General features: G+C 38.2%; 2 protein-coding genes and 1 pseudogene across 4 annotated transcripts; 1 reads left to right on the top strand and 2 right to left on the bottom strand.

The window, feature by feature from the left end:
• The first annotated feature begins 1,689 nt into the window (after window positions 1-1,689).
• Window positions 1,690-2,276, top strand: LOC308249232 (lysosomal-associated transmembrane protein 4B-like; annotated as a pseudogene). The gene has a single exon. The product of its transcript is annotated as a lysosomal-associated transmembrane protein 4B-like (transcript).
• Window positions 2,277-18,782: 16,506 nt separating this feature from the next.
• ATF2 (activating transcription factor 2) lies at window positions 18,783-103,674 on the bottom strand. Of its 2 annotated transcripts, XM_080669274.1 has the most exons (14): window positions 103,508-103,664; window positions 90,398-90,485; window positions 76,699-76,773; window positions 74,509-74,578; window positions 66,590-66,686; window positions 63,363-63,481; window positions 63,102-63,230; window positions 60,290-60,468; window positions 59,672-59,786; window positions 57,662-57,748; window positions 40,545-40,694; window positions 36,904-37,110; window positions 27,081-27,186; window positions 18,783-21,364 (listed from the first exon to the last, which is right to left on the bottom strand). In XM_080669274.1, exons 3-14 carry the CDS (start codon window positions 76,728-76,730, stop codon window positions 21,138-21,140), a joined length of 1,518 nt encoding a protein of 505 aa, XP_080525400.1. In that variant the 5' UTR covers window positions 76,731-76,773; window positions 90,398-90,485; window positions 103,508-103,664; the 3' UTR covers window positions 18,783-21,137. The 2 variants fall into 2 exon arrangements, with proteins under 2 accessions (XP_080525400.1, XP_080525401.1); XM_080669275.1 differs by lacking the exon at window positions 66,590-66,686 and having other exon boundaries at window positions 103,508-103,674.
• Window positions 103,675-113,713: 10,039 nt separating this feature from the next.
• Window positions 113,714-117,398, bottom strand: ATP5MC3 (ATP synthase membrane subunit c locus 3). The gene is made up of 5 exons (XM_080670942.1): window positions 117,266-117,398; window positions 116,977-117,081; window positions 115,720-115,797; window positions 114,758-114,951; window positions 113,714-114,194 (listed from the first exon to the last, which is right to left on the bottom strand). The coding sequence occupies exons 2-5, from the start codon at window positions 117,013-117,015 to the stop codon at window positions 114,080-114,082; spliced, it is 426 nt and encodes a 141-aa protein (XP_080527068.1). The 5' UTR covers window positions 117,016-117,081; window positions 117,266-117,398; the 3' UTR covers window positions 113,714-114,079.
• Window positions 117,399-121,896: the final 4,498 nt, after the last annotated feature.

Here is a 121,896-nt window from a genome sequence, read left to right as displayed (position 1 = left end):
GAATAAAGCCAAATTGATCTTTAAATGTACTCAGTTGAAATTTTAACACTGGTTAATCTCCTTTTGAGGATCTCAAAGCAGTTTACCAATACCCCTCTCTAACTGTGAAAATACGAGTCTTTCTGTGTTTAAAAGCATACACAGTCTTTTGAGCTCTGAGCAGTCAGTATCGATGGATTCACTTGTAAGTAGTCTCAGAGAGCCAATGTACTGACCCAATCTGTTTATAACTCTGTTGACCCTTTGATGGAAACAGAGACTGACTAGAGAGTTCTGGGTCAGACAACAGAAAGCCATAATTTAAAGACCATCAGCCAAGTACCTGGCTATTTCATATAAATTACAACTGTTCTACTAATGGGCTTTTCTTCTTTATGTACGCCTTGTGTGTGTGTGTGGGGGGTGGTGGTGGTGGGGAGAGTGAGGTGGATACACACACACACACACACACACACACACACACACGTTCCTGGATGGAGGGGGTGGAGCTCTAAGTGTGGTCCTGAAGAGAAGAATCCAAATCATCTGGGAACTTGTTAGAAATGCAAATCCTTGGCCCAGTAATGAGTTGTGTTTTTTTTTTTGTAGTTTTTTTTAAAGAATTTAGTATTTCTTTTTTTTGTTTTTTGGTATTTGATGAATTTATTTTTAATCCTCATCAGAGGACATTTTCCCATTGATTTTTAGAGAGAGTGGGCGAGGGAAAGACCGAGAGAAATCGATTGGTTGCCTCCTGCAGGAACCCTTACCAGGGCCCAGGCTAGGGAGGAGTCTGCAACCGAGGCATGTGCCTTTGACCGGAATTGAACCCGGGACTCTTTGGTCCGCAGGCTGACGCTCTATCCACTGAGCCAAACCAGCTAGGGCAGCAATGTGTTTTGACAAGACCTCCAGATGATTGTGATGATTCAAAAGTTTGAGAACCACTGTCTTAGATGACCCCCACCTGCATCGTGGGGAACTGACTCTCAACTCTAATCACATGTATATCTGGATCTGGGTGGCATTTCCACGGGTACATAAACCAATAAAAAGTCTTGAAGCTCTGCACTTGACTTGTGCATTCTACTGAATTTAATTAAACCTAGATTATTTTATATTTTTTTAATCACAGCCAAATTGTATTTCTAAGAAAGCTGGTTGGGGCGGGGCTTGCTTGCCCCTGGGAATGAGGGCGGTGAGACCCAGGGAGCTTGGCTTCAGTAGCATCGTTCTCTAACCAGTGAGCTCCAACCTGCCCTGATGGGCCATCCCACAGTCTGACAGACAGGAGGCCTGTCTGCAGCAACTGCAAAGGGATTTATGGACATCGTCTAGCAGTGACTTTGTCCCCAAGCAACAACCTCAAGTTGTTCTACACCATCCTGGGTATGTCTCCAAGACGTGAAGGCACAGGGAGCCCTAAGGTGACCCGTGGCAGCAGGTGGGAGGCAGTACTTGTCCCTCAAGCTGGAGCAGGGACGACACTCAGCTGATCTGGGCTGTACTTACAAGCCTTGGGCTAGATAGAAAGCAGGCAACAAGAACAGACCTGCTGGGCTGGAGCTGGAGCCGGAGCCAGAGCCGAAAAGGCCGAGGAGCAGCAGCCCCCCCCTCGCGCCCCCCCCCCCGCCCCGCCATGGCCAGAGCGGTGCGCTGAGGGTCCTGCAAACTTGAGCGGCGCTCGCGCCTCTGCCCACGGTGGGAGCGATGAAGATGGTCGCGCCCTGGAAGAGGTTCTCCTCCAACAGCAAAGTGCGCACAGGCACCATCCTGCTCGTTGTCTCGGGCCTGATCATCAATGCCGTGGTGCTGCTGCTGATTCTGTTGGGCCCTGGCGGACCCCGATCAGCATCACTTTTCAAGTTCGGAACTGGGAGGTGACTTTGCCAACATGTGCATTGCTGTCGCAGTTTCTCTTCTCATGATCCTGACATGTGCAATGGCTACTTAGGGAGCATACAAGCCACGTGCTGCCTGGGTCGTCCCATTCTTCTGTTACCAGATCTTTGATTTTGCTCTGAGCGCCTTGGTTGCCATCACTGTGCTTGTTTTTCCGAACTCCATTCAGGAGAATATAGCACAGCTGCCTCCTCTTTTCCCTACAAAGAGGATGTCATGCCAGTGAATTCTACCTGTTGGTCCTTATTGTTCTTCTGTGCTCAGCATTGTCTTGGCTTTCACGGGTTACTTGATTAGCTGCGTTTGGAACTGCTACCGACATCAACGGCAGGAACAACTCCGACGTCCTGGTGTATGTTACCAGCAATGACAGTACGGTGCTGTTACCCCCCTAGGATGATGCCACTGCGACCAGCGCCCCCTTATGCATCTGCCTGAGCCTCACGCTGGGCAGAGCTGAGCAGAGCTTGGCTTTGCAGACATCACGGCATTAGTTCTTTCATTCCTCTTCTGAGATGCCTCTCTGAGTTATTTGTTGCTGAAAAGTTGAAGCCCTCTGTAGCTTTAAACATATGGTTTCGCTAGAGCACTGTGATAGGTTAGCTTCCCCGAACTCCCTGGGCGCTGAAACTCCTGGCAGTCTGGATGGACCTTGAGGCAGAGAAGTCTGGTTTTGTATCCCTAGGCCCCCAAGTTGGGGGATTAGTCACATTTTTTCCTCTCTGTTCCCTCTGTCTCTTTCAAAAGTATCAAATAAAGTAAAAATGAAACAAAAAAAGAACAGACCTGCTGAGGAAACCTCTTCTGCTGACAGGATCCTCGGAGGAGACTGAGAAAGGGGGAGGAAGGACACGAGGACCAAGAAGGGCCCCTGCAGGGCCACCCCGCTAGCAGGCGTCTGCCCTCTGTCCTGGCCACGAGGGTGAAGTGCCTCAGAACCACAGAAATTCTCTGCCTCAGCCCTGAGGTACCTCATATGCCTTCTTTTTAAAATATATTTTTTTTTATTGATTTCAGAGAGGAAAGGAGAGGGAGAGATAGAAACATCAATGAGAGAGAATCATTGATCGGCTGCCTCCTGCACGCCCCCCACTGGGAATCAAACCCACAAGCCGGGCATGTGCCCTTGACAGGAATGGAACCCAGGACCCTTCAACCCACAGGCCAGCGCTCTATCCACTGAGCCAAACTGGCCAGGGCTCCTATGTCTTGAAATGAAAAAGCAGTCACCCTGTTTCCAGTTTCCCATCGCGACGCACCAAGAACTGCCTCCCTGATGGACCACCCCTCCCCACTCCTATCTGGAGAATCCACACTAAACTTTGCATCTGCGCCCACTTCAGCGGTTCTCCGCACAGCCGGGAATCCGAGCCTTGCCCAGGGAAGGCTCAGGGAGAGAGAAGTGGGAGGAAAACGGCACCTGCATGTAGACCCCGCGTCCACACCCCGCCTGCGCAGGCGCTCAGCGCGGGTGCTCTCCGAGCCAGCCCCCAGTTCTCAGAGTTCAGAGCTGCTTCAGCGTCGTGGGCCTCTTATGTCAACCGTGACTCTCATTCAAGTACGGTTGCCCCCGCTATCCAAAGCAGAGGGTTCCTATGAAACCTTCTGAATTAGGCGTAAAGCGAAGAAGCAATTACCATTAATTTATATGAAAAAAAAAATGTGGAGTCTTCCCAGACCCCCCCCCCCCCCAAATAACCTACCAATTCATATCAAATAACACGAACATACAGTAAAAAAGGTGCCACTCTTGCTGCTCCGGGCGCTGCTGCCTCTATAAGGACATGGTGCAAACAAATGCTGAATGCAATTTTTGCCTCTTTTGTAAAAGTGAAAATCCTCTCCATTAGCGAAAACAGGTACTAAATGGTGGTCTTTAGCAAAGAAGTGGTGTGACATGAACTTTTCAAAACGCAGGGGATACCTGGACTCCCTACAAGGCATTTTGCAGTGCACCCTTGCCCAGTGGACATGGAAACACATTTAAAAGCATTCCTACCTACATCGGTGACGTTTCCTTCATCTCCCAGACCATTTCAGGCTGGAAGGCAGGCCTTGGCGTTTTGGGTTCCACCTCCGACCCGGTGTTTCTGATGCTGTGATTGCACTGGTTTAGCTAAGGTCAGGGGTGGGGGTTGCTGTTAGTTCCTCTGATTACCCAGTATCAGAACGTTATTTCCACACTAGAGGCCCGATGCACGAAATTCATGCAAGAGTAGGCCTTCCTTTCCATGGTTGCCAGCACTGGCTTCCCTCTGGCCCCAGCTTTGTCCGGAATGATGTCCAGAAGAACATCCGGTCTAATTAGCATATTACCCTTTTATTATTATAGATTGGGAGAGTTTTCCATTGCATAAGACTTGGTGGGGAATGATCTCCCACTACAGCACCTGAAGCAGACAGGTAACCCCTCTTGCCATCCCCTGGGAGTTAGTGAGCATGGGCAGCTGGGCCACTCCGATCCTGCCACCTGCAACTTTAACTCCTGAGCAATCATGCAAAAGATAAAGGGACCCTTGAGAAAATATTACTGACAACAGTGCAGTAAGTGCCCAGGGAAACAGAACTAGTGGCAGCTTCCCGTTGTGCTAAAGTGTGACCCTGTCAGCTAATCAGCCTCGACTAGTTTCTGTTCTTGGTCTCTTCTGGCCACTTTATTTTTTAATATATTTTTGTTGATTTCAGAGAGGAAGGGAGAGGGAGAGGGTGGGAGGGAGAGAGGGAGAGAGGGGGAGAGCGAGAGAGCGAGAGAGCGAGAGAGCGAGAGAGCGAGAGAGCGAGAGCGAGAGAGAGAGAAACATCAATGATGAGAATAATTGATTGGCTGCCTTCTGCACGCCCCCTACTGGGGATAGAGCCCACAACCCAGGCATGTGCCCTTGACCGGAATCGAACCTGCATTCCTTCAGTCTGCAGGCCGACGCTCTATCCACTGAGCCACGCCGGCTAGGGCTCTTCTGGCTACTTTAGTGCTTACTGCCCACTCTCCCCTTCTGTGAGACTTGAGCTCCTGTCCCCAGATCCCAGGGACACCACTCATCACTGCCACAGCAGGCTCTGCATCCCAGCACTCTGGGCTGGCCTGTGGCGGGCTGCCGATCCTGGTTGTGCAAGAGCCGGCTTTCCTGGTGATTGCTGCACACCTGCTGCTTGTCTGCTGAGAGCCAGCATTCAGCTCATTTTTTGGTAGCTGTCAGGTTTCTTGGTTACAAATACATTTAAAAGCTCAGAAAGTTGGACACCAAGGAACAAAGCAGGAAAAACAAAGTTCTGGAGGACACGTGGCAGAGGGGCTTTTCCATGACCTGACAGTTCCATGCCTAGACTCTTCTCTCCCCCTCTCCTAAGTCCCCGCTCCTAAGCACAGTCTCTGCTAAGTTTCCAAGAGTTGTTTTTCAGCATGATGGTCCATCTTTCAGGGGATTTGCCACCTCCATCCGCTTCTTCCCAAATGACATTTTGGCTCAGAGGGAATTTCAAATTACATAACAGCAACGAGGAAGCTGTCATCCTGTTTGCTGGTGCCGCCAGAGGTCTTATCCCCCTTGTGTGCTAGAGCCCCCTGCCTTTGATCACTGTACACGGGCTGATGTTGGTGAGTCTTGCCTCAGGTTCTCTGAAGCAACCTAGTCTTGACCCTCCAACTCTTCCAGGCTGCCAAGTTTCTCAGCACTTCCGTGCCCCTGCTTTGGAGTCCAGGAGCTCTTAGCTCCATTTCCTGCCCCATTCTGGAGAGTCTCAGCCTCTGTGAAGCTGCCCTGGGGCACATTCATCTAAACAGCTGAATTGTCCAGGCTAAGCCACCTCCTGGGGTCCTGTTGCGCCATTCCAAACACAAGGCGTCTCCAGGGGGCTTGCGGCTCTCTTCGCCAGGCACTGGAAAGCAGCAACAACCCCATTTGCTTTGAATGTCTACAAACCTATCTGCTGGTCATCGTCACTCCTTTGCATCATAAAGTTGACCTCAAAGTGGGGGTCAAGGAACAGGCCCTCATGGGTTGAGTACTCATCCCCCCAAAGCCAAGTTCCTCCCCAACCCAGGAAGCAGGGCCTATCTTCACATTTTGCATTTTTTCTTCTCCATGGTTCTTGGTACACTTTGTGATTAATTCTCCAAGCTTACCTCTCAGTGCTAGGAGGCATAGCAAGAATCCTTTTTGCATTGAGGTGCTTAGTTCTTACAGTAGAAAGCCAGGCCTCTCATTACTATTTTGGTACCACGGGCTTTAAAATACCTGTTTTGAAAGTCAAAATTGAGCTACAACCTCTTGGTTCTAAACTATCTCTGTTGTTCCTCTGTAGGTCATGCACCTAGAAAACGATTCCTGCTTGATGGTTAGCGTGAGAGGTAGGGTAAAGAAATAGAAATTGTATAATTTACTATGAAAACATTACCCATTACAGAATCCCAGCTCTGTTACTTTCTGTGTGCCCTTGAGAAAATTATCTGCTCAGAACCTCAGTGTTTTAATTCACAAAACATAAGAAATAAATAGAACCTGATATGTGCATTTGGTGTGAGGATTAAGTGAGATAATACATTTAAAGTGCTCAGTGTAATATGTAGCATGTAGTTCTTCCTTTTGCAGACACATAGTTGCACCTTATTAGGGAGGCCTCCATAAGAAAGGATATTCAATGATATTGGGTGCAACAGGATTTATTTGTCTAGCTTTTAACAGCTATAGCCAAGAAAACAAAACACACACAAATCCCACCTATGTAAGCCCTTTATATTTTAATATTAAATGAATGTTAAACTAATAATTACCTGCTAAAATAAACTGATAGTGTATCCATTTCAAATTTTCTATAAGAAACTTATGTTCTCTTCACTTTTAAAATACTACCACTAGGTGGTATTTTGTTCAATTAATTAGAAAGTAACATTTCTTTTGACTCCTATGTCAGAAGGAAATGTACTGAAAAGCAAACATTATTAGCTGCATTTCAGTCTTAATATTTACTTTCCAACTAATTCCAATTTTCTAGACCAGCTATGGTAAAAACGAAAAGTTTGCTTTTCTCGAGTGCTATACATACTGTTCATTTTTCTTTCGACGAAGTGGAAATGACTAGGTCTTTATTTTCTCCCCTTGGAAGGACCTGGGAACAGAGTATGCAGGAGGCAAGCCCTGACACAGGAGAGAAGTATGAATTGTTGCCTGACTGAGAAATCACTTTTATTTATAATTCTTGCACCTTTCTTTTAAAATAAAAAATTCATATTTAAAAAGTCAAATTCCCCTTTAAACTATAGATACCAGACTTTTAAATTCCTTATTTAACAGTGACTACTGCTCCTATTCTAGACATACTGAGTCTTCTGCAAATTTATTACTAAAATCACTTTGTTTAAAATCAAAATTATGGATTACTTATAAAAGTACTCCCAGCTTGAGAACATTAGTTAAGTAAAATAATTTTTTTCATTAGAAATAGTAAAAATAGGCTTTTATGTATCCACTCAAAGCCTTCCTTTCCCTCTATGTCCAACCTGGATTCAAACTCTCATTCTGCTACTTGCCAGCGCTGTGACCTTGGGCAAGCCTCCTCCTTTCCTGTGGGTCATTGTGCGCGGGCTCGGCTCTCAGCTGGCCGTCCCAGGGTCTGTCAGGCAGCCCCCTCCGCCTAACCATTTAAGTGCACCACCTTTTTGCTGCTGGGTCCCTGTGATCCAGGGTTCCCGTCCCCCGAGGATCAGGCCCGATGTGAAGCCTGCGCCGCTCCTAAGGACCCCGAACACATCCACCTTTTGTGAGGCTCTGGGCCCTTGCTGAAGAGTGGGCGTGACACGGCAGGGACCCCATCGCATTCCATCCAGACTTTACAGCCATCTTTACTGTCTCCCCAAACCTCCCAAATGAACCCCCATTATCTGTCGTCTCATGTCATCCCGTGCTCCTCAGCGGCCACTATTTCTCTGATTGGAGAGCCCGTGAGGGCTGGGTCTCTTTCCGCAGCCCCTTCTTCCCAATCCCATGGGGCAGATCATGTCCTCTGTGGCCCACGGGGAAAACAGGCCAGCAAAGCGCGCAGTCCCCAGGGCTCTGCAGCGTGTGCTAGCTCCTCCCCTACCGCCACCGCAGTCCTCCCCGAGATCCCACAGCGCGCGCTGGAGGAGGACGCTGCCTGGGAGCAGCTGGCAAGAAACATTTCCCCAGCATTTCCCCGGACGGACGGCACTCGATGAGCCACACGCTTGGTGGACGTGGGCCTTTCCCTCCGGTGTATCCAATAGCTCCTTTTACACAGTTTTAGAGCTCCTCTAAGGCAACAATACAATACCCCAGCCCCACCAAACGAGCAAAGAACAAAACCTGGCTGTCGAAGGAGCCCCTGCCCGGGCTGTGGGCCCCTTGCCTGGAGCCCCTTCTTCTGGTGCAAGAGGTGGGCTGGTGGGGAGGAACTGGGCCCAGAGCCCCTTTGGCCAGAGTGACAGGGACTGCAGACTCAGAGCAGGCAGCCCAGCCACCGCCCCGGCAGCCGCACCAGTCTACGGAGTCCCAAGAGGACCTGGGGAGGTGTGTGAGCTCGAAGGCCACAGCGAGGCCTATGGCCACCTCCGCCTGCTGGTGCTGCACTCTCCCTGCACCTGCCCCGTCCGGTCCCGCCCGGGTCACCCACAGCGAAAGCTGAGACCAGGTGGGAACACTTAAAGAGTTAAGTAGGCTTTTCTGATGGTTTAGGGATCATGGAAAATATAACCTACAGGAGAAGAAAAAAGCACAAAGCAGCAACACAGTAGCAACAGCATCCACTTCCGCAGGCCCTGCCTCACTCTCAGCCCCCCTGAGCTGGGAGTAGCTCACCTCCAGCGTCTCCAGGCACAGCCTCCCATTTCCTGGGACACTTCTCTCTCCAGCCCGAAGCTTTGTCACTGTGTGGGCTGAGCTATCCCAGAAGGACAGTGGGACTATTCATCCCTTCATGGGAAAACCCATTCTCCTATAGAGTCAAAGGGATAATGGACCCGTGATCACAGATACACTTCTCAGATTCTGGCTAGTCTGTCTAATATAAGAGTAGTTTTAACATCACAGTGAATTGAAATTGGGTTGTATAACAAGCTAAGTTCAATTTCAAGAATTAAAAAATTTTGTGACCCAGCTTATGCATGGCGTGCTCTCTTACAATATATTTCGGTGAGGTGTTCAGAATGAGAAGGTTTATTTATATTTTTGATAGACTTTCCCCATCTTAATTTAGTTTTTGTCTCATTTAATACTGCATCCTTTGAGCACTAGTTTGCCCCATATCCATATTGCCTGACCTCTAATTTTATTAGTTTGCATTTCCCAGCATATCTTTTTTCATTTCTTTATTTTCAACCTTTCTTCTTACGTTACACGTCTCACTTCTACAGAGAATAGAGTTAAAGGTTGATTGCTCTGTCACCCAACTATATGTTTATGTTCTACTGTTGTTTCCCTCAATTTCATGATTTCCACTATATTATTTTTTTCCCTTTTGTCCTGCCCCCTATAGAGCCTTGAAGTTTCAACAAGCCCAATTAAACCTGTTTCTTCTTCATTATGTGCCTCAGTGTTTTCAGGGACCCAGGTCTTCTTAATCTTATTGCTCCGCCATCTGTAAGGTGCTAACCACACCTGTGTGACCCATGGTTCACCTCTAGCTGGACATTGCAGCCCAAGGAAAGAGAAGAGGGGAGGGATGGATGACCCAGGAGCTGCACGTGTGATTTCCATTCATTCAATGAGCTGGGCCATCATCACCTGCCCACCCGGGACCAGGGAGGCTGGGAAAGCCGTTATTCGGTTAGTGAGCTGTCGTCGCTCAGATGCATTCCCACCCTTCTAACCGCTGGTTTTTGGCGCTGGGATTGTGGCTCTGCAAACTACAGTTCTCCTTCGTCAGCTGACTTCGTGGTAAGTTCCAAGAAGAGGCAGTGGATGGACACGGGAAGATAGGAGAAAGGAATTGCTTTTTCCTTATTTGCTTTCATGTCACCCCCAAGAATGGTCCTGCACCCCAGCTGCATCAGTTGGTCCCAGTCTCCAGCTTCTTTTGCCCTCCGAGATCTAAGTCACAGCCTGGAACCCGTCCTCTGAGCCTTTAGGGTCTATAACATCAGTGTTTTCTCTCTGTCCCCACGCCTCTAGGGGTTGTAGCTGCTTCCTAAAGTTACTACTTCTCTTTTACCTCAATGTTCCTACGCAGACTTTTCAATTTTCCAACATCTATTAAACTCATTTGCTATATTGGATTCTTTCTGTTTAAATGCCAAGTAGAGCTTTGGTTTTCCTGAATGAACTCTGCCTGACAGACATATCAGTCTGCAGCTGGTTGGCCCAATGCCACTAAATATTCTACGGCTATTTAAGAAGTGGCCATGGATATGGGTACAACTACCGGTCCTCAGAACAAACTAAGAATCTTAGTACAATTTCATTCTTCCCTTCTGCCCCACCGTATCTTTCAAGATTTGTTGAAACCATCTTGTGCTTTTGTTCCAGTTCATTAATTTTTGTAATTTATGCCCATAGCATTTTAAGACCTCCTTAAACAGTTCTACTTAAACTCACAAATACAGTATTGATAATTATTTGAACTTAAACATACATCTCACTGGTTTTATTTTTTCACAACTCTTTCTGGTATATCAGATCTTCCTGTATCACGAGTTATTTATTGTGAATCTTTTTCCTTCCCTGGGTAATGTTTTAAAGAGAGGATGTGTGTGTATGTGGGTAGGAGGCGGGCACACATTCTGAGTGTTAAAAAATGTCTTACAGTGAATGGGTACACAAGTCACTAGTGCTGTGTGTTATAGAATAAAATTAGTTTATCGAGAAAAACTTACAACAGAGAACTGGCACAGGGCACTGGCACAGAGCTCTCATTATTGCAGCAGGGTGATCTTGGGGTGCACATGATCCAGGAGAGGGGCCCAAAGTGTTTTATATATTCACAGGGAAGATGGAAGGGAGTGAGGAACACTCGGTGGATATAACTGTGGGATTGCCTGAGAAACAGATAAAGAGGCTCAGAGCTCAGTCTCTGGTATTTACCCGATTTTCTGCTGAACAGGCTTCTTGATAAGCTGCTGAAAGAGGTGAGGGAATGAACCCCCGGAGCCCTTCGGATATCTCCTTAGTAACATTTGCGCTAACATAAAACAAGATAACATGGCTGGGAGTTCTAGAGTCAGAACACTGTAAAGATTACTCTGAGATATTAACTACGGTTCCCTGTGTCCTTGAGAACTATACGAGGTAACTTGAGCCCTGGTTTCACATCTTGCACGTGCCTAGAGCACTTCCCAGGATTTCTTCAAGTGCTTCAGGATTTGTGTAGCACAGTGGTCAATAGCCAAACTGCCTACGTTCAAATTCTGTCACCTTGTTACTTAAACTTTCATTGCCTCATCTGTGAAACAGGAAGGTAATACACCAACTGTACTGACCAAATCTTTCTAGTTCTTCCCTTCTGACCCCCTTGTGCCTGGGTCAATCTATGTGACTCATTCCTGGCTGTGAGTACAAGTGACATTTGTGATCTCTGGAATTGCTGGCTTGAGACCCTCAAGAGTTCTCTGTGTTTTTCCCTTACTTTGGCACACTGAGAAGTAATGTTTAGAATAAGAATTGGCCAGTTTGCACACAAAATGAAAGGGAATAAAGAGCATCTTGAATTGAGGCCTACTGGGTAGGCCTACCTATATATAACATTTTAGCGGTCTCGTATCAGAGTATAAAAGCATATATGTATATACTACAGGCCAGGTGCATGAGATTCATGGACTTGTGTGTGGGGGGGGCGGTCTCTCAGCCCGGCCTGCGCCCTCTCACAGTCCAGGAGCCCTCAGGGGATGTCCAGGAGCCCGTGGGGAGCGGGCCTAAGCCGTCAGTCGGACATCCTTAGCGCTGCCGTGGAGGTAGGAGAGGCTCCCACCGCTGCCGCTGTGCTCGCCAGCTGTGAGCCCAGCTGAGCAGCGCTCCCCCTGTGGGAATGCACTGACCATCAGGGGGCAGCTCCTACGTTGAATGTCTGCCCCCTGGTGGTCAGTGGGCGTCATAGTGACCAGTCGTTCCGCTGTTCAGTCGATTTGCATATTAGCCTTTTATTATATAGGATATGTGCAGGGTGAGACAATAGGTTACAGTTGTGAACATGTGAAACACAGAGTTTATTCTTGTATTATTTATTAATTATTGCATTATTTTCTACAAACCTACTGTTGCCCCACCCTATTATGTGTATATATGTGTATATATCAGTTGTCTAGATATTTGAAAGTTATAAATTAAGAAAACAAATGATAAAATAAAATAAACCCTCCTGCCTTGATGAATATTTCCATAATTTAAAAAATAAAGTTATTTTTTATGATCAAAAGTCAGTAAAATAGGAGAGATTACTGAATTTAATTATTGCACATATTTTAGATGTTCTCTGATGGATCAACAATATTTACAGGAATAAAAAAATTAAGACACAAAAATCTGACATTTGATATATTTATTCTTGCCCTCATTTCAATAAAATCACTATGTTGATATAAGATTTTCATAAATTCTGTTCTCTTGACAGTAGTGACATAAAGGGTTAAAGCAAACTTAATTATTCAAACTATACAAAATTATAATTTCATCAAAATGGAAAATTATATAAATGCAAAAATAAAAAAGTAATTTTGTTCTCAAAAAACATTATATTGAACCATAATGGTAATCTATGACAACGTAAAATAAAATTATAATTAATGAATATCAAACTTACTGCAATTTTTATTGCAATTTTAATGTCTATCTAGTTGCCAATATAAAGGGAATTGGTATCATTTCATGCATGCATCTAGACCTGGAATTTATAAATTTAAGAGTAATAAAAATTATTGATATCGCAAAATATTTCTCAAGCACTGCGCACACCTCTTGACAATACTACAAATTGAAACAGGAAAAGAAAATGGGTGTTTGACATTACTGGGAAATGATACTGTGCTTTGCAAGAATCTATTACATTTAGGTTGAAAGAAAAAATTTGACCAGTTAGTCTTTTTTCTTACTTAAGCATTCCCATTACTCAAATCTTTCCTGTACAAACTAGTGTTCATCTCTGACATCAGAGGTGACATATTCCCCAAATCTCATGACAGTTCCATGCAGTTCCTTGTGTTTTGATGACAAAAGAAAGCGATGCAGGCAAGTGATTTCTTGGGGCCTGAATGGTGTACGTTGGGAACAGCTGGGTAAGGTTATGGGTTGTGTTGTGCTCTGTTAGGGCTGAGCCTCAGATCTCAAGTGATAGAGGGACTCGTTGGTATGGAGCTCAGAGAAGCAGTCCCTTCTGCCCAGGTGGGAGGGGACTACAGTGGCAGAGTTGAAGAAGCCATTAGCTCCTAAGGTCTAAAGAATAAGACATTAAATGGTTGGAATGTCAAAGGCTACACAGGACTAAACCTAAATAAGTTAGATAATAGAATTTTGGGTTGACTATAATTTTTCCCATCAGTGTTTACAAATTTTTAAATACACTCTTTTTGTACTATGGAAATTTTCAAAAACACTAAGAGAAAATAATCCAGGGTTAACAGTTATGAAGATTTCTTCAGCATTTGGAGATATTACATTTTCCTCTGATCCCTGTTCTAAGTCCGTTGTCATTTTTTACTCTTATTTATTTGTGGGATATCTTTTCTCTGCTTTTAAGATTCTTTGTCTTTGGTGTTCTAAAATAGTAACATGATGTTGTCTAGATAGAGACTTAGTTTTATGTAAATTGTTTCTTGTATCAGAGAATTCAGGTCTTATTTATAGTAGCTAATAGTCATTATTTCTTTGGATTAATCTCTCATTCTTTTACTGCTTTTCTTTTGGAATTACAATTAGATATGCAGGGACTTCTTATTCTATCTTTGTGTCCTTTTAAAAACTATTATTAAGGCCCAGCTGGTGTGGCTCAGTTGGTTGGGCATCATCCCATGCACCAGGAAGTTGCCGGTTCAATTCCCGGACAGTGTACATGCCTGGGTTGCAGGTTCAAGGCAGCCAATTGATGTTTCTCTCATTGATGTTTCTCTCTCTCTCTCTCTCTGACATCAATAAAAACATATTAAAAAATATTCAAATATAGTTGATATACACTATATTAGTTTCATGTGTACAATATAGGATTCTACATTTATATACCTTATAATGTGGTCACCATTATGTCTATTAACTATTTGTCAACATGCGAAGCTATTATATTATTATATTCCCTGTTGTACATTAAATCCTTATGACTTATTTTGTAACTGGAAGTTTGTACTCCTTATTCCCCTTCACCTTTTCACCCATCCCCCCTAAACCTCCCTGCACACACAGGTGCCTTTCTGTTTTGTTCATTTGCTTTTTTTTGTTTTTTACATTCCAGATATAAGATAAATCATACAGTATTTGTTTTCTGACTTGTTTCACTTAGCATAATACCCTCTAGGTTCATCCATGTTGTTGCAAATATTAGTATTTCATTCTTTTAATTGTTTAATATTTCAGTATGTATATATACCGCTTCTTCACCCATTCACCTAAAGATGGACACCTAGGTTGCTACAGTATCTTGGCTATTGTAAATAATGCAGCAATAAACATAGGGGTGCATATAACTTTTTGAATTAGTATTTTTGTTTACTTTGGATAAATGCCCAGAAGTGGAATTGCTGGGTTGTATGGCCATTCTATTTTTAGTTATTTGAGGAACCTCCATACTATTTTCCATAGTGGCAGCACCAATTTACAATCCTACCAATGATAATGGATAATGCAAAAGGGGTTATTTTTGAAGAATAAAGCTATTGATAATGTCCTCAGTTCCTCATAGACCTCACATATGCATTTGTTCCCAGTTATAAGAAACTCAGACAACTCTATCATCTTAAATCCTGCTAAATAAACCCCACTAAATAATTTTTGTGCCAGGCTATGGAAAAGTCTATCTTCTTAATTTACATGCTTTAAAAATATTAAAGCAAAAATTTAAAAGGTGCTTTTTTGGGGGAACATTCTGTTTTTCACAACAAGCAAAACCTACTATAAAAATTAATAGAGCCTTAGCCGCTTTGGCTCAGTGAATAGAGCGTAGGCCTGTGGACTGAAGAGTCCCAAGTTCTATTCTAGTCAAGGGCACATGCCCAGGTTGTGGGCTCAATCCCCAGTGGAGGGCATGTAGGAAGGCAGCTGATCAATGATTCTCTCTCATTGTTGATGTTTCTATCTCTCTCTCCCTTCCTCTCTGAAATCAATAAAAATATATTTTAATAAAAAAATAGAGTAAACCAACCCTTATTTGACATGACATAGTTAAAAATAAGATTTAGAATCAGAAATATTTTCCCAAATAACTTAGTAATGCATGCTAAAACCATGGTAACTGTTCTGTTAAAAAATTCTAGCTCAAGAAATGTCTTACATATAAAATCTAATGCAAAATAAAGAGGCAAGGGAAGGCATTGTGACCAAGATAAGGGTGTACTAATGGAATCCTTGGCTCAGAAAGCCATTGGAAAATTTGCATGTACCTTTGGGGAACTCATTGGCTCACTGTTGAATAACAAAACCCTTCTAATTTGAGTGTTGTAACATATGTGATCATTTATATTACAATTAACATTTGACTTGGTGCTTTGGGTTGCTGCAATAGAATAAAATCACATATTTTCCCTTGTATGTAGGTTCCAATGCCATATTACCTTTGTTATTTCGGAATAAATAATTTTGGAAACACTTTCACTGATCACACTTTTTCTACGGCAATATGTAATTGGCAACTTACCATTTATATCAGAAAGTTCTTTTACATCTTGTGAGTTGTTCTTCCCAGCCCCTCATTGGATGCTAACTCTCTAGGATCTTAATATTTGCTTCAGTGACACCCAACCCAAGTCTCTATCTATAGTTATAGTCTGGATAGACCTGCACTTGTTTTTAAAACTCTGTGAGAGAATTACAGAAAAGTTATTTGTATTTATTAAAAGTATAAAAGTGATTTTTCACAACTATATCAAAAATAAAATGATGTAACTCTAGTTGCTTCAAAACTATTGTCCTGTGGTCAAGACAATTTCAAAAATTCAGGTTAAATTTTGTTCTAATTATCTTTTAGAACTAATTGCTTTGATAATTTAGTGTTCTCAAGGGGAATGTGTGTGTGTGTCTATGTCAGCCGTGGGCAAACTACGGCCCGCGGGCCGGATCCGGCTGTTCTATCCGGTTCTCTTGCTCTCCCCTCCGCTCCTTTACTTTGAATTTATATTAGTTCACACAAACACTCCATCCATGCTTTTGTTCTGGCCCTCCGGTCCAGTTTAAGAACCCATTGTGGCCCTCAAGTTAAAAAGTTTGCCCAACCCTGCTATGTCTATTTATTTAAGATTAGAGGCCCGGTGCACAAAACTCGTGCACGGGAATGGGGGGTGGAGGGGGCTGACCCTCAGCCCAGCCTGCACGCTCTCCAATCTTGGACCCCTCAAGGGATGTCTGACTGCCCATTTAGGCCCAATCCCGGTAGGATCAGGCCTAAACGGGCAGTCGGACATCCCTCTCACAATCCAGGACTGCTGGCTCCCAACTGTTCGCCTGTCAGCCTTCCTGATTGCCCCTAACCACTTCTCCCTGCCAGCCTGATCACCCCCTAATCACTCCCCTGCCAGCCTGATTGATGCCTAACTGCTCCCCTGCCAGCCTGATTGCCCCTAACTGCCCTCCCCTGCAGGCCTGGTCACCCCTAACTGCCCTCCCCTGCAGGCTTGATCACCCCCAACTGCCCTCCTGTGCAGGCCTGGTCCCTCCCAACTGCCCTCCCCTGCTAGCCTGATCACCCACAACTGCCCTCCCTTGCAGGCCTGGTCCCTCCTAACTGCCCTCCCCTGCTGGCCATCTTGTGGTGGCCATCTTGTGTCCACATGGGGTCAGTCATCTTTGACCACATGGGGCAGCCGTCTTGTGGGTTGGAGTGATGGTCAATTCGCATATTATCCTTTTATTAGATAGGAGGATTAGATAGGATAGAGGCCTGGTGCACGGGTGGGGGCTGGCTGGTTTGCCCTGAAGTGTGTCCGGATCAGGGTGGGGGTCCCTTGGGGCGTGGGGCAGCCTGGGCAAGGGGCCTGTGGTGGTTTGCAGGCCGGCCACGCCCCCCAGCGACCCAAGCGGAGGCCCTGGTTTCTGGGATTTATTTATCTTCTATAATTGAAACTTTGTAGCCTTGAGTGGAGGCCAAGGCAGGCCAGGGTGTGCGGAAAGCTTGGCTCCCTCCATTGCCGGGGAAACCCAAGCCTCCTGCTCTCTCTGTGGCTGCAGCCATCTTGTTAGGTTAATTTGCATACTCGCTCCTGATTGGCTGGTGGGCGTGGCTTGTGGATGTAGCAGAGGTATGGTCAATTTGCATATTACTCCTTTATTAGATAGGATGAAGGCCTAGGAGTAAATATGGTTTTGTATAATAATAGTCTGACAAATAAGTTCTTAGTGTCACACATCAAATTCCATAGTCTCAGATGTAGAATTATCAAAACTGCATTTAACAGTAAGGACAAGTCAGAGCTAAGCCATTATCTTTCCTGCCATCTAAAATAAACATGCCTTTGTGCTTTTAACATATCATTGTCAAACTGTTACAGAAATGCGCCAGCTTGTCTTCATGAAATCTTCTCTCTCGTATCACATAATCCAAGTGAAGCACGTGTCAGAATGTGTACCTTAAAAAAAAAGCCATGATTCTTTGTATCTTCAGATTTATTCAATCTAAGACTGAAACATCACTCTATATGTTCTAGCAAAACTAGTCTTTTTCTTCACCCAGCACTAACCACTTCTAATATAATACACAAAGTACTTATTGTGTTGTGTTTCCCAACATACACCATGTAGAATGCAAGCTTCACAAAGGCAGGGTATTTGAGTCCTGGTAATTGGTGTATTCCAAGAGCCTAGAACAGCCGTGGGCAAACTACGGCCCATTCGGCTGTTCTATCCGGCCCACGGAGCCGAAAGAGCGGAGGGTTCTCTTGCTCTCCCCTCCGCTCCTTTACTTTGAATTTATATTAGTTCACACAAACACTCCATCCATGCTTTTGTTCCGGCCCTCCGGTCCAGTTTAAGAACCCATTGTGGCCCTCGAGTCAAAAAGTTTGCCCACCCCTGGCCTAGAACAATGACTGGCACCTAGTAGCACTCATTCATTGAATAAAATGATGTGATAGGAGCCCTGGCCGGGTGGCTCAGTTGGTTGGAGCGCCATTCTGTTGTGTACACCAAAAGGTTTGATCCTCAGTTGGGGTGTATACATTGGGTGAGAAATGATGGCACAGATCAGGGTGATAGCAGTGGAAGTGGTGAGATGTGGCTGGTTTATTCTGAAAGTAAAACAAACTGTTTCCCAATGAGTTAGATGTGGACTGTGAAAAGAGGGAAAATGAGAATGACAAGGTTGTTCTGCCTTAAGCAACTGGAAGAATGGAGTTGCCATCAGTTAACTTATGAAAGATTGTGGGAGGATTCTATTTGAGGGTAGGGTGCGTCTCCTGACAAAACATAACATCTTAAATATAACATGTCCAACACAAGAGTTCAGTGTTGGACATGTTATATTTAAGATGTTATATTTTGTCAGGGACGCACCAAGAGACACTAAAGGCTGGTGGATCTGTGTGTGGATGAAGTTGAAGGGACCTAAATTAAAGGTTCATTGTACATGAACGGGGCTTAAACTGAATGCAGAGAAACAGGAATAAGGCCTGAGCACCCTGCAGTGAAAAGTTCTTTGAAAATGAATAAATTTTATCACAGAAATAGAGTATCAGGTTCTTCTCAGGTGATAAATGCCCTGAAGAAAAAAAATATCATCAGATGATGCTACTTTATGAAAGATAGGTAAGAACAAGCCAATTATGAACATAATTTAAAGATAGAATTTATTCTCTGATGGTTTACTCATGCAAACTGCACATAAAAGAAAATAGTACAGTTTGTGTAACATTGCAAATATAAGGACTCAAAATGCTAGGTACAGAAGTAGTGTGACATCCTGAAAGTCCAAATGAAATTTATGTTTATACAACTAATAATGATTTTTATTTGCTGAGTACAGACTGATTTACAATGAAAGTTTTGCTAACGTTGGTAAGCTCATTAACCGTTTACATGACTTCTTACATCTATGTAGCTTTATTTTACAGTTGCAAGAATTCCTGTTATCAAAGAACTTTAATTTGCATAAATAATAAAATGAAAGGAAAATGCACTGAAGGACTTAGGAGAGAGAAAAATTGAGGCTTTTCCTAACCCATCCAAACTACAATAAAAAATAGCCTTCTTGCAAAATTCATATTTTGTGCCTTTGAGATCAACTCCTTAGCATAATTATGGAAAAATCATGATTAGAAATTGATTACTTTAAAATTATAAAATCAGTTAAAAATTTTAAAAAATGTAGAAGTAGAATTTATCAACTAAAATGTTCTCAGTTTTAATAAACCAAACAATAAAATTCCTATTATCTTCATAACTTAAAAGTCCTAAAATGTCATTTGTATAATTTGAATGCTTCCCAGTCTGGAACTTAGGCAGGTGGGATATTTCCTTGAGTTGTCAAGGATATTCCATGTAGGTTTTAAATGTCAGTCTCATTAGGAGATGGCACTGAGACTTTAGCAAAGAGTGTAGTATGGATGCAGAACAAACTACACAACTTATTATAAATGCATTAAGATATTTACATAATGGAATCCTGCTTGAATGCCAGAAGTTGCTACTGGGTAGGACTCATAACTATTTTACAAAGTTCTCTTACACACATCTACTACTTTTAAATTTTTAACAATTTAGTCTATTTTAAAATATTGTACTATATTTTGAACATAACTGCAGAATAAAAATAGATAATGGCACATTAGAAAACTCAGTATCCCACAGATGACTGGATAATGAGAAAAGTGTACCTACAATCATCTCATCAGAAACAAACTACATCATGGAATGTTAGTTATCCAAGCCTGCACAGTAATGACCTTTTAAATTGCAATCACCTATTGGCCAGCATCACACTGAAGGCATCGTTAAACATTCAAGCAAAGATTGCTGGCATAAACTATTGAAAGACACATACATACATACACACACACACTCACTCTCTCTCTATCTCTCTCTTTCTCTGTCTCTCTCTCTCTCACTCTTTCTTCCCACTTTATAATTACATTGTTCTAAAGATAGATACTGATTTTTTTCCCCACAAGAAACGTTATCAAAATTTGCTACTAAAAGATGACAGTGCTTTCACAAGAATAAGTACAAGTTAGCTTGCAAGTACAAGACAATGGGGGTAAACAGTCTTAAATTTTCTAAGTAGTAATTTTAGGCTTTTCTGGCAACCATACCTTACTTGATTATGCATAAACTTCTCAGTTTGTAACCTGAAATCTGCAAAAAAAAACCCAGAAACCTAATTTCAAAAAATTATTAGATATCTGATAACCCTGTATTGTACATTATATAATTTCTTATTTTATTCGCCTCAAAACATAAAGGTTTAAAATACTGAAATTAAAACTTGAAAAATAGTCATTTTTGAAATGATAAAAGATTTCAAAATTCAAGTCTACTTAAAATCTTTAAAAAGAAAAATGCACTATTCATGATCTTGATTTAGTTTAAGATTATAAGTGTGCATAAAAGCACTGTATGTCTTCTACCATGTTTTCACTCAAAAAGTATTCTCTAATGTTCTTCCTTTTGCATAATGTGCAAAATAAAAGGCAAAAAGGTTAAAAGCAACTTTCTTTCGCGAGTGCTTTATGACTTTGTTAATGTACAAAGTCAATAAGGATTTAAGCAGAACTTTGGTATAAATGATATAACAATATTACCATCACAGTTGAGGGATAAAAGGTGGCCAAAAGAAATGGAAGTGGGAAGAGAGATTCAGGAACACCCCCATTTATTAAACACCACCAAATTAAAAATGAAATAAAACCACAATGAATTATAATACAATTTATACATTGAGCACAGAAAAATTAATAAATCTAACAATATTTATAAAAAAGCAAAATCAGCCTTTTTCCAGAGAATAAAAACTGTTGTTCAGTCTGATCATCAACTGCTGCTACCCCAACTTTAGAGCCAAATTCAATTTCAAGTAAAAAAAAAAAAATTTACAACCACAGATTTCGCATAAATGGCAACTGGTCTTTCCTTGATTTCCCTTTGAAGTCACTAATGAGTATCTAAAACTGCTGCACTGCAGGTTTCTAATCAACTTCCTGAGGGCTGGGCCTGGGAGGAAGGAGCCATTACGATCTGTGAAAGTGCAGGCTCTGTACTCTGGTCCGCCATCTGGGTGAGGACTGAAGTGGCTACAGCTTCTGCCTTGGAGGTTGAACTGACTCCATTGGATGTGCTGACAGAACTATGCTGTATTGCTTCCGTATGTGGACTACTTGGCACTGACAGGTCTTCTGAACTATCATCTTTATCAGCAGCTGAGTGGAAAAAAGAAAAATTGCTCAGTTTCTTAAAATACTGTAAGAATGTATCAGTAGGCTGAGTCCATATACAGAGTAAAAAGCAACAAGATATTTTATGTAATCAGTTATTTAGAAAAGTCAGTATGATGGGAATTGAGTAACTGAAAGGTGGCTGTAAGACATGAAGTGGGCATTTTATCCCCAACAGGTCAAACAAAGGCACAACCATACACATGGAAACATCTGGGTACCCAGTGCCTCACAGAATAGAGCTGAAGAAATATCTGCTAAAGAGAGTTAAACTGGGTTAGGATTTTGGCAGAAAGACCCCTATCGCCATAATCAAACCCATATCAAATAACACATTTAACAAAACCAATGTTTGTCTACATCCCATTCTTATTAAAAGATAAAAAATGTATTGCCACATGCATAAACAAAATGAATTCTTATATACAAATTACATCTTCAAATTATTCCCTCTGCAGTCTCCAGAACTATATTTATTCTAGCTGACTTTCCATCTACTGCAGCACTGGGTGATTACAATACCGGATTCTAATGATGCAGACACATGAGAATAAGCAATATTTAGAATTTAAATGCCACCAGCTGTTATAGTTGCATGAATTGAGATTCAAATAAAAATCTACATAAAAGTCTACAAGTGAAAAGATATTCAGGAAAGGGCATTCTAAATATTTATAAAAATAAATCTCCCAATTTGTAGGCTTTTGAATAACAAATCTCCCATATATTTTTTATTACAGAAAAGAATCCAATAATTTCATTTAGTGAAAAATCTGATAGGCACAACACACCAACAGTTATAGTGTATGTAAGTTATGAGACACAATGACAACACAAACACCTATGAACCCAGCCCCCAACTCTAAAAGAGAATATTGCCTTAGTAACCCTGATGCTTCCTAAGAGCTCCTCTCCTTACCAAGATAATTACCATCTGCTATTTCTTTAACCATTCCCGTATTTTTTCTTTTAAGTTTTGCCAAGTAGGTATGTATCCCTAACAATATTGTTTAGCTTGTTTACTAATGAACATTCTAAAGACAGTATTATACTGGATATATTCTTTTGCACCTTGTTTTACTCACTTGGCATTAAAATAATTTTTATTTAGTGTTTAGAAGGGACAATATGCAGGTTTTCTATCAAACCTGAGAATGCATACCAGCCTTCTTCTTAATGGTTAAGTCCCCATTCTGAAAGTCAATTATTAAAAGGTCTGCACCCTATGAAGCAGAACTTACCCTATGATTTGTAATATAGAAGATGGAAGGGGAGGAACTTCACAAAGCACAACTTTTATTCAAATAAAATTCCTTATTCTGAGGGTTTTCTGAAATATAGTAATTTTTAGGAATTTTGACATACTTGCCCCCAATTCATTGATTTTTGAAAAGCAGGTTTTAATAAATATAAGTGAGAAAGAATCCCATCTTCTCCATAATCTGCTATGAATGCAAAACCACATCCTTGGATAAAAATTTGACCTCAAGTTATTATAAAAAAGTCACAGTAATTCTTTTAAAATTATAATAAATGCTATAAAACACAATTTCAATAGCCAACACAAATAGTTATGTGTTCAAAGAAAACACTAGAGACTACTAAAAAGCCCTCTTTGTTTATGTGACCACTAATCTACAGCAAATTGACCTTTCTCTCAAGGTTAAGTTCTAGGGATGCACCAGCTTTCAGAAATAGAGGCTGATCTGTGATGAGTGTAATAAGGAAATGTAAATATATAGTGAAGGCAATGACTCAAAATTAAACAGTAAATTCTAAGGGATAAGTGATTGTCTCTAGTCTTTCAGAATTAGGTAAAGCAAATCTTTAGGCTATACAAAGAACAGTTACTCACTTATAAATTCTTTAATTATAAATTTTATAAATACATTTATAATGTGATATATCTGCACCCATATCCACTTCCAGAAGGTGAGGGGAGAAAAATTACTAGTATAATCACAAGAACTAGAAATATACAAGAGATCTTACGGCACTCAAGAGCCACTTCAGGCCTATGTAAGTTTAAAGAAACCAGATGTTTAACAATTCACTCTCTAAAGTTCTCTACCTCTGTTCATATATATTTTCAGTACTGAAAAATATAGGGTATGGCAAAAGTAAGTTCACAATTGTTTGTATGGGAGATAATAACAATAAATAAATAAATAATAATAATACAAGAATAAACTTTCGTGTAGTCACAACTGTAAACCTACTTTTGCCCCACCTGTGTAAGTTCTCAAGGACATTTGGGACTCAAGAAGCATTCCTTTCCACTTATGATTATAGAAACAACTATTATATAATTTTAATTATGCTCAGTGATCTAGAGAATATGACTTAATGGCAATAAGATCACTCTCGTGCTTTATTCTTGATGGAATCCAAACATTTAGAAAATATTTTATTTTCATTCACATTCTATACTATTTGACTGTTAAGATACCAATTGTCACAGTTTCCCCATGACTGAGGGTTAAAACTGTGACCCTGTGACAGTGTGACTTTAACTGTCACCTTTACCCACGAGATTTTGTAATAATCCTTAATTTCTACTAAACCTTAGTTTTCTCTCTCAAATGTTTTGAAAGAATTAGCACTACAGCTCACCACCATTAGTAATTGCTGTGTGCAACATGATCAACAGTGTTAGGTATTTGTGAATTTCCCCATATTTTCTATAAAATTTAAATATTCACTTAGTCAATCTCTTTATTTACCTTAACTATTAAACAACAGAGAAGTTGTATTTTTGCAAAGACTTCAAATCTGAAAATAGACATTCCTTTAAAATTTCTACAAAATCCAATTATCTCCACAGAGCTAAAGAGGACAAATTTTATGTTAGAACTATACTTGTTGCCAAAACCGGTTTGGCTCAGTGCATAGAGCGTCGGCCTGCGGACTCAAGGGTCCCGGGTTCGATTCCGGTCAAGGGCATGTACCTTGGTTGCGGGCACATCCCCAGTAGGGGGTGTGCAGGAGGCAGCTGATCGATGTTTCTCTCTTATCGATGTTTCTAGCTCTCTATCCCTTTCCCTTCCTCTCTGTAAAATATCAATAAAATATATTTAAAAAAAAAAAAAGAAAAGAAAAAAGAACTATACTTGTTAATTGACTATCTAGATGACTAGACAGGAAAAAAAGGTAGGTATAGTTCCCAAAATGAAAAATGTCTCTCATTCTCACAATGAAGTATAATAGATAGTCACTAAAAACTTACTCATCTAAATTTTCAGTCAGTTTATTTAAGAGTATAGGACATAAACCCACACACCTAAACATTTAAAAAATACCTTTATAAATTACTAAAATGAAAAATTGGCTTATATTTGCTGAACATATTCTGCCTAGATATAGAGAGAAAGCTGTTGGGATTATCTAATAAATTACTAAGGATTTAAAAATTGTAGATAATTTTGAATTGAATGCAATATGAGTTAATTTTATTTCTAATTTTATAGAATCAATTATACATTTACTTTTGAACTATACTATCAAAATTCAAGGTAACTCTCTTAAGAAAACCATGTATTTATAATGCTGAACTCAGCAGCTTCTATATGAAATTATGTTAAGTCAGATGGGAGCTATAATGGCCTCATCCCTGCAGCAATCATACAAACTCCAAACATATTTCTATATGGGCGCAATTTACTCCACAATGTGTTTCACCATCCTGTCAAAATGACTAGATATCAAGCATACACTAACTGAAATAAAGAATAATTTACAGGAATTCAAGTGTAGAGTAGAAGATTCTGAGAATCAAGTCAATGATTTGGAATATGAGGGAGCAGAAAACACCCAATCAGAAAAGCAAAAAGCAAAAAGAATCCAAAAATATGAAGATAGCATAAGGAGTCTCTGGGACACCCTTCAAGCATACCAACATTTGCATTATGGGGGTGCCAAAGGAGAAGAGAGAGCAAGCTATTGAAAACCCATTTGAAGAAATAATGACAGCAAACTTCTACCTGGTGAAAGAAATACACTTACAAGTCCAGGAAGCAGAGAGTCCCAACAAGAGGAAACCAAAGAGGCCCACACAAAGACACATCATAAAATGCCAAAGGTTAAAGACAAAGAATCTTAAAAGCAGCAAGAGAAAAGCAGTTAGCAAGAAGAGGAGGAAGAAAAAAAGGTAAAAAATATGAATAATAAAATGGCAATAAATACATATATATCAACAACTGAATCTAAAAATCAAAATAAACAAGGAATGTAATGAACAAAATAAACCGAGGAATAAAATAGAATCAAAGACATGGAAACATGGAACAGACTTGACAATCTCAGAGGGAAGGGGGTGGGAAATGGGGGGAGATTAATCAAAGAACTTACATGCATTACTTATGGACACAGACAATAGGGTGGTGAAGGCTTGGGGCAGGGCGGAAACCAAGTGGAGGGGCAATGGGAGGAAAAAAGGGGACGTGTAATAATCTCAACAATAAAGATTTTAAAAAATCATTAGCTATCAAAGGACTGAGATTTATTTGCTCAAAACTGACAAAAATCAATGTTCTAAATATATATGGCAATAGAGAGTTGCTAAATCTATTGGATCTTTTAAATTAAAAAATATTGCCCATTCTGATGAAACTGCTTACAATGACTACAAGTAAAGATGGTGGCTATTAAGTTTTATCTTGAGCACCTGAGGAACAGTTTGCATCCAATATAAAATGTTTCTTTCTTTTGAATTACTGACACTGGCAAATTAAAATAAAGTGGATACATATGGTTGAGACAATCTTCACATTTACAAATATCCTGAAATACCTCTAAATCATAAAAACGAAAGCTGTGGGTTATATATTATGAATGTTGCCTAATGCATTTCCAGCTCTGTTATTTGTTACAAATTTGTGTACAATGGACAGGCCATTTATTCAAGAGTTACAGCTGGTTCCAACACTGTTTATATTACCAAAAAGAAGGACATTACAAGAAGGAAAAAACGCAATTAACCTTTAAAATGCTGAAAACAGAAGAACCTCATTTTTAGGGAAAACATTTAAGAGGAAAGTGATATGCAGATAATGTTCTATTTTAGCATTTTTATGACTGACTAGAAGATTCAATACAAAGGTTCACAATAATTAAAAAACCCCACACAATGCTGATATCTAAGAAAGAATAATAGGATCTGATACTGTAAATGGATACTACATACAGGGTGTCCCCCCAAAAAAATGTATACACATTTTAACAGCTGATAGCTCAATTTTGAAAATGAAATGTATTTTAATAAACACTGACTTTATAATTATTCAAAGTGTGTGTATACATTTTTTTGGGACACCCTATTTTTAGTAAAGACAGTTGATTAAAAAAATACACATCATTACTAAACAAAGGCTGGACAAGAAATGCTTCACCATGTCAATCTAAGACAAAGTGTTATACTGGGATGATAAACAAAATAATCATCAGTACTTATAGTATATTTTAAGTTATTAACTAACCCATTTTGCTAATCCATAGCAATCCCTAAAATAAAAGCTAGAAATAGGAAATTTTTAAAAATCTAGATTCTAAGAAGTATACCCCATTCCATAATAACCTTGGAGAAGTCTGATATTTAATATTAAGTATAGGAATTTCAGTCTCCGTTTTTTGATGGAAGCTTGGTTCGCTGTGGCAGTATTTCACTGATGTAGCCTAAGGCTGTAGGTAATGGAACATTACTCACTGTGATAGCCAGATTTCTTCTGCATGGCGGTTACAGGGCAATCTTTATGAGCCAGAAGAAGCTGTTTCAGCTGTGCCACTTCATTTCTCAGCAGGGTGACTTCACTCTGGAGAAGAAACAAGTTATGTACCTTACCAGCATCTGATTAAACATTTCTCACTGTTTAAAACAAGTGAAGGTTAAGATAAGAAAAATTGAACATCTTTATCACAATATCAAGGAATAAACAAAATATGCTGCTTAAATATGTTTAATCAGTACATATCAGTTTTATATTTTAGCATTTATATAAAAACTGCAACTTTTATAAAAATTTAAGATAACACAACTAGATAACATATTTCAAAGTTTTTATATTACCATTTGCCTTGAAGCTGCTTATTACATATCAGAGATTAGCTGTTGAAAATATTTTTTATTATATGTACTAGAGGCCATATAATTGCCGAATTCGTGCACAGGCGGGGTCCCTTGGCCTGGCCGGCGATTGGAGCCAATTGGGGCCATCTCGCCCAGTCCCAATCGGGGCCCGCTAGCCGGGGGGAGGGACCTTGGGAGGTTGGCTATGGGAGCACACTGACCACCAGGGAGTAGCTCCTGTGTTGAGTGTCTTCCCCCTGGTGGTCAGTGCATGTCATAGCAACCAGTTGACCAGTTGTAACGGTCGCTTAGGCTTTTATATATATAGATGATACATGTTCTTTTGTTTGAAAATTTAGACATCAAGGGAGTCAGGATAAATTTTTACTCCTCTATTCAATTGAAAATGAAATATTTATCCTGAAAACTCAATCAAGTTTCTAAGAAACTTGGAAGAGCTACTAATGGGAAACCACAATAACCAAGGAATCACAGATATTTAGAATGCAATGCAAGACACTGTGTTGGACAAGACACCAATGAAAGTAGATGTAATATCTAAAAGGCAGAGTTGCCTTTGACCTAGACCAGTGGTCGGCAAACTCATTAGTCAACAGAGACAAATATCAATAGTACAACGATTGAAATTTCTTTGGAGAGCCAAATTTTTTAAACTTAAACAACTTCTAACGCCACTTCTTCAAAATAGACTCGCTCAGGCCACGGTATTTTGTGGAAGAGCCACACTCAAGGGGCCAAAGAGCCGCATGTGGCTTGCGAGCCGCAGTTTGCCGACCACTGACCTAGACAATTCGTTCACATCTAAATTTAAATCTGATAAATCAATGGTGATTTGTACTATTCCTTATTACAGAACAAGCAAGTCAGCTTTTGTTTTGGATACATTAATCTGGAAAATTCTCTGTAAAAGTTTCAAATTGAGAGTCCAGTTAATTTTTTTGGGTCATCCACAAATATTAAAGACATGTAGATTAGTGATAATTATCAATACTCAAGAGTTAGAAATAATATAAATTTAATAAATTGATAACATAAAAATCTTAATTTACAAATACCTCTACTTATTTGAACTTACATTAACCTTAACTATGCAGATTTCATTCATGAACTCAAAATTAAATGAAGAAATATAGCAAAAGGGTGTACACAAAGCTCAGGCACTTCATTTTCTACCCGAGTCTCTTATGCAGAAAGCTTAATGTAAAATAATTTAGCAGATTAGACTCATTAGGTCTCCTGATGTGATTAATGACAGACAAAAAATCAAAAGAATAAAAATTAGGCAATCTAAAGGCAAGTCTGTAGGGTCAAATAATTCCTCACACCCCAATAATAATGAATTGCAATACTTTATGAAAACACGAAACAAAAATTGATGCTCATAACAAAACTGAACCACTAATAAAAGGGTTAAGTTGTTTTAAAATATTCTTCTATTTGAGACAAGAATGGGTTTAGAGAGATCAAAGTACAAAAGGGAAAGCAAAAGTTTTGCCTTAAAAATAAAGTGTTATTTAGAAAACTCATTTCTATGAAATATTACATCAGTGTCAATATTGCTAATTATAGCTCTTTATTAATGACACTGTTGATGAGAAACCATTTTATGAATAACCCAATATATACCTTCCAAGAAAGTTTCTCTGCTGTGTCAGCTTGAATTTGAGACTCGTGTCTACAAGTGTCTGTTATTAATTTCTGTAATATAACATAGGGCTGGATAGGTATGTCAAGCATACACAATCCTATCTAATAAAAGAGTAATATGCAAATTGACCATCACTCCAACACACAAGATGGCTGCCACAAGATGGCCAGCAGGGGAGGGCAGTTTGGAGGAACCAGGCCTGCAAGGGAGGGCAGTTGTGGGCGATCAGGCCAGCAGGGGAGGGCAGTTGGGAGGGACCAGGCCTGCAAGGAAGGGCATGTTGGGGGCGATCAAGCCTGCAGGGGAGGGCAGTTAGGGGTGACTAGGCCTGTAGGGGAGGGAAGTTAGGGGCAAACAGGCTGGCAGGGGAGCAGTTAGGCATCAATCAGGCTGGCAGGGGAGTGATTTAGGGGGTGATCAGGCTGGCAGGCAGAAGCGGTTAGGGGCAATCAGGAAGGCAGGCAGGTGAGCAGTTGGGAGCCAGCAGTCCTAAATGGGCAGTCGGACATCCCTCGAGGGGTCCCAGATTGGAGAGGGTGCAGGCTGGGCTGAGGGTCACCACCTCCGCCCCCCCCCCCCCCCCGCCGTGCATGAATTTCGTGCACCAGGCCTCTAGTCTTTTATAATCTGGTACCTGGAGCTACCCTTCACATTAGTGTGAACCTATGATATAATCAATATTTAATCATTTTTACTATAAGAATGAAAATCTGTATAGCTAACTAAACACATACTGTTATCTCTAACTAGAAAATCTTTCCTCTCCTTTTTGCCTTGCTAATTATTTTACTCATCTTTAAATCAACTCAGTACAGCATAAGTTTGCATAGAAAAAGAAGTGAGACGCCCATTTCTTTGTTCCCACAACCCTATATACTTATATGTGTGTGTGTATTAACACAGTACTTATGACATTGGATTCTAATTTTTGGTTTATTTGTTTGCCACCTCTGCCAGACTGGGATTTTCTCAATGGCAGATTATTTTGCTCTTTGTATCCCCAGAGCACAGCACAGGCTGGCACAGACTGAGAGTACATAGCTATATTTAGAGAGGACCATGGAAATTCTATGTCCAAGAGGTAAAAAATACCAAAAAGAGGCAAGTGAAATAAAGGACATGAAAACATTTTGAAAATGTCAAAGTCTCATTCAAATGTGAGCAATTATTGATTTTTTTTCTAATCAAAGTAAAACCTATTTGTTAAGATAAAGAAGATGCTGTAAAAATTATTCTGGTTTAAAATAAAATGTAAATTATTTAGGCATTTTCTTACCATCGCTCCATTCTATTTTTAGCTACTCAAAAATTATATAGTAATTAACAAGTTTTTTTTTTTTTTACAGTTTATCTGCAGCAGATCAGACTGATGAAATCAGATCAGACTTTCTCACTGATGTCTGGCCACATCTTGATGACCACAGGTATTCCATACATTTATGATCTTTACCTTACTAGTTCAGCCACTACTCTCCAAATTAAATAAATAATGTTAGATAATTTCTTCTTTGGGGAATTTCTCATTGCTGAAGATCAAATATCAAGATTCTCACTACACAGTTCCAAAGGTTGTCATGGATGCAAAACCTACACTTGAGAATAAAATAGTTTTTTGTCTACAACAGAAATATAGATGATGGGGTTCTATTTTGAAAATATTTTGCAAAATGAATGGGAATGACCCGTCTATTCTTATACTTTGATTACTTGCTTCATGTTTGTCTCCTCTGCTAGACCACAAATTTTATAAGTTCAAGGATAATGTCTTTTTCACTATTATATTCCCTGTGTCTAATAACATGCCCTCACACCATTAAGCACTTATATTTAATGACAAAACAAATAATAAATAACTAGTATTTGCATAGCACAGTTACAGAATACTTTTCTATATCCTCTTTCACTTACAAAGTATTTTATGACTTTGACTGATGGGAAAGTAAAGGCTTAGAAAGATTTTTTGATAAAGGCTAGTAAAAATAAATACTAGGTCTCAAACTCTTAATAAAATGCATGAGGTACAGGTGGCATCACTATTACACTTACCCCCTTCTCTAGATAAAAAACTAGGGGGTGGGGGGCGTGGAGGAAGATAGTAATATCATATTTTTTTCAGGAATTAAAACAGGCATTGTACAGCATCTTGAGTTGTTGCTATTCCTTTCTATTTCAAATGATAAATACTAAAGATTTGATCCTATTCCTTTAAAGTCAACGGACCAATAAGCAAAACCTTTTCCATATCACTATAAAACCTTTTCCATAAGTGAAAATTCCTCATGTAACCAGCTATCAAAGAATGCTTCTATTAATTTATTGAACCTCTTATTCCACATACATTTTGCAATACCTAAGTTTTAAAAGCAAAATCCACAACAAAACTTCCAAGTTTTATCCACAGAGTAATTGTTAAGGAGTCTGACTTTAATTCATAAAGGAAATATGCTGAAGTTGTAAAGTGAAAACTAATCCCTAAAATGAGTATAACTGAAAGACAAAGGCATAAGAGGTTAAAAGCATTTTAAATAAAAGACAACAAAATCATGTATTACCTTAAAAATATGTTATAGCCCTGACCGGTTTGGCTCAGTGGATAGAGCGTCAGCCCGCGGACTGAAGGGTCCCGGGTTCAATTCCGGTCAAGGGCATGTACCTGGGTTGCAGGCACATCCCCTGTGGGGAGTGTGCAGGAGGCAGCTGATCGATGTCTCTCTCATCGATGTTTCTAACTATCTATCCTCTCCCTTTCCTCTCTGTAAGAAATCAATAAAATATAAAAAAAATGTTATAATTTGGTCTAGATTATCACAAATGTCTCTAATACAATTTGATAAAATTGCCTTTTTAGCAATGATTTTAGAAAGCTAAAATATAATTAAATTTCATGATTGGGGAAATAAGGTTGAATAATATTTTTAAAAATCTAATATATGTTTGGTAAAAATATGAACAGTCATACCTCAACATTTATTAAATCTTTTATTTTATGTAATATATAAGTAACCATGAATCGTTACTGCCTACTATACCAATCAGCTAAGCCTGTATGTCACATGAAGGATTATTTTAAAAAAATGTAGAATTGATGAATGTGTTCACATAAAGCACAGTTTAATTATTTCTTTTACATTCAATTTTCTTTACAAATCATTCTGTTTTTCACAGCTAGTGGTTTTGCTGTTGGGAGACTGAAAAAAAATTTTTCTCCCTGAATCTACTATAAGCATGTTAACTCTTCACACTCTGAAAACTATGGTCTGTCACTATTTTAAAACTTTTTATTTTGTTTGACAAATAACTATAAAACAAAAATCAAAATCACATATCCACTTGAAATAATAAAGTCATAATTGAAGTGCCTTTTCTTCCCAAACCATCCATGCTTGCCCATACCCTCTCTTCTCTTTACTACTGTTACATCCTGGCACATGTCATTCCTAAAATTTTACCTATATGTAGAGATTCATTACTATATGATTTCCATACCTACACATTTATCCATCTAACTTAAGTATAAACCTTTTACTAATGAAAAAGATTTATGGTATACATTTTAGTATGCAACTAACTTTTTATTGAGTAATTTATTGAAGTGAAATTCCCATAATATAGAATTAACCATTTTAAAGTGAATTAATTCAACGGCATTTAGTACATTTACCATGTTGTGCAACCACCTCCCTCTGTCTACTTATAAAACATCTCTGAAACTCTAAAATAAAACCCATTACCCATAACCAGTTTCTCCCTTTCCTTTTTTCCCCAGTCTCTGGCAATGACCAATTTGCATTTTGTCTCTATGAATTTATCTGCTCTAGATATTTCATTCAAATAGTCATATAATATGTGACTTTGTGTCTAGCTTCTTTTACTTAAGCATGTTTTGAGGTTCATCCACATTTTAGTATGTACTTTAAATCCTTTTTATGCCCAAATAATATTCCATTGTATGTATATACCCCAATTTATTTATCCACTCATCCACTGATGGATGTTTAGACTGTTTTCAGCAACTTTCTTTTTGCCCACAACAATGTATTATAGACATTTTCCCAGGTTAATACATACAAATGAACCTTATTCTTTTTCTTTTTTTGCAGAAGTATTTTTTTAAAAAAATACATTTTTATTGACCTCAGAGCGGAAGGGAGAGGGAGAGATAGAAACATCAATGACAGAGAATCATTGATCAGCTGCCTCCTGCAGGCTCCCAAATGGGGACTGAGAAACTTCAACAACTGAGTCACACTGGCTGGGCTTGCAGAAGTATCTATAATAATAAAAGTGTAATATGCTAATTAGACCAGACGTCCTTTGGGACGATGCCGGGGCTGCAAGGGAAGCCCGGGTCCTGGGTGCCTGCTGGTGGCCAGAGTGAAGCCTGGGTTCTGGGTGCCAGAGGGAAGCCGGTGCCGGCAGCTGGGAGAAGGAAGGCCTACTCTTGCACAAATTTTGTGTATCGGGCCTCTAGTTTTAAAGAAAATCCATGACAACGTATCATTTTGCCTATCTTCATATTTTGGTATGTACTTCTAAAACTGAGAACACTTTCTTATCTAACTACTAGGGGCCCGGTGCATGAAGATTCGCGCATGGGGGGTGGGTCCCTCAGCCCGACCTGCACCCTCTCCAATCTGGCAGCCCTCAGGGGAGCCCTCTCCAATCCAGGAGTTTCTGTCTATCTTTGCAATCATATGAGTGAATTGTCTGAGACCCCAACCCAGTTTGGTTTGTTGCTCACAGAATAATAGAGGCATTTTTTTTTTTTCCTTTGCTTCATTGGTGGAGATTTCCTGGAAATTTTAGGATATCTTCCCTTTAATTTTTCCTAGACACTCTGATTTTACTTATGTCTCTCACCTTTGCTTTCCCTCCATCCCACACCACAACAGTAACTTGCTCCAGGCTCACTTTGCTCTAGTGCAGGGGTGGGCAAACTTTTTGACTCGAGGGCCACAATGGGTTCTTAAACTGGACCGGAGGGCCGGAGCAAAAGCATGGATGGAGTGTTTGTGTGAACTAATATAAATTCAAAGTAAAGGAGCGGAGGAGAGAGCAAGAGAACCCTCCGCTCTTTCGGCTCCGCGGGCCAGATAGAACAGCCGAATGGGCCGGATCCGGCCCGCGGGCCGTAGTTTGCCCATGGCTGCTCTAGTGTCTAGGAGATTCGTCTGCCACCAGAACTACGATTCCCAGCATTCCTGGTGCTCCCCATACTCTGGGCTTCTGCTTCCGGTCCTGGGGCTGCCACCAGAACTACTATTCCCAGAATTCCTGGTGCTCCCTATACTCTTGGTTTTTCCCTTCCTGCTCTGTTTCTGTCCCACGGCCTCCCGCTCTGCCAAGTCCTCCAAGCCACCAGCTCTCCCTTTCTGCTCTCCGTCTGGCGGCTTGGGGAGCCAAATTCCCCAAGCCACTCCACTCTCCGTCGGCTCTCCTGATCTACTCTTCGCCCGGTGCCTGTGTATGCAAATTAACCCACCATCTTTGTCAGGTTAATTTGCACACTCACTCCTGATTGGCTGGTGAGCGTAGCAGAGGTACCGTCAATTTACATGTTTCTCTTTTATTATATAGGAGGATGCCATCATCACAGTTTTTAATGATAAAAATACTGATTTTACTTGTTCTGTTTGTAATTTGAGGTATTAACCTCTACAGTTGAATATAACTTTAATTTAGTGATTTCTTGAATTTGACTTCTTTTTAAGTTTTATGCTTTGAAAATGATGTGCTAGCTAACTTGTACCTAGATAAATCTTGCCTTTATTCCTCCAGTCAAGAAATTTCTACCTCACTTAGGCAATAAAAATGCAACACATTTTACAATGACATTTTAATTATAGTTTGCATGGTGGAAAAAACATGCAATTAATGAAGTAAAGATTACATTTATTTTGAATACTGAATTTTCCAAGGTTTTCCAATAATAGATCATCAGTGTTAATAATAGTGACCAGTTCTGCAGTATAACTAAGGAAACAGCAATATCTCATTAAAAGCTATTAATATTGCTAAAACTTGGGTCAAAGCAGAAAACCTCAAGTCCAACAACACCCTGTAAATGAGACCATGTATTTATATAACATTTATAGTTTTCAGTCATCTTTACTTCTTAAGAAGGCAAGTAAGACAAATGACAAAGGAAAATATTTATATATATATCTTATTAAAATTAAAAATTTATGTATTTAAAAATACCTACATTCATTCTGATTCAACTGATTTATGCAACAACACAGAGAAATAGACTAGCAGGTATTATCTCTATTCTCTGGATAAGACAACTGAAGCTAACAAAGAATGATACAAGTAGTCTAGTCATTTGGAAGTATAATTTTGTTAGTTAAAAAGAGAAAATAAATATATATATATATGTATACTTAAATCACTTTGTTAATATAAATATTTAAAATTTTAATAGTAAAATTAGTTTTAAAATTACTTAAAATAGTTTTTAAAGAGTTAATATTGTAACAGAGAGACCTGGTAAAGAATAGACATTTTTATAGTTGTATAAATAAATTGGTACCTATAATCTGTTTCACTGAATTTAAAGAGGAAAGAAATTTATACATTTTTTCTAAAAACTTATGAAAATAGTTCTTAAGAATTCATTTATCAGATGATAATATAATAATTTCTTAGTATACCCTGGTAGATAAGTACATATTTGAAATCTCTGTGATGTGGTAAATCATTTTTAATTTTTTTCTAAATGGTTAAAATAGATTTTATAAGACCATTTGTTCTAAACTAACATGCCAATATTCAAAGCACAACACAGTATTAAAAATGTCTACCTCACATATGAAAAATTTTTAGGTTATAAAATTTATATTACAGGTTAAATGCTATTCCTGATGCTAAAATCTTTTTCCCAAGCATTTAAATAGACATTTATAATAGTGATATCTTTAAAGATAGAAAGGTTTAAGAAGGGAGTTCTCATCATCAATTATAATTACATAGATTTATTTTTAACTGGGAATAAATTAACTCAGAAGACTGATCAAGAACTACAATTCATTAACATCAATTTTCTAGCTGAAGCTCATCGATTGGTAGTTTAGGAGATTTTATTGGAGAACGTTCACAACATTAAAAAAAAAGAAAAACAAAACAAAAAAACAGAAGGAAGGAAATAGATTTGGTGCTCCCCCATTGGAAATCTTACCAAAGACTGAATAGGAAGGAGCCTTAAACCTTTATACCCACGAGGTTTCTAAGAAATGTATCTGAGGCACATTGGCAGGGCAGCATAAAATGATTTCTATTGCCACTGGCCATATTGTACCTGTTCTGTGGATAATAAGAGTCCTTCAGTTTCCAAAGCTGTCAATCTGGCACCTTTCTTGAGCACTATATTCACTTTAAATAAAACAAACAAAACAAAACAAAATTTATAATTCAAAGAACAAAAGGACTTAAAAACAAAACTGCTACTAAAGCAACTTTATCATTGTGATATAAACCAACAATTGAACATGAAAAGTGAAATACCAATGATATTTTTAATTTTAAAATTCTTTGAACTTTATATCACAACTTTATAAAGTTTAAGTACTTTTGCACTACACAAACACTTATTTTAAATTACTTCATTGTATCAGTATTGAAAGTTTTATATTATTTTATTTCAGTATCCAAATAAGTTTATAAAATTAGGTTTTACATACACACACCCAATATTGTGTCCTACAATATTTAGATGGCTAAGTAGAAAAAAAAGGGAAGCGCTGTGGTCACAATTATTAAAATACATACAACAAAATTTACACATATGCACCCTACCTGTAGTTGTCCATTTAATGAACTCAAGTCTTCGGCCTTCTTCTCTAAAGACTGAACCCAGACTTTCCTTTTTTGTCGGCATCTTGAAGCTGCTGCTCTATTTCGCTCCAGAAACTTCCTCCTTTTCTCATCAGGATCTTCATTAGCTGCTCTTCTTCGTCGACCACTTGTATTTTGGGTCTGTGGAGTTGTGTGAGCTGGAGAAGCCTGTAATAAACAGAAATGAAAGCTTTTTAACACAGGCAATAAAGGGTGGCAAAAGGGGAGAGCTACTAACTTTATTTTCTAAGTCTCATTGTATATATCAATATTTTGGGACAATGTGAAAATCACCCAGTGGTTTAACAAATTCCTTGAAATAAATGAGCACTGCTAAAATAAGATTCTCACTAAGTCACTACTTACATTAAATAAAGTCTTTAAAGTTTCTATAATATTTTCATTTATTTAGAAGTAATATGAAGAAACTGAAAATGCAATGCAAATGATCATATAAAAATCTTACATTTTCCCAAGTATACTCTTAAAAGTACATTAAGGTGTTATTCAATCCTTAGAAAACTAATTATAAGGTACTAAAGTAAAAATTAAATAACTGCTTATTTAAATTCACTATGGGAAACCACATTTACATTAAATCTGTAAATTTTCTTTAAAAATTGGTTTCTCTATGACTAGCCGGCTTGGCTCAGTGGATGGAGGGTTGGCCTGCGGACTGAAGGGCTGTGGGTTCGATTCCAGTCAAGGGCACAGGTCCAGGTTGTGGGCTTGATGCACAGTAGGGGGCGTGCAGGAGGCAGCCGATCAATGATTCTCTCTCATCATTGATGTTTCTATCTCTCTCCCCCTCTCCTTTCCTCTCTGAAATCAATAAAAAAATATTTTAAAAAAACTGGTTTCTCTAAAATTAAGGCATGAATGTACATACTTTGGTATACAGTCAGGTGACTCTTAGTGACGGGGATACAGTCTGAGAAATGCATTGTTAGGCAATTTCCTTGTTGTGGGAACATCACAGAGTGCACTTACCCAAACTTAGATGGTACATACTACTACATACCTAGCCCACATGATATAGCTTATTGCTCCTAGGCTACAAGCCTGGACAGCATGTTACTATACTGAATACTATAGACAATTTTAACACATGGCATTGGTGTATCTGAACATATCTGAACATAGAAAAGGTGCAATAAAAATAGAGAATAAAAAAAATGGTACACCTGTATAGGGCATTTACCATAAATGGAACTTGCAGGACTAGAGGTTGCTGTGGGTGAGTCAGTGAGTGACTGGTGAGTGGATGTGAAGGCCTAGGACACTATGGTACACTACTATAGACTTCAACACCACCTCACTGCCATCTACTTCCACATCTTGTCCCATTGGAAGGTCTTAAGGGGCTATAACACCCATGGAGTTGTCATCTCCTATGACAAAAATGCCTTCTTCTGGAACACCTCCTGAAGGACCTACCTGAGGCTCTTCTTGAGGAGGTGTCACTCTTTTCAGATATATGTCTATGATAGTTTGCTTGTTTTTTTTCCCCCTTTTCCATCATCGGTTTGCTTGTAAGCATATACTGTGATCTTATAGAACCACCACCATATATGCAGTCCATCACTAAAACATTGTTAGTGGCATATGACTCTACTCAGCTTTTCTTCAGTTTTTGGAATTTAGGTTAAGTCTTTTTCTAAGGGTCAGGTTCATTAATGCTTATTTTCCTGGTGGGTAGTATCCCACAGGAGTCCAGATTTTCATTTTATCTCCCGACTCCTCAACGGATTGGCCTGGTTATTTCAGATCAGTCAGAGACAGAAATCTTCACTTGCTAGTGATATTGTCTAGTGTCTAGCACTATAGAGCAATAAATAACTCCAACCCTCTTACAAATCTCAAAATTGTACCACAGAACACTTGAATATGGAGACAGGAAATGAACTCTTGGAAATAGCGCAAAGCAAACAGTCACTTTGTGGCCACAGGCCCATGATCCAAAGAAGTCTGAAAACAATCTTTACCTATAATTAATTATATTTTAAAATGGTGTAAACAAATAAAACTTCTATTTTCTTCTTATCTATATAATAAGCAAAAATTTTATATATAAGATCAAGATAAGTTTTGCAGGAAAATCACCAAACTACTTCTCATCCTACGAACTCCAAAAAATACAATGGTATGATTTAATTCCTTTTCCAAATAACTAGCATTAAAAATTATAAGGGTTATTCCATTTATACTGTATTTTAATTATAATAAAGATCAAGTATTAGATTATTTCTTTTATGTACATGATTCCAAGTTAATCTTTTATAAAAATATTTCTATGGCTGGCTTCAAGAAAGGCAACCTTGAAATATTTTCTTTACTTCATCCTTGTAACTTACAGCAGGGTTTTTTTTACTTTTTATTTTACTCATTTGACTGAATAAGAAAGAACATTTTTTGTTTTTAAATTGACAACTCAGTTATTACAGCAAAGGCTAAATCTGAGTATGATACATGAAAGCTATTATTTCCATTTGTTATATTTTTACACCTAACGAGAACTTGAGGCTAATTAGAAGCACATGTACCTCCTTCTCTCCCTTCTTTCACTGATTCATTCATTCCACTTCATTAAAAAAAATATATTAAACTATTCTAGAAACTAGAGATACAGCAGTGGAGCTTTAATCTAATGTAATAAAATGTAAAGATATAAATAAAAGTTAGATCCATGGAAACTATAGCTAGTATAAGAAAATAAATTATATTCATTTCTTTTAAATAAACTTTTAAAGATGTAAAAACCATAATTAGCTTGCAGACCATACAAAAAACAGCGCTGGGGTTCATTTGGCCTGAGGGCCAGCTTGCTTACCCTTGAATCATGACATTAAAACACACTTACTTACTTTCCCTCTCTTGGACACTTAGTAAAGTTGTTTAGTGGATGACAACCACAAATACATTCCACTTTGTTGGAAGTTTCATAAAGATAAAATGTAATTATCTAAATACCTATGCTTAGGAGGCATTCTAAAACTTGCTGTTTACCTGTGTTTCTTTAAATGGAAAGTTCTGCTTTTTAATGCCAATGCTAATATTCTTTAAGTAGAGAAGATAAAAGCTCTTGAGTTCTGAAACATTTAACAGAAATACAGTAACCCTTTACATTATAGAAATATACTGTAGACATACAGAAATATCAATCACCTAACAGGCAGTCCAGAACTAGAGAGAAGTAAAAAGGGCCTCTAGTACAAACGACTACTATATGGCATATCTTTTCCTTTCGCGATGTTTCCCACATTTTAATTAAATAATTGTTTCATCTATGTGAGTAATGTAATACATATATACATTATTTGAATGTAATCAACAGCAAATATGTTTCCTTAAAAGTATTGATGGATATTGTGCTATGTCAGACCTACATACATATAGTGTGTTCTATGCAGTAATAACTGCTTGATGGACTGGACTGACTTTATTTAATATTTGAACTACCTTTTTCTAAGACTTCTGATATACTTTTGGAATAACAATATAACCAGAAATAATTTTTTTCAAAGTATATAGTCATTTAAGTTACACTGTATTTGCTTTTTTAAGGATGATAGAGTGCTGCATGATAAAAACAACACACCTACCGGAGTTTCTGTAGTGGAAGTGGCTGGCTGTTGTAATGACTGTGGTCGAGATTCCTCTGATTGAGTCCTAACCAATCCGCTACCGTGACCCTTTACAGTATCACCATTGGTCACAGGAGGATGTTGCTGGGTCAAAGCAGCTTTTAATCTCTGAAATGCAAACACCAATTTTTAAAAAATTCTCTACTTTCTACCCAAATCCAACTCCTAACATACTCTTTGGTTAAACAAAAGAGAAATTTGCAAAGGAAGGCATAAATTCATTCAGCTTCAAAATCAGCTTTGGTTTATCGTAATTCATTATATTCCTAAGATCACTATAAATATCAACAAGATAAACAAACAAAAGGACCTTTGGAAAGCTTCCCTGAGTCTTTTTGTCTAGTACTACTAGAGAATTCTGTACTTTCTTGTTCCTAATCAATTTTGAGAAAGAGTGAAAATTAAAAACACGACTGACTGAAAATAACCGTTCAACTAAAATAAACAACAGAAGTTAAATATGTACACTTTCACCTATTTTCCCCACCCCATAACTGTATCCTATATCCCAATATTCTAGGTTCTTAGATTCTTAGACCAAAATCTCTTCTTTTCCAGATATGGGCCATCTGATCTCTGCAAGCAAGTCTAATGTCAGTGCTTACTTCGACAATGACTTGATGTTGCATTTTTTTTTAGGCCACTACACTATCTGTCAGGCTAAACCTCCTCTGAGAACCTACAGCTGGTTTTATCTCCCTTAGGTCTTCCCAGTCTCCAGTAAACAGATCTACTTCTAAGTTTATTCCTTCCACTATGTTCCATTTTGTTAGTTAACTGGACTGTACCTGACCCACTATCAGAGTGTGGCAGGTCTAGTGTTAGAATGAGGCCCTAGACATTTATGGCTACCTCTTTATAAAGACACAATTTGAATCAAGTTTATTATTCTATCAGCAAAAATGTGTCACATGTGAATATATTATCTCCCCAATCAGACAGTAAGCATTTTAAGAGCAGAGGTTGCCTTATATTTATTTGCATCCCTTTTAGCAGCTAGTACATTATTGATGTGCATCATAGGTGAAAAACACATTTGCTAATAAACAGAAGTTGGTTTCTTTGGTGAGCATGACATAATTTTGGGGGGTAGTTTTATTGCTATGATCTGTAAATTTGAAATAATTGGCATAATATAATTGAATTATATATCTTAGTGATGAAAAAGACCTCAGGAACATGGGAGACCTGTAACTATTACTGCTGGTAATATTCTTAGAAACTGAGATATAGTCCTCGAGCCCAAAATAAAGTTTTCTTACAACATTTGATGCAGAAATATGTCCATTACATTTTCCTAAGATCCACACTCAGGTGCAAATTTTAGGAGAGAGGCTACAAATATTGGTATGAGAAGTGTGTTGCAATTTATCCAGTGCTTTCCCAAACTTTCTAGAAGTAACTGCCTGGATGTTACATACTAAAACAGATTCTTGGTAACCTTTCTCTCTTCCTTCCCTGGATATAGCAGAAAGGGGTGGGTAAGAGAGAAGAACTTTTGAAAAAGGCTCCCAAATAAATGATGCTAGTACAACTGCTTTCATTCATGCCAACTAAGAACAATTTAGAAAATTTGACAACTATTCAAAAATTTGAAGTTTCTTTATTTTCATCTATGCATATCTTACCTTCTATAAACGATCCAGATCCCTTAAAAACTGAAGCATATATGAAAAGATTAACAAAATTTCCACTAGGCAATAATTACACCTGGACAACTGGTTAGTGGACATTTTTTCTTTACTACTAATCATTGTGGATTCTGAGTACGATTTAAAGAACAAAGTCAGCAGGTCAAAAAAAGTTTTACTGAGGAATAAGTTACTTACAATAAAATGAACTCATTTTAGTGTACAGTTTTGAGTTTTAACTAACACATATAGTTGCAGAACCACCCTCTACAGTCAGAATACAGTACAGTTCTATTACCCCCAAATTTCCCTCATGCTCCTTTCCTGTCATTCTCCCCTCACACACCCAGCCTCGGAAAACCACTAATCTATTTTCTGATCCCCAAAACTTTGCCTTTTCCAGACTACCATGTAAATGGAATTGAATCCAGCTTCTTTCCTTTAGCATAATGTACCTGAGATCCATTCATGTTGTGTTCAATGAGTTTCTAATAGGACAATATCCCAGTTTGACAGATTAGGAAACCTGATCGTTTGCCCAAAGTCACACAGCCATTAAGCTAGTTCAAATCCTGGATTTGTCTAAAAAAAACAACACAAGGAGTGATCAAGAAATAAAATCTGAGGCTGGCCCAATTGGTGTGGCTCAGTGGCTGAACGTCAGCCTATGAACCAAGAGGTCATGGTTCAATTCCTGGTCAGGGAACATGCCCAGGTTGTGGGCTCGATTCCCAGTGTGGGGTGTGAAGGAGGCATCCGCTCAATGATTATTATTATTGATGCTTCTATATCTCTCCCCCTCTCCCTTCCTCTCTGAAATCAATAAAATATATATAAGGCTGGATGGCTTACTGCTTCAAAAGATAACCACAAAGGATTAGAATTGCCAAGTCTGATATTGCAACTGCTAAAGCCACACTACCTGAGGATCAGATAGATTTCTCCCTTCCTTTCTGACAGAGTACTTCTTTATGAACTGCCAAGAGCACTACAATATGTAAAGTCATAGTATCTTCACTGGTTAATATACATAATGTATGCTATATAAATATTTGTATACATGTTATACAGCTAGAAGACAATGTTCAGAATTTAATTCTGCCTCAAACTATCTGTGACTCTGAACAAATCATTTAATCTTTGAGTCTCAGTTTCCTTATCTGTAAAACTGGGAATGAATAATGATAACTTCCTTGTAGGGTTAAGGTAAAGATTAAGTATAATATGTAAAAGTACCTTACCCATAAAAGGATTTCTCCAATGTCAGCTTCCTTATTTCTTCAAAAATAGCCTCTATTTTCTTAGCATAAATGTGTGGGTGGTGATGCCAAAGAGTCAGGAGAGTTCCTAAACTTTTGTATTTTCACAATGTACTTAGGAAAAATGAACTTAGGGGTCATCTTAAGCACTGGTTTAGCCTCAGACATATTTTATTATGTAAATACACTGCATCTTTCAGAATTCAGATAACGTAAAATTCTTAGTTCATCCCTTATTTTTCTTCATTCTTAAACAAGCAGAAACAACCACATTAGTGACTAAGAAACAGAAACTTGGGATAATGTGGAAGTGGATGTATTAAAACTAAAATCAGATAAGTGTCCAAAGCAGTATTGGCTATAATCAGGTAGGACTGCTTAGGCTAGTGGTCGGCAAACTCATTAGTCAACAGAGCCAAATATCAACATTACAACGATTGAAATTTCTTTTGAGAGCCAAATTTTTTAAACTTAAACTTCTTCTAATACCACTTCTTCAAAATAGACTTGTCCAGGCCGTGGTATTTTGTGGAAGAGCCACACTCAAGGGGCCAAAGAGCCTCATGTGGCCCGCGAGCCACAGTTTGCCGACCACGGGCTTAGGCTAAATGGTCAAAGAATTAAAAGTAGAAAGATAGGAGTTTAAAAGTGTGGGTTATATAAACAGAACAAAGGAGGAGAATCTGGGGAGGTGGTCACTCTGCATAATTATATCTTTTAAAAACAGAATATTAGACATCAAAATACAATAAACAGTGCCCAGTCTAGTGTTAGATTAGGGCTTTCATTTCTGGATATAAAACGTGCATAAATATAAGTAGCTGTTGAGATGTGAAACTTGGTAAAATCATGTATTGGTAAACATTTTTATAAGTCCTTAGGTAGAAAACAGGATTGAAGAGCATTTAAAGTTTTATAGAGAAGAGCTTAACTCTTAGAATTAATGAAATATAGTAACTGCACATAGGAGACTCTGAAGTACATAAACATCACTCTCTTGAATAATCTTTAGTAGGGCAAGTAACTACCTTACAGAGCACTTAGAACAGCATCAGTATTCATTCATTATCCTCTCTTGACTGCCCTAGGGTATACAGTACTCATCCAGTGAAGAAGCTCTAATGTTTGTTCCATGCTGTTACATTGATTACAATGAGTCTGACTTGGAGAGTGTGCCACTGAGTATAAAATTTAAAAAAAAGATTTTCAAGGGTTAATTAACACTGCTCTGAAATGCAGACTTTTTAAAACAGCATTAAATATACATGTAAACTAAAAATAATTAGAATGGGTTAGGTAAAAAAGTTGTCACCAAATATGATTCATATAAATTTTACAATTGTATTAGGATATCTACAACCCACCCATATATATATTTGCTAGAGACAGTTCAAAGAAGAACAAATACTTTGGTTCAAAAATTAATTTAAAAAATATAAATATAATGGGTATTTATTTTATAATATAATTTTTGAGCTAGCAGAGATACTGGACATCAATTAGTCCAATCATCATCTTACGGATAAAGAAATGAAGGCCCAAGAGTGAAGTTAATTCCCAGAATCATAGACTGAGGTAGAAGCAGAGCCAGGATAAGGAATTGTCTGTTGACTCCTAGTTCATTAAACATATTTTAAACCAAAGTTTTCCAAACTAGAGTTTTTGTCTAATATTTAGTATTCTATGCATATTAGGATTCAATAAGAAATCAGACATTGGTCAACCCATTGCTAAGATCAAAATTTCTCACAATAAATTTAATATAAGAAAAGATAAAAAACTCAATGAAATTAATATTTAAAAGTCTGTATTTTCCAACATGTACAATAAAACATTGACATAATTTTAATTTTAAACTAAAGATATATACCTTGAGAAAATGAAAATATCTTTATTACTATAATTCTAAGCAGACTAATGCTTTAATGTTTAGAATTAGTTTTTCGTGATGTAAAATTCAACTACTATATTAAAAATGTTTTTTCCCAGAGAGATAGTCAGAGATAGATTATTGTGCTGATGATCTGACATTCACTTTAAGGGGTAATCTGTTAAAAATAATTTGCTATTCAAATTCTATGTTATATGTTGTATTATCGAAAACAAATTTTATCACATCTCTCAGAACTTAGTAGGAACAAACTACTCCATCATAGTACAAAGAAAAAACATAATGTTCTCTAGAAACAATTTATGAAAAAGTCAGATCCATATTTCATCTGTGCCACAAAAGCTCATCAGAGTAATAACCCTCCTTCTCCTGGGTGTTATCCTACCATCTGCTACTCTATTACTTATCTTTATTTTGCAACTAATTAACAGCATAATCTTCTAAATTCAGCAAGTTAATTATCATTATTGTGGTCTTTGCAGCATCATCAGTCCTCCTGAAGTCTTGTCTCCCCTCCCCCAGAGAACATATGAAAATGAAGTAGGTTGGGAGAGAGTCTGCTTCTTTGGAGCAGGCTCATTAGGTGTTTGCTGATTAGCTTGGCATGCAGAGGCAGGTCAGAAGAATTCTGCTGAACATGAGGTTCCATGCAGGGCCTAACTAAGTTAATGTACGTTTCTGAACATTTGCCAAGATGCCCTCTGTCAGCTCTCAGTAGAAACCCCCTGCAGAAAGCCTACTGGCTACCCCCTGTGTTTAAAGATATTTCTCAGTTTGTCACACAAATCTTAAAGGAATGATTCTGGAGAATACCACTTAAGTACCATACCACATCTTAAACAAAACTCCTAGATGATTAACATTCAGAAGATTTACTTTTTTATTACAAATATTACATAAGAAAATTGTTCTACCAGAAGGGTAACAAAGATAGCAAATATCTATGGTTTATGTGTTTAATGACAAACAAAATCCCTATACCTAAATTTGGTAAGATACAGTGCAATTTTGTAGAAAATAGGTCCTATAAATTTTTGTGTAGTTTAAAAAAGTACTAGATAATCTTGTATCTGTGGCCCCCCACCTACATTTGTTTTTACCACTCTTACTTTTCCAAAGTTTTATTTTAGAGTTCATAAATAAATTTTAAAAAGCGCTTGCTCTGAAGAAATTTCTTTAGCAGAAAAGGAGGATCTCATGTCAATATTTATAGTGGACACAAACACAATGCATAATACCTTCCTATAAGCACTAGGCTTCTGAAAATCAGGGCCCCACAAAGGCATCCTTAACTATCCTATATAATAAAGAGGTAATATGCAAATTGACCCTCACGCCCTCACATCATAAGATGGCCGCCATGTCATCACAAGATGACTGCCACAGATGGCTGCCCCACATTGTCACAAGATGGCCACAAGATGGCCGCCCCCACGTCGTCACAAGATGGCCAGCAGGGGAGGGCAGTTGGGGGTGACTGGGCCAGCAGGGGAGCAGTTAGGCGTCAATCATGCCGGCAGGGGAGCAGTTTGACGTCAATTAGGCTGGCAGGGAGGCAGAAGGGGGTGATCAGGCTGGCAGGTAAAAGCGGTTAGGGGCAATCAGGCAGGCAGGCAGGCAAGTGGTTAGGAGCCAGCAGTCCCAGATTGTGAGAGGGATGTCTGACTGCCAGTTTAAACTAGCAGTTGGACAACCTCTGAGGGGTTCCAGATTGGAGAGGGTGCAGGCTGGGCTGAGGGACAACCCCCCAGTGCACAAATTTCATGCACTGGGCCTCTAGTCTATCGTATAATAGAAGAATATGCAAATTAGCTGGGACATCATAATGTCATGACTGAACAGCAGGGACCTGAGGCTGCATGGCACCTGGCCAGGGCGAGGGACCTCAGGCCACACCCCCTGCTCCATGGGGCTTGACAAGGGACCTCAGGCTGCACCCTCCACCCCTCGGGGCTTGATGGGGGTGGGGCCGGCCAGGTCTGGGTCTCCTGAGATTTCGAAGCGCATGCGGGTAGGTGGGGACTTGATTCTGGGTCCCGTGGCGGGCCCCAGACTCTGACAGGAGGGCGATTTCCATATACATTTTACTAATTTTCTTTCATCTCTGACACTTCTATTATAGAGAAAGGGCAAATAGCAATATTAAAATATTTCCTCTAATTAATTCCCTTTTAGTGTGTACGAATTTCTACACCAGGCCAATAATCTTAGAACATAAATATGCTTCTCTTCAGCTACATGGGCTACTCATTTTATGTGTTCCAATGCTGCCATTTCTCTTACATTATTTTTTAATGACAGGTCATTTTAGTAGAATCAACACTGCTACAGTATTTAGCATGTCATTAACAGACTGTGACCACAAAGGTCAAATGAATCCTAAAGAGACATGCAGAACCAAACAGAGAGGATGTTTTACGTATTTTCAGAGATCTGAAAGAAACAACAAAGCAAAACCCAACTGAAGCAGTGAAAGAAATTATAAGTTTTATTAGGGGCCTGCATACTGGTGAACAGTCAGAAAAATTAATTATGTAATGTATAGGCGATGTGGATGGGAACCACTCATTTGGAAAGCATGGATTTGGAGTTCTATCACTGATGGAGAAAAGAATCAAGTCCCATGTTCACTTATCTGGTCACTGAGAAATTTGGAAATTTCTGTGTACTGGGATATGAACCTAGTTTTGATTTTCTTCAGTTGGGATGATACAATTATTTCTTCATTTGGTAAGTCTTTTTAGTTTTAGCTCTCTGAAGCTTAAAAAAATAAATCTATGACACAGACATTTTAATTCAAATTTAGAAATAATCTGTACCTATTTGGTATTTTATGTCCTAAAAGTACCTAAAATAACAGATTATTCCTGGATTTCAATTTAAAATAGTTAAGAGATTGATTTATTCCTGTAATTTTAGTTAAAGAGCTAAAATAATCTTATTAAGCCTCTAAATCAATCATACAAAAGTATTTTTAAAAACCATGCCTCTTTGGTTATTATATGCATATATGCATAATCCATGGACAAGACAATAGCGTGGTGAAGGTCAGGAGGTAGGGGTGGGGCAGGAACTGGGTGGAGGTGAAAAATGGGGGACATCTGTAATACTCTCAACAATAAAGATAAAAAAAATAAAAACCATGCCTCATTATATCTGTTAAGTTTAATTAAATTTAAAGGTTTTTAAGTACTTGGGAAAGTTTGTTAGACAACTGAGGTACCCATAGAGAAAATAGGATATAGTAAGTTATAACGAAGTTTAATAAAGATGTTTAACATTAATTACGTTTTAAGCTCTTTAAAAGTGATACTTATATAATTAGATTTGTAAATTGGCCTTGAGAACTTAGGGAAGAACTAAATTTAAAACTTTAATAAAACTAGTATTGTTTTTTAAAAGTAGTCCCTGAAAAAATAATTTTTGTGCACAAGTCACCATCAAGGGAATAAAAAAATTGAAAACAAAAAACATCTAATTGATATGATATAATCCTGTCAGTACCTGTGAAAAACATAATGGCCTTCTTAAAGGTAAGACTTTTTTTTATAGGTTTTTCTTTTCAGAGAGAGAGGAAAGGAGAGGGAGAGAAAGAAATATCGAGGTGAGAGAGAAACAATGATTGGCTGCTTCCTGCTTGCCCCCTACTGGGGATTGAATCTGCTACCCAGGCATGCACCCTGACCATGAATTGAACTGGTGACCTTTTGGTGCATTGGATGATACTCAACCAACTGATCCACACAGGCCAGGGCAGGTAAAACTTTCCTGACTCTCTTAATGATCACAGGCAACATTTGCATAAATCCTATCTAATAAAAGAGTAATATGCAAATTGACCATCACTCCAAGACACAAGATGGCCGCCACAAGATGGCCTGCAGGGGAAGGCAGTTGTGGGCAGTTAGGGGTGACCAGGCCAGAAGAGGAGGGCAGTTGGGGGAGACCAGGCCTATAGGGGAGGGCAGTTGGGGGGACCAGGCCAGCAGGAGAGGGCAGTTGTGGGCGATGAGGCAAGCAGGGAGGGCAGTTAGGGGTGACCGGGCCAGCAGAGGAGGGCAGTTGGGGGAAACCAGGTCAGCAGGGGAGGGCAGTTAGAGGTGACCAGGCTGGCAGGGGAGGTCAGTTAGTGGCAATTGGGCCGGCCAGGAAGCAGTTAGGCATTGATCAGGCTGGCAGGGGAGTGGTTAGGGGGCGATCAGGCTGGCAGGCAGAAGCAGTTAGGGGCAATCAGGCAGAGGCAGGCGAGTGGTTGGGAGCCAGCAGTCCTGGATTGTGAGAGGGATGTCCCAGATTGGAGAGGGTGCAGGCTGGGCTGAAGGCACCCCGCCCCCCGGTGCACGAATTTCGTGCACCAGGCCTCTAGTAAGTAAATAAATGAATTAATAATCTCAAAATGTCAGATCACACCTGAATTTCTTGATACCCAAGAAATATTTGTTAAATAAATAACAATCGACAGAAATAACTGTTAAATGAGACTGAAGCAAAATATATAAACATGAATTAATCTATAAAAACAAACTATTTCTGGTTAATCCCTAAGGTTGTTAAGATTCATTTGTCCTTCTAAACATATGTAAGTATAGTTGATGTTGATGATAATGACATATAAGAACTGAAAATTCTTAAACAGATACTGAATAATGTTTATTCTATGTTACTAAGGCAGGGTAAACAGACAAATAGTATTTGATAAAAGTATCAAACCAATAGTGAAGTGTGAAATAAAATAATTTCTGTACAATAAAATAAACACAATTAATCAGAATTCCTTTAGCATTCCAGGCAATTGGTATTTTGTTACCAGTTCATGTTACCTGAATAGCATGGCAATATCTATTGTTTTCACAAACTAACCAGAGAGCTATGATATATTAGAAAATGGAAGCAAAGGACAAATATATCAAAGCACAGTAATTAAAATATCCTATCTAATAAAGAGGGAATATGCTAATTGACCCTCACACCATGGCAAAGATGGCATCACCCACAGCCAATAAGTAGGGAATATGCTAATTGACTGCCCCGCCCTCAAAGATGGTGGCACCCACAGCCAATAAGGAGGGAATATGCTAATTGTTGCCCTGCCCTCAAAGATGGCGGCGTCCACACAGCCACAAGATGGCAGCGCCCAGTCCCCTCAGCCCCACTGGGGTGGCAGGCGTGCAGCAAGGCTGGGCCTGCCCTGCGCACCTGCCTCCGGAGTCCCCCAGTCCCCTCAGCCCCCCAGCCGCCCAGTGCCAGCCCGAGGTGCAGGCAAGCCTTGGATGGCGGCTGCCCAGCCTCCCAGGGCCAACCTGAGGTGCAGGCAAGTCTCGGATGGTGGCAGCAGAGATGTGATGGGGCGTTGCCTTCCCCTGATTGCCGGGTCGCCTCCCGCCCCTGAGGGCTCCCAGACTGTAAGAGGGGGCAGGCCGGGCTGGGGACCTCCCCCCCCCCCCACCCAGTGCATGAATTTTCATGCACAGGCCTCTAGTTAATAAATTAAAAATATGAGAAAAGCTTCAAAATATTTGGAAATTATAAAATATACTTCTTTTTACTTAATCTAAATTTTATTTATAAAACAACTAGAGGCCTGGTGCACAAAATTCGTGCACAGTGGGTCCCTAGGCCTGGCTGGTGATCAGGGCCGATCAGGTTCCCCCCCTCCCTGCCTCCTCCTTCCCTCACCACCTGTGCTGCCACCACACGGTTCCCCCCACTTCCCCACCTCCTCCTTCCTTCGCTCCCTCAGCACCCCACAGCCACCACTGGTCTCCTGCCATGTTCCTCGCCGCCTCATGGTGGTCAGTGCACATCATAGCAAGCAGGTGAACTCCTGTTCTCCCGGTCAAACTCCCAAGGGGACACTTTACATATTATCCTTTTATATATATAAACGAGAGGCCCAGTGAACGAAAATTCTTGCATTTGGGGGGAGGTCCCTCAGCCCAGTCTGTACCATCTCACAATCCGGGACCCCACGGGTAGGGTCCCTAGACCTGGCCTGAGATCAGGGCCTATCGGGGCTTTCCTTCCCCCGGCTGCAGGCAGCTGGCCCCATCCCCGCCACTGCCACTGCTTGCTATCTGTGCAGCGCTGCCCCCCACTTCCCTGCCACCAGTGGCCTACCTCTGCAGGCCACAGGCGTAGGGTGCGATGGCTTGGGCCTCCCTCTGCAGAGCGATCGCTGGCCAGCCACACACCTGCCACAGAGTCGCCGCCGGTGGCCTGGGCCTTCCTCTTTTTTTTGCTGGGGGGTAACTGCTCATCAGCCTACCTGATCACCCCTAACCACTTGCCTGCCTACCTGATCATCCCTAACTGCTTGCTGAGGGGTGGGGCCAGCCCTGCGAGAGGCTGTCTGCCTACCTGATCTCCCCTAACAGCTGGCCTGCCTTCCTGATCGCCCCTAACCACTTGACTACCTGATCGCCCCTAAATGCTTGCTTGGGGGCGAGGCCATCCTGGCAAGGGGCTGTCTGCCTACCTGATTGCCCCTAACGGTTAGGGCCTAACCACTGGCCTGCCTACCTGATCACCCCTAACCACTCTGCCTACCGGCCTGATTACCTCTAACCGCTTGCTTGGTGGCGGGGCCAGCCAGGCAAGGGGCCGTGGTGGTTCTGGTCTCTGGTCATTAAGCTTATGGTGGCTGTCCTTTTATTACATAGGATAACACCTATTACAGTTATGAAGGTTGAGATAAAAGCCCGATAAGATCAACTGTGATAATTATGCAGAGAAAGTTATAAGCCAAATAAATACCTGAGCTTCAAGGGTAGGTAACAAATATTTTCTTCTAAATAATCACTGTTGTTTGTGAACCTTGGAAAATAAAGTCTTGCTTCTCATTCTGCTTCCAATTCCACTTATTCTAATATAGACAAGGAGTGTTATGAAAATGAAAGAGACCTGAGATCCAAAAGCAGATGCTTACTGATATTGTCAAGAAGCTACCAGTTTACACAAGAACTGGGAGTGGAGGTCAGTTCATCCAAAATTAACTAGAGAGGCAGATCAGCAAGTATCTCAGAAAGTCTGTCATATATATCCTCAGGCTAGTCCGATTTTCTCCCTGTCTCTTGAGAAACACTATGGAGTCTTTCTCAACATTTTATTGTAAAAAATTTTATACATTTTTATACACCCAAGATGGAAAAATCATGCAATAAACATCTGCATACCCACCACTACAATCTACTGACATTTTACTATATTGCTTTATCAAATATCTGTTCACAAACCCATCTCTCTATCCATCATTCATAAAGAAAACTTATTTTTTTGGTGCATTTTAAGTAAGTAGCAAATGTCAGTACATATTCAACTAAATATTTAACATTCTTCTGAGGCTGAAATATAGATATAAAAACATGCACAAATTGTTAGTGTACCATTCAGTGTTTCCACAAATGTACACACTTGTGTAACCAAAACCACACCCCAGAACATTCTCTCATGTTCCTTCCCACTACTCTGATATTCTTTCATCATAGATTAGTTTTATCTGATCTAGAATTTATATAAATGCATTAAAAATATTGAAATACAAAAAAAAGGAATGAGAGAAATATCTTATTAGAAAAAGGGCTTAAATAGAAATCTAGTTGATTAGATAAATACATCTTATACAGGACTATTACATTCTTTAAAACTTAAAAAAAGAAAAAGAAATGCAGGTTGAGTTTTCAAGAGATGCCAGAAATCTAGATTTTCATGTGGAAATAGTGAAAAATTAGTAACAAATGAAAAGTTTTCACACAGAGAGATCAAGCAAAATATAACTTTGAACCCAATACGTCCAATATACCTCTAGTTTGTAAACACTGTTCTATCACATCGTTCTGTTTTCTACTGCCAGAAATTATATAATTTCCTGTCTGTCTCCTTTTCACCACATATCAGTATGCCTGGAGATTAAAAAAATAATCATAATCACCATATGGCATTAATGCTCTAACAAAATTAACAGCAAGTCCTTAATATCATCTAATACCAAGATCATATTAAAATTTCCCCAACTGTCATATGGGACCTTAATAAATATTTGTTAAATAAGTAAATGATAAAGATAAATAACTAAAAGTATCCCAAAGTTTTGAAACAATTTTCTTTATAGTAACATTAGAGTGATTTTTGTCAAAAGAGCCTTACTTTTTAAATTTTAAAAAGCAAATAATTGATTCAGCTAGTATCATTCTAGTCATGCAGATAAAAACAGTAAAACTCCACAGTGGATATTTACCCAAGAAAAGACATCTTTTTCCACAAATACTTGTACAAGAATGTTCTAGCAGATTAACTCATAATATCTAAACACCAAAAACAACCCAAATGTTCATCAACAGGTGAGTGGATAAACAAACTATGATTTAGTCATACAATGAAATATTACTCAGCAATAAAGGGAAGGAAATACACAGTAAGTCTCAAAAGCACTATGCTGAATATCAGACAGACACAATAGTAAAAACTGTGTAAATCCATTTATACAGTTCACTTTTAAATAACCCATAGCTCAAAGAAGAAATCACAAGGGAAATTAGAAAATGAATAATTAAAATACGGAGTATCAAATTTGTGTGCAGAGGAAAATATAGTTTTAAATGCGTATATTAAAAGGTAGAAGATTTAAAGCAATCATCTAAGTTTCTACTTTAAGAAGCTAATAAAAGATAAGCAAACTTAAACCAATTAAGTAGGTGAAAGGAAATATTAAAGATAACAGTGGCAACCAATAAGTACAAATAGCCCAGCTGGTGTGGCTCAGTGGTTGAGCATCCAGGAGGTCACAGTTAAGATTCCCAGTCAGGGCACATGCCCAGGTTGTGGGCTCAATCCTCAGTAGAGAGCGTGCAGGAGGCAGCCAATCAATGATTCTCTGTCACTGATGTTTTTCTATCTCTCTCTCCCTCTCCCTTCCTCTCTGAAATCAATAAAAATATATTTTTAAAAAATAATAGTACAAATATACTAAGAAAAGGCAAGCTACAGACTAAGAATTATTTGTAAAAATTTTGTATCTGGTATATATAGAAAAAATTCATATAACACAATATAAGACAAGTAACCCAATTTAAAAATGGGCACAATATATCACACACAAAAAAAGTCTAGTCAAACTGGAAATGCAAATAAAAACCACAAGATTCTGCTATACAATCATAGAATGTCTACAAGGAAAATGATAACAAAACCAAATGTTGGAAAAATGTGGGAACAATTGGAATTCCCATACATTGCTTATGGGAATGTAAACCTCTGGAAAAAGCTCTGGCAGTTTCTCATGAAGTTAAATGAATACCTGTCTACTCTTTGGTAGATAGACCAAATGAAAACATACATCCACAAAAAGTTATATAAAAATGTGTATAGTAGTATTAGTCACAGTAGCTAAATACTAAAGGTCATTCAAGTGTCCATCAACAAGGGAATGGATAAAGAATTGTGGCCTATTCTATTCATACAATGGATAATAACTTAGCAATAAACAGAAGCAAACTATGATACACTCAACAGCATGGATAAATCTCACAGACACATGCTGAGGTGGACACAATATATATTGATTCCATTTACATGAAGTTCTAGAACTAATTGCTGGTGACAAATATCAGAACACTTGGGGAAGGTGAACTGATTGGGAAGGAAAATAAACTTTATGGGTAGGGGTTAATGTTCTATACCATAATGAGAATGTTACATGAATGCACTTATCAAAACTGGACAGTTAAAACTGGTTCATTCCAATGTATGTAAATTTTACACTGAAAAAACCTATTAAAAATAAGTGAATGGGAGTAGGGAGTGGTCTGTGGTATAGATAAAATACATATAGTAGTTATACTGCTAATAATTGAAGGTGGGTGATGGGTATGTGGGGATTCATTATATTATCCTGTTTACTTCGTCTATGTTTGAAATTTTCCATAATGAAAAGTTTAAAAAAGGAAAGACTAATTTCTGAGTCTTATTTAATTATAAAAGAACAAACATCTATTATCCCAATTAAAATAGGCAATCATCTAAATATAGCTATTTCACATTAGCAAATTTCTATAAGAAATATTTGGATCATTAAATTTGAGTGGGGCAATCTGTGACTCCCCATGCTATTTTGGGGCCTTCATCAATGACTGTTTTCCATATATATAAATCTGTGGATATTATAGCTTTGGTATTTTTTAATATACAAGCACACAAAATCCTTTTATTCTTATTAATTTCCTGGTGACTTAATAGAGAAAGTTATTTAGGGAAGTGCTAAACTGAATAGTTTCTACAAATATGGCCTACTCTTGTAAGTCAAGAGTTTTCTTTAAATCAGATTTGTTCCTTTAAATCAGATTAATTTGTAAGAAAGGAAGCCCACTAAATATGTAAAAATATTTTTAGATGCAATGCACAGTATGATCTCTTTAGCTCCCATTTCTATTCTCAGTTCTCACTAATAAATTTTTTATTAGTATGATATATTTAAAGTAAAAATTGTAAATAAAAAACATTCCCAGTGAAGCTCTTTGGCTATCAAGTAAAGATTCATCTTAGTTTTCTGAAGTTTTGACCTAAACATGCTGTTATGTGAAACAAAAAAAAAAAAAACCTCTCAGGTTTTCAAGTTTTCTCACCACAATCAACAACCAGCTAATTTTTACACTCCTCAACCATCTACTTAGTTCATTCAGATGGTGTGTAAGTTTTATTGTTAAATAAAGTTATCACGTGACAATTTCAGATTGATTATTTGCACTAATGGAGAATAGCAATAAAAAATTTAAAGTCTTGCAATATAGAATGGTTTTATGTGTATAAATTTATATAGTTAATATAATGCCTAACATTGAAGTGAAGCAAATAATAGGTGCCTAGTAACTATCTATTGATTTCCTAATGATACATTCATTAATTGCTGTTAAGAAGAAACTGCCCTGAAGTATTTTAGACTGTAGAAGGGAGAATCACACTGATTTAAAAAAGATGATGATGACAATGCATAGAAGAGGCACTGTATTGTACAGCATTTTGGAAAACCAGCCTAGCTGCTGGCGATCCTGCAAGCTGATTGTGGAGGGAAAGGAAAGACACTCCATTCTCATTATGGAATTCTATGGGAATCATGGCATAATGCAAAGGTGAGTGGTGTATATTCTATTCCCTTCTTTGGCTTATGGGCCCTGTAAGGTCTCTTCCTGAAGCTGTGATGGAAATCCACACTTTCTTTGTGCAAGATCAACGAAACTGCTGTCTTCACCCTCACCCCACAAAGCACAGAGTTAGTTTACCACGGTCCTGAGGCCCAGGGTCAGGGAATTGGGCAGCTAATAAAATAGACCACACATTGAGTTAGCTCAGTGATGTTATTGAGCACACCTAATTGCAGAATGATCGCAAAATAATATTCTTGGGGATATCATCTGAAAGAGCATCATGAATTGATATACATTTAAGACTTTCTTAAATCTTTTTTTAAAATATATTTTAAATATTATTAAAATAGGAAGGGAGAGGGATAGTGAGTTAGAAACATCGATGAGAGAGAAACATCGATCAGCTGCCTACTACACACTCCCTACTGGGTATGTGCCCGCAACCAAGGTACATGCCCTTGACCGGAATCGAACCTGGGACCCTTGAGTCCACAGGCCGATGCTCTATCCACTGAGCCAAATCGGTTAGGGCAGACTTTCTTAAGTCTTACTATCCTTTGCTTCAAAGGTTCACAATTTAAGTGAGAAGAGGAAACAGGGTTCTCTGCCAAAGCCAGGATTCAAAATTCTGGCTTTGTTATCCTTCAGGGATTATGACAAAGCCTCTTAGGGAATTCATTTATATATAATATAAAGTAGGATTTAAAGTCATTTTAAATAAAGACATTAGATGGAATTTAAGACATATGAAGGGTAGAACTGGCTTGGTTAATGGTAATGAATAGCAGAGTTAGGATTAAAATTAAGACATATGTCTCCTGACTCCTAATCTGCAGTTCTTTCCTTAAATAACAATAATTTCTCCGTATCTGAAGCAAACTCAAAAATATGGTTTTCCTTTATATATTAGGCGCAATGGTGACTAATTGTGTACTATTTCAAAATTATTGTCAATACTGTTTTACAAATGTATATCACTGTTTAAAACCACTTATCAGCACTGCGTTCAGATGATTAGACCTAGTTTCAGCTGTAATATTCATAGCCTCCACCAGGAGGACAGTTTGTTTAAAAAGATACAGGTAGAAACCAGACAAGAAAAAAAAAAGATTTCAAAATCTGCTCAAGAAATGGACAGAACAAATAAAATATTGTTTACCATTTTTGCTTCTGACTGTACTGGTTGAGGAGAAGAAGGACCTGGAATTCCTGGAACACTAGGCACCATGGTGACTGGTCGAACGAGCTATGAAAAAGATATTTTAAAAAATTGCTAGAAAATATATTAAAAATGAGATTTGTACTTTATTTGCACAATGGCTGTTATAGTAATTTGAGACTTCAAATCAGAAACTATATCTCTACCTAAATTGTTATTGATCTTACTGATTTACTTTCAAAAGTTATCAATTTCTAAGACATCTGCTTCGCTAATCTTCATTCAACTTTCATAATTTTTAAAAATAGTTCCTTCTTATAGAAACTCACAGTATTCAAAGTAAAACTTCCCACATATATGTCACACTTACATTCTGAGGTGAAAGAAAATGTCAAAACTTGTGACAAATAGGCATGAAAAATAATTTCAACAATGAATTGTGCTTTTTTAAAATATATAAAAAATATAAAAATATTAATATACTGCATGATATAAAAAAAGAATCTAATTACCTCTAATTTATATTTTTTATAAAAATATATAAAAATATAAAAATATTAATATACTGCATGATATAAAAAAATGAATCTAATTACCTCTAATTTCTCTAACAACCTAGAACAATTTTTCCATTTTGTTTTTGACATAGTATCAACACTGAGTGATTATTGTGTAACTAAATATACCTCTTTTTCATTTCAGTTTCTTTCATCAGTTACATTTCATAGGATAACCACATAATCTCAAATGCAGGGCAAGAATGTTTCCCCTTCAAAAATATCCTCAGAAAAGAGGAAGTAGTTACCTTATATTCAGTCTTTATAAAGTCTCTCAAATAATGAATTTGAACAGCAAAGTTCTATTTGAAGAACACATACATAATCAAGATGATTCCTATCAATGCTAATCCTGGATACTTTAAAATATCACTTAGAAGAATAAAAATAAATATTTAACATTAATTTCAGTAATATTCTGGGGAATATTCTCACCAAAAGTGTTGGATGTTACTATAAGTAGGCTTTTAAAATTTTTTTTAAAGCTATGCAATAAATGATTATATGGCACTAATCAGAAATATGTTCCTACAAGGTGAAAAAATAAACTATCTTTTTATTGTATGAATGAGTATTAGGAATTGAGATTAGACTTCCAGAAAGAGAATACTAAATTCAAAAAGTATTATATTGAAATTTCTTAGGTAAAAACGAAAATAATGTGTTTTGGAAAATTGTGCCAGATATCTTAAAACGTCATTCTAATGATGCAAACTTTAATACTTTAATACTCTACAGTTGTAGAGTTTGAATAAAATTGTTTTATGAATGTGAAAATAGAAAAAAAAAGCATTATTTCTAACTTACATAATTCTAAAGAATGTGCTTTTAAATATTTACTAAATTATTAAATATTATAATTAGATATTTAACTACTACCTATGTCTTTTAAATTTTATATAATTGACCTGCCTCTCAAACAACTTTTTTATTTTTATTTTCCCATTAGGAAAGTGGGGGACTAACTATTGTTTTAGACTGTTTAAATTTTCACATGCTTGAATAGCAAAAATAATTCTATGAACCCAACTTGACCATAAAATTCAGAGAGTGTTTTTATAAACAATTTCTATAATATCTGAAATACCATGGAGTTATCTGACAAGTGTTCTAGTATAAATATCCTCTTAAAGAATAGAAATCTGTGTTAATATTTGAATTCTACAAATCTAAGTCAAATTAAAATGGGTTGACTAGGAATAATGTTCTCAGTATTAAAAATACAAGGAAAACAAGATTTTTGGAGAATAAAAAAATGTTTTCTATCCAATTATGTTTTTCTTGGATGGTACATGTTATCACTATAAATATCAAAGAGGAAATACTACTTGCCACTAATAGTTTGTTGAATTCATTTTCATAAACCAATTAAACAGCCCAAAGGGTATTTTCTGATTAAAAAGATAAGTTTTGCTATAAAGAAAAATATAAATAGTCTAAATCTCAAACTTACTGGTACTGCAGCTGGAACATGCACATTAGAACTTGTAATTGATGCAGGAATAGCAACAGGCATGGTTTGTCCGTTGGGAAGATGTAATAGAAGAGGAAATGGACCTGGTACAGGACTAAGAAAAACAAAAAAAGGGAAATTAAAGACTATTTTTATTCCTATTACTGTAGCATTAAAAAAAATTTCTAATCAGATAAAAAAAAACTGCAAAATTTATTTTTAATCGCATCTAAAATGCATAATGCATGTAGCAGTGTGGAAAAAATAACAGGAAAAAAGTGGAAAAAGTTGTGGATTTACTCAGGACAATCGCCAATATATTAAATAAGAAAAATCTTCATCAGAAAGCTCTTAAGAGCTACCTGTCTAAAAGAAATACCATCTAAGTTTTAGGTATTTATTTTCTAATTACATTTTATACATATATACACACACACACACACACACACACACACACACACACACATATATATTTAAAAGACTACACAAGTACTTTTTCTAAAAATCAAAGCATTCAGAATATGACAAACACACAAAACTAAGGTCACAATTCAAACAATAAAACGACAACAAAAACTTATATCATAAACAGGTCAATGATTGGCCCAAATCACTTACACGATTGGCCTATTGGAGGATGGTGCCTGGGTGATTACAGTACTTGAGGTTGGTGAAGGTACTGCCTGCTGAATAATTACACTTGAGTCAGAACTTGTAAGCAGCACATTGGGAACCTGTAATGATGCTGGACGAACAATAGCTGATGTTGGCTGTGCAGTTTGTGCCAGTGGTACTTCCTATTTAATAATGAGATAGAGAAAGAGTGGAATTTAAAAATGCAAGTCAATTTATGTACCTTAATGAACAGAAAATAACACATTTCGAGAAGTGTCCACAGGATGATACTTAATACCCCCAAAAGTAAACATCTAAAGTTAATTACAAGAAAATTTTAGAAGCAGCTATAACATTTCAAATGCAATGTTCATATTTATCAGTACAACTTATTTTCCTATCAATCCAGAAATAAGTCAGGCTGAGTAACTTGGCTATGATTCCATGAGAATTTTAGTAAAAGATAAAAATACAACCCAGCTGCTATGGCTCAGTGGGTGAGCATCGATCAATGAACCAGGAGGTCACAGTTCGATTCTCAGTCAGGGCACATGCTCAGGTTGCAGGCTCAATCCTCAGTGGGGTGTATAAGAGGTATCCAATCAATTATTCTTTGTCATTATTGATGTTTCTATCTCTCTCTCCCTCTCCCTTCCACTCTGAAATCAATAAAAATATGTTTTTAAAAAATACAAACCATTCTCAGGAGTCATAGAACTTAAAATCCAGAAGGGATTGCCTAGCTCTACTCTATCATTATATTATAAAAAGAGGAAAGAGGCCTTGGTCATTGTGACTCAGTTGGAGTGTCGTCCCATACACCAAAAGATTGTGGGTTCGATTCCTGGTCAGGGCACATACCCGGTTGCAGGTTTGATCCCCAGTGAGGGCACATACAGAAGGCAACCGATTGATGTTTCTCTCTCACATCAATGTTTCTCTCACTCTTCCTTCCTCTCTCTAAAATCAATTTTTAAAAAAGAAGTAAAGAGGTCTAGGGAGACTGTTATAGCTTTTACATATCCAATAACAGAATTATTTTTTAAAACTTAAAGCAATGCAAATGTTTATCCATTATCAATGATTTCTCAGTATCAAATGGCCAAGTAATATTGATACCTTGAATATAAAATACATAATTACATAATTATGTGTTAGCCAAGACCTTACAGGTGGTCTTTTCCCCAGTTTTACAGATTAGGAAACAAAGAGATTAAGGGCCTTATCCAGAACTCCTTAACTAGTTAGTATAAAAACTGGGTCAACTGGGTACTTTGAATTGGCCTTTATGTTGCCACATCAAAAATCTTATTAAGAATGAGTAACTAGTCCCATAACCCTTTAAATATATTTTATTGATTTTTTTACAGAGAGGAAGGGAAAGGGATAGAGAGTTAGAAACATCAATGAGAGAGACCATCGATCAGCTGCCTCCTGCATACCCCCTACTGGGGATGTGCCCACAACCAAGGTACATACCCTCGACCGGAATCGAACCTGGGACCCTTCAGTCCACAGGCCGACGCTCTATCCACTGAGCCAAATCGGTTAGGGCCCATAACCCTTTAAAAGCCTAAATAACATTTGTCCAATTTTTCATAGAAAGATAAATTCTATTAGAAATTTACCTATTCAAACAAGTTTAATAATTTACAACATGCTCTCAAGGACTAGTCAGAAGAGACAAACAAAACAAAAAGAATTTCAGATTGAAATGTGCTATAGAGTAAAAGTACAACATAATATAAATAATGAAAGATTAACTGGAAGAATGTTGGAGTTGGCTGCTTTAGATAGTACAGTGAAGTAAAGTGAGCTTCTTTGAAAAAATGGTATTTGAACTGACTCTGAAAGGATAAGGAGATCATTATAGTGAGAAGGAAGCAATATTTTTGAGGCAGGAAAAAGCTTGCAATATTTGATAAAGATATCAGGAGAGTGGATGAGGTGAGACTGGATTGGTAGACAAACCCAGATCAATGAGGGGTATGGAAGGAGTGTGAGTTACCTTAAATGCAATGGCAAACCACTGAAGGATTTCAAGAGGGAAGTGACAATGTATTAAGATGGCTTGAACTAAAGCGGTGACACTGATGACAGAAGACAATAGAAGGTTATACTCAGGAAGTAGGTCTGATAAGATTTGCTGCTGATTTCAGTATGAAGGAAAAGAAAAAAAAAATTAAGGATTCTTGGCTTGAGAAACTAGATGGATTGGGAGAAAATATACTGAGATGGGACAAACTGTAGAAAGAATCAAGGGCTCTAATTTAGACATACTAAGTTTAAGATGAGAGCCAGGTGGTTCAAGTTACTAGGCTATTCAAGATCCAGAAGTGAGGCCCTAAAGCACCTACTAAAGGCCTGTACTAAGACAGTATCATCATCATCTTAGTGCTGATACCGAAGATGCATTGATGAGAATGAGTAACTATGCCCATAACCCTTAAAAGTTGAAATAACCTTTGTTCAATATTCATTGTAAAGATTCTTAATTAAGCTGTCACTGTATAAAAGTAGTTAAAAATAAAATAGCAAAACCCAGAAAATTTAAGTTAAATTTATATATCCTTTAAAAAGTTTTATCTAAAGTGACTGCTGTTCTCCCTTATAAATTTTCTGTGTGTAATAAAAAGCTAATTATCTATAAAGCTAGAATCTTCTTTCCCTGGAATTTCTGACTATTCACAGGCTTTCACATATAACCTGACACTGAATTATGTACGATTTATTAGTTATGTAGATCAAATATTAATCCTTACTTAGGAAGCTAATTTTCCACTTAGTGTTTCTACCATAAATACAAATTTCTAACCTTTTCATCACTGGTGGTAGACTCTGGGTGAGGTAAAGGACTATCTTGGTGAGTTGTTTCTACAACAGATGGTTCCTCAATTTTGCTTCTTATGATGGGTGTTGCAAGAGGGGATAAATCTAGAGGCATCTAAGATAAACATTAAAGAAAATGTTAGGAGTTTAAAAAAAAGCCAATCAGTATATCTAAAATAAAAAGAAATATAAACTATAATTGTTGTTCTGTGAGAAGTACTCTTTAATGTCATAGTGAACAACATACTTTTTTAATGTCATCTTCTGAGGCTTTCTTGAATTCATTCTCAAATGGACTTGCCAACTCATTAAACAAACCCACTTCTTCACAGTTTTTCAAGAATCTTGTTGGTGTTGGGGTCTGATCTGAAATAAATGTCAAGAAGTAATCATATAGATTTAAATATCATAAAGAACCCTAAAATATACCTAATAAATTAACAAATTAGTAGGACTGCTTCAGTCAGCTGTTAATTTTCTCTTTGGAAAGTCCTTTTCCTTTGAAGCAAACAAAATTTGGTTAAGTTTTTGTTGTAGTTCAAGATATTTCCTCAAAGTTTATGAACCATAAAAGAAGTCCTTCTTGTTTCTTAGTCCATACCTTCTGAGTAGACCGACATACACATGCTCTACTCAGAGATCAACTATTATCATCAGTCAACATAAGATTTTTTTAAAAATTTACATTAAAAATTATGTTTAAAATACATGCAGTTTGGGGAAAACTAGACAAGAGCATGTATATACACTCAACTTGGCCCTTCCACTAGTGCTCATAATCTATTATGAAAGCATGCTTAAGATAAAACAATCTTTAGCAGGTAAATCAAAATATTATAAGGAAAAAAAGGTTAAAATAAGAGCCCTATAACAAACACAAACAAAAACAAAACCCTCATTACTACCTATTGAAGCCAATTTTCTATTTTAATGCATTTTTCAAGCTTTTACGAGGAGCTAGTTATGAAAGAGTTCCATATCTATGGAATGCTCTAGCACAATTTCTAGGACAGCAGAGGACTTTAACTTTACATTTTAAAAACTTGAAATATTTTCACTATATTTGAACATTACTCATGCTATGTGCATAAACTCATGTACTACATTAGTATATATGTATGTGTTGGTTACAGAACAAATGACTGTTAAGGTCCACGTGCAATAAAAAATAGTAAATTTATGAATTTTGCCTGTTAAATCTTATTATTCTCAAGGCTATTTATTCATATAGATCAGAGTTGGTAGTACATTGAAATTCTAGTCACATTTTACATCTTTTAGGGCATCAATTTTATAGCTTGTATCACCAATCTAGCCTAAGTGAAATAAAAGTATAAGATGACTCCTAGTTTAAGCTAAAATATTCATAAAATCTTTTGTGAAATTAATATTCATACATTTGTTAATTACTGTGTCTCCAAAATGGGCATTACTTATTGTTTTATTATTGCCCCCACACATATACTAACATGACATTAGAGTACTAATGTTTACTCTATATATATATATATATATATATATATATATATATATATATATATACATATATATATATATATAGTTAGCACTAAAATGACCTACTTGTCATATTACACATAATGTAGGCCTATCTTCGATACTATTAGTATTATTAGAATTACTGAAGAAGTCTATTGTGTAATCCTTTTACCTATTAGTCTGTCTGCAACTTACATACCCTCACCCCCAAAAAGATTTCTAAAATCGTATTATGTAAGGACCCACCATACATGCATATCAGCTTAGGTCTAGCATGACTGAATTTGTAAACTGTATATAAATCTGAGTCTTCTGTTCACACTTAAAGGGTTTATCTATCTATGCTCAACGGAAGGCTCCTAATTTGTGTTTAAGAGAGAGAAAAGTCTTAAAAATAAAATGCATATGTTTAAGTCACATTTATCAGTGATTACTGGAATGATCAAGCTTGAGAAAAGTCAACACAGGCACAATTGTTTTAACATGCAGATGGCTTATGACTGTTGATCATCAAATATATAGTACATACATCATGCATTCTATTTATATAGTAATGCTAAATTACTCACCTTGACACAAGTAAAAAAATGAATGGTCAAGTACTGTGTCTGAATGTGTTCTATTTTTTTATTGTACTAAATGCAGACAGAAAAGTAGTTTTTAGAAAGCAATCTCAAACACTTTTGAGTTAAAGTTACAAAGACAAATATTGCTCTAAGACAGTTTTAGAGAAGCAAAGACTTTCATACCTAGGAAAGTGACCCTTCCAGTTGTTGGTGTTATACTGCTTATTTGACTGTTTTCTGGTTCCAGCTTATAATATCTGATATATGACACTCTAAAGAAATGCAAACCTCACTCTTTTTAGCTTCCTTTTACTTGTGGAGTTGAAGACAGGTTGAACATTTCCCTACATTTTTCATAAATAAATTATTTTGATAAATTACCAACTTTTTGTTACCTCTAATTTTTTCATTACAAAAATTTTGATGCTGAAAGTACTAGAGGAACCACCTAATAATATTTGCCTCATATTGCTCCAAAGACTGCATATGTAAAATTGATCTCTAGATTCAGGTGATAATTTTAAAGTATTAATAATATTCAGTATTCAGATATAAATACAGACTTACAAAGAGTATAACCTAAGCTTTATAGAAGAAAATAATTTAGTGTTATTCTGAATATTTATGATATGTGAATCTGTGGTTATGATACTAAAAGTAAGAAATTTATATAAATATGTTAGATTTCATATAAACATTTTATCACAATACTTAGAAAATATATAAAATATGGTAAAATTACACATATTATGTTTGTGTACACATACACAGATGTGTGCTTATATATATTTAAATACCTAAAAAGGGGCAACTAACAGCATGAAGGACAATAAAACAATGTATATTCTCTTTTCACATATTGTGAAAGATAATCATCTGCTTAGGTGATACTGTATGTTCATAGGATTAACATACAAAAATGACTGAATTTAGGAGAGTATTCAGAGTTATTTTACTAACATGGATGTTTAGTACAAAGAAATAGAAACAAAAATCCTAATAAACAAGTCAGCTAAGTGCTCTTTCTCCAACAGGAGGAGTGTGATCATTTTCTATCTTCGCACAGCACTGTAGACCAGGTGTGAACAGCTAAAAGAAACAATAACTAAACATCACATTAGTTCAATTGTCTATTAAATGTAAACTTTGGAGATGGTATGAATGCTCCCAGGTTTCTAATTAACTTCCACAAAATTGACATTGAAATCTACATTTGAAAACCATACAAAGTGAAATGAATGGTCAGAAGGAAACATGGATATGTAATGGGTAAAATACATGTTGCCAACATTTATTGCAAATGAAGTCATTGGAATATCACCAGACTATATTATTTACAGAGAATACACAAAAATTGTGCACATTCCAGGTGAAATATGTATATAAGCTATTAATAAAAGCATATACTAACCAGCCACAATGACACTGTCATTACGTGCTGGACCAAATTTCAGTGTCATCTCATGTTTATGTTTATGGACAGCCAAATGATCCTCGTTGGTAAAACGCTGTGGCAAAAAGTTTTAAAATATAGTTAAGATTTTCAATTTGATCAAATAAGTAAAATAAGGAAATTCATTTCCACAACATGTAAAACCACCATTAACAATGAAATAGCAGTCTGTTAACTATAAAAGAATCTATTGTTAGTATAGATAAACATACTAGATTTCAAGTAATCATAGAGAAACCCATTACCCAAGAATAAGCAATGCTGATATATTACTAGGTCTCATAGCTCACTTGAGAGCATATAAAAACAAAACTTGAGGCAAAGAAACTTTATATAAATTTCATTGGACATTAAAAACAGACCATTATTAATTTCTGCCATATCACAATAAAAATATATGCTCAGTATAATGACTTTTGAAAAAAGTACTGTATTTACATAGACTTCAGGTTACTTACCACTTGCAAAATAAGAATTTTCTTATAAAAATATTACTTCTGGATGAATTAAGAAGTAAATCAGGTTCTTTATGTTACCACATATAAAAAGAATGCCTCTCACAATTCAGTGAAGAAATAGCAACCAATGTAACAATAGTTAATTTTAAAATAAAAAATTTTTACTTAAAATATTGATTTTTTTTTCAACACAGTTCTTAAAAATGAAGCAAGATTATTTTTAAAGCTACATTTAACTTGGATAGGTCCTGCATGCCAACATAATAAATGCATAATTTAAATATCTCCTGAATGTCTGGACATCAACCTTTATGAAGATACTCTTTACTAAGTAATTCTTATAACTGAAAATTGAGAGCACTTACTCTTTGTTATTTCAGAGCAATAACTATAAAATGCCAAGTTAAGATCTAAACTCACTCCCTAGACTATGTCCCTACAAATGGGGATGTTAAATTTATAATATTTTAACTTAGTTCCCTTAAACCATCAAAATGGATTCCTTCTCTTGTGGAATCTGTTGCATCTGAACACTCAACTTCAATGGGACCATAAGCAGGTTCTGGAAAGGGATCATATAAAATGTAAACAATGTAAAAGAATGAAACATTTCTTACCATTATGCTCTTTATTCTAAAGTTTTCTAGTTATTCTAAAAGTATGACACTGAGTATCTACCTATATCATCCTTACAAGCCAACCAGATCCTCACTCTGTAGATGATAATCTCTCTCATTAATGCCCATTATGCTCTGCACAATGCCTTGGTTATAGTACCTATCAATATTATATTGATTATTTTGTATGTCTGTCCTTTAAAGTAGTCTGGGCTCCTATTTGTTTGCGCTCCCCCAAAGTTAACATATGGTATTTAATAAATGTTCAAAAGAATGAGCTCCTTACAATTAAACAGTTGAATTTTCAGGCCCAGTCTAAAGAAGAAACAAAAATAAACCACCAAAACCACCGATGTTCAGTAAATTAAGCTTTTATTTAATTTGGCCATATTTTGCTATCATATTAATTACTAGAGGCCCGGTGCATGAACATTCATGCACTGGAGTGGGGGGGGGGGGTCCTCAGCCCGGCCTGCCCCCTCTCATAGTCCGGGAGCCCTCAGGGGCGGGAGGTGACCCAGCAATCAGGGGAAGGCGACACCCTCATCACACCATCCGAGGCTTGCCTGCACCTCGGGCTGGCCCTGGGGGGCTGGGCAGCCACCATCCCTGGGTGGCTGGGGGGATGAGGGGACTGGGGAACTCCCAAGGCAGGTGCGTGGAGGTGGGCCCGGCCGTGCCGTGCGCCTGCCGCCCCAGCAGGGCTGAGGGGACTGGGCGCCGCCATCTTGTGGCTGTGGGTGCCGCTATCTTTGAGGGCGTGGCAGTCTATTAGCATATTCCCTCCTTGTTGGCTGTGGGCACTGCCATCTTTGTGAGGGCCTGACGGTCAATTAGCATATTCCCTCTTTACTAGATAGGATGGTTTACCACTCAATCTTTAGGTAACTGTATACACCAATAGAAAAATGTCTATTATTATATGACGCCTTTTCAGAACCTGCTTATGGTCCCATTGAAGGTAAGTGTTCAGATGCAACAGTACCACCCCCATCTCTTAATTTATTCATTTGTTCACTCTTCAAACATTTACTAAGCAGCAACTGGGACCATAACCCAGTTTTCCCCACTCAAGTGCTATTTTCATATGCTTTATCATTTTAAGAATCCCTTGCAAATTTGGAGAATTGACAGACTGTTGAATAACAAAACTCTTGGAGAATGAACATATCTGCAGTTTACTGGCATTATTTCATTGCTTTTAACTTTGCATTACATGTTTAAAAGTACATGTATCTTAAAGCAAAATTCACTTTAATGTGACTTCTGCATGGAAGAGAATCAGTAAACATTTGTGAGTGAATGTATTTTGGTAGATAGAGGTCTTAGATTTCAAAACAGCAAAGTCAGCATAATTAATAAATAAGAAGTTGGAAAATTACCTCCCAGGAATTTTATTCTACCAATATCTTCTGCTTGAATGGCTTGACCACAAATATTCAAATCAAAGAGCAACTACATATAGAATAAATAACATTATGTTTTGTACAAAACATGTGAAAATGGCACCAAGATGGATCCTAAGTGAAAAGAAGCAGCTAAAAAGACCCTAAAAACATTTTGGGTCATACTAATATTAAAAGGGGAAATGAAAGAAATATGAATGTTCTATCTCCAGATCAAATTTACCTAAATGCTATTTATAAAGGAATTGTTGGTCATATAATGGTATCACTTATATACATGGATAAAATATACTAAAATCGGTAGTTGATACAGGTGAGTTTAACTTGGGTTGTCATATAAGAAAATTTATTTACCTCTAGCAAGAAACTTTAAGACAGTGGCAAAAGGTAATCTTGACAAAAGGTGGTCACCAATAGGCTTGGGGGAGGGGGGGAAGGAAGGGACGGAAGAGGGCAATGGGGGGAAAAAAGGGACATATGTAATATTTTCAACAATAAAGATTTCTTAAAAAATAAAAAAGGTCACCAAGAAAAGATATATACAGGGTTGGGCAAAAGTAGGTTTGCAGTTGAGAGTACACAAAACACAGGTTTTATTCTTGTATTATTATTTACTTATTAATTATTATATTATTTGCATTACAACTGTAAGCCTACTTTTGCCAATGCCTATATATATATGAATAAATAAAATGCATCTTTTCAATAAATACTTATATAAAAGTAGATACTACGTGCTAAAATAAAATTTTTGCAAAATCTGTTTGAATTGTTTTCCCAGCCAAATTTAAAAAATTTATTCTAAAAATATGTATTGAATAAAATTGTAATGATACTGCTAGCAATAACAACATATTGAGAACATAAGAGCACAAATCCAATGCGAAATGTGCACAGTATTGTGTTAAACAAGACTTCGAGCATATAGCTGAATAAACAATGAGAAAAGCAGTCAAGAAAGGTAGGATAGGATAATCATCTCTCTTAAAAGGTTAAAAAAGGAAGGGCAACCTGATAGACTGAAGGGATGTGAATCTGATGCTTTTATAATAAAGCGATATAAGCTCTGATATATGGAATAGAGAAATCTGTAATTCCAAGGCATGAACACTTGAACACACTAGAATTAACTTCCTAAGAAATCAGTCATTCTGCATTTAATTCACACACATGACATAGTTTATTAATCCTATTTAACAGATAAATAGGTACAACTAAGTTATGAGGCCATCAGGATCACATCAGTTGAAGTTTTGATTTCCTAGGAAATATTATTTGAATCTAAAAAGAGACATTCCATTTATGTTCTTAGAAAGACTTAACAAATGGATGATGCTGACATTAGCCAGGTTACATTTTTTTTTAATCTTCACTCAAGGATATGTTTTTTTAATTGATTTTAGAGAGGAATGGAGAAAAAGAAATATCTATCAGTTGCCTCCTCCAAGCGCCTGGACTGGGGATTGAACCCGCAACCTAGGTATGTGCCCTGACCAGAAATCAAAACTGTAACCTTTTGGTGTATGGGATGACACTCCAACCAACTGAGCGACCCGACCATGGCAGCCAGGTTACTATTTTGATCAGTAACAGTTATAAGATATTATTATAACATTGAGATTATTTTAAATCCCTTAGGGAATAAATACAGGCACACACACAAAAAAGAAGTAATACCCCAAACTGGAGTGTTCACGAGAAAGCCAGTGCTTAAATAAACTATTAGAATAAAAATTGGCTTAGCTTTTAAAAACAATATGGCAAAATGTATGAAGAACCTCAAAATTGTGTATACATTCTGAACAAGTAATCTATTTTTAAGAATGTATTTTAAGAAATTAATTAGAGATGCTTATAAAGGATTTCATCACACTGTTGCTTATAATACTGGAATTATAAAATTATATATACTTATGTTGTATTACATATACTCATAAAATTGTACATTATATAAAAATCATACAAATTTAATAAGTTATAAAAGTCCCTAATAGAGGAATGAGTAAATAAGTTATGGGATATGTTCTGGCAATAGAATAGGACACAGCAGCATAAATCCATGTTTTCAATTAACACACAAAATGCTTATGGTACATGCAATGTAATCTGCATACTGATAGAATATAAAACTATCTAAATGCAGTAAGGTCCCAATTTTGTTTTAAAAAATAAAAGGGGAGAAGGACTTATGAAATGCTCCTAATGTTAACAAAATCCTCTCTAGATTTTATTTTGCCATTTTAAGCCTGTCAACATTTTCAGGGAAACTTTTGTTATTAAGAGGAAATAAAAACCATGTTAATTGAAAGATAACAAATACCAAGATCTGTATTCAAATATACCTTGAGGCCTGAACATTCTATTTACGGACAGAACACAAGGATAGGCTTGGGTACAAACTTATTTCCAATACTTCCTGGTTTTGTGACTCAGAAAAATGAGCCATAACCACCCATTTCATAGAGTTGTTGGAAGCATTAAATGACAATCCACATAACCTTCTTAGCACAGTGGCTAACGAAGTTAAAAATATTATTGTTTTTATTATTATGACAACTATTATATGAACCTTTAATTTCTCAAATACTATTTGAAACAAGTTGGGCACAGATAAATAATAGGTATGGTATACCCCTAACTAAGAAACCAACACTGATACATTACTGACAACTAAATTCCAGATATTGAAAACTTTGTTTTCAACTTTAAAAACATTACAGCAGGTCCTTGAAAGGTCTTTCATTCATTTTTGCTTATGATTGTTATATGTCATTTCACTTAAAGTTGCAGAATCTACTAACATTAAGTGAGGACTTATTGTACCCAAGTTAACCAGATTCAGGCTCCAAATGACTTATTGCTATGTCCCCAAATGAAAATTTATCTCTGAAAACTATGAAAAGGACTGCTAAATGTCCCTCAATCTCTATTACTCAAAATTTTCCCAAAGGAATTTCCCAATTTTAGTTGAATACCTGGCTGCCCAGAACAAAGACTACATTTTCTAGCTTCCTTTGCAATAAGGTGGCCATGTGATTGAGTTCTTGCCAAAAGAAATAAATGAAAATTATACGCATTATTTCCAGTTAATGTTAATAAAATGGTGAGTGTGTGTGTGTGTGTGTGTGTGTGTGTGTGTTCTGTTTCCCATTCTCCCTTCTTATTGCTGGAATGTGAACCTGATGGCAGGAGCTGGGCCAGCCATCTTGGACCTAAAAATGGAATTCACATGTTGAGGATAGCAGTCAGCCTGCCCTGGAACTCCTACTTCTGGGCTGTTACATAAAAAACAAACTGTTCAAGCTATTGTTAGATTGACTTTTTGACCTACCCAGCATCCTAAGTAGTACAAGGGGCTAAAAATTTGCCACCCCTAAGTCTATTTAAAACAGCATGGCATAGCTTCTAAAGGTAATTTTTTTGTGCAATGGAATAAACAAAAATGTAATTTTGTTTTTTATGCTGACTATATTGAAGGAAATATGTCTGTATGCTTTCTTTTCTCTATTCAAACCTTCCAAACCCTCCCTTTTTACTCTCAGTTACTATGGAATAATTGCCCATGGTCTAATTAAGGCCAGTCCCTTTACTTGAGCACCAGATCCCATCCTTTCTTTTACCTACTTAAGGACCCAAATCCTGTAACAATCTCTCTCTCTGCAGGGTCAAATATGCTGTGATATTCCCACTATACAATGCAAAACAAATAAGCTCCATCTTCAATCTTCCTCCAGCTATATTTTTGTTCCCTTTAAGCTCAACTCCATGAAAGAGCTGTCTTATAATGTTTTCCACTTCTGGTTCTCCCCATTTTCTCTTTAACCTACTGCAATCACATTGTTGTCACTGCCACTTCAATGAAACTACTCACCTAATAATCTTCATATTTCTTAATCCAATAGTAATTTACTATCAACTATCTGACTACATTGTTCCCCCACTTTGAAACACTTCTTCTACCTGACTTCCAGGACACAATTTTCTTGTTTGCTGCTTCTCAGCCTTCTATTCTACATCCTCCCCCTTCTCTTTCTGACTTCTAAATACACAGTGCCTTAAAACTTAGTTCTTCCCTTTTTCTCTATCTATACTATTTAAATGGAAGTAAGATAAGCAAATACGGGAATTACAGGTTATTAGAGAAAATGTATTACAAACCTTGACAATTAAAAAACAAAATAATTATCAGACATCAAGAAATAGGAAGAAGAGGTATGAGGAAGTATGAATGTTAACTCCTTTCACAATAGAGTCTAAAAACAATTCTAACTCCTTAATATTTTCCTTTTTATAATATTAGAAAGGTCTTTTAAGAAACAATCTCTGATGATACACATACACATATATATTCTTATATTAGCAATAGGTTTCCTTTTGTTCTGCTGAATTTAAGCAAATTTAAATGTAATACTTTTTATTAAAAAATGGCGTGTGTATTAGTAAAGAATCAATCATGAGATAAACAATTCTTACTATTTTAAGAAAAGAATAGGAGAAGGAATAAGGGGTTCGTTTGAGACTGAGTTTCTAAGAATAATTCCTAGAACAACATAGCAAAACTGGCTCTAGCAACAAACATACTGTGTTTACTATAATCCAGGCTATTATAGAATCATGTTGTGTCTATTCAAACCACTCCAGCAAAATGGATGACTTGAGTAATACCACCTCTTTGTCCATTTAACTCAGTACTGAGTCCAAGGAGTAAATGTGATATATCAGAATAAAACACTTTCATACTTATTTTTATTTACAATTTATCTATTTAAGTAGTCTGTAATTTCACTACACATTGAATTTATTCTTTAATTCTTTAGTACCTGTAGTTATTTTAAGATTAGAATAATTATAATAGCATAAGTTAATAATTTAATAGCCTGTTACAAAACACTGAAATATTATTTCTGAAACAACACTGAAGTATTATTTTCTGAAAATGCTTCCACACATGCTCTGTATTAAAGATGTTAGCTTTAAGAACATTAATACATTAATAATACTCTCAGGTAAATATTAGCTAATTTCGTAAGAGTTGAGCAAATAAAATAATTTTCATATATGATAATGTACATCTAATTTCCAATTAGGCAGTTTACAGTGATTTTCTACCAATAATGGTCAAATGAAAATACTTTTAAAACCTAGATTTTGTCCAGGTTTTCATCTTTCCATTATAAGATATAACTTTTTTTTCAATATTAGGTTGAATTTTTTAAAACTCACATAATGCTACTGAGGAAAAAGAATTCCTTCCCCAAATTATTCTGGGTTATTTTCTTTAACTCCAAAACTTTACAAAACATTGTAAGAGAATCCTTTTAATGATAACATATACTGTCATCAGTGTTTTAACAAATATAAATATACAAAATGATTTAAAGTAATTTATATATTACCTGGCCACATCCAGGGGCAGTGCATAGAAAGGGTTTGTCATCACTCATATTCCACAGGTCCTTGTATTGCCTATAGTAAAACATTAAGAGATGGCTAAATGTTTTACAGTACAGATTTTTAATTCAAGAATAATTTAAAATGTAATATTTTTTATTTTCACTAAGTTTGTTACCTTTTCTATCCAAATGTGAAATGATACACTTTTAGTGACATTCTAACCCTATCTTCTACCTTATTATGAGTAGACAAATATATGTAAACATGCAGATTTTATACTACAGAAGAAAAAGATAGGGCATCTGCCAAGATGGCTCCATTCGTACACCAAAAAGGATGGGGATCAGCCCTAGCCGGTTTGGCTCGGTGGATAGAGCATCGGCCTCCGGACTCAAGGGACCCAGGTTCGACTCCGGTCAAGGGCATGTACCTTGGTTGCGGGCACATCCCCAGTGGGGGGCATGCAGGAGGCAGCTGATCGATGTCTCTCTCTCATCGATGTTTCTAACTCTCTACCCCTCTCCCTTCCTCTCTGTAAAAAATCAATAAAATATATTAAAAAAATAAAAAAAAGGATGGGGATCTGATTCCACGGAAGGGCACAGGTTGTGGGTTTGATCCCTGGTCAGGGTTGGGTACAGGAGGCAACCACTGGATGTTTCTCCCTCTTCTCTCTCTCTCCCTAAAATCAATAAACATATCCTTGAATGAGGATTAAAAAAAAAAAAAAGGGTAGGTACGCTGATCTATCAGGCTAAATGTTTCCTGTTAAATAGTAAAGTGCAGAAAGAATGAAATACTGTAGCTAGAAAATCACCACTTTAACCACTAATAAAATAATGGATTTAGGCAACTATCATCAATGTCTGATAAAACCATTTTGAAAAAAAGTGATGAGAACTTTATAATGGTTGAATTGGGCTGATAGCACCTAAACTTACTGGTCAGTCTTAAATTAACATCACTAAAAGTCGAACAAAAAAAATTACATGTTTCCTAATATGATGTAATAGAAAACACATGAAGTACTCTTGGGGATAAAAAAGTCAAACCTAATGTAATTAAGCCTCTGTAGATACAGCTATAGGAAATATAGGTGATAGAAAAACATGTTGAACAACACTACCAGGTTATAATTAGCTTAATTCTATAGGACAAACTACCTGGTCTTATCAATAGATAAATAAACAACATTACAGAACAAAAGAGAACAGGAAATAGACGGAATTGTCTTAGGTTAAAAGAGGTTTAATAAACATACTAACCAAATGCAATATGGTGATCTTTTTGGATCCTGATTTGAACAAAACAACTACAAAAAGACATTTTTGAGTGAAGATTACTTTCTACTTTTAGATTTAGACTTAAAGTTTCCAATTATTCCTTCTATCAACTTATAGGCTTTTGTTTTGCATTCTTTCTAGAAATTATATATAACAAGTGTATTTGATGCAACTAAAAATTCTGGCCTTTTCAATACTAGCTTGTTAACTCTTTGGAGCAATGCTTCCCAAAGCATTTCCAGTAGGAATGACAATAGCTATTATAGAAAAATGTAAACAAATTTGCCAAACAAATTTGGAAAATGCTGAAGTACTTTTTTTGGTACGACTTCTCAGAGCCATCAACATGTTCAAGTGAAATGAGTAAAGAAGCACCTAGAATATTTTTTCCACATCCATTTGCTATTTGAACCCTTTTTTACAGATTATCTCATGGGACCATTATTATTTGTAATCATTTTAAGATAAATCAAAACCCTAAAATATGTTTATGTTTACTATAGTTAAGTGAATTTAGATGCTCTATTTAATAAACAGCCCTAGACGGTTTGGCTAGGTGAATAGAGTGTCGGCCTGAGGACTGAAGAGTCCCAGGTTCAATTCCGGTCAAGGGCACATGCCTGGGTTGCGGGCTCGATCCCCAGTGGGAGGCGTGCAGGAGGCAGCCAATCAATGATTCTCTCTCATCATTGTTGTTTCTATCTCTCTCTCCCTCTTCCTTCCTCTTTGAAATCAATAAAAATATATTTTAAAAAAATTTAAAAACAATAGTATTTTCAACTAAACAACACACAAGGTGTTTTCTTACTAATGGAAAAACACCAAAATATTTATATCGAAACAACCTATGAAAAATGTTATACTCTAAAATATTAAAATGGCTAAAAATATCAAATATTGCATACATACCTGGCAGAATTCACACGTAACTTGAATTTCATAAGTTGAACAACTTATCACGTCCTTTTTTTCATTGCAAGGATACTGAAAAACAAAACAAAACAAAACAAAAAAAAACCCAAGTGGTTTCCCACTCTTAATAGTACTTAAACATTTCTTGAAATACTGTAGAAAAAATAATACTCAAATAATGACACTGTTACTGTCATCCAAAAATCCAGTCACTATTAAGAATCTTTATAATACAGTACTACTTCTTAAATATGAATACCACCCATGTAAATGACTTAAACATTTGTATAAATATATATAAAGATATATATTAATATATCAAACTCCACCACAAAGAGAGTAAAAGAGAAAGAAACATTTCATTTGACCTTTACGGCTGTGGTTAAAGAGTAGCCTTTAAAAGGGTGAAAAACCTGACTTCTGAAGACTGATGAGAAAGATGAGAGCTAGTATTTCAAAAGCCTTTTAATTTTTTTAAATGTAGTTCATGGTGGTGAGGTTCTTATCCTAATTCATCAAAATCTATTTGTCTCATAATGCATTTGATCTATATAAGCAGTTCTCACTTCCATAACTTTATAACTTACTTATTTGATATTAGCTGAAGGACAAGTAACTTACTAAAACTATCCAGGTCAGTGGTCCATTAAAACTCTGCTAATACGATTTCATCTTGCATTCACTGAAATTCCATCTAGTAGGTGAACAGAGTAACTATATATACTTATTTAAATAAGCCAATGGTACAGAAAGAAAAACTTTTACTTTTCATAATTTTGCTTCTATAATTTTGGTGTCAAGAATGTCTTGCTCAGAAACAGTGGATGATTCTTGTAAGAAAATCTGTAAATAGCCACAGTTCTGAGCCTGGAGTCAAGAGTGATGGGGTATAGGACCGTGGTCGGCAAACTGCGGCTCGCGAGCCACATGCGGCTCTTTGGCCCCTTGAGTGTGGCTCTTCCACAAAATACCACGGTCTGAGCGAGTCTATTTTGAAGAAGTGGTGTTAGAAGAAGTTTAAGTTTAAAAAACTTGGCTCTCAAAAGAAATTTCAATCGTTGTACTGTTGATATTTGGCTCTGTTGACTAATGAGTTTGCCGACCACTGGCTATAGGAGATAGCAAAAAGGAAGTTTTTTCCCTGGCCCCAGGCAAAACTTCCATCTGGTAAGATTTTCTTCATTCACATCTATCTTTGCCATGCTGTCTGTGAGAAGAGGGAAAAGAACACTAGAATAAGCCAAAGGAAACCTATAAAAGTTATGCTGTCATTACCAGTAGAATGTGTGCTCAGTGAGGGCAAAGAACTTATTTTTGGGTTAAGTACCTAAAACATTGCATAGCTCATAACATTTACTCATAAAATATAAGGAATGAATACATAGCTGTATGGCATGAACAAGACAAATAAGTTTAGATCATTTTATTACTATATTGCTTTGAAAAACCAAAACAGTATTTAAACTTAGTTAAGTTCCAGAAGCATTTAAACATCTTATATATGCCAAAACACAAAAATTTTTAGAAAAAAAAAAAGTGCTTACATGTGAGAAACTTTTAGTCTAGCAGAAGAAAGAAAAATACAGAAATCTAATTTCAATTCCTTTGGTAAGAATGAGAGTTAAAATACTATAAGAATATAGAGGTAGTGCAGGGACCACTCTGAAAGTTCTAGAAATGCCTTCTGAGAGATTGAACCCTTGGTGCCTTTCTCTCTCATCCTTTCCACTCCCCTACCACAATTGTCCCCTTTCTCTAAAAAAGAAGTTCCTTACCTACATATCAGCCTATTTCCTACACACCCAATAAAAATTCCAGTTCCTTATTACTATTTTTCTAATACCTAGCTGAGGTAGCTGTAAATATAACAGCTGAAGCACTTTGAGACATAAATGGTAATTCCTCTGTCAGGCTTAAAATGCCGTCTCTTTGTTAATCTAACTGAATCTCAAGCCTCTAAATCCAGGCTTATCTCCCTTTCACAGGAAGGTTGAAAATATGTTCATAGGAAAGCCTGGAAGGGAAGCTTTTGTTGAACTATAAATTGTTGAAGAAGACAATGAATGCAGATAGAGAACTCTTAATATACCATACCATTCTCTCTGGCAAGCATCCACAAACTATACTAGTGGGAAAAAATCACTGTCATAAAGAGTACACAGGAGGGCCCTGGCCGGGTGACTCAGTTGGTTGGAGCATCCTCCCATACACCAAAAAGGTTGTGTTAGATTTGATTCCCAGTCAGGGCACACACCTAGATTGTGGGTTTGATCCCCAGTCAGGGCACGTGAGGGAGACAACTGATCAATGTTTCTCTCTCAACTTTCTTTCTCCATCCTTCCCTTCCTCACTTCTTCTCCCTAAGGGGGGGTTGCGGGGGAATCAATAAAAAACATATCCTCAAGTAAGGATTTTTTTAAAAAGTATGCATGCATATTAGCATACCCAATGGACACTGGGGCAGTGGGGGCTTATCCTGGGGGCTGGGAGTGGCCAGGGAGGGGTCGATGGGGGGGAAAAAAGGAGACATATGTAATACTTTAAACAATAAAAAAAAAAAAAAAAAAAAAAGAGTGCCCAGCCTGTGTGACTCAGTGGTTGAGCGTGGACCCATGAACAAAAAGGTCATAGTTTGATTCCCGGCCAGGGCATATGCCTGAGTTCCGGGCTCAATCCCCAACAGGGGGCGTGCAGGAGGCAGCTGATGGATGATTCTCATCATTGATGTTTCCATCTCTCTCCCCGTCTCCCTTCCTCTCTCTGAAATCAATAAAAACATTAAAAAAATAGCTGAAACCGGTTTGGCTCAGTGGATAGAGCGTCGGCCTGCAGACTGAAGGGTCCCGGGTTCGATTCCGGTCAAGGGCATGTACCTTGGTTGCGGGCACATCCCCATTGGAAGGTGTGCAGGAGGCAGCTGATCGATGTTTCTCTCTCATCGATGTTTCTAGCTCTCTATCCCTCTCCCTTCCTCTCTGTAAAAAAATCAATAAAATATATTTAAAAATAAATAAATAAAAACATTAAAAAAATAAAAATTATAAAAAGAGTACAACTTCCTTTAAAATGCAATTATCTAAAATCTGTGACATCATTAAATAATAGTAACATTAAATGTTAGATTTTATTTCTAATTCTTTTGTCAATTTTCATCATCGATGAATATCCTTGAGGACAAATTTTTGTGCAATATCTGTAATAATTTCCATAGGATGAATTTATAGACATGAAATTGCTGTCAAAGAGAAGGCATATATATATCTATATATATATATATATAGATATATATATATATATTTATTTACTTTTTGAAAGTTTTGTGTTTTTTTTCAATTATAGTTTACATTCAATATTACTTTGTATTAGTCTCAGGTGTATGGCATAGTGGTTAGACAATCATATACTTTACAAAGTGTTCCCTGATATTTCCAGTACCCATCTGATACCATATATAGTTATTGTACTATTAGTGACTATATTCCCCATGCTGTACTTTATATCCCATGGTTATTTTGTAACTACCAATCTGTACTTCTCAATCCCTTCACCTATTTCATCCAGTTTCCCAATCCCCCTCCCCCGCTCTGGCAACATCAGTCTGTTCTCTTTATTTATGAGTCTGTTTCTGTTGTGTGTTTATATTGTTCTTTAGATTGCACATATAAGTGAAGTCATGTGGTATTTATCTTTCTCTGACTGACATTTCACTTAGCACAATACCCTCCAGGTCCATCCATGCTGTCACAAAGGGCAAGATTTCGTTCTTTTTAAAGGCCGAGTAATATTCCATTTTATATATGTTCCACAGTTTTTTTATCCACTCATCTACTGATGGGCACTTGGGTTGCTTCCATAGCTTGGCTATTGTAAATAATGCTGCAATGAACACAGGGGTGCATATATTCTTTCAAACTAGTGTTTTGAAGGCATATTTTTAAGGCTTTTGATTTATATTTCTAAACTGCCCTCAAATATATAATATTGATTTCTACTTCACAAGTATAGTACAGAAAAGTCCCATTCCTCAATATCCACACCAACAGTATATATTATTTTTTAACACTTTTTTCAGATTAGTGAAAAAAACACACACACCCACCTAATTTTCAAGTTGCATATCTTGACATAGTAATAAGGTTGAACTTTTTCATACATGTAAAATGGTTATTTGTGAAATACTTGCTTTGCTGATTATTAAAAAGTAAAATGTTAGAACAAAATTCTTTCTTGAATATATATCATAGGCTCTTTCTTATGATATAGATTTCTGATCATGTACCTCCACTGGGTTCCTGATGTGGTCCTAACTAGTCAAACTATAAAAGTGGTTCCCAAAAGTGAAATAACTTACTCCAGGTAAAAAATAAGACAAAAACCTTTCAACTGCTATAATGTGCCTACCAACTGGTAAGCCCTGCTGTACTAAGCATATCGGCTATTATACCTTGCTATTCTATGCCTACCAATTATACCAAAATTTTAGGTAAACCACCTTTAAAAAAATAGTACAAAGGACTCTCTTGTGACTTGTAGAGTTATACAACTGAGCCTTTATCAAATAAAATCACACATAATATAAAATGCCAATAAGAAAATAGTAAAGAAGAACACTGTAAGGAAAGATGAACAGAAGGAAATGGGAGAAATTAACTGGCAAACCATTTCTTATAACTTAAAATTAATATGAAAGCCAAGCTTCCGGGGTGGGGGGGAGGGGGGTGCAGGAAGAAAGGGTGTCTTCATAGGAGGCAGCTTAGGCCATTGAGGGATAGTCCAGTATAGTGTTAGAGCCTGGGCAAGGTGAGCAAGGAGGGAATAGGGTTTGGACCTGAGGGGAGTCTGAGTTGGCTGAGGAAAGTGTATGGAGGGGGTATGTATACTGATGTGGGATGTCAATGCCCAAGTAGGGTGAGGAGGCATCCACATGAGGTAAGGAATAGGGTTGGCACCATTCCGGCAAAAGATATCAAGGCCCAAGCAGAGGATATATAATGGGTAAGGAGGAGAGGGCCTATTAACAACAGGTAATTCATTATATACAGGAATTGACTGAATAAGTAACTATTACCAAGGATGTGGTAGGTGATGGTAAATTCACATTGTGGGTGAAGATAATTATACATAATGAACCTTTGTATGAGATGAGATTTGGCATGAATTCATGACTTTCCATCTATATACACTGAGTGGCCAGATTATTATGATCTCTGAACGCATAATAATCTGGCCACTCAGTGTACTTATGTATAAGGGAAAGCTTGCAAATCTTGATATGTCAAGGAACCAGGAGATATTGGCACCCAGCCTCTGGCTAGTAAGTCCTCTGCTTCTTTCTAACTACCCACAATGCAGTTCTTATACATGGAAAAACCTTATTTTAAAATCCCAACTCTGTGGTCAGTCTACACTGAGTGGCCAGATTACTATGCATTCAGAGATCATAATAATATGGCCACTCAGTGTATATAAAAGCCTAAGCGACCATTATGATCAAACAACCGGAACGAATGGTCGACCATTCACTATAATGCGCACTGACCACCAGGTGGCAGACGCTCAATGCAGGAGCTGCCCTGTGGTGGTGAGTGCACTTCCACAGCCAACTTTGTGGCTGGCCAACCTCCCCCAGTCCCTCCCTGCTGGCCGGCCAACCTCCCTCAGTCCCTCTCCCCAGCCGGTTCCTCCCCGCAGCAGGCCGGCCAACCTCCCGCAGTCCCTCCCCCCAGCCAGCAGGCCCCTATTGGCCCTGAACGCCGGCCAGGCCTAGGGACCCCACCCGTGCACGAAATTGTGCACTGGGCCTCTACTATAGATATAAAAATACAGAAATATAGATGACAACACATATATTTCCCTAGCTGTGCACCCTGCGAGGGTCTGGGAACATTGATACCCCTTCAGCAATAAGCCCACTTAGCAACCAGATGTTGATGTCTAGATACCATTCTCCACCGAAAGGAACTTTAAAATTTGGCAGATCTCAGGGCTGTGGCAGGGAAAGTACAGGATGGGCTTTGAATATCTTGAGCCAGAAAGTAAAGAAGGACTTACATATGAATCCGGCCAGAAAGTGGCCAAATCTAAGACAATTTGAGAATCAAAATAAATAATGGCATTAATGGCTCATATCATGAATAAAGTAGGATTCCATTAATCCATGCTGAAATAAAAGAATAAACTGAAAGTTTGACAAGACAGAATATTTATATTCTATCACCCTATAAAATACATTTTAATTACTTAAGCCAAGGGTAATTTATAGTATAAAAATCTGACAAACATCACTTTACCTCAGGTATCCAAATTCACCCTAGAAGTAGGGGAAATTAATACCATGTGCCTTGATAAGATGGAGTAAGAAGGATATATTATCACTTCTATGATAGTCATATCAAAGATACATTAACCGAATTTAGTCATGAAGAATGTTATACAACTCTAAATTGCGGTAAACTCTTCAAAATAACTGGCTTATAATCTCCACAAGTTATCCAAGTCAAGGAAAGATTGAGGAACTGTTTCATATTGAAAAAGACCAATGAGACATAACAACTAACTGCAATGTGAGATTCCAGCTGAATCTTTTTGCTATAAATATAAAAGACATTATTGGAATAAATGGCAAAACTTAAATGTGATGTGCAAATTAGATGGTAGTAATATATTAATTTCTTGATTTTCACGGTTATATTGTGATTTTGTAGGAGAATGTTTTATTATAGAAAACAAAGTTTTGGAGGATGATGAGATATGCTGGCAACTTACTTTTAAAAGATTCTGAACTTTAAAAAAATTTCAACAAGTAATTTAAAATTTAAATTAAGAAAAATTTATAGTTTACATTGTATGTAAGTAATATGCACTATAATAATTTACTATACAACCATTATATAATTAGTAGGTAGTTTTTACCAGTAGTTATATGAGAAAAAAATACCATAAAACATATGGATTCTCTAACAATTCTCTGCTTGTTTCTGGTTTATAACTTTCATGTTATGAGATACCAAAGAATAGAAAAACTGTATTCTGTACTGCAAGGTTAAGAGCAAACAGAATAATACTATAGTAGAACAATTTCTATATCTGAATAAAGTCTTGAGGGGTGATATTAGACAATTATTTGTCCAAAGGACAGTTTCCTTTAAAAAAATATAAAATGTGCCGAAACCGGTTTGGCTCAGTGGATAGAGCGTCAGCCTGCGGACTGAAGGGTCCCAGGTTCGATTCCAGTCAAGGGCATGTACCTTGGTTGCGGGCACATCCCCAATGGGAGGTGTGCAGGAGGCAACTGATCGATGTTTCTCTCTTATCGATGTTTCTTTCTCTCTATCCCTCTCCCTTCCTCTCTGTAAAATATCAGTAAAATATATTTTAAAAAATATGTATATATAATGTGCATTAAAGCTGTTAGATGATCCGTTAGGTTGCAGTATTAATATTCCCATGCCATTTGAATTCTGTCATTCAAATAATTCAGCTGACAAAAATATTTGCTTTTTAACATTTCTATTAAAAACAAATAAAAAGAAAACTAATTCACTTTTTAGAAAATAATGTGAGTAAATGAATCTTAAATAAAAAGGAGACAATTTCTGGTGACTAACTTCAGAAACCTCTATGTTCTAAAATGTTAATTTAGCCCTAGCTGGTTTGGCTCTGTAGATAGACCCTTGGCCTGGGGACTGAAGGGTCCTGGGTTTGATTCCAGTCAAGGGCTCCACTCCCCAGTATGGGGTATGCAGGAGGCAGCCGATCAATGATTCTCTCTCATCACTGATGTTTCTATCTCTCTTTCCCTTCTCCCTTCCTGTCTGAAACCAATAAAAAAATATTTAAAAAATATGTGAGGGAGAAACCAAGATGGCGGCATAGGTAAACACCTAAACTGCTGCCTCGCACAACAATTTCAAAACTACAACTAAAAGACAGAATGGACACCATCCAGAACCACAGGAAAGCAGGCTGAGTGAAAATTCTACAACTAGAAGGAAGGAGAAAAGCTCACAGAGAATTGGAGGTACGGCAAAGGGGCTTTGTGCGCGCAGAGAGGAAGGGCGGCTGAGAGCCTGGCTGACTTCCTCTGGCGGAAGGGGGAAGGAAGCCTCCGACCGCACTGAACCCCAGTTCTGACTGCACTGAACCCCAGTTCCGGGCGAACCCCTGGGGACCCACGCTCTTACGGGGGGAGTCTGGACTCTTGGGCGGAGACTTGAGCTGGGAAAGGCAGAAGTCTGAAGGCGCACGCGGGCCAGTGCGCACAAAGGCTGCGGAGGTTGCCATAGGCTTTCCCTAGTGGAAGGGAGTCAGAGGATCCTGACTTCACTGAGCCCCAGTTCTGACTGCAGTGAACCCCGGTTCCAGGCGAGCCCCTGGGGACCCACGCTCTTGTGGGGGGAGTCTGGACTCTCGGGCGGAGACTCGGGAGCCGGGGAAGGCGGAGGACTGAAAGCGCGCCCGCACCGGTGCGCACAAGGGCTGCGGAGGTTGCCGCGGGCTTTCCCTGGTGGAGGGGAGTCAGAGGCTCCTGACAGCACTGTGCCCCAGTTCTGACTGCAGTGAACCCCGGTTCCAGGCGAGCCCCTGGGGACCCACGCTCTTGTGGGGGGAGTCTGGACTGTCAGGCGGAGACTCGAGCTGGGGAAGGCGGAGGACTGAAAGCGCACGTGCGCGCAGGGGCGGGGTTGACAGGAAGCCAAGACTGAGGCTCCACCCCATCCAAGCTGAGCACAGAGGCTATTGCAATTTGGCAAGTCTAATCCTATAGGGCTGTCTCCAGCACCGGGCTTCTCCCAGCATAGACACAGCTGATCCTTACAGCCAACTGACCCGGAGGTCAATTCTTCCCAGTGATACCAACAACAATAAAGACTTAATTACAACAAGGCTGTACACACAGTCCACAAAGGGGTGCACCAAGAGTGTCCACCTCAGGTTAACTGGGGAAGCAGACCCACTGGGCCATATTGGAAACCTAGCACAAATATCTACCTTACCAACTCAGGGAATCAGTGAAAATGCGGGGTCAAAGAATCAGATCACAAACGAAAGAAATGGAGGAAAACAAACGACTGGATATAGAATTCAAAACCACCGTTATAAGACTTTTTAAGAATATCCTAGAAAAGGCCGATAAATATAACGAGACCCTCGAAGATATGAAAAAGGACCAACTAGAAATTAAACATACACTGACTGAAATAAAAAATATTATACAGAGACCCAGAAACAGAATAGAGGAACACAAGAATCAAGTCAAAGAATTGAAATACAAAGAAGCAAAAAACACTCAACCGAAAAAGCAAAAAGCAAAAAAAAAAAAATCCAAAAAGTTGAAGATAATGTAAGAAGACTCTGGGACAACTTCAAGCGTACCAACATCAGAATTATGGGGGTGCCAGAAGAAGAGAGAGAGCAAGATACTGAAAACCTATTGGAAGAAATAATGACCGAAAACTTCCCCCACCTGGTGAAAGAAATAGACTTACAAGTCCAGGAAGCCCACAGAACCCCAAACAAAAGGAATCCAAAGAGGACCACACCAAGACACATCATAATTAAAATGCCAAGAGCAAAAGACAAAGAGAGAATATTAAAAGCAGCAAGAGAAAAACAGTTAATTACCTACAAGGGAGCACCCATACGACTGTCAGCTGACTTCTCAACAGAAACTATGCAGGCCAGCCGGGAGTGGCAAGAAATTTTCAATGTGATGAATAGCAAGAACCTACAACCAAGATTACTCTACCCAGCAAAGCTATCATTCAGAATTGAAGGGCAGATAAAGAGCTTCACAGATAAGAAAAAGCTGAAGGAGTTCATCACCACCAAACCAGTATTATATGAAATGCTGAAAGGTATTCTTAAAGAAGAGGAAGAAGAAAAAAGTAAAGAGAAAAATTATGAACAACAAATACATATCTATCAACAAGCGAACCTAAAAATCAAGTGAATTAAAAACCTGAGGAGCAGAATAATCTGGTGAATATAATAGAATCAGGGGCATAGAAAGGGAGTGGACTGATAATTCTCAGGGGGAAAGGGGTATGGGGGGTTCATGAAGAGAATGGACAAAAATCATACACCTATGGATGAGGACAGTGGGGGGGAGGTAAGGGCAGAAGGTGGGGTGGGAAAGGGGTGGAGGGGAGCTATGGGGGGAAAAAGGAGAAATAATTGTAATAATCTGAATAAAGATTTATTAAAAAAAAAATATGTGAATTTAACTGATTTTCTAGTTAGTTGGTTATAGAACTATGTTAACCTCTTACCTTTAAAATATGTTTCAAAGCAGATTTCTAAAATAAGAATTATACTAAATGTTTAATACAATATACATCATTCACAAACATTTCTAATACAAATAATTTATGAAATTTATTTGGAAAACATCTGTCTATTGTATACCCAATACCATATTAAGAATAAGAGATATATATAATCCTCGCCCTCAAAATCAGCTTAGTGAGGAAGACAAACAAGTGAAAATAATACACATAATTATAAAGATACCAGAGTCCTGGTGCACCAAATTCATGCAAGGGTGGGGACCCTAGGCCTGGTTGGTGATCAGGGCCAATTGGGGCCTTCTGGCTGCTGGCCGGGCCTTCCTTTTGGCTGTTGGCCAGGGCCTTTCTTCCTGCCAATTGCCAGCTGCTGGCCAGGGCCTGCCAGACGTGGGGAGGGACCGTGGGAGGTTGGGGAGGGACTAGAGGAGGTTAGCAGCGCAGGAGGTTGGCTGTGGGAGCACACTGACCACTAGGGGGCAGCTCCTGCGTTGATTGTCTGCCCCCTGGTGGTCAGTGTGCATCACAGCGACCAGTCGTTCGGGTTGTTCTGGCGTTCCGGCAGTTCCAGTGTTCTGGTCACTTAGGCTTTTATATATACAGATACACAGACACTAAGGGAACATGGGGAAGTAAGGGGTATACTGGAGCAGTCATCTTCCTCAGCACCCACAGTGCCCTTAAGAGATTGCACAGTAAAGGGCAATCCTATATATCCATGCCCCTAACATACCTGGCTCAGGTGAACCAGGGGAGATTGCACAGTAAAGGGCAATCCTATATATCCATGCCCCTGACATACCTGGCTCAGGTGGCCAAGTTGAGCCAATCAGATTACCTCTTCAAGAAATTTATAAAAGAAAAACATAATCAGCCAAACAGAGGTGGGCACCAGAGATTCAAAATCATATTCAGGACTGGTGGATATTTTCTGTCAGGTTCAAACTGATCATATACCACAATGGAGTAGAAAATGATATGAGAAACAGTTCAGCCAGTATGAAGGAACGTAGTTTCTGTGATGCCTAACTATGCTTATGATTGGGTCATGAGAGAGTCTTCTCTATCCTGAGTGTGAAGCTCCTTTTATTTTTTTTTTTAACCTGAATTTATCTGATTTTCTATCCACTAAGACAGTACCTAGCCACACCTAGAAAAAGAGTTTGGGAAGACTATTGAAGGAAACAATGTCTGAGCTTAGTCTTCTCAATGAAAGAGGCATCAGCCAGTTAGAGATGATGTTTTGGCAGCGGAAACACCATGTAGAAAGCACAATAAAGCAGAATACACTGAAGGGTCTCTAAGAACTTCTGATGGCTGAAGTGTAGAAACATAGGTTGAAGGGAAGAGCAGTAACGCGAGAGGGAAGCACAACTTGAAGGGCCTTTAATGCCTTGGCAAGGAGTTTCAATTCTATACTTATCTCCCCATCCCACCTCCATTGTGAGGTTATAAACTAGGCCCTGTGCCAAAATGTTCAGCTAAGAAAGTTTTTCACATTTTTAATTGGTTGGGGGTGGGGGGATGGGAGAGGGAAGAAAAATAAGCAACAGAGCCCTTACCAGGGAGCTCAGTTGGTTAGAGCATCGTCCTAATACACGAAGGCCATGGGTTCGATCTCTGGTCAGGACATACACAAGAAGCAACCAAATGAATGCATAAATAAGTGGGACAATAAACTGATGTTTCTCTCTACCCCCCTTCTTCTCTCTCTAAATATTAATAAGTAAATTAAAAAAAAAAACTACAGAGACCATATGTGGTCCCCATAAAGCCTAACATATTTACTATGTGGCCCTTTAAAGATAAAGCTTGCTTAACCCTGATGTAAAAAAGTGAAAAGATTAAAATCAGGTGAATTAGATAATAAAAGGGACATATTGGTAAGATCACTAATGTAAGTATGAAGGACTGATTAGAGAGGGCAATACTATACAGAAGAAAACCAGTACAATCTACTGCTAACCTCAGGAAAGAGAATAATGGTCTAAAGTCAAGCAGCACTAATCAAAATGAGAGAAAAGAACCTGCTTATGAAAAAATGCTCTTTAGATAAAACCTCATATCCTTACATTGGTTCTAGACCCTTGCATAAACTGCCTTCTGCCTACTACCTCCTATCCCAATCTTATGCTGCCTCTTCATCTCCTGGCTCTAGTTATGCAGGCTTTTAATCAGCTCCCTCTCTCAGCCTCATTTCCCACTCACCTATCCCTTTCATAGTTAACACTACTCACCTCTGATATTCCTCCATCCACTCTACCCCCAACCTGAAATTCAGATCTCTCATTTACTTAGTCATTTAGTGATTAAATATTTATTGAGTAGGTGCAGAAGGGTAGGAATTGTGCTAGATTCCAGAGTACAATGATATAGACACAGTACCTGTCCTCATGGAATTTACATTTTATGGAAATGGTTCTAACCAAATCAGTAGACTTGAACATTTAAATTGGACAGGTAGCTCAAAATTATTTAATGTAGGTATCAGTGTATAAGAAAAAATTATCGAGTGTTGCCACCCTTTTCTCCTTATACCTGCTGAAAATTTTTTACTTTTTCAAATATATATGTACATTTAAATTATTTTCTAAATTTTTATCAAAATTAGAGCAAATGTACATTTACATACAGTTTTTCTTTTGATCTGAATCTCCAGATTCAGATACAATAACATATGCCAGTTTGCTTGTGTATCTTGATATATCTGACAAAGTCTATCACCAGGCCAAACTGAAAGATTCTGTATGCTGGGCCACATTTATTAAATCAGTATTTTCTTTCCATTTTTAGAAGCTACATCCCCAAATTATAAATGGCTTGAGACCAGAACTCATTGTACTTTGTATCTTTTAACATCAGCACACTGCAGCTGCGACAGAGATGGTTAATAAAGGTAAATGTTTGAATATATAACGTCCTATTAAATGTTTCTGATCAGCATGAATTAATCATGGTACTAAACTTAGCTGATATAATTCAAGCCAAAAACAAATAACTTTGACATTTTAGTTAGCTGTACTGCCTTAGAGTGGGTGAAATATTTTTGAAATGTAGAAAATGTGACACGGATTAACTCCTGTTACTATCCTTATGAAATCCTAGGAGAATTGGGACTTTCATATTAGGACCCCGTACTATATAGAAGGCTCCCTAATCAGAAAGGTTTAAGAACCTCTGGGTTAAACAAAATTAAACACTTCAATGTAAGTATACAGTGTGCTACTATGCATAGTAGCTCCAAAAGGACACTTTCAAATTTGCTGAACCTCAGAATTTTTTTATCAATATGGTAGAATACCAGCATCCTGAGGACTACCATCTGGAAATATCTGTTGAATTCAGTAATATTTGAGAGACAATCACAAAATAAAAAGATACTTTTGCATTAAAAGTTTAAAATCTCTTACCTTTCTAGTTGGTGGGCCATGAGCTTTAGTCACTCTGCTGCCAGGAATCTCCCAGGTCTAGGCAGGTAAGCAGTGCTTCTCAGGTTTCCTTTTAAGAGGCAGAAAACAGTGAACTCATTACTCTGTGAGATCTAAAGAAAATGGCTCATACAGTTCAATTCCATCCACTATATTTTTTAAATGTGCATTTTATTTTATATTTTAAAATGCATGTGAATTTTGCCTTCCATGCTATTACTTTTATATAAAAATTAGGGTTCCCTCCAAAGTCTTCAATGCTCCAGGAAGATATTTATCTTGTGGCCTCCATAACTCCAGGTACACTGCCACTTAGAAGAGTATTAAGTTTTAAGGATGGAAGTACGGTAGTGGAATCTTGGTGAAAGGAGAAAAATGAAGCATCCTATCCTATATAATAAAAGGCTAATATGCCAACCTCCTGCATCCCCTCCCCCTGGGCAGCCCGGCCCGATGACCCCAATCAGGGCAGGCTGGCCGGCCCCCACTCATGTACAAATTTGTGCACCGGGCCTCTAGTTTTACCATAATAGAAGGGAGAGGTAGTCATAGACGACAGGTGAAATGGCAGTGCTAAATCTGAGCATCAAAACTGTTAGTTCAGATTATAGTGTTTCTTCTGTCAGTGCTACCAACACTGACAGAAGAAGCAACATCCATGGGACCTAGTTTATGTGATTCTTATTTGGAAACAGCTTGACTTTTGTATACCTGAATTAAAATTTGGTTTAGCTGTGAGTGACAGAAAACTCAAAATAACAATGGCTTAAATGATTCTGAAGTTTATTTCTCTCATATAAACACAGGCAGTCCAGAACTGTGATCATTAGGCTCTTTCTATTTTGTTGTTTTGCCACCCTTAACATGTAACTGCTGAAGGTATAGTCATTACATCTTTTGATCAGACGACAAGGAGGATAATAAGGAGATAAGCAATAGCCTCCCTTTAGGGAAATTTTTCAGAAATCTCACAGGAAACTTCTATTTACCTTCCATAGGCTAGAACTTAAGTCACATGGCCACAGCTAGCAGGAAATCTGGGAAATACATTTTTTTTATTTCACCATATGCTCAGCTAATAAGGAAAAAGAAAAGAATGAATATTAGTGGACAATTAGTTGTTTCATTCATTTCATTCTAAAATGTGAGATGGCTGGATGCCTGTAGAGCTGCCTTAGCAGTCTACTGAAGGGAGCTTTCAAAAGCAGCAAGTACTGCCAGTGATCAAGGAACAAGACCAATGTCCACAAGGACTACTCTAAATATGCAAGGACAATCTGTAGGTGACAGAGGGGGAACTCTGAAGACCACAGTAACAATGCCAGAGCAAAGAAACAATCTATATAGTTGTACTTCAGGAGGATAAACTCATCCAAGCAGCCCACAAAACACAGAATTATACAGGACCATTATGTAAGCAATGGAGTGCCCAAGGTGAGATTGGGTAAGAACTTGGCAGAAAGCTCAGTTGCAAAATGCACTAGGGAAAGGCAGTGAACTCAGAAGCAAGATGTTAAAAGGGAAAGTAGAGATTTCCCTATTGTACAGAATGTTGGAAAGAAGGGTTGCACTTTACTTTGAATAAAGTTGGCTGAAATAGCCTTAGTATGGTATGTTTAAAACTGATGCAAATACCAGAAGCAAGAAAGACTCTTGTTTCTACTCTATCCTGACTACTGTGTACGTACTTCTTATATTTGGATATAACTAACTTATGGGTAAGGGGTAGGATCTCTGCTGAAGGGGGCAAACACTGCTAATAGCAAGACAAGTATTCTGGAAAAAGGTAGATATTGTGCCAGGAAATAGGGCACAAAAGGTAGTTTGATAAAGAAATTTTCTTGGACAGGGACTCAGAGGAGTCTAACATACTCGAAGGCAATCTTGGTTGGAAGAGAGAAGTTGGCTTCTGACCTTGTGAGAGGATGGGAGCTAGGTAAAAGGGGGACATTCTCACCAAGCAGCAGTGTTCAAACAGGTGTATATAAGACTCACCAAAAGAAATCTGAACAAGTTTTAAGAAAATCAATTCCAGTATCTTCAACTTCCCTATGTTTGCTTTCCTAAAAATGATCTGCCTACTTTCCTTAAGTCCTCAGTCTTTCACACTGCAAAAGAAACACATCTCTCTCTCTCAGATCAAATCTAATTATAATACATTGCCCCAGGTTGTAAAATCCTCCAGGGAACAAAACAAAAGATAATTTAAGATGTCTTAAAGCCTCCATTAATCAAGGTACCATTAAGCCTCAGACTTGTGTCTTTTCCTGTCTTACAAATATTTTTGTTAAAACAAAGCATGGCTTGCCCTGACTGGTTTGGCTCAGTGGATAGAGTGTCGGCCTGCGGACTGAAGGGTCCTGGGTTTGATTCCAGTCAAGGGCATGTACCTTGGTTGTGGGCACGTCCCCAGTAGGGGGGGTGCAGGAGGCAGCTGATCGGTGTCCCTCTCTCAAGGATGTTTCTAACTCTCTCTCTCCCTTCCTCTCTGTAAAAAGTCAATAAAATTTAAGAAAACAAACAAACAAACAAAAAACCCAACAAAGCATGGCTTTAAGAATACTGTTTTGCCCTATATTTAGGAATGTTTTGAATTCAGATATATTGCATAGTATAATGACTGTAACAATAAAAAACACTGTCATTTAATGATTTCCATTCGCACAATATTCTCCAAAAATTAATTGTCCTGACAGAGAGCTCCAAGAGAACAAAACAAAGGGGAAATCGGTAAGAAACTTTGAAAAGTTTAATTTATATTTGTTGCAGAGATAATAAGGTGATCAATAATTACTTTAAAATATTAAAATACACTGGATTCAAGTAAAATTGCTAGAGAAGTGTAAATTAAATAAAACTTCAATAGAAAAAGGAAAAGGAACAATAAAAGTTTCCAACTGTTGCCAGGCTGTCAACTGTGGTTGAGAGTCGACCTATGAACCTGGAGGTCATGGTTCAATTCCTAGTCAGGGCACATGCCCGGTTTGCAGGATTGATACCCAGTGGGGGGCCTGCAGGAGGCAGCCAGTCAATGATTCTTTCTCATCATTGATGTTTCTTTCTCTCTCCCCCTTTCCTTTCATCTCTGAAGTCAATAAAAATTTTTAAAAATATGAATTCAAGTTTTTTTAAGTGAACATATCAAGATTTTATTGTCATATAATAAAACAAAACATGCAACTTAGATTACTTGGCTCTTACCCAATTCAAAATATACACATATCTTAATAGGCAGCATTCTCTTAGATCTGCAGTTAGGCTCAACTCATTCAAGCCTCAACACAATCTTCTTTGTAATTTCAGCCTTTTTTGCAGAAAACTGGCTTAGTCTGCCCACCTCAGCCACTCTGCTTCGTCATAATGCCACTTTCCCTGCACATACAGAGAATCCTTGCCCTTCTTGTACTGTATGACTTTGTAGGGTTGATGCTTGCCACATGTACAGAAAGTACTGACGGGTGTTAGGAACTTCACAATGTTTGCAAGAGTGCTATCAGCATGGAAAGTCAAGTTTGTTTTTAACATCAATAACAGTATCAAATCACCCTGGAAACTGGATACTTACAAAATAGTGGTATCAATATCTAGAGAGACCAGAAATTATACTTTTCTCAACTTTTTACATCAAATTTCTTTTCAGGTGCATATGAGTGTAGTAGGTAGAATGGTCCCCCAAAGATGCACACACCTAAATTCCTGGAACCTGTGAATAGGTTATGTTACAAGGCAAGATGGACTTTGCAAATGTAAAAAGATTACAGATCCTAAAATAAGATTACCTGGGTTATCCAGGGGGCCCAATCTAATTACGTGAGCAGAGCACTTCCTCCCTCTGGAATCAGTGATTCAGCAGCTTCAGCCGCAGTCACAGAGTACAAGTGTGGGAGAGACCTGATCTGCCATTACTGAAGGGGGGCAGCAAAGACCAGCCCTGGCTGGCAGTCAGCAAGATTGGAGGGACCTCAGTCCTACAACTGCATTCAGCCAACAATCTGAATGAAACTGGAAGTGAATTCTTCCCCCAGAGACTCCAAAAAAGAAATGCAGCTCTGCCAACATATTGATTTTGGCTTTGTAAGACCCTAAGCTAAAGTGCCCAGGAGGATAAGCTTGTATCCCAAGGCTTCAAGGGCATCAGCATCTTAGAGTTTTCTCTGTGCTATTATTTCCTTACTAGAGGCCCAGTGCACAAATTTGCACCAGTGGGGTCCCTCGGCCTGGCCTGCGGGATCAAACCGAAACCAGCTCTCCGATATTCCCCCGAGGGGTCCCAGATTGCGAGAGGGTGCAGGCCAGGCCAAGGGACCCCACCGGTGCACAACTGGAGCTGGAGAGGGATGCAGAAGGTTGGCTAGCCGGGGAGGGACCACAGGAGGGCTCCAGGGCATGTCTGGCCCATCTCACTCAGTCCTGATCGGCTGGACTCCAGCAGCAAGCTAACCTACAGGTCGGAGCATCTGCCCCCTAGTGGTCAGTGCATGTCACAGCGACTGGTCGATGGTCGACTGTTTGCCCCCTGGTGGTCAGTGCACGTAACAGCGAGCGGTTGAGCAGCCTTAGCATATCATTAGCGTATTATGCTTTGTTTGGTTGAACAGACGACTGGACACTTAGCATATTAGGCTTTTATTATATAGGCTATCTTGGTCAAGCACCACAAAAATGCATGAATTAATCCTAGAGTTCACTTTGGAAACAACAAAATAACAAACTTTAAACTAAGAGTTTGAAAACCTGCAGCTTTGAGCTGGAAGGACTTCATTCCCTTTGCAATATTTCTATTATTAGGAAAATTTTAAATAGTATGATTTCACTGCAATCCTCTCTAGTAAGAAACAATATACCAGTTTCAGGGTTGCCAAAAAAGAATAAGTGAAATATATGTAAAATACATAGTACAGTGCATGGTACTCATACAGTATCCAGTAAGTTTATTAGAAGTTTCACTGCATTTTACTTTGACTTTAAGTGTACATTTTCCTAATGCTTAGTTAATCCTACACTTACTGGCTTCTTTATTTTTAAAGCTAGAAACTGAGACCTACATGTGTAGTTTAACTTTTAGAAGATTTTTACATTAACCTCTAACCCAAACGTTATTTGGTACATGACATTTAGTTCATCAATGTAATTAAATTAAAGTTCTGAGATGTAAGAAAAATATAAGTCCAGCTTTAACAGGGAAAGCAGCAGTTTTTAATTTTTCCCCAATCACAGTAGACATGACAGATGTTCTTCACACATATCACAACTCCCATGAGTATACTAAAGTTCTGATGAAATTCCTCAAAGTTAATGGGACACATAAAGAGTATCACAGACTTTTCTCAATATTGTATTCATGAAAGTACATTATTAATATCTGAAGTGATGTCAGCCCTATATCTCATAATATTCTTTAATAAAAATCATAAGTCAAATTTAAATTTCATTTTTAAAGTGAGTTTTGATCATTCACAGACCTCTAATCACTAGGTAAGGCATACAAGTTCTTGTTTTATAGTTTAAAATTACAACAGCTCATTAGAAATATATAAATACAAAGAACTTACAGACTAATGGTTATGAACATGAACAGTGCTAATTCAAGTTTTTACTAATAACATTTTAGATTTGGTAATTGTATCTGTTATCTATATATACAAAAGGCTAAGCGACCGTCCAACTGTCTGTTCAGCCAGTAGGTATGATGCTCACTGACCACCAGGGGGCAGATGCTCAATGCAGGAGCTGCTCAGCTGCGGTGACTTGGCAGCGGTGATTCTTGGGTGACGCACACCAGAACCAGAGAGGAGGGGGCCTGATTCCGGAGTGTGTCACCCGAGAACCGCCCTCTCGCAATCCAGGACCCCTTGGGGGATGTTGGAGAGCCAGTTTCAGCCTGATCCCCGCAGGCCAGGTCAAGGGACCCCACCTGCCAGAGGGACCCCACTCACTCCACAGATGCTGTGGAGGGACCTCAGGAGGTTGGCTCCAGGGCATGTCCAGCCCATCTCACCCAGTCCCGCCCCACTGGCCACCTTCTATTAATTTCATTTCAATGTACACGAATCCGTGCACTGGGGCACTAGTATAAAATAATGTCCAATGAATTATTTTTTTCAAAGTAGATGTATAAAATGTACTTATCTATCATTGTTTTTGTTTTCTTACTAAAAACCTGTCTTTTGTAAAAGTAAAAAGAAAACAAATGCATAGCTCCCCAAGTATTACAATAATTCACAGTTGTCATTGCTATTAAGAGTACATAAATAATTTCTCAGTATGAAGAAGCCACAAATAAGAGAGGGTATGAATTATGTACAATTCCCATTACAACACTGGTAAGCTCACCTCTCTCAACTCCTCTCAAAGTATGTCAAAATTCAAGGAAGTGAAAGAGATATTACTATAGAAATAACCATCAATTAAACACCTATATTTCAACAATCATTAAAAACCTTCCTTAAAAATGATAAAAGACACCAGTGACTTTCAACACTGGTTAAGAACTAATGATGTAGTTATATTAGTTGAAAAGTTGGTAAAGAATTCAAAAGAACATTAGAAATGTGGTACTTTAATAATCTCTTCCACTATAGTGGGAAAGAAATGGAAGGTCTCTCTGAAATGTTTATAAGTGGGATTGGTAGAACAGAAAAAAATAAGAATTGGATTTTATGGAAATCATAAATAATTCCATTATCACAAAATACAGATATGCTATACTGCATGTGTTTTATATAGAAAAGCCTGATTTGGGGTGAAGGGGCGTATATGAAACAAAAAGATGACATATCCTCTCACATGGATTTATGAAAATTTTAAGGTGGTAAATTCTACCACAAATTATAAATTCCTAGGGAAACCAACTATATTGCCAAAGCTACCAAATAGATGGTTGATGTCTGCCTTCAAGTCACACCACACAAGTGCCAGGAGGGGCTGTGATAGATTAATATTATTTTTGCATGAACTTTAACAATAATAATTACCACAGTACATACTGAACACTCATTAAGTTTCTGACAGTGTTTCAAACATCGTATATATGTTAATTATTTCAACTATCACAACAAGCTAGAAGTTATATATTGTTATTCTTAAGGATAAGGAATCAGGCACAGAGAAATTATGTGACACAGATAATAAGTGGTAGAACCATGACAACCTGGCTCCTAATAACTTCCCTAAAACATTGATTACATGCTTATTATGTACCAGAAAATGATATGGAGGAAGCAATAACTCAATCTGGCTATATAATATGCATATTCTTTATTTCAAAGGTTACCTATATGGAAATTCATTATGAATTTTAATAGCTCATAAATCTGTAGTTCATAAAGTGTTATATTAAAACAAACTACCATAAGACATGCCACATATAATCTATGTAAAACTGCATAAAATTTAAGGATTATTATTAGATTGTCAAAAATTTTAGTAATCTTTAAGAAAAAGTCAGTGAAATGATGAAAATATGGAATATATCTGTTCCAGCACATAGATCACTGGTAGACAAATAACTAGAGATTGATATGGTCAACTAAATCAAACTGCTAAGTAATGCAACTTATTCCCACTAATAATTCCTAATTAAGTAATTCTTTGTTAATAAGCACAACTGTAAAGTTGGTGAAATTATAACAAAATTGATGCATTCATATTCTGATGGTGTAAATTTGTTCAAATGTTTGGGAAAGCAAAAAATTAGCAACTAGAGAAACATTTATATCCTCTGACCTAGTCATCTCTTTTGAGAATAGTATCCAATGGAAGCAATTCAAAATAAGTACATGCACAGAGATGCTCAATTCACTGTTAAAGTAGGCAAAAAGTGAAGATAATTATTTTCCTATTGGGCATTTAAAATTGAGGACATTTTAACTGTCTTTTGGTAAATGTCATGTAATCATTACATATTATAAAATTTAGATAATATGGGGAAATGCTAATGATATAAAAATAAAACAAAATTCTGTATCATAATTCTGTAAAAACTATAACATATATGAACAAATTAGAAGGCAACAAAAATAATGAAAAAGGCCCTGGCCGGTGTCGCTCAGTTGTTAGAGCACTGGCAGGAGAACCACTGAAGGGTCAAGGGTTTGATTCCTGGTCAAGGGCACATACTTTGGTTGCAGGTTCAATCCCCAACTCTGGTCCAGTGAGGGAGGCAACCAATCCATTTGTCTCTCTCACATCGATGTTTTTGTCTTTCCCTTTCTCTTTCTCGCCCTCCTCCTCCCCTCCTCTCCCTCGCCCTCTCTCTTCCACTCTCTCTAAAAATAAATCAATGGGAAAAATATCCTCAGGTGAGGATTAACAAAAAAATAAAATGAAAATGATTATTTGTTAATAGGGCAAAATTGGAGTTGATTTCTAGTAACACTATTCTAACAAATGTTCAATAAATAAAAGGAAACACACTAGCCAAACAGTAGAATTAAAAAAACCACCAAGCTATAAAACTGAAATAGCAAAGGTTTAGGTCAGGGGTGGGCAAACTTTTTGACTCGAGGGCCACAATGGGTTCTTAAACTGGACCGGAGGGCCGGAACAAAAGCATGGATGGAGTGTTTGTGTGAACTAATATAAATTCAAAGTAAACATCATTACATAAAAGGGTACGGTCTTTTTTTTTTATTTCAATAGTTTTATTCATTTCAAACATTTTAACAAGAAGAATGTAAACACTAATTATTATAATTTGAAACTTCAAAAAATGGAGGAATCATAGCACAATAACACACCTTATATTGAAGATGGCAAAGGCAAAATAAAATTGCCTAACAAAGGAAAGGTACAAAAGCCTTTCAAATTAAACTTAAATATAATAAAATAATTTAAAACTAAAACAAATAGAAAATAACAAAATGTGTAAACAGTAAATTAAACATTTTCTTTAGTGCAACTTCCAAATTATGCCCGGGATGTAGATGTAGATGCCAATGTAGACTGGGTTGAAAGGTTTTTGGTCTTTAAAACATCAACTTCAGTGGGAACAGTGTTGTTGGTCTCCTTTTTAGCTAATGCTCTGATACTGTGCTCTCCAGGGGCGTGTCTCCCTACATCACCACGATAACGTGTCTACACATTCCCAGGGTGATGTCGGGAGACGCGTCCCGGGGCATTACAAGGAGCCTCTGGAAGATTGAGAGGTTGTTCCTTCTACTGAATGGGCGGATTTATATCCGCCCACTCAGAAGAAGGAGCTGCGGCTGGGTTTCCCCACGTTGCCATGTTAACACTGCTGCTGGTGAAGGAGCGGTGGGGAGAGCAAGAGAACCCTCCGCTCTTTCGGCTCCGCGGGCCGGATAGAACAGCCGAACAGGCCGGATCCGGCCCGCAGGCCGTAGTTTGCCCACGGCTGGTTTAGGTTCAGTTAGATGAACTAAAGAACATTTAGGGAACATAGTTATAAATTTAATTAATTATACATTAAGGTAACCATATAATACCAAAATAGCCAAAGTGCACTTGGTATTTTGCCAAATGGCTTTTGCTAATTATTATCATTCCCACCCTGTCTTTCCCCATTAATCTTATTGAGAATCTCTATGATAATAACCTACTACTAGTATGGAGAGTGTTTTCTATTCCTTAGATACCAAGAGAGAAAAAATGGTTGAGAACCACTATTTTTAAGATACAGAATACAGACATGGGCCTTGCCCCCAAACATTTTACTTATTTACATCCTTTCTTGTTACAAAAAGTTTTTAATCACTTTATTACCACTGCAAAATGCCAAGGGAAAAAAAGCATCACTAAATGTACTTAAAAATGTAAATAAAGACAACAGTTTTAAGGTTGTTAAAAAGAATAAATTAAAATAGTATATATGTATATATAATTATGTGATACATATTTATAATAATATATGCAAAATAATTCCAATTATTGCTGACTTTAAAGATCCACAAACTTCCTTAAATTTCTATGAAACTATATCTTATTCTATACTTTTAAAAATATATTTTGATTTTTTACAGAGAGGGAGGGGGAGAGAGAGTTAGAAACATGGATGAGAGAGAAACATCAATCAGCTGCCTCCTGCACACCCCCTACTGTGGATGTGCCAGCTACCAAGGTACATGGCCCTTGACCGGAATCGAACCTGGGACCTTTGAGTCCGAAGGCTGATGCTCTATCCACTGAGCCAAACCGGTTAAGACTATACTTTTTAATTCTGAGCTTAAGAATCAGAACAAAAAAAATAAATGTTTTATGGGGTTTACCCCTAGATAGAAATAGGTAAATACTGTCACTACTACCTCATTATTAAAAACATTAAGAGAACATGCAGCATTTTAGATAATTTCTTAGCCTCAAAGAATAGGGGTGAGTATAGGTTAAATACAGAAATACTATGTTAAACTGACTACAACGAGGAAAATTTGGGGGTTTTATACAGTACAGTTTAGTTACAAAGAATAGCATAACAAGTACTGATTTTTACAAGGATTAGTTGCATATCCAATTTTTGTTATCCACTGGTTTTAAATGAGAGATTCTATTATTTGCCCTGGGTGACACAGTGAGATCCACAAACTTGATCTAACAATTTAACATACCAGCAGAGAACATAAAAATCATTGAAATCCAACATTTTCAAAATACAAAAATTTAGGTAGAAAAAATGTAGATGATTTCTTAAGAGTTAATGCTAGTGTTTTAATTTATTTTATTTTATTATTTTTAAATATATTTTTATTGATTTCAGAGAGGAAGGGTGAGGGAAGAGAGATAAAAACATCAATGAGAGAGGATCACTGATTGGCTGCCTCCTACACGCTACCTACTGGGGATCAAGCCCAAAACCCGGGCATGTGCCCTTGACTGGAATCGAACCTAGAACCCTTCCGTCCGCAGGCTGATGCTCTATCCACTGAGACAAACCAGCGGGCAATGCTAGTTTTAAGTAGTAGGCATTTGATGCATATCATATAACTTTTTAATATTCATATAGCTTCTAAATTCTGAAGTATAACACTAATAAAAAGTATCCCTGCAAAATATTAAAGAGCTGACATAATAAACATTTCTACTATTATCTCAGTTTAAAAACATGAAACAGCCCAGTTGGTGTGGTTCAGTGGTTGAGCAATGACCTATGAACCAGGAGGTCACGGTTAGATTCCCAGTCAGGACACATGCCCTGGTTGCAGGCTTGATCCCCAGTAGGGGGCGTGCAGGAGGCAGCCGATCAATGATTCTCTCTCATCATTGATGTTTCTATCTCCCTCTTCCTCTCCCTTCCTCTCTAAAATCAATAAAAATATATTAAGAAAACAACAACACATGAAACCAATACTCCCAAGTAAAAAAGTAAATGCAGGAATTTCTGGAATGCATGTTTATGTACCTTAAAAACACACATGCAAAGGTCTCTTTCTGAAAACTCCTTCCTTACTTGTCAGTAAATACAAACACCTAAATTCGAAATTATCACAATATTGTATTTTAAATAATTAAAAACTTAATGGCAGTAGCATCTTCTAAAAGCAAGCTTAAACATGTTTTGGGAAAGCAACATACACACCATAAATTTGGAAGATTCTCATAATTACTTTACAAAGACTAGGACTCTTAATTATAATTCAATTGGTGGCCTTGAAGATGCATGAACTTTCTTGACTCTGTTTCTTGATCCTCTATTTTTTAACATACTTTACATCAGTGTTCCTTGCAATTTTGAAAAAAAAAAATGTTTGCAATGGATTCCTCAGTGTAACACATTTAATTGAGATATGATTGCTACTGTAGGTGTCTTTCAGGGCACTTAACCCTATAGGATTGACTTTTTAACAAGCTTCTCACCTTCAGAGCTTTGGTACAAAAGGCCAAGGATAAATGGTTAAAGATTATGCCTAGAAAAGCTATTACTGACAATGCCAGTGATTATGAATTTCTTCAAATAGGACAACATGTGCTCAGAGGAAGAGTTTTTGTTCTCATTTCAAATATACATATTAAATTCATGCATTGTTACCGTTTCCATGATTTAAAATTCCTAAGAAATTGTAGCTTTCACATTATAATTTAAGGATTAGTCAAAAGGCCTAAAATCCATCAGGAGTAATCCCTTTTACTCCATCATATGCACTTTAGTGTTACTCTTGGCTTCACTAGTTTTAAGACTCCCCATTAAACGAGGACAATTTCATACTACATAAGGGCACACAAATAGTCCCCAGCTCCTACACCCTCTCCCTCCTTCCAGTGTAGGTTCAATGAGCGAACATAGCGCGCGCGCGCACACACGCACACGCACACGCACACACACACACACACACACACACTCGGTTCTGGTCCCTAGGGCATCAATACAAAACACAGGTTATTTCCCAACAGAAGCTCCGCAGTCCATCCAGGGAGGTAAAATGTGTGTGTGTGTGTGTGGGGGGGGAATACAATAATCAAAACGCACCCACACCTCAGCCCCGCCCCACCGGGAAAAAGTGGGGGTGGGGGGTGGCGGGAGTGTGAGAGGGCAGAACCGGCAGAAAAGACCGACTTCCAACTCCAGGATTCTCCGTACCATTTGTCCTATCATGTTCCCCCGCAGCACGAAACCCAGACCCTATTTCAGACGCGCCTCCCTCAGCTTCATCCCCGCCAGCATCACATCCACAGTCCCCAACCTCCGAGTCCGGGGTGGGGAGACCGAGCCAAACCTCTTCCTGCTCCATCCAAGGTCTGAAGGAGGTCTGTCTCCCTGAAACCTGAGCATCTCCGACCTGCTGCCCAGGAACCTCTGAACTGACGAAAGAAGATAAATCGGGGGGGAGGGGTCTAAGAGGAGCCGTTATCCCTTTTTCCTCCTCGTTAGGAAAGCGCGCGAGCGGGGAGGGGCCGGACCGAGGAAGAGCAGTTACCTAACTGGCTGGCCGCGCCGGTCAGGTCCCTGCAGCCGACGCTGTGCGGCCGCGGAGGTGGCAGCACCGTGAACCGCCCAGAGGGCTAGGTACTGAGGCAGGAGCACCCGAGGTGATGGGAAGCGGGGGGTGGGGACTAGGGTGAGCGACGTCGCCATGTTAGCGCCTGCTTTCTCCGTATCCCTACAGTCTCCAGTCCTGCGGCCCTCTCCCCATCACTACTCACCTGTCTAAGTCACTAATTCATGCTTCTTTCGGTCGCGGGGAAGACCCGAGCTCAGCCGTGTTTACAAACTACCCTTGGAGGAAAGGGCTGAACGGCACTTTAAAGGCCACGGACTCCCACAGGCTTCCGTCCTCTCTCGCGAGATCGGATTGACAACCCTTCTCCCCGCCCCTCTCCCGGCATCCCCCCCTTTTCTTCTCGGGCCCCGCCCTTCCGTGCACACGCCCCTCCTTGCCTTCTTTCAGATGGAGCGCCTCCGAGTCCGGTGATTCCATCAGGTTTAAGGGAAGGGGCGGGACTTCAGGAAGGCGGGGATTGAGGGGGCGGGGACCAAGGAACACTCGGTAGCTGGTGATTGGACAAAGATCACGAAGGGCGGGAAGCAGATCTGGAGGGGGCGCAACCAGGGAGCCAAAACCCGGGTGTCTTGTTAGCACAGAACCTGTGGAAGCCTGTGATTGGCAGCAGGTGGAGGCGGGGTGGGTGTGGGGCACTAAAGCAGGTGGATGTTGAGGTCGCGGGAAGGAGTTGACCGTGTGCGGTGAGGGAAAGCTGCTAGTGGCTAGCGGGGACGAGTCCCCCGAGCGCAGCCCCGGGGCACCGTATTTCCGTTTTGTCACTTCCCGGCCCTGGGTAGGAAGAAGGTATAAAGCGCAGGTCGCCGCGCGCCTAAACCCACCCCTCTGCCACCCAGAAGCCTGCGAAGGGGAGCGTCGGTTAACAGATTTGGAAGAGGCGGAGTTTGCCGGAAATAAACCCCAAGCCCCGATATGCTTAAAGCGGGAAAGTCAGATAAGTCAGTTCTGGAAAGAAAAGAAAAAGCCTTCGCTCTCAGTAGCGTTTGTTCGAATTTTACTAAGCTATAACTAGAACTGATTCTTCCAGCTACTAAGCGTCTAGTGTATGATAGTAACATATAATTATGTTTTAATTAACTTAAAAGAAAATTCAATGTTTTCTACTATAACATCGTAATTTAAAACAATGCAAGAACTTGTTTGTAAGAGAAAGTCTTCCATATTTTGGCGTATCCTATATTATCAATTTCCCTTTATTTAGTAGTTATAGATATGTATCAATATTAGTAGAAATAATTTCAACCCTTTAAAACAACAACTATTTTAGAGAGTACCAAAGGACACTAAATTAGAATATGGCATAGAAATGGCACTCTTTCCACAATATTATCCCACTGCTTAATATGTTAACATGAGACAAAAGAAACCATACAGGGGTGGGCAAAAGTACGTTTACAGTTGTGAGTACCAAAACACATGGTTTTTTCTTGTATTATTTATTAATTACTGTATTACTTGTGTTCTTTATTATTATTTTGTATTCTTTCTTATGATTACCTAAAAGGTAATGATGGCTGGTAATTTATCTACTGTTGCCATCCCTGTATTTATTTCTTTGCCACTGACACACATAAACTCCTAAAAACATCAAAATAAGTACAGTTCTGAAATTATTTCTTTTAATGTTGCTCTATGATTATCTATACAACTTAAATGTTTAGATGTTAAGTGTATAGATATTGATTGTTCAATAAATACACACTGGCATAAATTGAGAAGTATGATCAGGCCACTGTGAAAATTTGCATTAACTATTAATAAATGGGAAGTCTTTTCAGTATCTTGTTTTTTCATTTATTAAGTGTTAATTTCTAGTCCATAACAAAATTATGAATACAGTTTATGGATTAACATAAAATTTACTCACAAACATCTCTAAATCAAAATGGAACTAAAATTGTTGGAGATTGTGGTGGATAGTATTTGAGAGTTAATGAACCTGCAATTCAATAATGGTATCCGGCATAAATGAAATTGTAATGGCACTGGACATTTTAACAGGTCGAGCCTGCAACCTGGGCATGTGCCCTTGATCGGAATCGAACCTGGGACTCTTCAGTCCACAGGCCAATGTTCTATCCACTGACCCCAACTGGCTAGGGTGTTAGTTTGTCTTTAAACATACTCCAGGGCATCCCTTATATCTGCCTCGGATTCTGCATTTTCACAGGTATCCTCAAGATGCAACCCAGTACAGTGCATTAGCTGGAATTTTGCCAGTGAGATCAGGTGTGTGTGTGTGTCATGAAAAGGGTGGACGAGGCAAGGCATGAGTGTCCACACACCTGATACCAGAGAGATGAGATGAAAACAGTGTGGCCCTAGACATAGTGTTGATTATTTTTAGTACTTTCTATCCATGGCAGGTCATCTTATATCTGACAGCCCAGGGTTTTTCTGTACATTGCTAAAATGACCTATGTTACAGTTACCTCTCAGTGCCTGTTCTCACTATGGAAATTTCCATGGAGAGAATTTCAAGTGCAGGGGGGACCGTTGTCCACCTCTCACCCCCAGTCTTTGGTTTTTTAAAATAACTTATTTACTGTGTGTAGCTTTGTGGGGGAAAAATTAAAGGGCTGTATTTATCTTTAAATCATACCAATTAGTTTATGCTGGCCTCAGTGAGAACAGCCCAGAGACAGAGAATGGAATCTAAGGGCTCTATTTTCATCTTTCATATCAATGCCTGCTCCAATCTCTCTCTCTTCCCACTCACTAGACAGAGGGCTTGTCAACATTATATTGTTTCCCCCACACTAAGTTATCAGTAAAAATAGATAGAACCACTCCTAGCATAAATAATTTTGCCTGGTATTTCAGTGTCTACCCTTCATGGCTCGTCTATTTGTCAACCTGAGGCCCACATAATACTAAGCCATGAACTCCTATGCTAGGAACCAAAACTAGCCTGGGCCCTTAGACTTATAACTTGCTCTTTCTAGGTACTTTCTAACCTTGGACGCGGCTCTTGGGTTAACTGTCAATCAGATGCTCTGTCTCTATATAGTTCTTTACTCATAACACCAAGATGTATTGAGCATAAACATGTCAGGCACTATTCCTGGTGCTGAGGCTACAACTACAAACAAGACAAAGTCACTTAAAGAGGCTGCCATGGGGAAGGTGAGACAATACATATATATATATGTGTGTGTGTGTGTGTGTGTGTGTGTGTGTGTGTGTGTGTGTGTGTATGTATGTATGTATATATATTATATGTGTATATAAATATGCCTAATATGCAAATTGTCCCTGTGGGAGTTCGACCGGGAGACCAATCGCTCACTATGACATGCGCTGACCACCAGCGGGCTGGAAGACCCCGATTGGCCCTGATTGCCAGCCAGGCCTAGGGACCCTACCCATGCACAAATTTCGTGCACTAGGCCTCTAGTATGAAAATAAGATGTAAATAGTGGTAGTAAGTGCTATGGAGAAAATATAGCAAGGATGTAATAATATGCAGTATTATAAGCTTCTTTCATATGACTTTAGAGCTACAGATATTTTAGATATTTCTACAGAGGTATATAAATGCTTTGAGCTGCCCTTTGGCTATAAGTATTAAGGGAATATTAAGGGGCAGCCTCTCAATACTCTCAAATACTGAGCTGTTCAGTGGCTGAAAGACTCAGCCAACCTGTAGCTATTTGAGGAAGCAAACCCTGGGACTCTCCTATAAGAGGAGCAGATCCTGGAATCTCCACGGCTGGGAAGTGCTGACTAAAAGCTGTTGTTGAAAGGCAACCAACAATCATGGGTCCCCTTAGGAGTCTGCCAAGATCAATTGTAGGATGTTAGCTCACGCTATTAGGTGGAACAATCAAAAGCTCTAGGATTTACGAGTCCCTGTTAGTCTCAGGTCAATTCCTCTTTTTAATATCTAAACTCCCTGGAGAAAGGAGCTCTACAGTAGTAAATTTCTAAGAGGGGTTAGATTATCAGCATCGGTCAGGAGGAAGTACAGATTCTGACCAGGAGCCTGGGCCAATTTTTAGATTATAAAAAGATAACTGAAAGGATGTAACCTAGGGAAATAGAAGATACAGGCATACCCTGGGAGATATTTTGGGTTTGGTTCCAAACACTGTAATAAAGCAAGTATCGCAATAAAGTGAGTCATATTCTTTTTGCAGGTGGAGGGTCTTGCCTTCACTTAGTAAAACATGCAACACCTGTAAAGTGCAATAAAGTGAAGTTCAATAAAAAGAGGCATGCCTAGCCCTAGCTGGTTTGGCTCAGTGGCTAGACTCGCAGTGGTCAGCAAACTGCAGCTCGCGAGCCGCGGTTTGCCTCTCTGTTGACTAATGAGTTTGCCGACCACTGACCTAGACTCTCGATTCCAATAATTACAGGCTGTTGTTGTTCCTTGTGATTAAGCCCCTATCCTAGTGGTTGGCAAACTCATTAGTCAACAGAGTGGCAAACCGCGGCTCACGAGCAGCATGTGGCTTGCGAGCCACAGTTTGCCAACCACTGGAGCATCAGCCTGAAGACTGAAAGGTCCTGGGTTCGATTCTGGCCAAGGGCACATGCCCGGGTTGCAGGCTTGGTCCCCAGTAGGGGCTGTGCAGAAGGCAGCCAATCAATTATTCTCTCTCATCATTGATGTTTCTATCTCTTCCTCCCTCTCCCTTCCTCTCTTAAATCAGTAAATATATTTTTTTAAAAAAGAGGCATGCCTATATTTGCATTCTTCAGCATTTGACCTGTTGCATTATGTTGCTTTGGTTGAAGAATATGACGAGAATCTAGCCTCACACAGCTATGTAAGTGGAAAAGGAAGGACCTCCTGAAAACCTCAGCTGTCCTCAGACCACACTTGAAGAATCACAGAATTAGCAGTATATTCCAGTGGGAAGGGGGGAAAGATTTTCCAGTGAATTAATTGACAGTTTTTTGAAAGATAAGGAGTCTGAGTCATGGTATGCAGTATTCTTGGACAATGCTTCTCAAAGTTTAATGTATATACAAATCACCTGGGATCCTTGTTAAAATTCATATTCTGATTCAGACGTTCTGGGGTAAGGCTCTAGAACCCATAGTTCTGACAAGTTCCCAGGTGATGCCAAAGCTGTTGCTGCTGATCCTTGGGCCTCATTTTGAGTAGCAATGTTCTGGTATATTATGCTATACATATAACCAGAAAGTCTATAAACACATGCACAAGTGAACTTGTGTGTGTTGGGGCAGTGAGGGTGAGGAAGTGGGTAGGATAGTAATAGGTAGAAGGAAGAGAGAAGTATAATAAACTCATGTGATCTTTTTTAAAAAGCTATCCCGCCGAAACCGGTTTGGCTCAGTGGATAGAGCGTCGGCCTGTGGACTGAAAGGTCCCGGGTTCGATTCCGGTCAAGGGCATGTACCTTGGTTGCGGGCACATCCTCAGTGGGAGGTGTGCAGGAGGCAGCTGATCGATGTTTCTCAATCATCGATGTTTCTCTCTATCCCTCTCCCTTCCTCTCTGTGAAATATCAATAAAATATATTTAAAAAAAAATAAAAATAAAAAAATAAAATAAAATAAAAAGCTATCCTATATAATAAAAGGCTAATATGCAAATTGACCGAATGGCAGAAGACAGGTTGGCAGGGGGCAGGGCCTGCAAGCGGGCGGTGCCAGGCCAGCCAAGGCGGGTGCCAGTGGGCAGAGGGAGGGGATGGCTATGGGGGGGCGCAGCCAGCGGCGACCTATGGTGGAGGGGTGATCTGGGAGGTGGGGCCAGAGCTGTCCCCTGGTGGTCAGTGTGCTCCCACAGGGATGTCTGTGGGGATTGGGCCTAAGCGGTCAGTCAGACATCCCCCAAGGGCTCCTGGACTGCGAGAGGGCACACACTGGGCTGAGGGACCCCCTGAGTGCATGAATTTTCGTGCACCGGGCCTTTAGTAAGAAGATATTTTCTTATAAATCCTGTAAGTTTTGGCCACCACTGATTAGCTATCACTAATCAAAGCTAAGGTATAATGTTGCTACTGACAAGAGACAATCCAACTGCCATATTTGTCAAGGCAGAGGTAGATGGCATTAGATCTGAAAAATAATTGCCCCTAATAAAGAATTGAGCAAATTATTGATGGACTCTGTATTTGGGACTTAAGTCCATAATATTATTAGTAGAGTTATACCGTGGAATTGCTAAATTAACATATGCACAGCATGTAGAAAATTGAACTAATTTATTATTTCACCTGTAGAAGTCACATTATTTAAAAAGGCTTTGCAGATAGCACAATACAACCTTTTCCTCTCCCAAACACCTATCACCCAAATCAAACCATATTGGTTAAAATTCCTTAATAGAAATTAAAACTTATGGCAGAAGCATGAGTATAGTTTATTTGGTTCTCAAATGTTACTTCTCATTTGTCTACAGTTCTTCCTTAAACTTAACTTCAATGACATTCATTTCTACCCAACATTAGCCACTCATCAGAGTGACCACAAATTGTAGGTTCATTACAAATTCATGTTATCTACCTGGAGCTGGGTCCTAACTGCTGCTCTGCACTTCTTTTATGCACATCTACTCCTTACTATAAACCATCTCTCCTCTTTTCAAGCCCACAAGTCTCTCTGTAAGATAGTACTTCAATTTTGTATTTCAAATCCTATAACAGGATGAGAAGAGATAAATGAAAGAACTTATATTCTTATATGCAGGACACAGGCAATAGGATAGTGAACTGGGAGGAGTGGGTAGGGGCTGAGAGGAGGGGCTAAAGTGGGGAAAAATGGGAGATACCTGTAATACTATCAAGAATAAAAATATATTTTAAAACATTCTATAACAAAATACGCATTCCCCCCAAATCAGCTTTTTCCTTGATATCCCTACCATAATCACTAAAAATCAAAGCATGGACTTTGGAAACACGGAAAATCTAAATCTGGATCCTGACCTTGTCCCTTAATGGCTATGTGATTTGGGCAATTGTTTAACCCCTCTGAGACTATTTTTTTCCTCTACATCTTAGAAAGTAATCCCAGTTGTGCAGTAGTCATCAGGATTAAATGACTTATTTGATGTACACACCCTCTCCTCCCCTTCTCAAAATCTAGACAACCAAATCCTACTGATACTTTTGTAGACTTAAAAAAACACACATCTCATTGTCACCATCTTAGACTGACTACCAGGGGTGGGCAAACTTTTTGACTCGAGGGGCAACAATGGGTTCTTAAACTGGACCGGAGGGCCGGAACAAAAGCATGGATGGAGTGTTTGTGTGAACTAATATAAATTCAAAGTAAAGGAGCGGAGGGGAGAGCAAGAGAACCCTCCGCTCTTTCGGCTCCGCGGGCCGGATAGAACAGCCGAATGGGCCGGATCCGGCCCGCGGGCCGTAGTTTGCCCACGGCTGGACTAGGCCCTCATTACCTCAGCAAAGGTACTATGGTAACCACTAATTGTTACTGGCCCTAGTCCATCCCACACACTGGTCTTATATTAACCTTTCTAAAACACAGCTCTAAACCTTTAAAGGCTGGCGTAGTCACCTGAATGAAATCCACTCTCATACCTGCCAGTTTACATAATTTGGCCTGTCTACCTTTGCAGCCTTATCTCACACTACTTCCCTCCCATACCCAGGCAGCTCTTTATTTGTCACATACCTTTCCTGATGCAACCACTAGCCAAGATACCCTCTTCTTCAGGCCTGTCTTCATCTCACCAGTTCCTTGAGGTTTACTTTTCTTCACAGGATTCCATCAGTGGAAATTCTTTCTGCCACCTCTGAACATCTTAGTACTTAAAGCTCCTCTTCTGGAACTCACCATTCTGAGTTTTAGTTATTTCCATATATACCTAGTGTTTGTGGCTACACGACAAGTTTCTCTTTAGTTCAAACATACATTTTACACTCAAGCCTGTATTTTGAGTTAATCCCAAAAGCATTAAAAATAACACATTTCTGCAACTTGGAAAGGTAAGAACCTAATACCAAAAGAACGTATGCCTAGACAACGTGGACTTATTAAAAGACCCAACTCCTATCAATATGAATTCACTTGTTGTTTGATGTGAAAATAACATCTTACTGGCCTCTGTTCAGAAACTAAGAAGCTGGTGAAAAGCTTGTTTGTAAGGCTCATGAACTAAGGGAAGCAGTACCTCCTATAAGATGGTGCACAATAAACATTTCTGCTGTCAGTCGATGTATTCCAGTGAGGTACTTTCAATGTCAGAAACTTGTTACTGTAAATGAAAGTATAGTAGAGAGATATACTCCAGGATATTGACCATTTATTATGTCCTTTGCCTTCTAGGTGAAGTAGGCTGTGGTTATACTTCATTATACTTTCTAAAGTCTATTTTGCTCAGCAACATGGAAGTCAGGCAGCCACAGACCAGATATTTTCTTTCCCCTTTTAGATTTCCTCAGGGAGGGGCACCTCTTGCAAGAGACCTGTTCCAGAATCAGTTTCAGGCCTCTTCAGCCAACCACCAAAACAGTATTAAGAACAGTTTTTGTTTTTAAATACAAGTTGATTTTATTTAAACCAACTTGAACAGAGGACTAGTTAATTTACATATTTTCCTAGGTTTAAAAAAAATGTGGTATGATTTATAATATGTACATTGTTATAGTACTTTAATTGTAGTAAAATATATTTGCCATTTTAACCATTTTAAAGTGCGCCAATTCAGTGGCATTTAGTACATTCACCATCACCACTGTCTAGTTCCAAAATACTTTTATTACCCCAAAAGTAACCTCCATACCCATAAGCAGTCACTTCCTATTCTTCCCATCTCCCCTGCCCCTGGTAGTCTGCTTTGTCTCTATGGATTTGCCTATTCTGGATTATTTCATATAAATGGAATCATATAGTGTGCAGCCTTTTGTGTCTGGCTTTTTTCACTTACCCATGTTTTCAAGATTCATTCATGTTGTAGCATGTATCAGTACTCTTTTTATGGCTGAACAATATTCTACTACATGGATATACATTGTGCTTATCCATTGATCAGTTGATGGACAACTGGTTTTTCTACCTTTTAGCTATTGTGAATAGTGCTGCTATGAACATTTGAATACAAGTTTTTGTTTGAACACTTGTTTTCAAATCTTTTGGGTATTTACCAAGGTGTGGAATTGCTGGATCATATAATAATTTTAATTTACATTGGGTTTCAAATATTGGGTAATACTATTTAAAAAATGGTGAAGTATCCAGGAATGTTATAGACTAGATGATTAACCAAAAAGTGGTAGTAGTTCTAGGTCTAGCTCTTTGTGGACTCATTGCACAGTACAGAAAGTGGGAAGGGTACATATTAAGTTAGTGAATCTCTAAGTGTGCACAAAAATTACCTGGGAAACCTAAAAAATGCAGATGGCTGAATCTCATGGCCCAAGATTCCAATTCAGTAGGTCCAGAATCTAGGGATTTGTATTTTAAACAGACATCCTAGGTGATTTTGCTGGAGGTGGTATTTCCATAGCACTCTGAAAAACCCTGGTAATTGATGACTCAATTGGAATTAAATTGGGCAGAGGGCATTAAAGGAGTAAAAAGTAGGTTTAGTAACTGTCATCCTAACCTTTATTGAAAACCCTGAAACTGAGGATAGGGGAAAACTCAAGTCTTTCTATAGTAACACTACTTTCTTCCTTTTAATAGGAAAAATTTGACCAAGTAGCAATATGTACTATAAGTAAAATACTGTTGAGGCAACTCTTATTTCCAAGACTCCTACTATAAACAAGTTAGTATCAATGATAAGCAATGCTTTAGCAATGTTTGGCTTTAAAAAGTAGCCAATTCAGTTTAGTTTTTGATATTTGGTTAAGGAGAGCCTTGTTTAGGCAAGAAACTAGCTGCTAGATTGTTTCTTAGAAGACAGATAAGATTCATCATAGACACAGGATTGCTTATAACTTAATGAAAAGTAAAAATTGCTTTCCAGCCCTGACTGGTTTGGCTCAGTGGATAGAGCGTCGGCCTGCAGACTCAGGGGTCCCAGATTCGGTTCTCGTCAGGGACGTGTACCTTGGTTGTGGGCACATCCTCAGTAGGGGGTGTGCAGGAGGCAGCTGATTGATGTTTCTCTCTCATCAATGTTTCTAACTCTCCCTCTCCCTTCCTCTCTGTAAAAAATCAGTAAAATATTTAAAAAAGAAAAGAAAAAAAAGAAAAGAAAATTGCTTTCCACTCCCTTTAACAAGGCTTCAATTCCTAAAAAGCTGACATGATTTTTAGACCCAGCTGTGTAAGACCAGTGAAGTTACTCTTGGAAGGTTATCCTGCTTCCAAGTATTGAATTCATTAGCCCTTAAAAACTCAAAACCATCTTGAGCAATTAACTATCTTGTTTTCATTAATCATATTTCATAGAAGCTCAAAGCACTCAAATATTTCTGCTTTAATGAATAATCAAAAACCCTATAATTTACAATGTTCAGACACTATATAAAATAATTCCCATAAAAATTACATTAGGGTCTTTTTCATCAGTGAGGCAATGGCTGTAGTTCCCTCTGATTTATACAGCATCTGCCTGAATGCATGTCCTTCTTTGTGATTATCTAAATGTAGGGAAGTACAAATCACAGCAAAAATTAAAGTTTTCATCTTTAATGAAATGACTTTGGAAATAATGTCTATTTCCATGACACCAATACTACAGTGCTCGGAGTCACAGTAAGGTACACAGAATTACATCCGTAATTAATATGAATGCCAACATTTCAAGCAATAATTTCTGTTACATGGCAAACAAAATCAAGAAAGCAACCATCAAACAGAAGAGACCCATAGCTTCAGATAAGGCAAATCCCAGGATAGCATATGAGAACAGCTGCTGCTTCAGCGAAGGGTTTCTAAAAAAGACACACAACACATTATAACTTTGAAATATTATTTGAATTTCAATGTTTGGTAAATGTTAAATCAGATTACTAGTGTGGGGATCTCTGTAAACTGGAAATACTGGAAGAGTATTTGTCTAGATCTCTTTTGCTTTGCCTTTGACATCCCTTCCTCCTCAATCCTAATCATATGAAGAAAAGGGGGAGAGCTGACTCTGTATGTCAATATAAACCATTAGTCTTCATCCATTTTGGGTGAAGACTAACCATTCTTATGCCTATGAAAGTATGTTCTATACCTTTTAAGATCTGAGTTTAGAAATAAGGTCTTACATAATAAAATGGAAATGGACTCTTGAAGTATGTGCTGTTAATTATATTCCCAGTATAGCTTAACAATTAAGAGTGTAGACTCTGAAGTCAAACTGAGTTAAAATTTATTTTGACACTTACTAGCTATGACAAATGGGGAGTTAAGTGACATAATGTGTGCAAAGCCCTCAAATATAATGCAAAACACAGAATGGGCACTTTATACAAATTAGCTATTATTCTTATTTGGCCATTGAAATTACCTGGCATAACCAATGATAAGGCTGCCAAAGACTGTTCCAATACCAGCACCAGAACCAGCCACTCCTACTGTTGCAGCACCTGCACCAATAAATTTGGCAGCAGTATCAATGTCTCTGCTGATTGCACTGGTCTGAAACTCCCTTTGGATTAGCTGAGGCACGCCATTCTGGGCCCCATTAAATACTGTAGAGCCCTAGAGAACAAGAAATAAAGGCAAAGGTCAAATCAGTTATCACAGTTATTTCAATTACCATACTGTCAAAATGATAACTAGTTCTCTAAGCCAATTTTGAATAGGAGGTGATGTGGCACAATAGAAAAATCAAGGGCTTAAAATAAATCCAATCTGGCACAATAAGAATAACACTAGCTAAACCTTGAACAGTGGTCTAGGGAAACACTGCCTTAGGGAAAAACACTTAAAAACATTTTAATAATGTACTAATATCTTTAACCCGAAGTCAAAACTTCTGGGTAAGGGTAATGCCTTACGCAGTGGTCAGCAAACTCATTAGTCAAACGGTAAAGGTGAAAATTAAGAGCGGCAAATGGTAAAGGTGAAAATTAAGAAACAAAATGTGTACATATGCTTTTTAATAGAGTAGGCTTTTCAATAACTGCAGCTACTATAATCTTAAATATAGACAACTCAAGCCTATGCACTTAAATATACATACTATATTGCTTAGCCCACTGGTCGGCAAACTGCGGCTCGCGAGCCACGGTTTGCCGCTCTGTTGACTAATGAGTTTGCAGACCAGCCTTAGCCAAATCAGGTGGATAAGTTTTGGAAACAGAAGTTTATTTTATTGGCTTATCTTCTGCACATTTTATTATCAGATGGAAAGGATTGCCTTCAAACCATTCATTAATGAGGTTGTTTCCCCACCCCCTTCACTTTAGTCAAAACTATAAGACTTACTTAGGAGTGTCACTTAATTTCTGTTATTAGTACTATTACCTCTCCAGTCCTAGCCTCTGGTCGAGATAACACTGATGCAGAAATTGGTCTGTATGCAACTCTGGATCCAGCTCGGATCTATTAATGAAAGAAAATTCCACATAATAAGTAAGGATACAGATAAGATTTCAATGACCTTTCTTGCACCATGAGTTCTAAGAAAGCAAGAAGAAAAATGAGTCCAAGTTCATGGCTTCTGTACTGACACTTATCTTGGCTGTTTGATCGTTTTCAATAGATGAAGCAATTTTAATAGTTTTAAAGTTGCTAATGAAATTTTAAAGCTTGCTTCATAAGCTATTTGTAATATACCAAACAAAACTAAGAACAATTAGTTTAAAAAATATGTATTGCTTTTAAAATTTTAATTACTGTGGTGTCACAATTCAGATCACCCGGATGGACAATAAACACCACACATTCTTTAAGTTTAAGAGGCCCAACAAATGAGCATATTAGGAGTGTCACTCTAAAAGCTTCTTATTTAAAATAGCACATTAGTTAATATGAGCTCCCATCATTTCCAAGATATTCCAATATGCCAGTTAATCATAAAATTAAAAAGCAGTTTAAGCAATTCTATATCAGAGTAAGAATAATCAGTGCAATACTCCGACCATAAGGACATATTCCAGTCCAGCTGCTCTGCCTGTCCTTGAGTGTCCACTAAACTAAGGTCACAGAAAATCCCTTCAGAACCAAGATCGGATTCTGTAAGACAAATCCCCCAGATCTTCACTTCCCCTAAAGCCTCCAAAATGGTTATGGAAATCACATTCTAGAGGCAGGAAGAGATTCGGCTGCTCCGCCACCTTCCTCCACCCACACAGGACGAGGCAAAGTCCCTCCCTCTGCAGCAGCGAGTTTGACCTACAGACAGGCAATGGAGAGCGCTGCTGGCCGAACTAGGCCTCGGCGGCCTCTCGTATCCTCACAGCTCCCCAACCTCAGCGTCCACTCCGACCCACCAGCGTGACCGAGGGGTGGGGGAGGGGGCGCTCCGGGCATGGACGCCAGGAGGGCTTGACCTACACCGCTGGGCGCCTGACAGCTAGGCCTCGCTGCCCTCCATCGCCCTCGTGAGGAGAGTGAGGCGCGCCAGGATTAGAAGGAAAGGGGGGAAAATGACAGGGTTAGGAGTGAGTGGAGACCTGTCCCGAGAGGGCGGTGTGCGCCGCCGGGACGTGGCCCATTCAACGTGGACGCTCCAGGCCAACAGGTCCAGCCCCGAGTCCATGGCCCCGCGGGGCTACGCACCAGAGCGGGGCTGCAGGCGAGCTTGGCGCAGGCGAACATCTTACACTCCTGGGGCGGCGCGGCTGGAGACTTGGTGGCAGGCGACGTGGGCTCCTCTCCCGCTTTCTGCGGAGGAAAAGAGGCTTAAGGTCAAGTGCCCCCCAAGGGCCTGTCCTCCCCGCCAGGTCCCGCCAGGCTCCCGTGCGCGCTGTCGGCCTGGGCCCCGCGCCCAGCGAGACGCCAGCGGAATGAATGGGTCCCCGTGGACGCCGCTCCCGCGGCCAGGCCGGCTCCCGCGCCCTCGGCTTACCTTCCCAGGAGGTGGCGGCGGCGGCAGCGGCGGCGGCAGAGGTCGAAGGAGTGGGGCTGGGCGCGCAGGCGCGGTCCGGTTCTTATCTGCGCCGTGGCACCCGGATGGAGAAGGCGGGGAATCGGGTGCAGCAGGGAAGACGCTCAAGGTCACTTTGTAACAACTTTATTGGTAACCAGTTGGGAAGGACACTGACAGCCATCCGATGATGGGCTGATGGACAGGGGCTGGTAAAGGAGAGAGAAAAAGAGGTTGAAAACTAGCCCCGGCAGAGAAAAATGAACGGGTTTTGATCTGAGCCGCAAGAGGAAAGTGCTACTTTTCTTTCCGTTGACACCTGAGACATTTGGCCTTTTATCAGTTGCTCTTTAGTAGAGGGGTCCCCTTCCTGGTCATTTTTCTCTGTGAAATAGGACTCTGTATGTGTGGGGGGGAAAAGGGTGATTCACTACTTGATAGGACAAATTAGGGTCCCCAGCAAAGTGAATACATTTCTTTAAAGGAATCTGGAAAAGGATTCCAGAGGTATGCTTAATCCTTTGGATGAAAGAGGACCCGATCTAGAAGTACTGGGATAAAGGAATGAGCAAATGAGTACATAGAAGAGTTTGGTGAATTTGGGCACAAAGTTGACTCTTGGTAAAGTTAGAGCGGTCAATTTTTCTTCCAGTTTTATGATCGGGAGGATTCAGTGATTATAATGTATTTCATGTAGGGTCTGAGACTAAAGAAAAGACTGAATGTTTTTAAAACCTACCCAACTTTAACAACCGTTTTTTGCTAACATTGGACAACTAATTTTTCTTCAGATGACCACAGTAAAGTTTCAGAAATGTACCAAACTTCTACTTTACTGAGGCTACTGATTCAAATGTTGATAATGTTAATCCAGAAACACCTTCACAGACACACCCAGAAATCATGTTTAATCTCGGCACCCCAAACTGATACATAAAAATTAACCATCACATGTTTTATACTTCAATAATAGATCCTCTTAAGGGAAACATTATTCTAAATGGATTTGTATATGGAGATGGATTAAGGGAAGCTCCTATCTGTTCAGCTATAAATCAGTAGCAGTAACTATTGAGGAGGAGGAGTAGGCGCAAGACAAGCCAGGATTCCTAACAGGATCACTTCAGGGTACTTACCACAGAGGCCTGTGGCTGGGAGAGGTGAAGTCTAAGTTCAGGCCCTGCACTGTCAGCATGTCAATAAGCAGATGAACTGGCCTAGAAGAGAGAGTAGGTGCTTTGTGGGTTCTATCAGTTAGAGTTTAAATATTTATGAAGAATAGTAGGTGTTCAAAGAACAGATGTTGTATCTTTGAAAATGGTGTGTGTGTGTAACACAGAGAGAGAAAGAAAGGACCCACCCAATAATTATTTGCTGGAGGAAGAAAGACTTTAAATAATGAGGAAGCATATCCACCTCACACAAGCTGGAGGCTAGAAACTGAAGGGTTCTAAAGGGCAGTCTAGAGGGCTCTGACCATGGCCATATCTCCAAGGTGCTTTCTAAAGCAATTTACTTGGACTTTGCTGAATTTTGCATCCTCAGACTTACACTGATAGAAGGAGGGGAGTGGATCTTGACTGACACCAACCCATGTTGACAGGGGGTATATAATTGCACTGAGGAAATTTGAAGAAAAAAGGCACCTTCTGAGAGTACAGTGAGACCATAAAGATGAATAGAGAACGTTTTGTGAAGTGTTTAATCCTCTCTGTATTTTTTTCTTAGACTGTAGAGATATGTTAAATGATAAGACATCATAATTTGGTAGTATCTGATAAGCCTGGTGATGATGATAGGGGAAGAAAGAAATGGGGAGGTAAAGAGAAGTATGAAAAATCATTTCCCATATAGCTCCTATCCTGCAATCTCCTCTGCACTCACTCATCAAGCAGTGGAGTCTGTTTCCCTTGTTAAATGTGGGCTGACCCAGTGACTTGCTTTGACCAAGAGAATGTCTTGGAAGTGGCAATTTGTGACTCTGGACTAGGCCTGGAGAGGTCCCATAGCTTTCATTCTCTCTTTCTTGGAAGCCAGCCACCATATCAAGAAACATGGGTTAGACTAGTAAATACTGAGAAACAACTTGGACAGAAAAAAGCCTCATGAGAGAGAACTAAGGTGCCCAGACATGTGAGTGAGGCCCTCTTAGATTCTCTAGCTTTAGTGAAGCCTTCCCACTCAACACAACATGGAACAGAAATGAGCCTTGCCCAAATTCCTGACCCATAGTCTTGCTCAAATTCCTGACCTGCAGAATCAAGAACAATAAAAGGGGTGTTGGCTGAAGCTGTTACATTTTATGGTCATCTGTTAGGCAGCAGCAGATAAGAAACAGGAGATAATGTCCATCCAATATTCACTACTCCTATTTGGAGTAGTGATCACTAGATCCATGTGGAGGTAGCAGCACAGCAGTTTCTTAATATTGGGGACTTTCAGTTCAGAATTCCAGGTATAGCTCATAGCAAACCAGACAGAGAGAAGCACATGTTTCTGTGACTGACTCACCTTTCTTTGAGGTATGGGAATGGAGTAGGGTTGTTAGTGTTAAAACTCTTGTAATTCTAACCCAAACATATGGAAAGATGTTTAAATTATCTACTTTTGAAAGTTTTTATTTTAATACCCTATAAAGTTTTCATGCTAGTGTAATAAAAAGAATGTCATGCTAGTGTAATTTAAAAAATGCTATTTGTGGAACTGAAAATCAGAAATGTAAGTCAAAAATATTCTGGGCTCTGTTGTAATATTTTTTTCTTACAAAAGTTTTTATTTTTTGTTAAAGATAAAAGATACTATTTGTGGAAATAAAAACTAGAAGTGTAAGTTAAAAATAGTCTGAGTTCTGTTATAATATTTTGCTTTTCTTATAAAAGTTTTTATTTCTTATTACTGGCCTTCATCTGTTATTAATTTATCTTTTTTTAAAAAGCTTCTACATCTGCACTAATTCTATAGGATCATTAAATCAAAGTGAGTTCCACATAATAGTATGTCCTCTCTCTGAACATAGTGAATATACAGGAAAATGTAACAGTTTACAATATAATTGGGGTGTAAGAAAAATTGGACTAAGGTATATAAAACATTTTGAGAAAAATACAAATCAGTAAATGTCCCAGGACTAAGTTGTGTGGTATATGATAAGGGAAATATCTCAAGAAAAAAAGTTAGCTCATTCAGAAAATACTTCATTGTTGAACTAGGATGAGAGAGATGGGATGATTTGTTTAGGAAAGATTTCTTGGGATCTCTTAAAACCCAAACTCCCAAATCTACTAACTGCCTAGACTATGAATCACTTTCTGGTGCCAACATTTTCGTCCTTAAACTTCATTTTTTGACTCCTCTATAGGTTACTTAGCTACTTTCATGCCATCTAGTATACTGGAATAGAATATTTACTAAATAATTCAGCAAGGAATTAAAAGTAAATGTATCTCTTCGTGTCCTCTCAGAGGGCCAGAGGGTCTAAGGCTAAATTTTATATTAAAGCGTTGTATGAAGACAATATACTAATAAAATAAATATTATTCTATCCTTTTTCTGGTAAGATATGCTAGTTATTGAGAAAAATGTTATGTCATGGTCAATAATTAATATAGAAAGATTATTTACATAAAAAGAAAATGAGTAAGTATATGGGTATGAGATCAAGACCCTCTGCTGACTCTTGCCCATCTCAAAAATAATTTACTATTTTTTCAATCAATTCCTGGCAGACACAGTTAGTTGCCTATCCAACATCTATTCTCTCTCTTTTTTCTTACATACAGAACCCTGTTCACAGAAAAACAAACAAACAAACAAAAAAAACAACAACAAAAAACACAAACTGAATTTCCTAGATTCCCTTACAGTTAGGAATGGTCAGTAATAGCTGACTTGGTATTGCCTTTTAGAATGCTTAGAAAGGGAATAGATTTACTTGGATTATTTCTTTTTTCATTTTCTCTTTCTTTTTCCTGCCTGGAATATGGACCTAGTGTCTGGAGGTGAAGCAACAATCTCGCAGCCATGAGCACAGGAGCCACACATTAGGGATGGAGAAGCTGGAAACTAAAATGAGTCCGAGTTCTTATTTTTAAATAGCTATAGCAGCTCTTAACTGCCTACAGTCTGTCTTCTGTTATATGCAGCTGAATACAACCCAAGCAAATATAAAATTCTATAGATCTACATCTCTGAAGTTCTTTGGTCTTTGGGCTGTCATTACAGCAGAAATGGCCTTTCTCCCTTATTCCATGGTATATCTACCAGGCACAAGAAAAATTTAATATAAAGACTGTTACCCAGTAAAAGGTGTCTAACTAAGAAGGGTAGAGTGGACACTAAGGGATACGGCAGTAACTGTGGGAATAGCTTCTACCCTTGGCTAAGGAAGAGTGAGCAGCAAGGAAGATCTTAGAAATTTAGAGAGGTATGGCTGCCATAGGAATGTACAAACCGCCAGTATGGACCACAAGTGAAACATGAGCCCTGCTGAGGTGAACATAATCAGTCACCTGCGAACCAATCTACTCCTCCACGTGAAAAACAGTACAGAAAGTCCTTTTCCTCCAGCTCTAGACTCACAGTGTCTTTCCATCGCCCTCTATTGGCAAAGCCTA

This window comes from Plecotus auritus (assembly GCF_963455305.1).
Source record: "Plecotus auritus genome assembly, chromosome: 5".
NCBI lineage: Eukaryota > Metazoa > Chordata > Mammalia > Chiroptera > Vespertilionidae > Plecotus > Plecotus auritus.
The sequence above is the reverse complement of the archived record's forward strand: the minus strand, read 5'-3'. Positions and strand labels throughout refer to the sequence as shown.

Coding starts and splice junctions, on each gene's coding strand:
- ATF2 (XM_080669274.1), bottom strand. CDS start 76,730: ATGAAATTCAAGTTACGTGTGAATTCTGCCAG. Junction 74,579..76,698: donor TTACGTGTGAATTCTGCCAG/GTATGTATGCAA, acceptor GTTTTACTATAG/GCAATACAAGGACCTGTGGA. Junction 57,749..59,671: donor ATGTTCCAGCTGCAGTACCA/GTAAGTTTGAGA, acceptor TCTTTTTCATAG/CTCGTTCGACCAGTCACCAT.
- ATP5MC3 (XM_080670942.1), bottom strand. CDS start 117,015: ATGTTCGCCTGCGCCAAGCTCGCCTGCAGCCCCGCTCTG. Junction 115,798..116,976: donor TCGCCTGCAGCCCCGCTCTG/GTGCGTAGCCCC, acceptor TTTCATTAATAG/ATCCGAGCTGGATCCAGAGT. Junction 114,952..115,719: donor CAGAGGCTAGGACTGGAGAG/GTAATAGTACTA, acceptor CTTGTTCTCTAG/GGCTCTACAGTATTTAATGG.